This window comes from Selaginella moellendorffii, unplaced genomic scaffold (genome assembly GCF_000143415.4).
Source record: "Selaginella moellendorffii unplaced genomic scaffold, v1.0 SELMOscaffold_34, whole genome shotgun sequence".
In the NCBI taxonomy this organism is placed as follows: Eukaryota; Viridiplantae; Streptophyta; class Lycopodiopsida; order Selaginellales; family Selaginellaceae; genus Selaginella; species Selaginella moellendorffii.
In genome coordinates this window covers 19,731-141,335 of record NW_003314295.1, presented here as the reverse complement: position 1 = coordinate 141,335, position 121,605 = coordinate 19,731, and the positions used below count along the sequence as shown (strand labels likewise).

Genomic DNA, 121,605 nt, shown 5'->3' with positions numbered 1-121,605 from the left:
TTATATCATTTGGTTGCATTTAGTTCATAGTGTTGGATTTCATGGAGTCTTGGATGTGGTGATTCACTCCTTGAGGAAGTGTTATCTATAATTGAGTTTTGCTGAAGAATTGGTCTTGGATACTAAGTAAAGTATCTTCGACTTTGGTTAGCTTGGTTGCAAGAGAGTTTTGAATGGTGATTCACTCTTGCCTTCTTCTAGCTTTGTTATGGTGTTAATGGCATTGAAGTGATGCCTTATCATTGATATTATTGATGTTGAGATTCAAGTGAGATGAAATGTTTCTCCTTAGGTTTGACATTGAGTTTCATTAGTCTTGACGAAGATAGTGTTGATGATTTGGCTATGGCTTAGTGTTATTGGCATATGTGCAATTGCTAGTTAACAACTATGTTAGCATTCAAAACGAGCTGAGTGGCAAGTTTGAGTTAGTTGCGTTCTAGACGAGATTATTTAGTAGGGGTTGAGCTTTGGCTTTTCCTTGAAAAGTGACTTAGTCGTGGACTATGCTAACTCTACAAGTGGAAGAGTTAGTGATTGATATTGAAGATGTTGGTCCATTGTTGGATTTGCGTTGAGATATATCAATCATTGATGATTTTTCTTGTGCTTGTTATGTAATGAGTTACGTCTTGCTATAGATGGATTCATGGAGGATCAATTTGGTGATCACTTGTCGAGCATAGCTTCATTATGCTTAGCTTTTGGATTGCTACGAACATGCTTTTCATTAGCTTTGCATTATGAAGTTTAGCTTATGGATATGTTGAGAAAGATATTGTGGGTTATCCCATGATTTCTTCTTTAGCATCGAAATTAGTTCATGCAAGACTTGTGATCATGTTAGGCAAGACTTGGCTATAAACTTCTTTGAGCTTTTGGTTCCTTGAGCTTTCATACTTGTGGTCCATTTGTTAAAAGTTGTTGGGGAAGGCATTTTGGCTCATTAGCTTCAATGTTGAAGTTGGTTTTTTTGCATTTAGCAATCATTAGTGATGATTGACTACCATTTAAGATAATTGATTATCCTTGTCAAAAGGTTTGCTTGATTGTTGTTGATATAGAATGATTCACTGTTCTTCAGGATGGTGGATTCCTTCTTTGACGATGATTATACATCTCTTTGTTGATGGGATGATTGATGATCTTTCATGATAGTTAGTTGTTTTCTTTGATGGCTTTTGGCTTTTGCAATACCACATGTTTTTTGTGGTTTGCTCTGAGATATCATTGTCTCTGACTTTGATATTGTCCATCTATTAATCTTTGAGTTTGGGCTAGTAATGGGCAGACTGGCTTCGGCACTTCGTGTGCATGTTGAAATCTCTAGTCATGGGGTAGCTACTGTCGACTGGTCACATAACCTGCCTCTTTGTCGATGTTCTTTATTCTGTTTAAAGGGCGTGACCGTGTAAACAACTCTAACTGCCTGTTTACAGTAGTCTATCTAAACCTTACCGACGGGTTTGGTTTCTTTGCTTAGGAGGGTTGCAGCCTCTGGCTTCTCTCTCTATGTCCCTGCGGGCAGGGGCGTATCACACTTTTGTAGCTGGGTGACTCCCAGAGCAGCAAGGGTGGCTGACTTCGTTGGTCATTTCCTTGTCGGTGACGGCCGGAAGGTGTCTGAGTTGGTAGCGCATCTGCGTTAGACAAAGAGGTTGCCTCCTAACTCATTTAAGTTGGTGCATTTCTCACATAGTGTGAGTACCGTGAACTTTTTCTGGAGTTGTTTCCTTGGCGGTATTCTAGACTCGAGTATGCATCGACGAGGACGTCGATTTTCCCTAGGGGGGGAGAATGTCGCGAATGTGACTTCGAGTATCGAAAGTTACCTGTCGGCCAGTCCTTACGGACACTCTTACCTTACTGCCAAGATGGCAGGAGGTCGGTATTGCTGGACCCTTTATTAGTCCCTCTTGTTCAAGTGTTAGTAAACTGGGCTTAGCATCTGTACTTGGTCGGATGAGCATAAGGAAGGAATTCCTAAGTGTCTATTTAGCTGAGCATACTCGGCTCGGCTTGTTAGTTCTCTTTTGCTCTGTCTTGCACTGGCTTGACAAGAACCCTCGCGTATTGAGATTGGTCCCTCAATATCGCTCCATGATAGCTTACCGTGTCTACCAAACACCCTTGCTATCATGCCCTTTGTGTTAGTCTCATTTCGGTCCCAAATGCTATTTATGGAAAGTGTCCAGATTTGCTCATTTGGCATATCTACAGAATGTAGAGATCGGCCTGAACACAATGGTGTTCATCCCGTGTCCAAATTCGCATTCTAGCGCCATTCCATATTTAGTAAGTTTCGAGCTTGTCCCAGAAACTAACTCCTGATACTAAGGGAGGCTTGGGGTGAAAGCCCAAAGCGTGTGTTCCTCAAGGGGGGGGGGGGGGGGGGTTATGGGGGGTTCCAAATGTATAGTAAGGATAGTGGGTAGGTCGGGCATGGCCGACCAACCTGAGGCATAGTCTAGCTCCCGCTTGTGTGCCTGTCCTTGTTCTGCGTCCGGCTTGGGTCTAACTGCAAGTTCCATTCCATGCTAGTTGGTGGAGTACCCATGTCCTCGCGTTAGGCCACCGGTATGCTGAAATAGCGCCAGACTCCGTTTGGCTCCGTTTTGCGTGCTGATCCTGGCATTGGGATGCTGGTTACTCTAGGACTGTTCCAAGTGGCTCCGGGGTCCTGTCCCTTCGCTCCTTAGGCTGTATGCTCAGGAGTTGCTCCGTGGGTCGGTTCCATCACTCCTTGGCTCCACGCTTGGGAGTTTGGCACCGTTCCTTCGTTCAGTGGCCCAAGGCCCTGAACCTCGGGTTCCTATGGACACGTGGCATGGACACGTGGCATGTGACATGTGGCATCTGTCACGTGGCACAAAGAGGGTTTAGGTTCCGCTTCGTAGTGTTATCCTATGGTAAATCACCATAGGATAAAGGGTCAAAACCACGTGCGCTATAGTAAGTTATAAATTTTTCCTTTCCAATTTGCTAGCTGAAGCCACAAATTTTTCCTTTCCAATTTGCCAGCTTACCTCGTCTATCCGTCCAACACTGCCTTGGCTTTTGCTAAGTTCCCTTGCCAAGGTTCTCGCCTATGGTACCAGCTCCTACTTGGTTTCAGCTACTCACTGCACGAGCAACGGAGTGTTAGCCATCCATCCACGGATTCCCAAATCACTCCCAATCCCCCTCCCCGGGTTAGACTGGACTTAAGGTTCGGCTACACTCCCCGCAAGCACAAGCAGCCAAGCACACCAAGCTTCCAGGTTCCTAACATCCCTTGGTACCACAAGACTTGATCATGGGACCCTTTAAATCCCAAGTCTTGAGTGCAACACTTGCTTTGGGATGCCGGGGCGAAACACCGTGGCCTAGCGGCTCGGTATGGGTACCTCTACCCCCCCACTTCCATCCCGAAGGAAGGCCCAAGCCCCTAGGAAGGGCGAGGACCAATGAGCTGCATGGTACTCAAGTGGGGCACCACTCCATATGAGCTGGGAGCACCACAATCGGTTTCCCTTTCGGGAGTGGGAGCTGCTCTTGAGCACTTCCTTGGATGGCCCCTCCGGCACCAACCAAGTCCATGCTCACTCCCACCCAAGGCCCCTCGGTCCCAGTCTCAACCTCAAGTCGGTTTGGAAGCCCCACTGGAGAGTCCCTTCAAAACTAGTTCCTAGACCTCACTATCCCTACTATACTTTTGGAACCCCCTGCAGCCCCCCCCCCCCGGGAGATGCACGCTTTGGGCTTTCACCCCTTGACCCGTATTAGTATTTGGACTTAGTCTCTGGCTTGATCTCGGACCCAATTTCGGATCTGACTTCGATTCGGTCTCGCACTCGATCTCGGACTCGATCTCGGACCCGACCTCGGACTCGGTCTCGGACCCGATTTTGGATCTCGGACTCCGTCTCGAACTCGGTCTCGAACTCGGACTCGAACTCGGTCCTCGAGTCGGTCTCGGACTCGATTCCGGACTCTATCTCGAACTCGATCCTAGAGTCGGTCTTGGACTCGATCTTCGACTTGGTCCCATCCGATGAACTCTTTGTCATTTTGGTCATGCTTTCGGGGTTCCTTTAGCCTATGACACCTCGGCGAGTTGGTTCCTTACAACTCCACCACCCATAGAAGAAGTTCGATGCCCACATCGAACGTCTCGTTTTATCCTACGACTTGTTGACCATGTCTCCGGGGGCATCCCCCCACTTAGCGGTGTGCCTAAGTTAGCCTCCCCAGCCAAGAGCCCATGACAACGGAATATAGGTGTCCCTATACTCCTCACCTCACCATGCCCTAGTATGGGGTCGGGACTTGAACCCAACCTTGGTTTACTAGGGGGTTGGGACTCAAACCCAACCTCCGTAGAATATGTCTACGGATTCGACACCCCCGCAGGGAGTCGGGTGTAGCTCCCTACGCTTGGTCGACCTAGCTAACCCATGCTAATTAGCTTACCTCCGGCACGCTTTCGGGTCCCAACACATGCCCTTGCTCAACTTCTCAAATGGATACTTTTAATTGAACTTTGCATAAGTACATAGAGTTCTGCCTTGCAGAAATTCCTCCACTAGATCTCGCGCGTTCGCTAGGTTCTTATCCGGTTCCTATGTTGCTTCGCAGTGTGGAAATCCTTTCCACTTCACATGGAACTCTCTCACCTCGCGTCCTTGTCGCTTGCTCTTGCGCGCATTGAGGATGGCCTCGACTTTGTATTCCTCTTCCCCTTGGATAACCTCAGGTAAAGGTCTTACTTGGTCCTTGCGAAGCGGATCCTCAAAATACGGCTTAAGTAAGTTCACGTGGAACACGGGATGCATCTTCCCCATCTCTCGAGGAAGTCGGAGTCGGTAAGCCACTTTACCGATTCGAGCCTCAATCTCGTAAGGCCCCGCGAACCTGCTTAAGGAACTCAAGATCAATTCATTTACAGGAATACATGCATTTTTACCTTTGGGTCAACTTCCGGCTGATCCCACTTGGTAGCCTGAGGTTCTTGGTGTTCAGCCACACCTTCTCCCCAGCTTGGAACTCCACATCCCGGCGCTTCTGGTTCGCGTACTTAGTTTGCCTTTGTTGAGCCCGTTCCAAGGAATCCCTCACTAGATTCCAAATGTTGAGTCTTTCCGCTGTGAATGCCTCCACTGCGGGTAACTCTCCATGATACTCGGCCACACCGAGTTCTACAGGACCTTCAATAGCTCGCCCATTGATGACTTCCCATGGACTCACCCCGATGCTCGAATGTGGTGAGTTGTTATAACACATTTCCGCAAGTCCCAAATGACTTACCCAGTCGGTCTGGTCTCTCGAGACATAGCATCGCAAATAATCCTCCAGCTGCCTATTCACCCTTTCCGTTTGTCCATCTGTCAAGAAGTGTTAGTGCCATCAATCTTGACTTATTACCCATTACCTGTCTGTGGGTGATAGGCTGTGCTGAATTTCAACTTGATGCGATACTGTTCTAGGAGTGTCCTCCAGAACCTACTGGTGAAGATCTTATCTCGATCTGAGATAATCTCTTCCAGCCTTCCCCGCACTCGAACCACTTGTTTGAAGAACAACTTCGCCACACCTTCCGCATCCACTTCCGTTGTGGTGGGTATGAAATGTGCCATCTTCGAAAATTGGTCCACCACCACGAATATCACATCGAACCCCTCGCTTGGGGGTAATCCCGTGATGAAGTCCATTGTGAAACATTTCCACAGACGATCTGGAATGGGGATGCTTTGCAACAAGCCCCCACTAGCCTTGGTCACGGCTTTGACCTGCTGACATGTTGGACATGTCTTTACATAGTCTTGGACGTCCTTAGCCATATCTGGCCAGTGATACTTCCTTTTGAGTAAGCCCATCGTCTTGGGCACTCCGCCGTGTCCCGCGAGAGGTCCGTCATGACACTCTTCCAAGGCTACCTTCCTTAGTTCCCCTTCTGGAACATACACCCTCGTTTGCTTGTAATATATGAGTCCGTTGCGTTCCGCATAGCCCGTTTTCTCTTCCGTTGGCAGCTCACCTCTCTGGTGAGCTTCCCGCGCCTCTAGATTCCTCAGCAACACTTCTTGTGCTAGACCATCGTTCTCGTATGCAGTCCGCACATCATCCCAAAAGGTTGCTGTCGCGCTAGATATTGCCAACTTCAAGCTCGCTTTTCGACTTAGCGCATCTGCCACGATGTTGCTCTTCCTAGGCTTGTACAGAATCTCGTAATCAAACTCGGCCAAAGCATTGGCCCACCGACCTTGTTTTCCCCTTAGGTCGGGCTGTGACAAAAAGTGTTTCGTTGCCATATTGTCCGTGTAAACTTTGAAGTGTCTCCCAAGGTAGTGTCGCCACTCCTTGAGCGCCTTGACCACCGCAAATAATTCCTTCTCATGGGCAAGCCACTTCTGTTGAGCCTTGTCCAACTTGTTCGAGAAGAATGCTACTGGATGGTTGTCTTGCTTCAAAACTGCGCCCAACGCAAAGTCTGAAGCATCTGTTTCTACCTCAAAATCCTTACCAAAGTCTGGTAATGCCAACACGGGAGCCTTCCTCAACTTCCCTTTGAGGTGGACGAATGTCGCCTCACATTCCACTGTCCATACCATCTTCCCTTTTCCCGTTTGGTCCGTTAAGGGCATGGCTACTCTCGAATAGTGTCTGATAAACTTTCAATAGTAGTTGCATAGCCCCAAGAATGCCCTTAACTCGTGTACATTCGATGGTCGCTCCCAATCTTGGATCGCTTGGACTTTCTCAGGGTCCACCTTAAGCCCGTCCTTGCCCACCACATGCCCGAGAAACTTTACCTCTTGTTGAGCAAAGTCACATTTGCTCTCTTTAGCATACAGCTGGTGTTCCCTTAGTTTCTCAAACACCTTCGTCAAGTGTTTGGCATGCTCCTCTAGCGTTTCGCTATAGATCAGGATGTCGTCAATATAGACGACCACAAAGTGATCCAGATAGGGTACAAAGATATGGTTCATCAACGCCGAAAACATTGCCGGCGTATTGCATAGCCCGAAGGGCATCACTAGAAACTCGAAGCTCCCATACCTCGTTTGACAGATTGTCTTCTCGACATCTTCCTCCGCTACCCTGATCTGGTAGTATCTTGACCTTAGGTCAATTCTCGAAAAGTATTTTGCCTTTCCCAACCTATCGAACAGGTCCTCAATCCTTGGCAAAGGGTACTTGTTCTTCTTTGTGTATTTGTTGAGCAGCCGGTAGTCTATGCACATGCGCATAGATCCATCTTTCTTTTTCACAAATAGCACCGGCGCCCCATATGGTGATTTGCTCAACCTAACATACCCCTTGTCCACCAACTCCTCTAGTTGGCGCTTGAGCTCCGCGAGTTCTTTTTCGTTCAAACGATAGGGTGCACGAACCACCGCCTCAGCACCCTCGACCAGCTCAATCTTATGTTCTATCGGTCGTACGGGGGCAACCCCGCCGGTAGCTCCTCCGGCATGGTATCCTGGAATTGGTCCAACACTCGTCGGATCACTAAAGGTACTTCTTCCGTTCCTGTCTTTTTGTCACTCTTCACCGAGAGTAAGCACAAAAATGCTACCTTAGTTCCTTTAATGAGTTGTCCTTTCATGGACACCAGGTTTAAGCAGGATTCTTTGGCCTTGCTTTGCCATACCTTTAGATCTTGGGCCTCCACTCTAGATCTTCTTCCTTGGGCATTCGCCAGTACCACAAGGTTCCTACCTTGTCCATGCAGGGCTACCACGAACCGATTAAACCAATCCATTCCGAAGATCACGTCAAATCCCGCCATGTCCAACACGGTGAAATCCATGTCTACTTTCCATGTCCCTACTTCGACCCTCGCTTGTCAAAGTACCTCATCGGTGCTTTGGCTACCTTGAACAAACTCTATAGTCCTTGGTTCGCCTAGCCGCTGCACCGTTAGTCCGGCTTGCCGGACTATGTCTGCAGCCACAAAATTATCCGAAGCACCCGTGTCAATAAGGATCTTAACAAAGCTGCCTTCGAGCTTCCCTCAGAGGGCTAGTAGATGTCGCGAACGACTCTCTACCAAAGTTGCTCGTGTAATAAGTAACTTTGAGTTAGGGACTGGATCACATACCTCAGTTTGGACTTCACCTGACTTGATGGCCATATTGGCTCTGGCCTTCTTCGGGTAGGGACATTCCCTCGAAAAGTGTCCCGCTTCACCACAGTTGTAGCATACGTTGTTTCCCACGCTGCTAAACGACTTGACCTTCTTATCTGTGGGTTTGTCTCTTTTCGCTTGACTTCCCCACGTACTCGCTCGCTGGCCACTGGATTTGCCTTTCTGGAACCCCAAGGACTCATTCTTAGAGAAACTCTTCTTGAATTTCCCCCTGCTATACATTCCCCTTGGTTTGGCCCCTTTGCTAAACGTGGCTCCCGACCCCGTCGTGTTCCCTTTTTGCAGGTTATCGTTGAAATGCACCTTGATGGCCGCATCCAACGCTTCCTTGTAGTTGGTCGGGTTCCAGCGCATCACCTCACCACGAGCCCAGGTTTGCAAACCTGAAATGAAGGCATGGAACGCATCCATATCCCCCATGTCCGTGACAAGTATCCTCTTTGCCATGAACCCATTCACATATTCCTGGATGGTTCCAGTCTGCTTCAGCCTACTCAGCTCATCTCTCAGATGCAGAGTGGCATTTGGAGGAACGTATGTTGCGCGGATCCTCGCCTTCATCATGTCCCAAGTGGCCACTGGTCCTTCGTTGGCCTCCGTCGTTTTTCACCAAGACTTGGCATTATCTGCCAAGTATGGTTTTGCACATGGGACCTTCTCCGAGCTCGGTAATCGCAACGCTCGGAAGTAGTCCTCCATATCGTAAAACCAATCCTCCACCACCTTATAGTCATTCACTCCCTTGAAGACTGGTGGGGGCTTTAGTTTGTACTTGGGAACTGCCTGAGGGACTGATTCTACTTCGGTCTGTTCGACCTTGTTTGGTTCTGCCTCAGTCCCTGCCGAAGGGTCCGCACCTTCTGCGCTGCCAGCATCCGCAGTCTTTCTCTTTTTCTTCCGCTTCTCGTCACGCTTTAGCTTGCGTACAAGAGTCTTCAGCAGAGCATTGGTCTGTGCCAACTGTCCTTCTAGCACGTCCAATCGACCCTTGGACGACCGAACCTCGCCACTGAACTCCTGTTTAGAAGTTTCCTCACTAGAGTCCTCCTCATGCAAGGATTCCTCATCCATAGCCTCTTGTTCGACTGGAGGCTCCAACTCCGGCGGAGGTTCCGTCTCTGCCTGGGTTCGCTTACACCCTGCCCTTGCCATCTCCCAGCAATCTGCCTCTATCCTTCGCTAGAACTGAGGAAAAGGCTCCGATACCAAATTGTAAGCCACAAATTTTTCCTTTCCAATTTGCCAGCTTACCTCGTCTATCCATCCAACACTGCCTTGGCTTTTGCTAAGTTCCCTTGCCAAGGTTCTCGCCTATGGTACCAGCTCCTACTTGGTTTCAGCTACTCACTGCACGAGCAACGGAGTGTTAACCATCCATCCACGGATTCCCAAATCACTCCCAATCCCCCTCCCCGGGTTAGACTGGACTTAAGGTTCGGCTACACTCCCCGCAAGCACAAGCAGCCAAGCACACCAAGCTTCCAGGTTCCTAACATCCCTTGGTACCACAAGACTTGATCATGGGACCCTCTAAATCCCAAGTCTTGAGTGCAACACTTGCTTTGGGATGCCGGGGCGAAACACCGTGGCCTAGCAGCCCGGTATGGGTACCTCTACCCCCCCACTTCCATCCCGAAAGAAGGCCCAAGCCCCTAGGAAGGGCGAGGACCAATGAGCCGCATGGTACTCAAGCGGGGCACCACTCCACATGAGCCGGGAGCACTGCAATCGGTTTCCCTTTCGAGAGTGGGAGCTGCTCGTGAGCACTTCCTTGGATGGCCCCTCCAGCACCAACTAAGTCCATGCTCACTCCCACCCAAGGCCCCTCAGTCCCAGTCTCAACCTCAAGTCGGTTTGGAAGCCCCACTGGAGAGTCCCTTCAAAACTGGTTCCTGGACCTCACTATCCCTACTATACTTTTGGAACCCTCTACAGCCCCCCCCCCCCCCCCCCCCTTGGGAAAAACAAGGCTTTGGGTTTCCCCCCCTGAACCCGAATAAAACTCCGAAACCGGCTCGGAATCCAACTCCGAATTTAACTTGGAACCCAATTTCGAACCCGGCTTGGAATCCAATTCCAAAACCAATTCCGAACCCAACTTAAAATCCAATTTTGAATCCACCCCCAAACCCAACTTGGAACCGAATTGGAACTCCGAATCTGGTTCGAACTCGGTCTTGAACTCGGTTTTACAATCGGTCTTGGACTCGATCTCGGACTCGGTCTCAAACTCGATATGGAACTCCGTCTCAGAGTCGGTCTCAGACTCGATCTCGAACTTAGTCTCATCCGATGAACTCTTTATCATTTTGGTCGTGCTTTCGGGGATCCTTTAGCTTACAACACCCCAAGGAGTTAGTTCCTTACAACTTCACTAAAGTTCGATGCCCATATCAAACATCTCTTTTTAATCTTACGACTTGTTGGCCATGTCTTCAAAGACATCCTTCTGGAAATGAACTAATCTTGAGTTCCTTAAACTAGTTTGTGGGGCTTTATGAGATTGAGGCTCAAATTAATAAGGTGGCTTATTGCTTTTGACTTTCTCGAGAGATGGGTAAAATGCATCCTATGTTCCATGTGAACTTACTCAAGCTGTATTTTGAAGATCTGCTTTGCAAGGACCAAGTAAGACATTTACCTGAGTTTATCCAAGGGGAAGAGGAATATGAAGTCAAGGCCATTCTCAATGCGCGCAAGAGCAAGCGACAAGGACATAAGGTGAGGGAGTTCCATGTGAAGTGGAAAAGATTTCCACACTGTGAAGTAACATGGGAACCGAAGAGGAACCTAGCGAACACGTGAGATTTAATGGAAGAATTTTTGCAAGGTAGAATTCTATGTATTTATGCAAATTTTAATTAAAAAATCTATTTAAGAAATTTAGCAATGTCATATATTGGGATCCGAAGGTGTGACAAAGGTAAATTAATTAACATGGGTTAACTAGGTCGACCAAGCGTAGAGAACTATGCCTGACTCCCCGTAGGGACGTTGAATTCATAGACATATTCTATGGAGGTTGGGTTCAAGTCCCAACCCTCTAGTAAAGCAAGGCTAGGTTCAAGTCCCAACCCTATACTAGGGCGTGGTGAGGGGAGGGGTATAGGGACACCTATATTTTGTTGTTATGGGCTTTTAGTTAAGGAGGCTAATTTAAGGGATTGATTTCAATCTAGACCACTCACTCTTGTATATAAGCTAGGGTTTTTGGGCTAATTATTACAGATAGATTAACTTGGTTAGCTTTCTTTTTATTTTATTTGTCATGTTCTAAATTATGTCAAATCAGCAAATCTACACTCTTTTCATAAATAACAATTGGGACCAAATAAGTTTAATATAAAAGGCATGATAGCGAAAATGCTTGGCAAACATGGTGAATTATCATCTAGCAAATATTAAAGGACCAATTTAGGTTTTTGTCAAGCCAATGCAAAACAAGGTAAAAGATAACTAACAAGGTAAGTTAGGTATAGTTGGCTAAATAAATACTTAAGAATTCCTTCTTTATGTTTGTCTAGCCAAGTATAGATGCTAAGTGAAATTTATTAACACTTGAACAAGAGGGATTAATAAAGGGTCTAGCAATATCAACTTTTTACCGTCATGGTAGTAAAGAAAAAGTATTTGAAAGGACTAATCAACATGTAACTTTTGATACCCATAATTACATTCACAACAAGCACAATCTTGAATATTAGAGCAAAGCATTGCCAAAAAACTTTGCCCTTCAAGAACAAATTCCAATGCCTACTACCACCAATGAACACTAATATGAGTAGTATATTAATTAAGGTTTTAGACCCCTATTTATATACAAAAATGGATGGACCAGATTCAATCCCAAATAAACGGTTTATATGTTATAATACTATAATTAGTATATTACCTAGTTAGGGTTATATATATATATATATATATATATATATATATATACAAGTTTGAAATACCAAAATAAAATCTTATATGAATGAAAACACCTAAACCCAAATTATGCCCCTCCATTGTTAACTAAGAAAACAATTTAACATATTTCAAAGAATAATTATAATTATTTACAATCGAGAATGTATAGTTAAGTATTGTATTATAATATTACTGGAGCTAGACTGCCGATGGATTACAATTATGCAAGGTAATGGGAGAAGCAATTAAACAAGTGGTTTTCTAACCGACTATTCTGGACACAGTCACTCTCGACTGCTCTCGTACTGGATTAGATGACTGGCACATTATGTTCTGGACGTGGTCTTTCATGCCTGGATTGCTTTGTGCCCAGGTATGGTCATGTCATCGTAAACTGTTGATGTTCTTGTTCGTCCTCCTCAATGCCCGTAGGCAGTCACAGTCGATCCTTTACAAAGGATCGTGGAATCATAAGAGAGGAAAGCAAAGCCTCTACGAAATGACGCACTAGTTTTGCAGATGCACACCGTCGTGATGCCTTTTCTCGCCCTTGAAGGAATGCATCTGGAGGGAATTCGTTGATTGGGATCTGAACTTTGTGGAGCCTTTATGTTGGTAATCACCGGCGGTTTATCGTCTACATCCCAACACACTGATCTTCAGCTCGGCTTTGGCTAGCAGCTGTTGGTGAAAAAATGGTGCTGTTCCAAACGGTGAAGTCGGTTTATTGTGCCCTTTTTGCGCCTGACTTGGATCCAAGAGCGTCCCCAAACAAGCAGTGTGTCAACTTGGCTTTTTGTTGTGTGTTAGAAGCATTGGACACACTCATGTCAATTATCATCAAATATCATGGTCAACAGTGATCCTCAGCAAAGGTAATTCGGTAATTCAGGAAGAAGTCTACTGAAAGAAGACAGACAATACAAGGTGTCTTCTGTTGCCTGTGCAAAAAATATGACTGGCAAACATATGTTGCCAACCAAGTGTTGCCCAAACGCCATACAATTGGAGACATGGACACGCGGCTACGTGTTCTATTCAGAATCAAACATTTTACACAAATGTGCGAGGACAAGAGCGAGAGGGAGAGAGGAAGAGGGAGGCAGAAGTAAAAAAAACAAAGGAGAGAAGCACCACTGACCAAGGTTATTTCCATTTCTGCTCTCTACTGCGCCTTCTTCTCGGGCCCCTTAGTAGCAGCAGTGGCGGACGATTGCTCCTTCTCCTTGTAGTACTCGTCCCTGTCCTGAAAGTAGCGCTCGAAAGCTCTAGGCAAAAACAGGGGGATCAAAAATCCCAGCAGATTGATGGAGTAGTACATTAAGTTGCCGATGGCTAAACTCCGTCCAAACCACACCCACGCAGCTTTCTGGGGATTCATTCCATGCAAAAGAGCAAAGAGTGTCATGCCATCTCTTACAACAAGAAAAGCCAAAAAAAGAAACAAAGGAAAAAACGATAGAGAACTCCCATACCCGGAAATCATGTTGAGGTGGTATAGTCATCGTCAAGGTGATGTGCACCCACGAAGACAAGGCAATGAGCCGGCGAGCAGTGTAGAGGATCGGCAGGAGAGCTCGCACCGGGAGGCTGAAGAGCGCAAGCCCACTGATCAAGTTCTCGCTGAGGATCTGGACCGAGAGCAAAAAGAGGTGTGGGGTGGCGGCTCGCACGGACGCCTGGTCACCCCTTGCAAATCCCCCTAGAACGTAGGCCAGCGGCAAGAACAAGCCCATCAGCGTCCCCAAGATCACGTAGAGCTGGAAGAGGCGGTTCCCCTTGAACACCTCGGGCGCGGCGCTCCTGTGCTTGTGGTAGTTTGGGAACACCACCGATCCCAGGAAGAACGCGTACAAGGATGCAAAAACGGGGAATGCAAGATCCAAGAGGGGGACTAACCCGCTGGCCGAGAAGACGATGATGAAGGCCACGAGCTGGAGCTCGATGACGCGGAGCGATCCCATCACCCCACCCAGCGTGCCCGATTCCTGGACGCGCTCCTTCATATCGCCGTGAGCTCTGCCCTCGGTGGCCATTCTCGACCCCGCCGCTAGCGTGGAGCCCGACATGATCCTCGCGCGCTTGACCGCTTACTCGATGGAGGGAGGGAGGGATGGAGGGGATTGTGGATCCCAGAAGCCGCAAAATTCTCTCCCGGGAGCTAGAACAAGGAGAGAGAAAAACAGAGGAGTGATGATTCGCAAACGCTAGCGGTAATCTCGCGGAGAAAAATCGATCGCTGGCGAGATGGGAGCTCTTGTCGCGATGGAAAAGAACCCTAGCAGCATAGGATGCGTCGAGAGAGGTGGAGCATCGCAGCGGTGGAGTATCGCGGTGGTGACACGTTCGAGGCACGTGTCGCTGGGGAAAGCCCTAAACTTTAATAACATAACACTCCCATTTCGCGCGAAAAGTTAAATTTGAAATTTTGAATTCAAATTTTAGGGCTTGGAGCGCGAGACCTCTGCTAGTTCTCGGTCCAGACTGAAAAAATGGGCATGTGGTGATGCCCGGCCGCCGCCAGCGCCCTCCCATTCAAGGCCTGCTGCACGGGCGTCACGATCGATCCCATGTCGTAGCTGCTTGGCTTGCTGCTCATCCAGTAGCCGCCACCGCGGCTGCTGAGATCCCCACCACCACCAACGATTGCGCCTCCCTGATCGTAGGAGCTGGACGAGTGGTTCTTGCCGGGATTGGGCTCCTCGTTCTCGCCCACCGACGGCTTTGGGCTGTCGCTCGAGTAGACCGAGTTGCTCATGAGCGTGCTCGTGGAGGTGGATTGCCCGCCCAGCGCGGCGCCGCCCGAGAAGATGTGGCTGCCGCCCTGGTCGCCGCTGGGGAGCGCGTCCAGGCCGATGAGATTCCTCAGCACCGCGTGCTGCATGCTTGGCGACTGCTGGATGATCGGCTGGTGGTGGTGGTAGCTCCCGCTGAGGGGATGGACCACCTCCTGCGCTCCCGATGGATTGTAGAGCAGCTGCCAGTCCTGCTCCGGCTTGGGGATGAGCTGCTGGCCGCCGTGGCTGCTGCTCGATCGGAGCTGGCTAGCACTGGCGCTGCTGCCGCGCACAAGTACCACGTCCTCGTCCGAGGTTCGAATGATCTGCTGCTGGCTCTGATCCACTCCGGAGTCGCTGTCCTTGTACCTCTTGGCGGTCTCGCCCAGGAGCAAGCTCGGGCTCGAGCAGATCTTCTTGAGGTCGTAGCGGCTGATGTCGAAGTTGGTGACCGCGTTGATGCCCCGGAACTTGATCGCGGCGATGTCGTATGCTTCCGCGGCTTCCTCTTGCGTGCCTGGTTGGTTTAAACAAGATCAGACCGAGCGAGGCATTGCATTGCTTTAAACAACTGAGAACTTACTGAAAGTTCCGAGGTAAAGATCTTTGTTGCCGGCTACTCTTCCAATCCGGGCTTGCCAGCGTCCTTGTTGATGGTGTCTGCATGATTTAAAGCTTGTTAGGAATCGCGAAGTAGAAGGATTCACGCCACGCTTACCTCGTCACTCCCCTGTAAATCGATGCTCCTCTAGAAAACCCACTACTTTTCCTGCGAACACACATTTTTCAGCGAAGAAATCTTGGGAGGCAAGCTGGGGAACGACTGAAATACCTTCTAAGGGAAGCCACAAACTCCTGCCGTGTCATGTGTTTCATCTCCTCTAGCTCCTTTTCATAGTCACTTAGCTGATGCCAATCAAAACGTAGTTTACACACGGTCTTGTGAGTTCATGAATAATACAAGAGGAAGGAATCTCACAGGAAAGTTGATGGTGGTCGTAGGTCCCCAATACTTGAGCGCCGCCAGATCATACGCTCGCGCTGCTTTCTCTTCCTTGTCATAACCCCCTGCGCATTCATTCCCGGCAAGAAACATTAAATGAGGAACGAAAAAACACTTCAAGCACGAACAACAAAGAGTGACACTCACCCAGGTAAACTGCGCATTGATCGATCCAACGAAGTTGCGTCCACCACCACGTATACGAAAAAGCAAAAAAGCAAAAGAGAGAGCGGTCAGCTCGCGGAACTTTGTATCGAATGATCAACAATGAACATACCTTGCCTCCCTTTCCTGGTCTGGCCCTCCTTTCGACAACTATTGTCCCACAGATGTGCCTCGTAACGTCCAGTCCAGCGATGCCTGCTCCATCAAACCCGTGATTAGTCTAGCTATGGTTCCTCCATATATCGATCAAAAGTTGTCGATCACGTACCTTGTAACGCCTCGATAGATTGACGTTCTCTGTCCGAAGGTGTCGATGGATTTCCTGGGAGACGGCTCCTTGCCACCGGCCTTGGGCCTCTTCTTGGGCGGCTGGTCGCTGGAAACCGGATCGCTGGGAGCGACAGCGGCAGCGGTGGCGGCGGCCGCACTGGTGACGAGCGCGGAGGTAGTGGAGCAGCAGAGATTCGCTCCAGCAGCGTTGCAAGGACTGTGATGATCGGCAGCCGCGACCTGCGATGGAGCGGCGGCGGCGGTGCTGGACTGCGAGCCGGGGCTCATGGACAGCGTCAAGGACTGCAAATTCGCCAGCGCGCTAAACTCTCCGGATGCGCCTCCGGTGGCGGTGCTCTTGGCGGCGCCCGGATTGGCGGCGATGGCGGGGGCGATGGTGGCCTTGGTTGCGAGCTGATGATCGCCGCCGGGAGGAGAGGATCCTTGCTGGTGCTGGCGGAGCCAAGTCTTGAGCGCGGATATCCCCAGCATATTCCCGCCATTGCTAGCGTTGCTCGAGCTATGGGGGAGCTGCAGGCTGCAGTCCGAGAAGAGGCTGCTGCTGGCCTCCTGGTGGCCGTGGTGGTGCTGCGCGTGGCCGTGGTGATCCATCTCCTGCCCCGCGACGAGCTGGCTAGAGTGGGAATGAAGCGACGAGATCGTGGAGCAGAGATTGTCGTCCGCCTGCTGCTGGCTGTGCTGCTCGAATTCGCTGTGCCGCGATTGGTGCGAGTGGTGATCGAATCCCCCCTCGCCGGTGGCCTCCGCGAGGCCACCACCGTAGAGGTTGTAATACGGGAGATTGACATTGATCTCCGCGGCGTGATCGTGTTGGTGCCGCGGCGTCGCTGAGAAGGGAGCTCCGGAATGGTGGTGGCCAATCTGGTGGTGCTGCTGCTGCTGCTGGTGGCCGCCTCCGCCGCCACCACCACCGTAGAAGAGATTCGCTACTCCCGGGCTGGTGTTGGAGGAGTCCCGGCTCGAGTACTGGCCGCCGCCGCCACCCAGGGACGAGCCACCGCCCAGGAAGTCCGCCAGCTTGGGAGCTTCGTGCTCGGGCTTTGGGCGGAGGAGGTTCTCGTAGTGGTGGTGGATTTGCTGCTGTTGCTGGTGGTGGTGGTGCTGCTGCGCTTGCGCTGGCTCTAAGCCCAGCCGCGAGTAGTCGTAGACTTGGGGATGCATGCTCGCGCTCATTCCTGCATATTTGTGCCATTGATCTGCGAAGAACACCGGGTGAGAAGCCATGGGGGATGGAAACTCGAGGAGGACGAAGAACAATAAGTTGTAATAATTCTACTGCCAGACGCAAACAAAGGAGAAGGGAAAAAGGAAAAGAAAAGAGAGGCAGTGGCAATGCAGATGCCAGACTTGACCGCGAAGAAGCTTTGCCAGGAGGAAGACGAAGAGTGAGCCAAGAAAAAACAAACAAACCTTGATCGCTACTGGATCTCCGCTGCTCGAACGCTTCCATGATGCAAAGCGAGCCGTCCGTGGCGAGCTGCGGCTGCTGCATCTGGAGCTCGTGATGGTGGTGGTGATGAGGCGACTGATCACTGCTGCCCAGCTGCTGCTGCTGCTGCTGCTGCTGGTAGTCCGCGGTGGCGGCGCTGCTGCCCTGGAGATGATCACCGCCACCACCGAGCTTGGCGTCGCCGATGGACGAGGGAGCTTGCTGCTGCTCGAAAGAAGGGAGATGTGGCGAGAGAGAGAAGCCGAGCCAATTACTGTTACTAGCGGAAGACCTCATCGCTCTTCTCTCTCTTCCTCGCCCAAAAGAGAGAAGAAGTTCTGAAGTCCTAGATGATCACCAGGAAAGAGAGGTCTCGGAGCCCATTAACTATCGCCCGCCGCCGATCATATCTTCCAGTAGCACTGCTGTTACAGGTGCTCTTTGTTGTCTAGACGGCTCCCTGATCTTCGCGTGCTCGCATTTGAGAGAAGCAACGCACTAGTACCGGTGTGCTCATCATTGATGTTGGATCAACACGAAAACAAGAGACAAGCTTGGGATTTGGATTTGGATCTCTTCCTAAAACCCAAGAAAAAACCACGAAGAAAACTAGAGAAAAGATTTCGAGCAGCCTAGACCATAGCTAATCTAGTAGAGAGGAGCTTTTCAGAGAGTGCTCAGAAGCGAACTCTCTCTCGCAATCTCGCGCGCTAGATTTTGAGAAGAATGTTACGAGACCCAAAGGCGAAGAGGCAGCAGGAACAAGACATGTACATGGGGAAGCAAAACAACACAAGACCACAAACAAGTCGAATGGCGAGAGAGTACCCTCCGGACGAGCGAGATGAGGCGAGGAACGAAGGAAGAGGAAGACGGGAGCGATGGGATTTCTTTTGGCAGCAGTGACAGCCAAGTACAGCGCGCACTCACTCACTCACTCCCTCGTCTCATTACTCAGAGCTCAGCGCTCACGCTCGCGCAACGACGAGAAAGAGAACACTGAAAGACCAGCCAACCACGAAGCGCTTTCCACCGAGCGCCGCCGCCCACAAACACAGAGTTCTATGAGATCCTTTCAGCTTTCCCCAAAAGAAAGAGAGAGCTCTTCTCCTCCTCGTTCTCTCCTTCCTCTCCTCTCTCTCTCTCTCTCTCTCTCTTGTGCTTATTTACGTGAACCCTTCGCTGTTTAAGAGGAGAAGGGAAGGGAAGATTGAGAAAACGATGAGAGAGCGAGATCCTTAATAAGTTACTTACTTTGATCTTGGTGAGATCTTGGTCTCTAAAAGCTCTCGCCTCTCCTGGCCGGGAAGAAGGAGACGCCACTGTTGCGAGCCCAGGAGCGAAGCAACATTGAGCCTTGAACACACAAATCCACACACACTATCTATCTCTCACACAAAACAACACAGCGAGGTATATATATCGCTCTCCCAGGACGATGTCTTTGGTCCGGTCACACGGCTACGCTCTCTCGAGCCCCATACGGACCCCAGCCCTTTTTATCTCCCTCTTTTTCTCCCACACCTTGGCCCCCTTTGCATCGATCCATGCGCGACATTTTTAATCGCGCCCCAAGTTCCATTGCTCCAATGTTGGGGATGATAGAAAACCTTAGCGAGCTCGAGCTCAGGCTCCAGCTCAAGACCAAGAGTGAAAGAAGCAGAAGAAGGAGATCTAAATCTCAGTGCCTCTTTCTTCTCCCGAGTTTTCTTTGATCCTCTCAAATATAATCATTCGTGATCTACTACATTGACAGATGGATCTAACAAACTCGCCTTGTTGTCATCTTGTTCGCTTGTTTTTAACATCTTTGTCACTGCCGTGTTTGCTAAATATCCCGGGCTTAACTAACACACCTTTAACGTGGTCGTGAGCCCCCTTTAGCTTAACAGCTGCTTAAGCGCCCGCTAACCCCGGTCGCCGGTCAAGAAAGCCATTGCACACCCCATGCACATGTCATAAAATACGAGGTCACTGTCACGGCGCTTCCCCGGCCCCGAGACGACAGGCACACAGAGAATGCACGACAGGCAGCAGACAGAGCGACATGTGGGCTGGCGTATTAGCACGCTAACAAAACCCCCCTATAAACCCTAAACCCAAGCCCTAAAACCCCCTCATAGCGATTGAATTCAAAGGAGACGCGGGCTAGTGGATGATGCTCCAAGAAAGCAATTTCCAAAAGCAAACACTCGTCCCCTTTTGCGGCATTCGCCCAAGCAAAAGAGATACCGCCCCCTTCCCTGACAGTCCGGCGTTGGGGACTATATTTGCTTTGCTCGTCTTCCATGTCTCTCACACACCCATATACCCAAACATATACCCCTCTCGTAGTGCGTGCGTGTTTCCTTTTTAGGCAACGTTTCGCGCCGTTCCATCGCGACGGAGGGCCGACCCCGTTGCCACCTTTCCTGAATTGGCAACCCTGTTCAATCAAGCATGACGTGTCAACCGGCCACGCTCGAAAAGACCGCCACTCCCGTCCACTGGATCCGGGCCCGATTTTGCATTAATACTTTTTACCTGCTGGCAAATACAAAAGGGTAAAAAAGAAATCCCCTGCTCAAAGCAAAATAAAGGAGAAAACAACGTCATTTTTTTTTATATCCCTATGCTTTTACTTAATGAGTGTACCGAGGCTGGCGTCACCCCCGCCTGCTGCACGCCGTGATTGTTGTTCCGTACTCGTACTTTGACTAGCAGCGGGGCATTCACTTTTACTTTTTCTTTCACCCTCCAAACGGTTCCAAGCCAAGAGCCCAGACCACCAGCCAGCGTTGGGTAAAAGAAAAAACAAGCCCGCCCCCTGCCCTCGGTGATTGAGAAAATCTACTGGCCGACCGTACCATAAATGCCGACAAGACCCACCCGGCGGCGACGCCCGCCGGTGCATCCAACGGCCTGTGGCCGCCGCCTTTCGACGCCCCGGATGCGCGCCACACGTCCGGCGGAGCGCCCGTGGATCCTGGATTTTCCAAACCTTAATGCCACGACGTCGATTGATTTTTGTAAACCTTGACACAATCCATGTGCATTTGGGCAGTATGTACTATTGTCTATGGCGGTTGCGTCTCGTTCACACTATAGAGAGTCTTGGAGGTGGATTCCACGGCTGCCTAACAAGACAACACGGTAAAATCTGGGTGGTGGTGGTGGTGGTGGTGGTGGTGATTTGATTTGACATGGTCAAGTAAGTTTTTCTTTGTTTGGTCTTCTGGCATGGAGGGAGGGAAGAGATCTATGGACGCTTGGCATATAAAACAATTCGCTGTGGCCTGGTGGAGTACAAAAGAAAGATTTGACACAAACACACAGACTCACGGGCAGGCAGGAAAGAGAGTGTAAACAAAAGACCTCTCGTTCCATGGATGGCTTCAAACGCAAGAAGCGCTGCTACAAGCCCTTGATTTGTCAAGGGTCAAGGCGGCAGGAGGAATAATCTGGGCGAATATGGCACGCCGCGGTGTTACTATAAGGTGGAATCATCACGACATGTGACCCCTACCACGAGTTATTTTATTTAATGCGGACATGCATGAATAGTATATGCTTTGTATACTATTAGCAGCGTTGTTTGACCGGCCAAAGTGCCCTACAAAGTTGACACTTAGGTTCGCGCCACGCCATATAGTAACATCCAAAATCGCCATCAAAAGTTTTGCGTACTTGCAAGTGTCGTATGCAAAGACAATCACAAAATCACCCATCACCACAAATGTGGGTGTTTAAATGGCAGTACATTGCTTGCTTGCTTGCAATTAGCCAAGAGCTAAACTAAATCCAGAGACAACACCCAATTGTGGACAATTTGATCCTCCTGGATGGGTTGAAATCGAAAGGACCAGACACCGATGCAAACCGAAAGGAACGGGGAGAGAGAGCGAGCAAAGAGCTTTCACCACAGTACTTTATAGTCAGCCCGTCCACTCACTCACAGGAAGACCCAAGCCAGCGCCAGCCATTGGCATTCGCTTGCGCAGCAGGGCTCTCACAGCAGTGGTCGCCCTCGAGCAAGAGAAAGAAACCACACACACACTCACCTCTTATCTCTCTCTCTCTCTCTCTCTTCAGTTCTCCAGTAGCACTGTGCTCTCGACTGATCGATCAGTGTCACTACTGCAGCTCCACTGCTGGACACTGCTCCACTGCCGCTGCTGCTCCATTGCACAAAAGGACCAAATCTCCAAAATCTGGCCTTAGATTTGCTCTTGCGTCACAGGAGACCTCCCCTTCCCTATATTTATATATATGTATGCTACTACGCACCCATTAGAGAGCAATGATAACGAAACCGGCCCATTGCCCGTACCGGGTGACGCAATTCGCTTCACTCCCTCGCCCCGTGCGTACGACCTGCACACACTTACTGCTACTGCCATGCTATGGCGCCTCTGAGCGAGAGAGAGAGAGAGAGAGAGAGAGGAGGAGATGTTTTTTACGTAGCTTATAACTAGATTAGCGTCCTGGAGGTCCTGGAGGAAAGGATTGTGGATTTGGGTGCTTGGTTTTCTTTTCCCCTTGCCTAAAACTAGTGAATGCAAGAGTGTGTGAGTGACATCACGGGCAGGGTGGCAGCGGCATTGCTATGAGGAGAGGGTTTTAATAATAACAGATAATACGGGAGGGGAAGTCGCAAGCAACGCAAGCAACTTGCCTCGGCGCTTGATGCCTGACGTGAAGCTGAGGTCTCCAGTGCATCCAGATGGTTTCGCAGCGCAATTTGTCAACTTTGGGGGCTTTGTGAGGGCGGGATGTATGAGCTTGGCGATGGTGGGCCGCCTCTCTCGCTTGGGCTTTTGGATTAAGTTAGAGACGCGTGGTTTTGTCAAGGATCAAGGAAGCAAAAGCTCTCGCGTGGAGTTTAGAGCCTTAGAAAATGCGGCAGCTACAAACAATGCTGTGTGTATAAACTAAGTGTTGCTTGTTAGCAAGCAAGCTGTTTGGAACCAAAGTTGCAAAGCCAGGAGGAATGATGGGCGGAGATGAGTAGTATCAGCATCCCTTATATATGCTGGAAATTGCAGGAATATATTGTGCTCCCGCCTTTTGGAATGACAATCCAAACAGTGGTGGAAAAGCAAAGCAGGGATTCCGTGTCTTCGAGTACCTATCATCCATTGGAATATTTGAGGCAGTAAACTACGTTATAACGGATGCGATTCCCTGTACAAGGCATTTGCGCGCGAGAGAAAGAGAGATAGCTTGTCACGCCATTCCCTAAGCTGTGATCTTACATCTGGATCACACCATCCAAGCACAAGGAAAAACACAAACGCATAGATTAAGCTTTGAGCTTGAGAGGGGTGGTCAAGCTCCTTTGAAAGTCTCGAGAGCCCAGGCCAGAGTGACTTAGATTGTGTCGTTGCTTTTGCGACCGGGCAAATTTAGGACAAAAGGACTTTGTGTGCGCGGGCATCAGCGGCACCCACTAGCCCGTGATTGATCTGGAAAATTTTTAACAATGCCAAAGCTCCAAGTTAGCGAGAGACAATGCCAAAATATTTCAAACCTTGGAAAGGAAAACTACGCTTATATTTTTTGTCAACAACAACAACTGGCTGGTCCCGTGGCAGATATTACATAAGGCCCCTCTATTATTTTTCTTCCTTGTCACATTGCCTTAATATTCTAGTTGCATGACAGGGACAGTGTTTCTTCCTTCCAATGCTTTGTCTTGACCACCTGCCAAGCAAGAACCCTAAAACCCACACAACGATTTAATGTTGGAGATCTTCGCTTATTATAACGCGAATGCGAGGCTTTTGTTTGGGACTCGGGCACCTTAACTTTGTGAGCGATCAAACAGCTAAAATTTCCAAAGATTGGAGCTCGCACGTGAAGTGACGTCCCCGTGACGCTCACTGACGGGTTTTGACTTTTCCTTCCCCCCGTGGTAAAAGAGCACGCGTCTGGTGTGGAATGGCTGGGTCAAGGGTAAGATTCTCTGGGTTTACTCATTTCACAGACAATATTTTCAGTGTGATGTTGTAACAGAGCACAGAGATTACAATCCTCGCCAACCAACCAGCCAAGCACCGAATTTATCCCCGCGGCATTGGGACAAGGGAAGCTCCCGAAATTTGTAGTTTTCCAGGTTGAGGTAGATGACAAACTTAGGGATCGATCGAGAGGAGGAGCACAGCGCAGTGAATCTCTCCTTTGTGTCAACAAGAAGAACAAACAACACACTGCCGTAGATCATAAACAAGCGAATTTGCGGTCTTGGAATCCTCAAAGCTCTCTCATTTTTTTGGTATGATTCCCAGCAGGAGGAATGATCGTCGGTGGAAGTCGAGGCCAAAACCCATGCGAGTCCAAAGCTGGCGAGATGTGGGCGTCCACGTGTCGCGGTCTCTGGGCGTTGGATCGTGGGTGGTGGCCGATCATGGCGCACCCACATTCCGTGTGGACCTCTCGTGTCGCGAAGAAAAGAAGATCCAATCCAAACATCCTTGTTGCCGTCTTCTTCTTCCAATCCTTCCACCCTATGGTTGGATAAATCCGATTTGGTCCCTTTGTCGTCGTATGTGTGGAAATGGCCGGAACGCCTTTCAAGATCCAGCTTATAGGGTCTAGAGATCTTCTAGAACAGGGCTCACTCCCTTGCGTCAATCATTACGCTATGACAAAAGCTTTGAGCACTCGAAGAAACCCTAAAATCAAAAACCGCGAGAGGAGGAAGAATGCTGACGTCGGCCTGTGCCCGCGCCCGCCGCACGATTTCAAGTGCAATGAATCCGCCGAATCTAAGGGTCCCCCGATGGGACAAGTGGGCCCCTGCAGCCCTGACGCGTGGCAGCTCCCCCCCACGGCCTGCTATGCTGTACGCCACGTGGTACCACCCCAGGGATGGTTTAGTATAATAATGCGACGAATATACTATAGTTTAGCTGGTACCAAACCAGAGAAGAATTCCAAGAACACACATGGGGTAGGGTCGCCTTGGCGGAGTTTGGCGCGTAAACAATGGTTTGATCCACCTGATCGCTTTCTTTCGCATCTATGGATCCATCTCCTCGCGCATTTTCAAGCGATTGCTTTGATTTCTCGATCGCCCAAATCTCTCCGGTTTGCGAGATGGAACGAATCATCATTGTCAATCCGGTAGGCTTCACGAGTGACACAAGGTGTTTTAACTAGATTTTCTCGCTCCTTGGATCGGTCAAGGCATTGGATTGACAGCAAGCAAGGGACATCTCTTTCTTTCTCTCGCTCTCACTCTCACTCACACTCGTTCGTGTAGTACTGGCTTGGATGGATTGTTTTCGTTTCTTTTGTTCCCTTGTCTTCGTGTGATCGCAAGATCACCATGAGCACTGCATGTAACCTTGTTAAGTCACGCCAGAGCTTGTCACATTGAGACAATCAATAACTTCTATACCATTTTTTCTTCGGTTGGAAAACATAAAGACAATTGCAAAATCACTGCTAACTCCATCAGCGATTTGTCGACCTGGTCCTTTAATTTTTTCCTTCTGGAAAACTTGCAATTTTTAAAGGCTGCAAGTGGGATCTCGTTCATAAAGTGGCATGTTTTTTTTTTACTTCCAGAGAGATTCCATGGCTTGTTTTTCTTCTCAGTGGAACGTCCCATCCCAAGAGTATTATAAGCCTTCTCTTACACATTGAGCTTATCACCGGTGAGCTCCTCGCAAACTTGCCACAGCTTTCGAGCGATAGTCTTATCCATGGCCTGGGAGCTCGGCTTTGCAACGCAGCAGTTCTTGAAGTACTGGCCCGTGACAAATTCGACTTCGTCCGAGGTTGCGAGGTGTATCGCCGTTTGAGCACCTTCAAGTGGAGACTGCGGCGAAAGACAAAAAGAAATGCTCGTAAAACACACCAAAGAGAGATCTTTTTCTACTTACTCGAAGACCAATCAGTTTGCGCAAGATGGAACGCACTTTGCCTTCCGAAGTGTCAGCCATGGCTCCAGGAAAAACATGCCTGATGAGCTGCCAAGGATCTCATACGTGATATCTCAAATCGCTTGCAAAGATTTTAAAAAATCGAACCTTGGTGTCCACGATGCCCGGGTGGATAGAGTTACATGTGATTGGAAGGTTGAGAGACTCGCATTGTCGGCTGAGCTCGAGGCTAAAGAGGCAGTTTGCGAGTTTGGATTGGGCGTATGCTAGCCACGGATTGTAAACTGATATGGAGAAGTTTTTAAACAAATCGATAAGAGCTATAGTACCTCTCTTATTAGAGAAATTCAGATCCTCAAAGTCGAGCTGTCCGATCCTCTCGGCCTCGGAGGCAAGGACCACGACTCTTGACGTTTTCCTGTCAAAAATGTGATTTTGGTTACCTAGAACACTTTAACGAACGCACGTACTGTACCTCAGTTTTGTTGCGCTCGAATGAAGAAGCTCCATAAGTAGGATCGTCAGGAGAAAATGGCCCAAGTGATTGGTCTTGCCAGAAATTTGTTTCTTTCAGCTTCCTTGGATCGAGAAGTTTGGGCTTACCCCAAACTGCATCTCAAAACCATCTCGCGTGAAGTCCAGTGGACATGCCATGACTCCAGCGTTGTTTATCTGCCAGTGTCTCCATATCCAGAGGTTTTACAAAGATCTCCAAACGTACCAGGACGTGTAGAGGATACCCTGCTCGTCTGTACTCGTCTACAAACTTCCGTATGGAACGAAACGATGCAAGATCACATTGCATGGATCTTAAAGTCGATGGAGTCACGACCATGAATTCTAATCTCCTTATCTTAACACCTCTACCTGATCGACTGATTTCCCGTCAAGGAGATGAGCTCCCTCACAGCGTTACTGCCCGACTCCACATTCCGGCAAGCTGCCCAAGAGCACGAAAGAGTAAAAACTCGAGAAGATCGCGTGGATACTTCAAAAGAACCAAACCAAGTGTTATCGCCATTCCCCTCTTCGCAAGCTCCAATGCCGTGGCTTTGCCAATCCCTGGAGAGAAGAAGCACATTGTCACGCCAAGGAACTCTCGCGAGAAGAAACTCTTCCATCTCACCGCTGTTTCCTCCAGTCACAATGACGTGCTTGGCCATGGCTGGAACCACGAACACCAATCCAACGGCTCATATGCGGCAAAATCATAGCCACTAGAAAGCCCTAAGAGAGAAAATATTTTGGCTCTGGCTGTGGAGCGCTCGCGCCGGAGGTAAGAGCTCTTAGCTAGGTAGCGCGCTGCCAGGAATGGGATGATCGACCGCTCGCCATGGCGGCAATTCAATGCGGCTACCTCGTCTCGTGCAAGGGATGCGTGGATTACGCAGTCCATTCCAGGAACAAGACGCCGGTGGCTAGAGCAGCGAATGGAGGAGGAGGAGGGGATGTTTTGGGTGTGGTGATCATTGGAGGCCGGAGGAGAGGCGAGCTTGGAACGAGCTTGTTTCGGAGGATTCGGCTGGAATGTAGAGCGGCCGGCTCGGGCCTCCGGATTGGAGAGCAAATCGAGACTGATAGGTTGGCTCCATCGGTGAGGGAGAGGACCATGAAAGCGATTGATACGCTGGGTGGACGAGTGACAGTCGGTGATGTTGCGACCAATGCCGGGCTCAAAGTTAGCGAGGCTCAGAGCGCTTTGCAAGCTCTCGCTGCTGATACTGGAGGATTTCTAGAGGTTTGTTTGTAGGATCATGGATGATCTTGAATTTTTTTTTTTCTCACTTTGCGTGCTGCCACTGTGCCAGGTCTCGGACGAAGGAGACGTGCTTTACGTGTTTTCCAAGGACTATAGATCGAATTTGCTGGCGAAATCTTTCCGGCTCAAGATCGAACCAGCCTTGAGCAAACTTAAGGTGTGTGTGATTTCCTTTGGTTTTCTACAAGACTTTTAACTGGCTCTTGGTAGGCTGGAGCGGAGTACTTGATACGCGTCTCGTTTGGAACGACACTTATTGCATCTCTGGTGATTGTTTACACATCGATCTTTGTGCTGCTTTCGTCTGCGCGGAGGTTGGTGTTGTTTATTCTTGTTTTCTCCTTTTGATACGATTGTTCTGAAATGTTTGGAGTGAAAATCGTCTGCAGTGAAGATGACAATCGAAATAATCGAGGTGGCTATAGCTCACGCGGAAGTGGATTCTCATTTTACGTCAGTCCATTCGACTTGTTTTGGTAGTCGCGATTTTGCAAGGAAGAGAGAGCTAACTAACTCTGCAGGTATTGGGACCCTTACTATTATAGAAGGAGGAAGAAAAGAACAGAGGGCATGAATTTCCTTGAATCTGTGCGTGGCATACCTTTAGAGATCGAAATCGTTGCTAACGTTTTCTCTTTTGTTTCTTTTGCAGGTGTTCTCGTTCGTATTTGGAGACCCTGATCCCAATGAAGGACTGGACGAAGTTCGGTGGCAGGCGGTAAGAGTCACTTCTAGAAACTCTTAAATGTCCGTATTTGAGGGTGCTATGAGTCGTTTTTTGTTCTAAAGTAGATTACGTTTTGCATCTCCAGATTGGAGAAGAAATTGCTGCTAAAGGTGGCGTGGTAACTGCAGAAGAGCTTGCACCTTACTTAGATGTCTCGGCCTTGGATGAAAACAACAAGGTACGCTGTTTTGTTTTCAACGCTTTTTATTCTGTTTTCTCTTTTTTATTCTGTTTTGGTTTGGCAGGACGATGAGTCGTTTGTTTTGCCAGTTCTCTTACGATTCGATGGCCAACCTGAAGTCGATGCTAGAGTAAGCTTTCTGATATTCTGCGTCGTTTTAGCAACGTCACTCCTTGCAGGGAAACATCGTGTATCGCTTCCCATCTTTGCAACGCACTGCAGCCAATCAAGCTTGGAAAAGTCACAACGGTGACAGGCTCCAGTATCTCCAAGAAGCTCCTCTTCCTTTCAGGTGTGTGTTGTTGTATCTCATCTCTTGTCTAAGTGTTTCTTTTTTCTTTTTTTCTTTACACAGCCGAGCCAAGCAAACAGACCAAACTCTTGTTGTTGCGCTAGGAGCGTTCAATCTACTCGGAGTCTTGACACTGGGTAGCTTGTTAAAGTACAGTTTCAGTTAATGTGTAAACTCTTCGAATTTTAACTCGCCAACTTTGTCTTTCCAGGGACGCTGCCATCACTGCTCAAATGGGAGGGCTCCTCCAGTTCGTTTCAAATGCATTCCCAGTGCTACAGGTAATATAGAAACAGTATTTTGCTTCCATCCAACACGCAGCTGAACAGGCCTACACGGTAGCCTTCTTCGCGATCCCGATCTTCCGGTGGTTTCAAGTCCAACAGAAAAACACCAAGATCGAGGGGCGTAACCTGGCGAGAAAGGAGAGAGCGCTGCGCCTGAGAGCTCCTGACGCGACCTTGCGCGAGAAGGTATCCTTTCCTAAACTTCGCTGAGTGCTCTCATTCACCATGTCCTTTCCACTGTAAACAGCTACGCAGTGCGCGGCGGCAAGCCGAAAGAACAATCATAGGGAAGGACCGCATTGTTTACACAACCGAGAAGGATTTGCTAGAGCAAAGTTATGATGCTGCCGACTGGGACCGAAGGATGGAAGAAAGGACAGGGAACAACTAATATGCGAAAACGAGAATCTCTTTTTCCATTAAACGAAAGCTTTCTCGTTCCACCTCTCAGATCTCAAAAAGATCGGCCTTTGCTGGGCCGTTGATGACTTTGCCGTAAGGGTCGAAAATGGATCCATGGCAGGGACAATCGAATGTGCTATCGACAGGATTCCATTTCACAATGCACTTCATGTGTGGGCATACGGCTGCAACAAAAGATAAAACGAAGTTGGCGAAGGAATTTTAATTCTCTTTTCGATAGATAAACGTACCGGAGTGGCGGTGAACTCTTCCATTGCCGTCCTTGTAAACAGCAACTTTGTGCAATCCGGTCTGGATCACAGCTCCGTGACTCGTCTGGAGATCTTCGATGTCCACACTGTCCGTTCCCAAGAAAGGAACGGTATCTTTCAATCCCTGCATGGTAGCATTTTAGCCACAGTGAAATCAGCCTCGTGTATCTACCTGGAACGTGTGATTGGCTTCTTCCACCGTAGATTTAATTGTCGACACGTCCAGCGGCAGCAACCGCTTTGGACTATAGACAGCAGCCCATGGATTCGGCCGTCCCAATATGAGGTCTCTGATGAGGATCCCCGCGATAGTTCCTCCTGTCATTCCCTGGCCGCTATCACCTATACCACACATCTCAACTTGGAAAGAAAGGAGAAGGAGAGAAGCATAAGAACGACTACGAACCTGTCACGATGTACTGATTGCTGCCTTTGAGGGACTCCAGAGGCTCCAATCCGATAAGATGCAGTTTGTCTGCCGGTTCAAAGACCTGTATTGCGAGGGAAGATTTAGTCATCGAAACCAGTGGTACATTGTTTTCTTGCCTGTCCTGTCCATGTGTAAAGAACTTCTTGAGCGCTCGTCCAACGCGCTCGAGCCCAGTTGGCCAGCTCCCCGTAAGTATCCTTGTACTCGGAAGGCTTCATTCCAGTGCTTGTGTCACCACCGCCAACAATCAAAACGTCGTAGCCATCTTTCTCTTCCAGCCGCACATAATGATAAGGCGAATCAGTATCCCACCACTCGGCTGTCCTGTTGAAGCAAATAGTAAAAAATGTCTAGTGTCTGGGGAATGAGACAAAACCAAAAGCAAAACAATACCTGACAGAGCCTTTAGGAACTTTCAAGCCTACAACATACGAATGGCTGGCTGCCTGGCGTGCGTGCACGAACAGGTCATGGTTCAAAGGGGAGTTCGTTGCCACAACCACAGCTCCGGTGCTAACACTGACGCCGTCCGCTGTTTTAACTTGACTTCCTCCATCTATCTCCATCACTCTACTTATTTCGTAAATTTTACCACCCCGACGAACGAATGCTTCGGCCAATCCGTTTATATACCTGTGAAGAAAAGGCTGCGTCAACACTATAGAAGCTGCTTTGTAAACACTGCTTACATAAGAGGATGAAACTCGGCTGCGTCGGGAAATCGCAATGCCTTGTGAATCTTGCCGACCGAAGGATCACCACCCAAGTCCACCAGCTCCACGCTATCAAACCCGAATTTCTTGCAAGCCTCAAACTCCTGTCATCAAGTCCGTGTCAGCTTTGAACTAGCTCGTAGCAGTATATACACGAACCTTCTGTAACTTATCGTGCTCAGTAGAGGATTCATTGCACGGAAACAGATACCCATCCAGGCGCTTGAAGTGGCAGTCGAGCTTTTCCTCCTGAACAGTGTTGGCAACCCATTCGATCGCACTTCTATGGCTTTCAGCCACATGTTTAACCACCTGAGCACCGTGCTGCTGCTCTAGCATATAGTAGAAGTCGTCATTCCAGGGCATAATGTGAGCCGTGGTTCTCCCTGTTTGTCCACTACCTGAACAACGCTTCGTCAAGCACAGGGACAAAATGCAAGAAATGAAAAGAAAAAAAAAACAAGCACGAAAGGGACAAACCTCTAGTCCTTCCTTCCAGTACTATAACAGACTTCCCCTCCTTGATAAGATTGTAGGCAACATTCATGCCAGCAATACCAGCACCCACGACCACAACATCAGCGGACTCGTCTTTCGCGATCCGGGGATACTTCGGAAGCTGCTGGTCCTGATCCCACACAGTATGCCGGAGGCCGGGGACATTAGCCACAGCCTCGGCGCTTGCTGCTTCTTTAGCCATTGATGATATCCTACTCTGCGTTCACTAGAAGAACAGCCGTGAAGAAACGAATAGTTTGAAGAAACTGGCTCCTTACCACGTAAAACGTTGGAGCCCTCCCGAGCTTCGAAACAACGCCCCGTCTCCTCAAAGTTGAGAAGAATGCAATACTGCAGGCTCCCATTCAATCAAGGAGGGGAGTTAACACTCGCAACAAGACACTATAAAGACCTCGGGCACTTACCATTTGGCTCAAGAAGAGATGGCCACGTGTTCTCTGCATGCAAGCCGAAACGCGGTAAAGCGATCTACCAAAAGAGAAGGAAAAAAAAAAAAAAAAACCAACTGGAAAAGAAAGAAAACTGAAAAAGAAAAAAAAGTTTCCACTTTTGTTCACACGCTGCACGCTCAAAGTTAAAGTATTTCTAGACGAAGCCGTTGCCAATGCAATTGAGGCAACGTTGTACTCTGGACAAAGCAATGGTGAGAAGAAATCGATCAAGATGCGAGTAGCTACCTGTTGCCTTCGCAGGTTGGGCAGACGCAAGGCTTGATGAAGACCGGATCAAACAATGGCGACCAGCTAACGGTGGAGCTGCCTTTGCAGAGCTTGCATGGAACAAATCCTTTCCCCTTGCAAACTTGGCAGGGCGGTGCAACCTTTCTCTGGAAATGATAAAAAACCACGTCAAACGAGAAGAGCCGTAAACTGCTTACCCGGTTTTTATCCACGACAGCTTTGAATGCTCGCAGTGAGACGGTGGAGATGAGCGAAAGCGTGACAATGCCGCCCACCGCGGCAAGGCCAGCAGTAAGCAAAGCCTTCCCTGGAGCTGCCATCGCCTCAAAACCAAGAAGAAATCTAAAGCCCTACACCCCACCCTTGGTTCGATTCCACTGAGCCACTTTCGAAACCAAACTTTGATTGATCACGAGAACCAGAGGTTGACGATGAGCAGCACAGCCCAATGCTCGCTTTCCTGGTTTACACTGCGTACGATTCCGTTAGCCCCCCACAGAATCCATGACTTCTGTTGGCCGCCTCCGCATTACAATTGAGGACCTGTGAGAAAAGTTGAGATAGAGCTCGAAAAGCTTGAACGCTGCGTCGCTTACCTTGTTAGGCGATTCGATTTCAGACGTCCATTTGCTCAGCTTCACGTTCCAAGCTTCTTGCTCTTCCTGCTCATACTCAAATGTCATTTTCATATAGGAAATGAAAGAAAACCGTAGTTTCGGACATACCTGAAGCCGCTCCTTTGCTTGCACCATTTCCAAGCGCTCCTTGTCGAGCTGGTGCGACATTCTTTGGAGGAGAGAGCAGCCAGATCCATAGCCTTGAAGCTCGTCAACATGATTTTCATCGATATACCCCCTGCAAAGGGAATGCACTCATAAGTAACACTGCTAAAACAAACTAGTGATGGTTTCCTACTCGGAGAGTTTGCTCATCGCAGCTGCCTGCATAGAACATAGTCAGTCAGACGACAACTCCTATCATGAAAGCATGCACCTGCTCTTGGATTATGCTGCGAGCTTCAACGAGTTGCGCCTCCAGCTCAAGTTCCCGCTCAGTAGCTTCGCTGACAAGCTGCATCCCCTTCTCAGCCTGTTGAAACTGAATAATGTATTCCTGCATCAAGAGAGAAACGATGTAGAAAAACAAGTAACGCTTGCAAGTGTACCTTGATCGATGCCATTTTCGAGCGCAAACTCTCCTCAATCTGGTCTTTCGCAATGTGAAAGGGAAGATCGAACAAATCCTGCAGAGAAGTCGATGTGAAACTAGATAGAAAAAGTGAAGCACCAGCTTACCGCGCGTCCACCAAGCGGAGTTACTGGACGATCTGGCAAGTCGTTGTCACAAGAAGTTTGTGAATTGTTCAAAAAGTTTCTCATGTCCATCTGTTAAGCATTCAATATTAACTAGGAAAGCGTTTTGACACGGACCTGCATTGCCCGCAAAAGTGTCTTCAGCTCCGCATTTTCAGTCATGAGTTCTTGCTTTTTACTTTCATAAGTATCCACCTGTAACAAAAGCATCGGCAGTTTTTTTTTATCATACTTTTACGCTGGCACTTACTATCATTTTGTAGAAATCCCCATCGGCTTTCTTGCTGCTCCATGTACCACGCTGACGGCTTTCTTTCTGTTTACAGTAACTTCGCAATTGAAACTCTAAAGAGAAGCGATAAATTCATGCCTGTAGAAGACTCATTATCTCCATCCCCGACCTTGATTCTTTTTTCTTGTCAGCAAGAACTTGATTCAGTCGTTCCTAAGAAAATTCCAGAGTTTAGGCCCTTGAGCCAGTAGATGGCATCAGCATTACCTGAAGTTTGAGGAATTCTTTCTCTTTCTTTTTTATCTCGTGAAGTTGCTGCGTTCGTATTTGCTGCAGGCGACCATCATTGAACATATATTACCTGTACGATAAATCACATACCTGTGTCCCGATTACCATTCTCTGAAACTCGTCACGCTCTTGCTGAAGCTTTTCAAGCTGTGCTTTAAAAGTAGCAGTCATTTTCTGCTCCTGTAATTACGAGAGCACGAGTGATAATTCCCAAAGAACTGAGAGACACACACAAACCTTGCTGAGCATCCCGGACAGCTCCCTCTCTTTGGCCGCGAGATTGGTTTCGAGCCTCTCGACTTTGGACTCAAGCCGGGAAATGTCAGATAAAAGCCTGAAAAAACTTACTTAGACACAAACAAGCGTAAGTAAGCGAACTTACCTTTGTCGCTGATCATCGACTGTTTCTCTAAACTCCACATCGTGCTGCCGTTGTTGAAGTATCGCGAACAAACAGTTGCAAGTTCTGGCAACAGCAACCTGTACCATTGAAAATATTTTTTCTTGGTGAGTTGCTAAAGAAAGAGTAAATGTTCCATACCGGATTTTGCGAGCCCAGCTCGAGCGGTGCTGGAAATCCATAGGCAACAAGCGACTGATTTATGTACTTAACACAATGCTCCAGATTGTGAACGGTAGCAAACACTTGCTGCTCGCTGCATGCACAAGGTCCATCAAGAAACCATAGATACATCCATTCACAAACACTCACACTTCTTCCCCAGACAGGAAACCCTGCAAATAGAACCACCTCAAATCAGCCAAGGCGCCCAGGAGCAAGGGAAACAACATACCATTTTGAGAGCTCGAATCGAGGAGCACAAAAATGCCCTGCCCGAACAGCCGATCCAAGCCCAGCGCGCAAAGATCCAAACCTACAAGCGCTCAAACCTCTGCCCGATCGACGCGCCGCCGCCGGGCCGATGGAAGCGCGACTCGCAAAGGTTTGAGAATGAACCCTCGACAAAAATGGGGGACAAAAATTTGAATTTCTTACTGCAGCGGTAAGAAGAAAAAACCCCTTTTTACAACAAGAACTGGCCGCCGATTGACTGCCCGGCTCAACGGCCCCACCAGTGCCACCTGGCAAAATCCCAGACACGATGGTTTTATCAGTTTCCCACCCGACTAGCAAACGGGCACCACGACTCCGTCCAAAGCATACGCCGAAGTCGACGATGGTGACGATGGCGACGACGAAGAGGATGGCGATGGCGATGAAGCGGCCATCTTCTTGCAAGTTTCCAGGCTTGACCCTCTGGAATGCGTGCCGATCCAGGCGGAAGCCGCTCGAAAGTTGCGTATAGCGGCCAGCCGGAAGCGGCAAACGAAGCTTATGTCTTTCCACAGCTCGTTGCCGATGATCCCCGCGTCTTCGATGCTCGTGTAGCCCACCAGGTCTGCCTTGCTAACCAGCACTGGCAAGTCCAAGTCCAAATCCTCCACAGCCGTCACCGTGCTGGATGGAGCTTCTCTGCTGGTGGCGACTAGCTCCGGAGAAAATGTGGAGGTGTGGAAGCTCAGAGTCATGTAGCACTGTGGCTTGATGACTTGATCACAGTAGTCCTGGATTGCCTGGAGGGCGAGAGAGAAAGAGGTGTCGCTCTATCGCGGCAATTATCAAACCGGAAGTTTTCGTGTACCTTCCATTGGGAGGCGGCTAGAAGAACTCGAGGTCGTTTGGAGCGCACGAAACTCAAAGCCTCGAGAGGAGTCATCCCTCTGTGCTCCACCTGAGAGAAACGAGTAAGAAACTCGATCGAGAGAGAGAGAAAAAAAGCTACAGAGAACTTTACCAAGTAGCAAATCACAACAGTGGTGCTTCGTCCTCGTCCTGCCTTGCAGTGAACGTAAGTCCTCATCCCAAGTTGTGCGTGATCTGCGCATTTGGAATCTACTCAAAAACCAAACGGAGATAAACTGTGATAAAAACTTACCATGAATGAATCGCACTGCCCGGCGAAGATCAACGAAAGATGGTGCAAATAAATAGTCCCTGGTCGGAATTGCAAGGTGATTGATCCCTTGATTCTACACAAAAGCAGCAAAGTTTTAGATCTCAAGCCATTCTTGTTTCTCACAAACCTTGTACAAGGAAGTATGAACCAAAGTCTCGTATGATTCGTTCAAAGTCACCACTGCATGAACACCAGCTTCCTTAAGCCGGGGTATATCTCTTGGAAATGGGACAGCACCCAGCAACAAAAACTACAAGGAGCAAAAATCGAAAAAAAAAAATAAACCGAAAAAAAAATTAGTACGAGTGTTTGTCCAAAGGGGGAAAATCCATACCTGATCAATCTCATCCCACCACCGAAACTCTGGCTGGAATCTATTGCGAACAACATTGTAGAAGAGCGTGGGATAGAACAAGCATCGCGCGCCGGCGCCCACAAGCATCATCTTCGCATGATTCTCCGCAGCTCGCGGCACCAGGGCGCGATGATTCTCCTCCGACGCTGCCGCATTCTCGCCGCGGCCACTCCCGGCAGCCATCCCTCCCCGGATTTCCAAGAATCTACCTCATGCCGCAGCGAGCCACGCTAATTCCAGCTGCGATGCCGCCCCAAAACGCCGCGATCTGGATCGATAGCCTAGAACTCCCGAAAATTACCTCCCGGGGCGCTCAAAGCGATGGATCCGCGATGCGCGACGTCCATAGCCATAGCAAGCATCACGAGCTCCGAGGCTTTGGTGGAAAGGGGAAAAGCTCGAATGGAATGGGGGAATATGCCAGGACACGTGGCGGACGTCCACAGTGGAGAGATTAACACGATGACGTGTCTTTCATGCATGGGCTGGCTTGGATAAGTTTAACCGATGCGTATATTCCCGGCATCTATTTTTTATCTATCAATGTACATGGTTTGATCTATTGTTTATGCTATTGCTGTTGCTGTTGCCGCCGGATCCTCGCAGCCCAGCTCTCTCGATTCTCGTGTTCTTTCACGGCGCTCCTTCTCTTCAGCCCGGATAGCTGATCGGCCCATCTCATCCTCCAATCATCCTGGAGAAGATCGATCAAGATTAGATTCCTTTCGAGCGAAAGAAAGAAAAGAGTGAGAACCCACCTCGAAATCCGTCGCCCAGGACACCGCAATCCCGTGCGAATCGAGCGCGCCCGAGATGGCGAGATCGTACATAGCACGGCGCCTGGAATCCGACAGCGTCTCATACGCCTCCTGGAGAACAATGAATCGCTGCGTGCATTCCTCCATCTCCTCCCTGGGGCACACATCCGGGTGAAATTTCCTCGCCATTTGCCGGTAGGCCAGCTTGATGCTCGACAAATCCACGTCTTGCGACGATAATCCCAAAACCTCGTAGAAATTCGGCTGCGCTGCGCGCTCCGCGAGGGCGACCCTCCCGCCGCGAGGCGCATACGCGCACCGGACACAGGCGCCCCGCCGAGTGGCGCCGCTGGAGCTGCGATTCGAGAGCCCTAGCCCCGATCTTGGAAGCCTTGGGAGATTGGCGGAGGAGGAAGCAACAGCCATCGATCGATCAAGAAAACCCTAGCACTGCGTTTGCAATAAGGGCGCTGTGTTTTCAATGCTCAATAATTGAGAAGGCCCAAATTTTGTTACCCTTTGGACACCGAAATTCGTATCTTTAATTTATATTGCTAAAGGGGCGTATGACGTGGCATTTGAGATGGCGATGGCATTATAGTCGCAATATTTTCAAATGCCTTTCATCAAGAGAGTCATCGAAGCTGCCAAGGGTTGCCTCCCGGAGGTTTCCCACTCTAGCTTCCATCGTCTGTCTAGTTGGCCACTAGCGATTGGAACAGCTCTTTACTGTGCTTAAGAAATTTAGAGGAAAACTTCTATGCATCCTATACGGCAGCACCTCTGAACTTACAAAAGATCTGTTTCGACAGAGACAACTACTTACAAACGAATCACGTAATATTTAACAATATTGCAAAAAATTCTAATAGCACTTCTTGTATAACAAGAAACTTCTACCATCCAAACGTATGGAAGGAGACCGGCCTTCACCTAATGCAACATAGAGTTTACGTTAAGAAGTCATGGATTTCTTCAGAGTATCTTATGGTGGTAGCTTATGAATCTAGAGTGGGTATTCTAATTATTTTTACAATTAAGATTTTTACTTTTATTCTGGTTTTCTTGGTTCTAGAATATGCTTGGATATTCTCTAATCTTCTTTAAACACCTTCAAGTATATTCTAGCATTTTTCATTTATAAATTATAAACTTTCTTAATCAAACTAATTCGCGTGACTTTGTGTCAAGCCCATTGCTTCTTTTTCACCCAAGTGCGCTGTCTGGGTCACCACCTGTGATGTGCAGACTTCGCAGCAGCATTTCATCTCACTTTCATGCCCCTAGCTCAAGGTCTTTCAATCCCTTTGAATTGATAAAAGTGAGAGAAACTCCTAAAAGATAAAAATCCCCACATCAGGGATATTCCAATCACTCAAAAGATATCCTTCCATAGGCTCCAAACTAGTGATCCTGGAAGAACTTCTTGGCTGCAGCTTTGTCAAGTTTTCCCAAGCCCAAGACACTGGCACAAGAGTCCTCTCATCTGGAAGGGCTCTATGTTGTGAAGAAGCTATCAGATGGTCACAGAAAATAAGAGATAAAATACTTACCCAGCTCAACATCGGGCTATAATGGGATGGTTGGCAAGAAGCCTTTACCCTACTGCTGTTGTTGGCTTTCCCATCTCGAACTCAACCAGAAAAGTCACTAACCTAGCTACTGCCATTTTCGTGGTTGCTATGCTCCAACCAAGTTCCCCATGATGCCTTTTACTGTCTTGGTGACACTCTATTGTAAAATTCATACTAAAACTAGAAGCTCTTTTAGTATTTTTTATTCTTAGAGTGATATGAAAGAGGTGAGATATTAAGTTGGCAGGTTGTGAAAAGTTCAATTACTCATACACACTCAGTAAGAGATGTGTATGTGTGAATCAACAGTACACAAAAACTGCTATTGTTCATGCCAAGTAAGTAAATAATATTAGTACTTAATTACCTTTTATAATTCACAACAGTAAATATAGTAAAAATTATTATTTATGATAAAAAAAGTAAAATGCACAACAATGTGTCAAACATGCTTATTTACAAACCTTCTAAAACCCCAAAATTTGGTTTCTTTTTGATGGATCTGCAAGGTTTGGCAAGATAATCTAGAAACCCATTTTGGAAATGAATCCATGCAGGAGGTGAAATGGGAACTCTAGTTTTTGATATTACTAGTGATTTACTCTCCTAAATGAACATTTTGATTCCATCCTTGCTCAATTTCACAAGGTTTTCAAAGCATGGACTTGCTATAATGCGATGGCCAAATCAACTTTTGCAAGCATAATTCCTTTTAGCTGATGAAATATGAATCTAAGTAGCATTCATTGTCTAATGCAACTTTCATGAAGCATTGTCACCAATGTGATTTTAGGCATAAGAAATACTTATCTGCCAGTCCTTTCGGACATTTTCACATCGATGGTGGTTTTGAGGTCTTCTTCTAACAAGGTGGAATATCATGCAATGTTGTTAGCCATCCAACTGGCATTAAAATGTCAACTTAGTATGTCAAGTTTTTGGGACATACAACATCGTCTTCATGTCTTGGATTACAAACAACAATTACATAATTCATTCTTTACTGCAGCGGATCCAGGAAGTTGACATCGTGGTATAGTCCACACAAAAATAGCTGATCTAATCACAGAAAAAGAAGAAGAAGCTTGACCACAAAACAAAACGTCATCTCCACACCTCAATATATATATAAATGATGTGGTGCCTCTCCAAGACAATCTGGAGCTGTTGTAGAAGAAACCCGTTCCTAGAATTTGAGCGCACCAAAGGGTCATTTTAGAGCAAAATTTAAGAGAGCAAGATTTCAGGTAGCGCTAGAGGCACCAAGGCTGTTTGTGCATGGCAAAGGCTCTAGCCTGCCCTTCTGAAAAGTCCCCAGGAAGAGAGGCTTAGGTGCGCCCTTGTCAAACATTCGAATTCAACGATTTGACTAACCGGGCCACACTAAAAAGTCAAACCCATCCAAGCACACACGAACGTGTGGTTGGCGGATGGATTGCAAGGAGAGGGTGTGGTTGGGCGGAGGGTACGGCCCAATCCGGAGCGTCCGTTTGGGCCCCTCGTACGGCCGGGGGCGCAATTCCGGAGATTTTCTAGTGGCCCGACCCGAGGGCCGGCTTTAAATCAGGTCTTGTTTGGCGCTGCGAGGCTGCGATCCGGGAGCTTGTTCTTCCCCTCCCCGGCGCGGCGCGCGACTCCAAGGATGTCGTCTCTCAACGATCTGCTCAACCTCGACATCTCTGACACGAAGCAGATCATCGCCGAGTACATATGGTATGGAAGACGTTCTTGATTGAAAGCCCCGATTGATTGGCATGGCGCAGGATTGGAGGGTCGGGGACGGACATCCGGAGCAAGGGCCGAGTATGTAATCTCTGCGCGTGCATTGCCAGGATTTCTCACGGATTTTGCTTCGTTTCCACAGACTCTCAAGGGACCGATTACCGATCCCAAGCAGCTCCCCAAGTGGAACTACGATGGCTCCAGCACCGGACAGGCCCCAGGCGAGGATAGTGAGGTCATTCTATAGTAAGCTCCCTCTATTTCTTTGTGATTGATACTATGATCACTGACGTTCTTGTGTGAACGAACGAACTTTGAAAGCCCCCAGGCGATTTTCAAGGATCCTTTCCGGGGAGGAAACAACATCTTGGTAATTTCTTTGGATCCTTCGTCCCTCGTATCCATAATCCTGGATTTGTTTCTCTTGCGAAGGTTATCTGCGACACTTACACACCAAAGGGAGTCGCGCTCCCCACGAACAAGCGTGCGAAAGCCGCGGAGATTTTCAACCAAAAGGCTGTCATTGATGAAGTCCCTTGGTAAGTTCTCGTGATCTTAGTAGCGGCGTGCATGAAGTTGCAAGGCGTGAAGAATCCTTTCCTTTTTCGTCTCACTGGAATGTGAATTTGCAAACTGTGACAGGTATGGACTCGAGCAAGAGTATACGTTGCTCCAGAAGGAAGTCAAGTGGCCACTAGGATGGCCGCTTGGTGGCTATCCTGGCCCGCAGGTATACATTTGACTTGGCTCGCTCCAAAAGTCTTCGTTTCTTACGCACGCCAACAGGGACCATACTATTGCGGAACTGGAGCCGAGAAAGCTTGGGGGAGAGACATTGTGAATGCTCATTACAAAGCTTGCATCTACGCTGGTATCCAGATCAGTGGCATCAATGGAGAAGTCATGCCGGGACAGGTTTGTGTTGGTTTTCCTTCTCTAAGAAGCACCTCCTCTTGTTCTTGGTTTTGCAGTGGGAGTTTCAAGTCGGGCCCGTGGTTGGGATCTCTGCTGGCGACCAGCTCTGGGCCGCGAGATACATTCTGGAGGTAAAACTGTGATCAATATAGTGGAGATCATTCAACTGATGTTTTCCATGCAGCGAGTCACCGAGATTGCTAATGTCGTGCTTTCCTTTGATCCGAAGCCAATCGAGGTGAGAAAAGCTTTAAGAAAAAGAGGTGTGGTTGACGATTGTTCTCGTGCCAGGGTGACTGGAATGGTGCCGGATGTCACGCAAACTACAGGTATGATTCGTTGCTTCATGTTTCTGCCATGGCAACTAACATACCATCAACAGCACCAAGAGCATGAGAGAAGAGGGTGGCTACGAGATTATCAAGAAGGCCATCGGCAAGCTTGGCTTGAAACACAAGGACCACATTGCTGCTTATGGAGAAGGCAACGAGCGGCGCTTGACTGGCAGGCACGAGACGGCAGACATTCATACCTTCTCCTGGGTAAGTCTTCCACACCACACAAAAAAGAAGAGACTTTACTCAATGGTTTCCTCGATTGTTTTTTCATTTCCTCAGGGTGTGGCCAACCGTGGAGCATCGGTTCGCGTTGGCCGTGACACCGAAAAGGAAGGAAAAGGTGTGTGTATCATCTCTGTTCATTGTGATCAAGCTAAAACTCTTGTATATGCAGGTTACTTTGAGGACCGCCGTCCAGCATCAAACATGGACCCCTACGTTGTGACCTCGATGATCGCGGAGACGACCATCCTCTGGAATCCCCCAACGGAAACGGAGAATGTGGTGAAGCCAATCAGTAAGAGACGTATTCTTCCTCTTTGATGCGTATGCTCAGGTGTGTGTTTTAACTTTGTGCGTAGACAAAGCAACAGCGTGAATGATCCAAGTTCCACAGGACGCTTCTCCATTATGTAAATCCATTTCCTATCGTAATCAGCATACCAATAATTGACACGCGCTTGCGTAAAGAATTTGGCGATGGAACAATGGCGTGCTCCACTCGCCGAGGATTTTAATGATTTCAAGTGGTTTTATTGAAGCTACGGGGATTCCATCACTTTCAAGAAAAGCAAACAGATGTTTGCTCGTAGTAATAAGCATTAGGTAATAAATTTTGTGTTTGCAATAAAGCCTTTTATTCACGTTGACAAGCATTTGGTACGAAAAATTATAGGTTTTAGATTCTAAGGGTCGAGGTCCTTGATCACCACCATATTCTCTTCAAGAGATTCTAGATCGACCCAAAGAACAAGGAAGTTGTTTTGGTGTTTGCTATTGTTCTTGATCGGCTGCGGCCAGGAGCATGAAATAGAGGAGACTGGCCGAATCTACGCTAACTTGCTCCACATCCGCCGCGCTAGAGCCGAGATTTTGGGCTTGCCTCCTGCCGCTCATGACGCTCAGTACCTTGGAAGGCAATTGCCCGCGCGCCCTCTGCTTGATCGCCGTGGACTCGACATTGCTCGCCTCCATCCGCCGGATCATCGCCCGGATCTTCGCTGCGACGCCCCTTTCTAGCTCAAACAACTGATCGTCGCTGCTCATCATCCTCTCCATTTCTCTTATCTGCGCTCTTACCTCCCTCTGTGACCTCTTATACCATAGCCAAAAGGGATCAGATGCGTAGAATATGCACCACCGGATTCGAATGTGCCGCTAGATCGCCCGTACGGCGGCGGCGGATCTGGGCCGTCGGATCTGGCGTACGGGTCCGCGGGAATAGCTGTGGCATATTCCCGGCCGGGAAAACCCTTGTTTTTGTCTCCTTGGTTTTGTCTCGCGAGCATGTTTTGGGGCGCCCGATCGGCAATCGCAGGGCAATCGCGGGCATTTTGCTGGGCATCATGAGCACATCGGTACCTCAGAAGGTGAGAATTCTCGCATTGCGGGATTTAGGTCTTTGGTTTCTCCTGCTTCGTCTCCCCCTCTCTCGCGCCCAGGCTCTCAGCAAGATTGCCACGAACCGGTTGCACAAGGAGCTTAAGGAGTGGGAGAACAATCCCCCTGCCGGATTCAAGCACAGGCCGACCGATAATCTCCAAAGGTGTGTAATAGTTTCGTTTTTGTTTTTCTCGTTTTGGACGAACTGTGTGTTTGATTCCTGTGCTTTTGGTTGATTCGATTTGGATCCAGGTGGATCATTGAAGTGAGTGGAGCACCTGGCACGCTCTACGCAAATGAGCAATTCCAGCTGCAAGTGGATTTCCCCGAGCACTATCCCATGGAAGCTCCTCAAGTACGTGTAAAAAAAAGTTTTTTTTTTCTTTTTCCTTCTCGCATAGCTTTTGCTGATCCGATGGACAGGTTATCTTCATCCACAATCCTCCCTTTCATCCCCATGTCTACAGCAACGGGCACATTTGCTTAGGTGAAGCTTTCTCTCTCTCTCTTTTTTTTTTACTTCTCTCCAGCCGTGATAGATCTTGATGGATGATCGACTCAAACTTTTCATTTCTTCTTGTGTGTGTCCTTCTCCCAGATATTCTCTATGATTCGTGGTCGCCAGCCATGACCGTCAGCTCCATCTGCATCAGCATCCTCTCGATGCTCTCGAGCTCCACAGTCAAGGTTTCTAGTAGCTTGTTTCCTTCTCGCGCGCATCTCATCTCACATCCGCTTTGATCCAGATGAGGCCACCGGATAACGATCGCTACGTCCGGAACTGCCGCAACGGGCGATCGCCCAAAGACACGAGGTGGTGGTTCCACGATGACAAGGTGTGAGATGAGATGGATCGAAACAAGAGCTCGAGCCAGGCACACGCAGTGCTACTAAAAATCTATCCTAGCTTCGTAAGTTGCTGCTGCTAGTTTCTCGAAACAGTTTCCATCAAATCGAGACACACAAACTTGTTTTGTCACGCATATCCACTGTTCTTACTGTTACATGACCTTGGCCTTGGACATCATGGTTCTAAACTCCTTAAAGTTCACCTTGTGGTCGCCATCGGCATCTACGCTGGAGATCATGTTCTTGACGTGGACCATATCGCTCCCGTGCTTGAGGCCGAGGCTGCAAAGCACGGAGTGGAGCTCCAGCGCCGTGATAAATCCATCCTTGTTCTTGTCAAACACCTCAAACGCCTCCTGGAGCTCGGCCTTGATCCGCGCTTCCTCCGCCGCCTGGATCTCCTCGCCCTGGATGTGTTGCGAGTAGAGGGCGACGAATTCGCCAAAATCCACCAGACCATCCCCATTCTCGTCCACGGACTCCAGCATTGAGCTGGTCTCCTCGTCGCTCCACCGCATCCCCAGCTTGTCGCCAATCTCCCGGAGCTCCTGCCTGGAGATCATGCCGTCGCGGTTGGAATCAAACATGTCGAAGGCACGGCGCAGCTCGGCTTGATCGATTGGCGCAGCCATGGCGAAAAGAACTCCCTGCAGTTGTGCCAAAGTCCAAGCTTTGCTTTGCTCCCGCCGCCGTTTGAAAGCTTGATCCAGGAAACCAAATCGTCTAGAAACTTGGACCAACTGTAAAGGGTCAAATTGTCCTCCTCTAGAACACGGCAATCTCACGCGGTTTCCTTTCCGTGTTGCTTTCGGCAATAGCGATTTTAGCTTAAACTAAAGGAATCGTGAAGCTAGTTCGTCAAAGCACAAACATGATCTCTCCATCAAACACGGAGCTCTCTTACAAATGCCCACTAGATGCCCACCTTCTAGATGCCCGATCAGGGCATATGCCGGGAACATATAAGATGCCTGGATGATTGCTCCATTTGAATCGCCCTGGCTGGGCGACAGGGGATGCGATGGAGTGCCCTGTCACTGCGGCACCAGCAAGAGAATGCGTTTGCAGCACTCGCGCGGCAATGCAGGGACATGGACGCTGCCGCTCGGCTCCACTCGCAGATCTCGCGCTCCGGGCTGCTGGATTGCAGCACCTTTCTGGGAAATCTTGTTGTCCAGATGTATGGAAACTGCTGCGGCATGGAAAGCGCGCGGGCCGCGTTTGATCGGATCAGCGCGCGGAATGTTTTCTCCTGGAACATCCTCCTCGCAGCGTATGCCCGGAATGGAAATTTTGTTCTAACGCTGCGGCTTTTTCTGGAGATGGTGATCGAGGGAGAGGTTCTTCCCGATGGGTTCACGTACGCTACAGCGGTCCGTGCTTGCTCGTCAGCCCAAGGTCGGGGTTTAGCCGTGCTCGGGATGGAAATCCATGCATGTGTGATCGAAACTGGACTTGAATCCGATGTTTACGTAGGAACGGCTTTGATTACCATGTACGGAAAGCTCTTCATGCTTGATCACTCAAGAGAAAGCTTTGATGTGATTGTGGAAAAGGATGTCGCATCTTGGAATGCGCTGCTAACAGCATATGCCCAAACCGGGCATCTTGGATGTAAGAAAGCGATTTCTTGTTTCTTTCATTTGGATTTGGAGGGAGTGAAGCCCGATTTCTTCACATTTGTGGAGTTAGTCTCTGCGTGCACGCAACTAGAAGATCTAAGCCAAGGGAGAGTGATCCATAGCAGAATCCTTGCTCTTGGGTTTGAAAACGCTGTGTCGATACACAATGCGCTGGTCTACATGTATGCCAAGTGTGGCTGCATCGAAAGCTCGCAAGCGGTGTTTGATCAGATCATTGAAAAAGATGTTGTGGCCTGGACTGCTATGATCACGGCATTTACCACAACTGGGCAAATCCACCAAGCGATGGAGCTGTTCTTGGTCATGGATCTCGAGGGAGTCCAACCCAGCGTTCCCACATTCGCGATCATCCTCTCTGCGTGTTCCAGCGTCGCCCAAGTCCGCCAGATCCACACATGCATTGTGGACTGCCGCTTTGACTCGGACGTAGTCGCATGCACGGCATTGATCAATGCCTACTCGAGCTTCCTGTGCCTGGAAGAATCACGACGAGTCTTCGATGATCTCCCAGTTCACGACACCGTGGCCTGGAACTCGATCCTCGCCGCGTGTGTCGAGAACGGCAACGATCGCCGCTTCCGAGAGGCCGCCCACGAGATGGATCACGAGGGCGCCAAGCCCAACGCGCAGACGTTTATAATCCGGATCGAGGCGTGCTCCAGGCTCGGATCGCTCGATCTAAAAGACGCTCGAAACATCCATAGCCTGGTGATCCACTGCGGCTACCATCGCCACAATGAGATCCTCACGGGATTGATCACTATGTTCTCAAAATGCGGGATCTTGGATGACGCCAGACGGGCATTCGAGAGCCACGGCGAGAGGAACGTTGTGACTTGGACTGCCATGATCGCGGCATATGCCCAGAAAGGGTATCTAGTGCTGGGACTAGAGCTCTTCCAGACGATGGAGGCGGAGGGAATTCTTCCGGATACCGCGGCCCTCGCCAGTGGGATCTCCTCGTGTAGCTCGCTGGAGGAGCTGCGAGCGATGCATCAACGGGTAACGAGCGAGAATCCGAGCGATTCCGCGAGGCTGACGCTTGGAACAGCGCTGGTGGCGATGTATGGTAGCTTCGGCCGGATCGAGCTCGCCGCGGCGGCGTTCGCGTCGATTCCAGCCAAAGACGCGGTGGCATTCGCCGCCATGAGCGTTGCGCTGGTGGAGAACGAGTGCTACGAGGAGGCGATCGAGCTCTTGGAAGAGATGGAAGCTCATTCCCTCCAGCCATCGCCGGCCACCATCGTCAACGCCGTGAACTCGTGTACCTGTCTCGGCGAGCTCGTCGCGGGCCGGGCGATCCACCGCAAGCTCGAGGGGCTCCACGACGTGATCTTCCCGGCGGTGGTGGCGGCGCTGCTCAATCTATACGGGCGGTGCGGCAGCCTCGCCGAGGCGAGCGCGCTCTTCAATGCCTCGCACAAGCGCACGGTAGCATCGTGGAATGCGATGATCGCAGCGTATGCACAGCACGGGCATCTGCCCGAGAGCCTGGATCTCGTCCACCAGATGCAGCTCCACGGATCTCTCCCGGACAAGTTCACCTACATCGAGATCCTGCAAGCGTGCTCTCACTCGGGCACTCGCAATCTCGGCTGGAGCTACTTCGTGAGGATGGGCATGGATCACGGGCTCATCCCGGCGATCGAGCACTACGTTTGCGTGGTGGATCTCCTGGGCCGGATCGGGCAGCTCGAGCTAGCCGAGAGAGTGGTCAAGGGGCTTCCGTACGAGCCCGACGTGGCGGCGTGGAACTCCTTGCTGGGATCTTGCAAGATCCAGGGGGATATGCCCCGGGCCCAGGACACGGTGGGCGCCGTACTCAAGCTCCAGGCCGAGAGCGCCGCGCCGTACGTGCTGCTGGCCAATTTGTACGCGGCGGCGCGGCGGTGGGAGGACGTGGCCATGGTACGGAAGGCTATGGCCGATAGGGGGATTCGAAAGCCCACCGGGCGAAGCTTCCAGTGCGTTTAGCGGGAAGAAAGAAAAGAAAGGATTCCTTCCAAGGACCTTGGAAATCTTTCTTCCTCCATGGAATGGTGTCCAAGTGGCCGCCGCTAAAATCGCGGGAATCTCGGGATTTTTAGGTTTTATCTTACCGGCCGTCATTCTCATTCTTTTTGCGCGGGAGCCCTAGAATTCAAAAAAGGGCGTGGTAGAATCTTTGATACCCTTCTCGCCCGCTGGCCGGCCAGCGGCGGCGATGGAGGAGGCCAGCGACGCCGTGTGGAAAGAACTCCCGGATGCGCTGATCGAGCGCGTTCTCACGCTGGTGCCGGTGCCCAGATTGCTACAAATGCGCGCCGTGTCCAAGGAGTGGAGTTTGTTGATCCTCTCGCAGGGCTTCATCAATCTGTGCGCCCGGATGGATCGATCCGGCGGCGGCGGCAGCGGGGATTCGTCCTTCTTCCTCTTTTTCACCGCCACGGGGCCGGGCGGCGCCGCCGTGATAGCGGCGCTCAGCCCCGTGAGCGGCTGCTGGCAGCCTCTCTCTTTGGATCCAATCTTTGGGATGGAGATGGAGGTCTCGGTCGTGGCGTCTGGCGGAGGGCTGCTGTGCCTCACCACCGCGTCGCGGATCATAGCGTGCAATCCTCTCACCAGATCGTGGAGGCTGCTGCCGGAGATCCCTGGCTGCTCGCGGCTGCTGCCGCTGCTCACGGCCATCCAGATCGATCAAAAGGGCGGGTACAAGATCCTCGTCGCGGGGCCGGGCGGGTGGAGCGATCAGAGGACCTTTGTGTTTGATTCGACCGCACCCTCGGCGTGGGCGCGCAAGGGGGATCTGCCCATCGACGTGCTGGATCTCGAGAGCGAAGGCGTGGTGAGCGCCGGATTCCTCTACGTGACGTGCTTGATCCCGCGCTGCCGGCTCCTGGCGTTCGATTTTGCCCGCGGCGAGTGGAGCAAGACCCAGATCCCTCTCCCCACCGGGATCGCGAGCTCCAATCTGGTGCTGTGCGGCGAGGAGGTTCATCTCGTCGCCGCGCTGGGCGAGGCAATCCGGATCTGGAAGCTCGGCAAGGAGGCCCAATCGTGGGATCTTGTGGAAGAGATGCCACGGGAGCTGTGCTGCTGCTTTCTGGATGGCGGGGCTGGGAGAGATTCCTTCCGCTGCGCCGGGCGCGGCTCCTGGATCTTTGTCTTGAGCTACGATGGCGTGCTCGTGTGCGCGCTGGATCTTGCGACGAGGGCTTGGCGATGGCTGCCGGAGTGCAAGGGGATCGTGGAGGGGCGGTGCTGCGTGGAGGCATTCTTTGTGGCCGAGCCAGCATTGAACATTCCAATCTAAACGAATCCTAACAGATTTTTGGCGGATCATCCACGCTGTTTTTAGGGTTCTAGCGAAACTCGTTTGGTGTTCTAGGGTTCTTGGGCCATGGCGGAGGATTGTAGCGCCTGTGGGCGCGCCGGCACTGTCACGACCGATCCGCTCTCCGGCCTCTTTTGCTGCTGCGAATGCGGCGTGGTCGTGGACGACGACGCGCTGGGCTCCGATCACCAGGTAGGGCTCGTCGGTGAGCGCGGGGGAACTCTCGTAGCCGGCGAAGGGATCGGAGCTCTCGCCGGCAAGCGATTCCTCTATCGCAACGGTGGCAGTGATCAGTATTTCGCGAAGAAGAAGCAGGATGCGCTGCGGCGGATCCGGGACGTGGCGGCGGCGCTGAGGCTCCAGCCCAACGACGCCGACGAGGTGGAGGCTATGGTGGATCGCGCGACGAATGGAGACTGGGGGTCTGGGAGATGGTTCGATGCTCTAGTGGGCGCTTGCGCCTATGTGGTGGTGAGGAATCACAGGCTTCCACTGACGCTGGTGGAGGTGGCCTACGCGAGCGACTGTGGCGTTCGCGAGCTCGGGCGAGTTCTTGGCAAGCTTGTCAGGGAGTTTGCCATGGCGCTGCCGCAGGAGGATCCCATCGTCTTCCTCGAGCGCCTGGTTCTCACGCACGCTGGATTCTCGAAGCTAAGCAGGGATGCCGCGAGGAAGATCATCGGGCAGTGCCGGGTTCTTCTCGAGTGGATGGCGACTTGGTTTGTGAGCACCGGGCGTCACGCGCTCCCCGCTGCCGCGGCCGCGCTGGTTATCGTGGCGGACGCGAACAGGATCGAGATTGGCCTGGAGGAGGTCTCGAGCGAGCTCCACTCGCCGGTGGCGACGTCCATGAAGCGCTTCCGCGAGATCCAGGAGGCGCTCGTCAGCACCATGAAGACGTTCCCGTGGTGCAAGACGGTCGTGACCACCAAGAACATATCGTGCCACTTGTGCTTCATGCTGCGCTACTTGGAGACGAGCCTCAAGCTGGGCAAGAAGAGGAGGCGAGAGGACTCCAGTGCCATCGATCGGGTACAAGATGAGGATCAAAGCTACTCACAAGATGAGGATCAAAGCCACTCGAAGAACAAGAAGCTGAGGCATTTGCCAGAGGAGAGCCCGGTTCTCCCCGTGTCTTTCATCGCGAGCAGGAGCTCGCGGTGTGCGAGGATCGTCAAGGCGGAGCTTGCTACTCAACGCATTGCCAGCGCGAAGCGATCCCTGGCCAGAGGAATGCCTGTGGATAAAGATCGACCGGAGGGCGGACTGGATTGCGAGGACATGACGATCGAGAGCCTTCTCCTGCGTGGAGTAACTCGGGATCAGATCGAGCAGGGATACTACGAGTCGCTCATCGCCGATCTTGCTCCAGGCGGCGACGATCAGCCCATCTCTGACGACGAGCTCGCCAAGTATTTCTACACCAAGGACGAGGCATCGCGGCTGGCGCAGCAAATCAAGCTCCAAAACATCCTAAGCGCGGAGAGAGAGAAGCTCCGACCATTGTAAAGATCTAGACTTGTACATATAAATTTTTCGCGGGAATTATTTCAAATCCCAGCCGTTAGATCGCCGGCGGGTCTCGGCCGTCGGATGCGCGCCACGTATTAACGCGGGCATCTCCCACTTTGAAAATTTGAAAGTGAGAGCCCTAAGTTACTAGGCGGTACTAGGGTTTTAAGGGATGCTGTGGGATGGAGAGCAGCGGAGGAGCGGTCGCGGTGGTAAGCGGTAGCACGACCAGTAGCGCAAGCATCAGTAGTAGCTGCGTCACAGCCGATCCGGATTGCGCGCCTCCCGCGGCCATGGCTAGGGTTTTGTCATCCTCGGAGAGCAACGCGCCGGCAGCCGCCGAGATCGCCCCCAACTCTAATGGCGGTGGCGGGGAGGCCACGAATTCCAGCTCCCAGGCCGCGGCTGTGCCGGTTCCAGCGGCATCGACGATGGCGGCGCCGCCTCCTCTGGTTCTTCCGGTAGCACAGCAAAGGCAGCCTCACATACCACAGCAGCAGCGGATAGTGTGCGTGCCGAATCAACAGGCGCCATATCCACACGCGCCACCGTCTTCGTCGCAGGGGAGGGCCGCCAAAGGGGCGGCGGTGGTGGTCCGGCATATGACCACGGCGCCGCCAACCACATCTCAAGCTTCTGGCGCAGCCGCCGCTCCTGGTCAGTTCCTCCATCTCCAGAAGTTCCAGCAGCAGAGACCGTATGCCACGGCTTTCTTCTCGCAGGCTCAAATGGCCGCCGCCGCCGCCGGTGGCTCGCACCATCTACGCCAGCCTCATCCAATCCTTCCCATGCCGGCTATGCAACCGGGTGGTGCTACTACTCCCAGGCCTCCTCAACCGGCAGCGTCGAAGTCCCAGCAGGGCACACAGGTCCAGAGAATTCCACACCCGGTTTCCTCGCCTCGGTACGTCAACGCTGGACAGGCGGCCGGGGGTGTTATGTCCGCTTCCGCGAGTCCACAGCCTCACAAGTTGCAAGGAGTTCATCACTTTAGAGTTGGCGGGGCGAGCAATGGTTCCGTTCTTGGGAAATCTCCATCTTGGCTTCCGCCGACTGGACAGGTTTGTTGTTGGATACTTTGTTTCCTCTAAGCTTGGAATTTTCTTTTTCGGCAGGGTGGTGGCTCAAGCTCTATGACTCCTGGCGAGTCCCATGGCAGGTGTGTTTGTTCTCTACGAGATTTTCTTACTTACCGGTGTTTACTTGCAGGGACCGTCCGGATGCCCTTTCCGTGATCATAAATGATAGAAAGGTAAGATCTGTTCATTGCTGGCTTTTACATGACATTCATATGTTCAGGTTAGACTTGTGTCCGAGGCCGATAAGTCGTCTCTGTATTCCCTTTGTCGTCGATGGGTAAGGAACGATGTTCCTAGAAAAGATCAGGTATGTGAATGGAACAGCGATGTGAAATCTTAATAAGGACTTGTGCGACAGATGGGGTGCTGGGATTGCGTGGTACCGCTGCCTAGACCGCTGTCTGCTGCCGAGGTTGAGAGGGTAGAACCGTCGGAAGAGGACGGAGATGTTCCTGACGAAGTGGTGAGTGATCCTGAGCGGCTAGTGTTGAAAATATTTCTCATTGTGTTTTTTTTTTTCCAGATGAAGTCGGACTTTCCCGTAGAAAAACTTTCAACAGGTGAATTGCTGGAACAACACATTTCTCATTTTAAGAACGTGAGGAAGAGGTACGCTAGCGCTTGGCTGTATGTGTTTTAACGACGTCTGCCTCGTATATGACAGATCGAGAGAAGAAATCAAACAAAGAATTGCGAGATACAGACCGCGCCTCGCTCTTTGTCTCCAACGAGATTATACGTGATAGGCTCTAATTTATTCATTGAAAGAGCACATCTAATTTCATTGAAAATCAAAGATTTCTAACAGATTCTTTCATTTTCCGTAGTACCACCTGCTCCCACAATGGTTAAAAGGTTCCTTGGTTTTTTTCTGTTTACAGACGATTGACTTACGCTTCCTTTGTTGCAGGTGCTGCGAAAAGCTCTTAGATCAAAGAAAAGAAAAGAGTTCCTTTTTCTTTCAAGCATCATCCTGGTTCTCTTTCGAGGATGGCTCTTCCATGACCGACTTAAGCGCCTCCTCGACGCAGGCCAAGGTTGGCTCCAGCAGCTCGGCGTCGTCCTTGATGGTCATGACGAAGACGTTCTTGGTCCGGCCTTCCATGGTGGCCATCTCCGCCTTGACGGTCCGCAGGTGCAAGCTCTTGAGCGTCCGGACGAGGTCCGTGAGCAGGCTGGGCCGATCGGCGCAACAAATGCTGGCCTTGATCAACACCTTCCCACCCTCGTCTACCGGCGATTCCATCACGTCAACGTCGAGCTCGTCGGCGTCGCTGGGAACGGGGCCAAACTGGGAAATCTCCGCGACCTGCTGCTTGAGCTCCTTGATGCGCTCGATCACTTCCGCCAGCAGGGACGCCTTGTCAGTCTGGGAAGAGTTTGGCACGACGGCGACGACTCAATCACAGGACAGGCAATCAAAGAAGAAAGACGCGAGCGAGCAGAGCTTCACTCTACCTTGGCGGTGTTGGGGAGCAGCGTTCGCAAGGTGGACAGGTGCTTGTTGATCCGCTCCCGCCGCCTCCTCTCAGCTTCGCTGTGGCTTTTGGAAGCAGCCAGGGCCTTGGCATTGTCAGCCTGGGCGGAGCTCTTGCACAAGCTCAGCAAATCCGTCATGGCTTTCCGGAGCAAAGCTAGAACTCGAGCGCAAAAGCAGCCGAAGTTCCAGACTTTCCAACGGGACCGCGAGCACAACTTTCCCAGCTGATTTCTCCAGCCGGACGGAAGATCAAGATTCTCTTCCCAGGACAACGACCAGCAGTAGGAGCTCGGCAAAAAAGGCAACGCTTCTCTCTTCTAGATTGTATAGCTTGCTTTCCACTCTAGGAGAGGAGCCGTCTAACGACTGAGCTATAGCGCATTGAGCTAGAGAGCTTTTTTTCTTAGCGCATGTTTTAGATGATCAAAATGTGGAATTGTTTTCTTTTTTTTTTTTAACTTCTCTATGAGCAAATGCTTTGTGATCCCAAATCCCACTGACTATGATTGTTTCCACTGCCAAATTTTTCTCTTTTTTTTTTTTCTTACTTGTGTCGTTTTTTTCTACTCCCCGGGATTTATATGAGCCCACGAAGTTTCCTGTTGATTGGCAGGCCAGCCGTGAGCCAAATTCTCAAAGTTGGTTTCTCCGATTTGATTTGCGTTGGTTGGCTGGTCTGCCAAACTCTTTAGATAATTCTCTCTCTCTCTCTCTCTCTCTCTCTCTCTCATAGTTGCGACTTTGCTCCAATTCTCTCAAGCCAAGAATAAGTTTTAAAAGCGCATTTCCATTGTACGCTTCACTTGATTGACTCTCCGATTTCGTCCTGGCGCGCATCGAATCGGATCCAGATGGTGAATCCATGGCGCTTTTCCTTTTGTGGGTGGATTGCGCTCCAAGTTTGACACCGGGAGGCGCCTTTTTGTCAGTTGTGCATCCTTGCGGCGAGACAGAGATAATTTAAAGATCCCCCCTTCGTATCTTGATAAGTTTGCAAGCAATGCGTGGTCGGATCCCTCTGGAGAGGTTCGATCGATCGCCCGCACTGTCAAATGATCACGGCGGAGTGGAGCAAACGCACGCACCGCTTTTGGCAAGTTTGCAAGCAATGCATACGAAGCTCATGCGCCGATCTTCCAAGAACAGTGAATGATCAGGGAGCGTTCATGCCCCTGTAAATGTTGGCAAGCTGGACGTACGGCTCCGCGGCGATGGATTCCACTGCCGGCTGCTCGCAAAGGTGGCGAGCAAACTTCCCCGCGACGAGCGATCCCCGCCCCGAGTCCTGGTAGAGCCGGCAAGCCGCGAGCAGCGACGCAAAGGCGGCCTGGTTTGGAGCAAAGGGCATGCTCGCCAGAAGCTCCTCGGCCTCGCAAATCCTCCCGTTCCGGCCCAGGACGTCAATCATGCTCGAGTAGAGCTCCACATCCGGCACCAGTCCGTGATCTTCGCTCAACGAGCGGAAGTATGCAATCGCCTCTCGCCACCTTCCGAGATGGCTGCAAGAATGCAGCACTGTCGAGAAGGTCATCTCGTTGGGAGCGATCCCGTCGTGGATCATCGCTGCGAAGAGCTCCAGCGCCCGCTCGCCAAGCCCGTTTTGCGCATACGCCCCCAGCATCGCGTTCCAGGAGGGAGTGTCGCGGCAGCGCTCTGGCATCTTGTCGAAGGTTTCCCTGGCGCCGAGGACGTCCCCGGCCTTGGCGAAGGCCTGGAGCATCGAGGAGCAAGCGTACTCGTCCGGGTGTGGCAAAGAGTCGAAGAGAGCTTTGGCCTGGTCGAGATGCCCGGCCTGCGCATAGCCCGAGATCATCGTCGAGGAGGAGACTTTGCAGCACTCCGGGAGGCTCTCGAAGACCATCCTCGCGGTAAAAACATCGCCCTGTAGATTTAGCGCGTGGATGATCGGGTTCCAGGCCATGGAGTTCCTCTCCGGCATCCGCTCGAAGGCTTGCTGAGCTGTGGAGATTTCCCCGTGAAGGGCAAACACCGATATGATTGCGTTCCATGATGAGGTATTCCTTCCAGGCATCCGATCAAAACATCCTTTCGCTCTTCCAAGTTGGCTATTCTGTCCAAACGCTGTGATCATTCCATTCCATGCGACTAAGCTGTGCTCTGGCATTCTCGCGAAGGTAGCTTTAACTTCTTCCATATGCCCATTACGGGCATTTGCTGATAGTAGCGAAGTCCAGGCAACAACGCCGCGATCGGGCATCCGGTCGAAGATCTCCTTCGTCTGCCCAACATCGCCACTCTGCGCGTACGCAGTCATGATGATGCTCCACGAGAACGCGTTTGGAGCGTGGATCCGCTCGAACACCGTCCGCGCATCACCCAGGCTGCCACACTTCCCATACATCTGGACGAGCAGATTCTCGAGGTAGCGATCCAGGAGCTGCTGCTCGAGAATTCGCGCGTGAACCAACCTCCCCTGGATCAAATTCCTGGATTCTCCGCAAGATCGTATGATCCGTGCCAGTGCCTCGCGCTCCATTCCCAAACGGGAGCTTCATATCTAGCCTTGCTTTGGAAGAGAGCGCCTATAATGCCCAGCGATCGATCTAATGAGCAAGCAATGCCTGGAGCTCATCTACTCGTGCAAGACGCTGGCTATGGCGGAGCGAATCCACTCCCAGCTGCAGCCCACCATCGCCCCGGACGATGCCTTCGTCCACAACAAGCTGATCGAGATGTATGGCAATTGCGGCAGCTCCGGCCGCGCGCGGGAGGTCTTCGACGCACTGGGCTCCTCCAGAGACCTCTTCTCTTGGGTTCTCATGATGCAAGCCTATGCCCACAACAGGAACCAGGAGCAAGTGAGGTCGCTCTTCGATTCCATGCCCGCGCACAATCTCGTTGCCTGGAATGCAATGCTCAGTGCCTACACGCAAAGCAAGAGCCTTGAGAGAGCCGAGGAGATCTTCGAAGGTATGCCCGAACGGAGCATGGTTTCGTGGAATGCCATGCTTGCAGCATATGCCCAAAGTGGGCATCTGGATAAGGCCGAGAGATTGTTTGAGCAAGTACCGCAGCGCCATGTCGTGTCCTGGACGGCCATGGTCGCTGGATTCGCCCAGCAGGGAAAATTCGAGCAAGCCAAAGCTTTCTTCGATCGCATGCCAGAGAGAAATCTTGTGTCTTGGACTGCGATCCTCTCTGCAAATGCCCAAGCAGGCCGGCTCGAGGAAGCGAAGAGAGTCTTCTCCGAAATGCCCGAGAGGAATGTGGTGTCTTTCACGGCGATGCTGGCAGGACTCGCCCGGCAAGGCGAGGTCGAGCAGGCCAGGACCTTGTTCGATCAGATGCCTGAGCGGAACCTCGTTGCATTTACTGCGATGCTGGCCGCCTACGCTCAGCGCGGGCGCATTGCAGAATCGAGGCAGATCTTCGACGCGATGCCGCAGCGCGATCTCGTGTCGTTTAACTGCATCCTTTCGGGATATGCCCAGACCGGGGATCTGGACGAGGCGAAGCGTACCCTCTCAAGAATGCCACTGATAGATCTCGTCTCCTCTACGGCAATGCTCACTGCGTACTCCCAGGCCGGTCATGTAGAGCAGGCCAAGACGGTGTTCGATCAAATGTCCCAGCAAAACCTAGTGACCTGGAATGCCATGCTCGCAGCATATGCCCAAAACGGGCATATGGAGCCGAGCAAGAACATCTTCGATTCCATGCCACAGCGCGATGTTGTGTCATGGAGCACGATGCTAGTCGCATACGCACAGTGCCGGCGAATCGACTGCGCGGAGGAAACCTTCCATTTCATGCCGGAGCGCGACACCGTGACGAGAAACGCGATGATCACCGCATTTGCCCAGAGCGGGCGCCTGGACCACGCGGCGCTGCTCTTCGCTAGGATGCCGGAGCGCGGGATCATCTCCTGGAGCGCGATGCTGGGGGCCTATTCGGCCCAGGGCGGCGAGCACTTCGCCGAGGCGTGCGCCGTGTTCTACGAGATGGGCACCCTGGAATCACCCGACGAGACGTGCTACCTCTCGATCCTCGTCGCTTGTAGCAGAAAGGGGAAGCTCTACGATGGGCGATCGCATTTCGTGTCCATGGGCTTGGATCACGGGCTCCAACCAGGCAAGCAGCACTACTGCTGCATGGTGGATCTCCTGGGACGAGCCGGGTACCTGGATCAAGCCAGAGATCTCATCGCGAGCATGCCTTTTGTTCCAGACATCTTGGAGTGGACGTCGCTGCTAGGCGCTAGTCGGGGACACGAGAGCCTTCGCCATGGCGAGAGCGCTGCCAGGAAGCTCCTGAGCTGCGGCGATGGCGCGACCCAGGCCTACGTGCTGCTCTCCAGCCTCTACACCGATGGATCCTTTGCCAAGTCTCAAAGATCTCCGAGGATGAGCGATACGAAAACTTTACTTCCAAGTTGATTGAATCAAGATCCGGGAAATATCGGGTCTACAAAAACAAGACTTTTACGTCGATGGGCCGCTCCTCAAACGAGCCGGGCCTTTCTTTGGCTTCCTGGGCTTGGCTTCCGGCTCAGCCTGCCATGGTTCCACACACCAAAAGTTAGAACGCTACAAAGAAAAGCTCGAGAGGTTTCGAGTAGTGTCACCTTGACTGGAGCGATGTGCTCTGAGAGGATCACTTCGATGTGGCAAGGAGAGGACATGTAGGCTGCCAAGCACAAAGCCACCGCAGTCAGCTTCTAGATCAACGAGGAAGAACTTCACCACTTACGATTGATCCGGCCATGAGCTCGGTAAGTCCTCCGGCGCTGCTTCTGTGCCTGGTTGACTTGGATGTGCGAGACATACAGGGTATCCGCGTCCAAGCCTTTCACCTGAAAGAATCACCGTGATTCACTGAAGAAAGATGGGATTTTTACCTCAGCGTTGCTCTCGGCATTCTTTAGTAGCGCCAGGAGGAATCGCGCGGACTTCACTGGCCAGCGCCCCTGGCCATTGGAGTGACGGGATTTCGCCTGGGCAGTGCGCCCCACTCCTCCGCAGAAGCGCCGGAATGGAATCGCCTGCTTGTGGGCGATCACATCCTCCAGATAGCGCTTGGCCTTGCTGAGCTCGAGCTTCTTGATGGCCTGCGCGGTCTCGCGGGTGTTCTGCGACACGAAGAAAGCCCAGATCTTTCAGCCCAAGAACACAAGGATCGATCAATCAATCAATCACACACACCTTGAAGTGGACCCGGAGATCGGAGCCTCTCGCCTTGCAAGCTGCGATCAATCCAAGCAGAGGTCAACGAGAGCGCTTGCGAATTTCACTCACCCTTCACTGCATTCTCCGGCTCCCTCGAGTAGGCTACCATGGCGGCCGCTGCTAGGGCTAGGGTTAGGGCTCGAGGATTTTGTTCGTGGGGGTTTTAAGATCGGACGGCCACTAGCTTCTCCCCCCTTTTCATATAAGAACCCTCCTTATTTGATTTCTAGGGTTCTAGCGGATGAATGAAGAAGGTGCGCGATGGCCTCTACATCGGCAGCGCCGAGGACGCGGAGATGTTCTTGTGTGGAGAGAAGCGCGGAGTGACGCACATCTTGTCGCTCGAAAAGGTGCGTGACATTCGCCTTCTCAAGAAGGAGAGACGGAGAAATCGCGATCATCCGAAGTTGAGCAAGCTCCAGCAGGCACTTCTCGATTCCTCCAAGCCCAAGCCCGACGACGAGGCCTTCCGGGACGTCGCTCGGGAGCTCCTGGCGAAATGCAAGGACGCGGCGGTGGCAAAGCCAGTGAGAAAGGTTTTTCTTTTGGAGGACACTATGGAGGAGGACTTGCTCGCTTGCTTGGGAGAGTGCCTGGATTTTGTTGAGAAGGGGAGGGAGGATGGGATCGTCCTGGTGCATTGTGGCGCTGGAATCTCTCGGAGGTTTGGATCCAAACTCTGTTCTTCTTTTTCTTGTGCTCTTGATGCTTATAGTGTTTTTCATTGCAGTGCAGCGGTGATCACAGCATACTTGATGCGAAAGGAGAATTTGCTACGAGATGGTATGCTTGTGACCAGAGATATCTATTTATTATGTTCTCTCTTTTATTATGGCAGAGGCATTAGCATCTCTCCGGGAATGTAGCCCCCAAGTCTCTCCGAATGACAACTTCATGCTACAGGTTTGTGACTTTGCATTTCATGAATCTAACTCCTTTTTTTCTCGCCTATCCAGCTCCAAATTTTCGAAAACGCTGGCTGTGTATGTGGAGGGAAGAAGAGGAAGATGCCCGACTCTGGTAGAACTGATGCCGGCAACACAGCCAAGACGGTCTGTACGTAACGATTCCTGCTCCTTGTGCTTTTGCTCTTCCGTCCAGATTGGCGATCTTGCGAGCTATGGCGAGTTGCTTTCGAGCTAAAGGTGTACTTAAACATCCACTGAGAACTTCTTGGGTGATTTGTGTGAGTCTGATGTGATATGAATGGAGAAGGATGTGAATGGAATGAAGTGAAGTGAGGAATGAATGAGCTCCCATACGATCAGAGTTGACGCCACCTCGTGACTAAAGCCCAAGCTGGAACTTGTTGTCATGAGGAAGTATGTCCTGGAATGGAAGAGAAAAAGAGTGAAATCAAGAGAAGAAAGAAAAACCAAAAGAAAACTGAAAAGAGAAGAGAGAAAGACCTCGCCACTCAAAGATGGTGGTGAAGGTAGCTGCTTGAGCCTGATGTGATGAGTCCAGGAGGTCGAAGTGCGTCCTGGAGTAGGCCGGGGATGGATCTGCAGAAGTTTCCGGGCCTGGTTGATGTTGGTGGGCATTCGCCTCGGGAAACTGCAGAGCTGGATCTCGCTGGATATTGCTGAGTCTTGTGAGGAGTAGTTGTCCCAGTTGATGACTTTAAGGGCAGGGAAAGACGTCCTGTAGATGATCTGGTGGACAAACAAAGTGTCGATGCCTGGGAAAGATGGCGTGAACTCGAATGTGCTCTGCAGCTGTGATCATGCTTGACGTTTGTGGCCGGAATGGTGTTCCTGGAGGCTCCATGTTGAAGAGGTGTGTGCTGAAAACTGGAGCTGAAAGTGGAAGAAGCCTGGAGTGATGAGGCCGGGTGATGCCAAGTCGAGGTGGTTGACGACTGATTCCAGGGTGATGAAGAGCTGGCCGGGTCTGAAGAATGCTCCCCTGAGTGTCAAAACAGCCGTGCAAAGACTCCCAAGTGTGGCTGAAGTCGTGCGAAGATGCTAGAGTTGTATTGCCACCATGCAATGTGTATCCTGGAAAGGCAAAGTTAGTACAAATTTGATGATGGATATAAAGTTCAGATAAAGGATTCTGGAAAGTTGGAATCTCCACGGCTGCGACAAATGCCACTGTAAGGCAGATGTCTTGTTCAAGCTGTTCAGCTGGAGAAGTGTGTGCCACAAGTGTTGAGGCTGATGTCTCTGTGGTATCCAAAGCCTCTTAATCACTGAAAGTCGCAGTCACAGCTTCTGGATCGTCGATTGTGTTGTCACTTGCATCTGGCATGTCATAACTCGATTTTGTCGCGCCATCTATGGTACCAAGCTCCTCATCTGCAGCTGTTGAGAGGGCTGTGAACTCCCATGAATCCTGGCCCTCAAAGGAAGTTGGCATAAGTTGCCACCTGCTCAGAGTGTTGTTGACATTGGTGATAAGTGATGAACAGCTGCTTGGCTGCTTCTCTGACTAAAGGAAGAGCCATGGTAAAGCCATCCAGTCGAGTTCTGTCACCTCGGGCATTTTTGTAAATCTCGAGAATCTTGGTTGAATCTTGCGTTGACTGTGAGCAGTATAGAACTGGAGCAAATGTTGGTGGATGCCTCCGAAGCAATGCTGGATATATAAAAGCATGGATGCTGAATACCTCCATTTCCTCAAGTGATGGGAGCTCAGGGAGGATGACGGCTATAACTCCACTGGAAAAACAGCGCGAGGCTGAGCTGGAGTTGAAACAATAACTGGAGGAGCAGGTACTGGTGGTGGAGTAGGAGGAGGAACTGTGGATGTTGGATTAAGAACCTCTGATCTTGGAGCAAGAACCTTCCCCTCCATCAAACGACGGCCATGGACATTGTAGAGCTTTGCATTGTTGATGTTGTCGCTGATTCGCATCATCCCACATCTAAGCATTTGCTTGAAGGTGTCCTAGAGTCACAAGTCCTTGAGGAAAGGCTTGACATCCACGTTAGATGAGATCCCTTGAACCTTTGAACCATGATTGACACTTGGTGGTCGGGATCACTGTATGATATGCAAAAGTCTTGAGGATGATAGATGTGTTGTCCTGGATCTGGAGCCCAATAGACTTTGCCAATGCCAAAGAGATCTTGTTGTTCCCAGATCTAGAGTCCAAAGTGCCTCAACTGTGACAACATCTCACAAAGTGATAGATGCCACAAAAGCTCCTGGGGATGCTATGGTATCCATGATATGTATCTCCTGGCCAGCATGAATCAAAGGATGGAGCAATAGTCTCCAACTGCCGTCTGAAGCCTGGGATCAATCTCAAAAGTTGGCAAGAGAAAGTTGCACTGAGCTGAATAGGAGCTGTTGCATAATGTCATCTGGGAGAGGACACAATGGCGATGGAGTCAAACCTGGAGAAGATCACATGAATTTTTTAGAAGAATCAGCTTCAACTAAATGTGATCCAGCAAATCCCAATTTGAAGGCATGCCATGATTGGGCTTGGACCTTCTGGAGCAATTGAGTTGTGCTCTCCATTGATGTCTGGGGCTGTTGGTTGGCACTTCCTCTAAGCTTGAGTTATAAGTGTGAGTGCTTCCTTATTGATAGTGTTGATGTGTTGCATTGGTTCTATGCCTTTGGTCGTGGATGGAGGTGCCTTGATTGCGAGCTGTTGGAACTGCTAATGGTACCCATCTTGAGATAGCCAAAGTGTGGAGTTGTCAGCAAAAGAATGATCTTGGACACGTTGAGTCCTAGGAGATTGAAGCTTGGGTTGAAAGCAGTAGCATCATTCAATCAAATGCATATTTGCCTTGCAACATGTGCACCATTAACTTGATGTTGTTGGAGCCACATTGCCTTAAGCTCCTCCAAGATGGCAGTCTGTTTCTGCTGCTGTTTTAAGATCTGGTACTTCAGCAGGTCATTGTGTGATTGCAGATTCAAGTATGAGTGGCATTTTGTCCTCAACAGGTTTTGGGGTTGGTTGGCAAATTGCTGTTGTGACTGTGTGCTCCATGAGATGATTGGGTGGTGCTTGGGCAACTTGAGAGACACTGAGAGTGAGGTAGAACTCCTTCTCAACATCCTCTACATAGGCAAATGCAATAAGGCATTCAGTGTGCTTTCTTTTGAAAGCAACTTTAGTCCCTGGATAAAATGGTCTGCTTTGTGAGGTTGGAGATTTATATGAGGCAGAGCTTCCAATGCTGCCAAATATACTCCATCATAGACTCATGTGGCATTTGCTGGAAGGAGAAGAACTCAGTATAAAGTTATTGGAGATCCTTTTTCTGTCCAAGAGTCTTGAGAAAGCTATTTAACCTTTGCATATCTTTCCTTCTTTGTGTCCAAGAGAGACTCTCTCAAAGCCAAGTTTGGCCTTGCATTGAGCGAAGAAGATGATCCCACTTGTGGGCCTCTGGCATGATTGTTTGAGTTGCAAAATACCTTGAACTCTGTGATGTGATTCTATGCTGAAGAAGCCTTGGGTGTGAAGAAAGGAAGATCAACACCTCTTTGCAAAATATAAATTGGATTTGCCATCTCAAATATCAGGGTACTATGGTATCTATTGAGATTGGTGATGAAACTAGTGCTCACCAAGTGTATCCCTCAGTGTTTGACTGATCACAAAGATCAACTAGCAATAAAACTAAATAGTTCCTAGCTATTGAAACCACATTTAGCATGAAAGGAGTGAGAAAGATCCCCAAAGAGAGGATGAAGGCTTAATTTGCAAAGAGCACGTCTTGATTTACCTAAGATGTGGCTCAAATGATGGCCAAGGAGATGTTTATGCAGAGATGATGCAATAAAGATAGTCAAAAGAAATGAATTGGGCTAAGAGAACTCACTCATGCTCAGGAAATACAAGTTTTAAGAGAACAAACTAGCTCATGGAATATGCAATCAAATTATGGCATATTGAGACTCACACAAAAGAGGGTGAGTTCTATAAGCTCAACATAACAGATTTGATGAAAGCTTTTGATAGCTTGGCAATTTGCGCTATTATGAGAAAAATAGTTTTCATGAGACTCAGATAGACATGAAAATGGCAATAACATACATCAAACAAAAGTTGGGGGCAAAACACACATAATAAGGAACAAACTAGCATATGCTCAAAGAATCAGTTGTCAAAGAATCCATATTGGATTGTGATGCACATGTTACTTGCATGTTATGACTCTAAGCAGCTCAACTCTGAGAACTCCAGCTTAGAGAAACAATCATTGAGAGAAAAATGAAAAAATCTTGGTCATTTTTGCACTAAATCATAAGTGTTTACACTTATTGGAAAGAAGACATTTGAGATCTAAAAACCTTGAAACAAGAGGGAACTTTGATTGGAAACTTGCACCAATCTTGCATTAGCCTCAATATGACTCCACTCACACTAAAGACTCTCTTGAGTGTGAAATTATATAATGAAGATTTTCTCTTTTTCTCTCTCTTTTGTTCATAATTACAATATAATCTTCATACTATATTAATTGGTGTACTCATATTCTAGTGTTAGGCCACTAGTATGCTAAATAATATATATATTTTATATTAGTTTTTGTGTTAATATTTTAAATACTTTAAATGTAAATGACTAAATTTTTCATTCTTTTTTAGTCATTTAACCATATCTTTAACTATCACTCACTAAATCTTTACTTAGGGCATTTGCTATCACCCCAAAAATGGTTTTGAAGCCATAGTGACTTTGTATTTTGTCTAAGTGCTCTTTATATTTAAATCCCATTTTAGACACCCAAAAATACCACTAATATACTCAAAGTAAAGTTCATTATTATTAGCTCATTACCAATACAAAACCACTATTATCGCAAACCTGTCCCTTGACCATCCATTTCATGAATGGCCATATCATGAATCCTTCAAAGTATAGGGGAATATTATCCTCCAATACTTCTCGACCATTAGTCCTTAGGATCCTTTAAAGTATAAAGGAATTTTCTTTACTAAGTATAGTAGTACTTGCTAATATTGCCACTATGTCAAGGCCTAAATAGCTATCCACTAAATCCTATTGACCATAACTATACCCTTAATTACTAACTAAAATGACCATTTTTTTCCTTTCAATAGTCAAGGACTTTAAAGTGGTATTTTGCAACTTCTCCTACCACATTTAATGAGTAGGGTACCTTAGCTATATAGCTAGAAAAGCTCTAATGAGCCATATAAAGTATCAAATAAGTAATGCCATGCACATTTAGATTAGGAGTATTGATTATTTAATCTTTTAAATGAGCTAGAGTTGGTCTTTAAACATTTCACCAAGTTATCCCACTTAATATTTATATTTACTCTAGCTTTAGATTCCCAATGTTTATATTATCATTACATGGGTATAACTTGTTTTTGTCACATTAATCCCTTTAGAGTCCTATTTTATAAGGATTTACTAAACCCTTTATGTATATATATAGCCCTAGATATATTTGGCTTTAGATATGTTTAACACTTGGTTTCTTAGTGGTCTAAGATGCTTTAACATTGTTCCATTTCAAATTTTTGGGCTTTAGGGGTTTGGTTTCAACACTTTCATATATCTCATGACACTTGTTATATATTACAATACTCAATCATTTTTATATCCTTTTTGAGATTTATTTATTGATTGCTTCATGCTTTTTCTTTGAGTGCTTTTTATTTCATGTATTATGCCTTTAAATCCATTTGGGACTTAGGGATTTATATTTTACACTAAAATTATTTTATGTATTTCTTTATACTTTTAACCTTCATCATACACTAAGGAATTTGATTCTGTCCCTTCATTTAGTGGTTTAAGGCTTTGAAATTTAAATTTTACATTACCCTTGTACATGTGTCTAAGGGTTAATTTCTGTTTCATTGTTGTAACTCATTATATGGTATAGTCAAAACCACATATGTTAAAGTTGTTATGTCCAAAGGGTTATGTTTCACTTTATAGTTATCCTAATAATTCATTATAAAGTCAAAATCATGTGTGCTATATTTGGTATGAAAATATCAGTCTCAACAAGTACTATTAACAAGATTTGGCAACTAATATCATTACATTTGTGGAGATGAAAATAATTATCTAAATGGATACACATTTGGTTGCTATAGCTTCACAAATGTTCTTAGATATGTGTTATGTTATATCAATTCATATCATCTTGTACCATATTATATGGCTTTCACTTGGGCTCATTAGATGGAATTTGATATGTACTATTTATACAAGTTTATACTTGAGGTCTTGAGTGAGTCATATTAGCAATTTAAAATTACACATTGAGTTGATATTAGCATATTGGTGGTTACCATAAGTTATTACTATATTACTGCCAATAAAATAAACCTCCTCTAAGATTACTATAAATAGAAAATATCTAACTATTTAGCATGGCACTAGTGGATCTTTCTTAGGCATGATTTTTGCTGGAGACTATAAAAATTAATATATTGGTTCAAATAGTCATTATCATTCTCTCTTATGAACTTTTTTTTAGGCTAAACTGAAGGCAATGAAAACATAGCTTTGAGGTTAGTCAAAGTTGAGTCCAAAACTAAAGTTATCAGGGTGAAAAGTTTCTAAAATATTAAAGAGTCTTACCTCCATAAAGGTTTGAATAAACAATAGATTAGTTTTGGTTTAAACCAGACGAAAAGGTCGCCTCTTGCTACTCACAAGAAAAAAGTACCAGTCACTGAAAGTTTCACCTCTCCTCATCTCTCAGGAATCCACCTCTTTTGGTTTAAGCTTAATTTCGCCACAACCAGCTTGCTCCTGCTGCTCCGCCCAGCACGAGTTTGTGCTAGCCCGCGACAAAAACAAAATAGATTTTGCCCTTGTTGTAAACTCTGTATGGTTCAGCAGGAAATCTGATCCAGACGATAATCTTGTTGTGGGATTAAGTGGTCTAAAGTCTCTTCCATACTAAAGCCTTAAAAAGCTTTTCACAGAAGTTTAAGTTAAAACAGGATGCCTCATGGATTGTGCATTGCCATGAGGTCTTGCGCAGATTTTACTCATAAAATATACTTTACATTCCAACAAATATTCTGATACTGTATCAGAATATTTGTTTGAATGTAAAGTATATTTTCATCGCCCTTAACAGCATACCTAGATTATTTGGTAGTCAGTAAGAATGAGAGAAATGAGAAACGTGCTAGTCAAGGACATCCACCATCTCCAAAACTACCCAGTTTTTGGTTCACAGACATCACAGCAGGCTTTTGTTACGTTTGGGAGCGTGGGGGAGCTCATGGCCTTCTTGCGACAGCAGCACCCGCTCTGCCCACACGGCTGCGATAGCTCGGCAGTCACCAAGTTTGACTATTTCGAAAACCACATGCTGATCCAGCCGCGCTACAAGTGCACGGTGTGCAAACGGCACTTCACCCTGGGTGGCACAATACGAGCGAAACGAGCCAAGAAAGAAGATGGCGGTCGTCCAAGGAAGAGACCCAAGAAGGAGCAGCAGCAGAACAAGTCAAGGGGGCAGTGTCTTCCTCGCAAGATGTTGCCTTCGTCAATGATTCCATCGGCCGCAACCAGTGGGAGTCGCGGTTGTGCATCCCCGCACAGGGCAAGTCGCGGAGCTTCGAGGAGAACGGCGAGGCCATCACCAAGCACTACAGGTCAATGCCCTAGTCAACTCATGGTCCGGGATCAGTCGTTGCCAGTCAACGCCTGTGACCTCGAGGGATACGTGCAAGACGAGGAGATCTTCCAGGAGGTTGAGAAATTGTGGTGTAAAATGGATTTGGAGGACAAGGGTCCTTCTGTGGAGGACGAGGAGAAGAACTTTCTCAAGGATTTCAATGTCGATGATGGTGATGATCTAGATTTACTACTGGGTCTTGAGGAGTTCAGCGGGGAGTTCAGCGACCAACAGGGCCAGGGCACCCGATTCGATTTGGGCGAGGAGCAAAACAATTTTGCCATGGAGCTGGTGCGGCAAATGGAGGAAGAATTTCCCATCCCAGTAGTAGATGAGGAGAATGATTTCGCCATGGAGTTGGAGCGGGAAATTGAGGAAGCATCTATGACAGCAAAGGAGGAGGCAATGCTTGTATGGAAGGACGAAGTACGTAAAATTCGAAATCAAGACAATCTCACATTCACCACAAATCACATTGGTTTTGGAGGTGCCCAAACTCTTAAATGCTGATCGATCAGCAAAAAATGGATGATAAATGAAAAGCATTAGTGAATAGAAGTAATTTTGTTTTTGGAACAAGTTCATTACATTATTTGTTATTAGGTGAAGAGTTTTTCATGAAAAAAGACTCACCCATCCCTTGTGAAAGAAAGAAAAAAAGAAATTAGGGCGAATTAGGTCTCCATAAGGTCGTCCCCGGAGGCAGAGGAGCCGCGATGCTGTGATTGTCAACCGAGCAGGTATTCTGGTGGCACCAATCGCGCCCTCGCCGACAATGCAGCGATCGTCCTAGCGATCGATCGATCGATCGATCGATCGATCGCTCGCTCCGGAGAAGAGCAGAGAAATGATCTGGGCAGGATTCGCGTACGCCGCGGGCGCCGCGATCGGCCACAGCTGCATCGATGCCAGCAGGAAATGGGCGTCCCAGCGCTTCTCGGACCGCGAGCTCGTAGCTCTGGTGGCTCTCCTGGACGCGCTGCTCCTCTCCTCCATGGCGCTCCTCTCCGGCGGCTTCGATCTCTTCTCTTTGACGCGGCTGGACACCGAGTACGTCGCCGCGCTCCTCGTCACCGCGGCGATCAAGGCTCTGGTGGGGTTCATGTACCAGCGTGCTCTCCACGTCTCCCCTCTCTCGGTCACTGTTCCTTATCTAGCTTTCACTCCAGTTCTTCTGGTTTTTACGAGCTATGTGATCATCAACGAGCTCCCGAGCTCGCAGGGGCTCATGGGAATCGTGGTGGTCACTCTCGGCGGCTACTTCCTCGCGCTGGATCACCCGGCGGAGGTGGAGGTGAAGAAATCCGACGAGCCCCCGGGCAAGATTGTCTCGGTTCTTCCTTTGCTTCCTTGGAACTCGTCCAAGGCTTGTGACAAGGTCCCAAAGTTTTCCACCGATGGCGATGGTGTCGTGTTGGATCTCAGTGAGAAGAACTCCCCTTCGGTGGCGATTCCTGGAGGGAATTCTTCCTGGTGGCCACAGATTCAATGGTAAAGATTTTCTCTCTTTTTTTTTCGCTTTTCCTGTTCTAAAGTTTGCAAAAGGGAAGAGGGGACGCTTCTCATGCTGGGTGTTGCAGCGTTACTGAGCATAAGTAACAGGTTCGTTTTTTCGAGATTCATTTATGGCTTCTCAGCTCCATTGTCTTTGCAGCCTTGACAAAATGGCTGGTCACTTGGCACCATCGCTTCTCAATTTTGCCGCTCTCCAACGAGGCTTTACGGCCGTTCCCGTGGTTTTATATCTACTTGTCACAAGGTTGGCTTGTTTATCTCTCTCAGGTGATAGCTTCGCTGACTCCTGCGTCAATGCTCTTCCGCCGCAGCCGCCGCCACCGCCATCCATCTCCAACACCCCAGGAGCAGCAACGCCCCGATCAAACTTCTCGCTCATGCGGCTCCTCACGCCCCGCTCCGCAAGAACAGTGTCTCTTCCATTGCGATTCACGCTATCGTCTTCTTCGTCCGCGTCTCCGTCGTCTTCTTCGTCGACAGGGGCCGCGGCAGTGAGTCCAGATGCCATTAGAGAAAATTTGATCTCGTCATCAAAGGTAGAACTTTTCTTTCTTTCTTTCATCGTCAACTTTGTCATCTCGTCTTCGCAGGGCAAGCAGATCAAACGCTCCAAGTCGGCGCTCGATGGTCACCAAAAGGAGAAGAAGCTCACCCGGCTTTACTCCGGAACGTTTCTCGTCAAGCCGACCACTCCTCGTCCTCGTCCCCGGGAAACTTCACAAGCAGACAATGGAGCCCAAGACACTGACCATGCCAACGACACCCAAGGTACGTAAGCTTCCTATGATCAAGTTCATGGAGACCATGGTTCCATGATCTGAAAGTTTCAAAACTTTTAGACGGCGAGGACGAGGAGATCCCCGAGGAGGAAGCAGTGTGCCGCATTTGCCTGTGCGATCTGGGCGAGGAGGGCAAGACGCTCAAGCTCGAGTGTAGCTGCAAAGGGGAGCTGGCGCTGGCTCACGAGGAGTGCGCTCTCAAGTGGTTTGGGATTCGAGGCAACCGCGAGTGCGATGTTTGTGGCCAGGAGGTCGTCAATCTCCCCGTCACGCTCGTCAGGCTCCAGCAAAACCAAAACAATACCAACGCTGAAACTCAAGTTCTCCAGCAAGCTCAAATGGCGTAAATGAGTGCTCTCAACAGGTAGATTCGTCTATCTCACTCTATAGTTTTGTAGATTCCATGGTGTTCTTCCAGGATTTGGCATGACGTTCCCGTGCTCGTCATGATCAGCATGCTCACGTACTTTTGCCTCCTCGAGCAGCTACTGGTGATAATTCTCTGATGATTTCGATTGATTTGCGAAGTTCTTGGATGGATTTCTTTGTTGCCTACTACAGGTGAGACGAAAGGGCCCTCGAGCATTGATGCTAGCTCTTCATGTTTGGAATGCTCACTGCCATCACAGCATCAACGCTTGGTAAGATTTCGTTTCTCTCTCTTTCTCTCGAGCTCCTGTTTGTAAGAATAGATTCTTTCGACGCACAGTGAGGCGGCGTTGTATGTGGCTCTTTGCCATCTTTCAGGTCGGTTTTGTCATACTATTTGCGCATGTTTTCTACAGTTGGGTAAGATCACTCTCTTAAAACTTTTTTAGCTCTTATTTCAATCCATGATCCAGATGAAGTTGAACCCAATCTTGTCGATTTCGCTGGCCGGTTTTGCGGGATTCGGATTGTCCATGATCGTGAATGCTCTCCTCCTGGAATGTTGGAGCTGTAGAACAAGAGCAGCGCGACAAGAAGACGCAAGCCAAGATATCGTGTAAATATGTACTGTAATTCTCACACACTTGTTTTGTGATAGAACAAAATGTATGCATCGCTCGAGCACCTCGATAGCTCAAAAATCTCTTCCACCACCTCATCGTCAAAGCTGTACCACTTTCCATTTGGAAGTTTGATGGTCGCCGTGTAGTGCCCATAGTCGGAGTCCCCCATATGGTTAATCAATCCATACAGTTTGTACTCCTGTTCCCAAAGTGTCAAAATCTGTGGAAACTCCACCGTGGTGTCGATCTTCTCCACACTCCCCGAAGAATCGCACTTAAACCTTGCCAAATGGAGGATCAAATTCCGTGGGAGCTTCCCAAGCTCCAGTTTCTTGACAGCGTCCTTTTGGTTTCTCTTGCACTTTGGGCAGTGCCAGGAATCCAAAACATCGTCTTTGGTGTACTCCCGGATGCATGATTCCAGAGAAACCGGCTGCGCCGTCTCATGGACTGGCAGCGAGAGAGAGGTGAAAGAGTCAGGCGTGGAGGAGACCATGTTGGAGCACTTCGGGCATTTCACTGTGGATTTGGTTTGGCCCTCGAAGAAATCTGCGACTGGAGAGGGGAGCTCTGGTCGCACCTTTTGTCCTTTAGGAGGATTCTCTTGCTTCTTGAATTCTTGATCCAGGGCACCCAAAAGAAAATCGAGATACTCCTGTGCGTCGGGCTGGACGCTCGGATTTGTCAGCTTTGGCCCTGGTTTTACAGACTTGCTTGCGTTATTCCAAATCACCCTCACCACTTTCCTAAACTCGATTGCTATCTCACCTCTTACGCTGTCTGATTTCAAGAAGAAGCTAGAGAGCTCCGGCGTGTGAGCAACGCACTGTAAAGCACTGTTGGCTGAACAAGAATTCCCTTGGTTTTGAAAGCCCACAGCCATTTTCCTTGCACACAACCCAAAAGAAAACCTAGAATATTTAAAGGAAACAAACAGGAATAAAATCATTTATTAATAATTATAAAATAGCAAAATTTTAAATGGAGAGTTAATGATGATAAATGATAATATTAAAATTATTTATAAAATGCCTAAAAATATTTTTAAATTGTGTTATAAGCTTATATATAAACACATTTCACATTATAAACTTCACTACTTAAATATCTATTTTAAAATTATATAAAGGATTAAAATATTAGTGATTTTTAATATAAAATTTTTAAAAATATTTTATTTGCTATAAATAAATAATAGACCTTTGCTACACTTACTTTTGTGATAACAAATATTTCACACTTTTGTTTTTTGTATTTTAGCTAATTGAATAAGTCATTGACATCACATAACCAAATTAAAACAAATAAGGAAAGGGATTCAATATGTAATAATTATATTTTAATATAAATATATTTTAGGTTATGATATTATTTTTATAAGGATTTTTTACACACTCTTGAAAAAAGTTTCTATAATTAAGAAAATGGAATTAAAAAAACATGATTATAATCTACTAGGAATCTTGAAAAAGAAAAATTTGTAACACTCAAAAATTCACAAAAGAAAATGCATATATAAAAAGTTAAAGACCACAAGCCTTGTTGGGATAATTGACAAAAATATACAAGTGATGGTAGAAAAAAATACATGGAAGTTTAAACATCTTTAATTTATATTTAGTGTATAGTAATGTTACTATTTTTTTTTCAAATGTAGTATAATATATCTTCTATATAATCTCAAAGAGTTAACATAAAAAACATTTTAATTTCGTTCTTCAACATTACTTTCCATTTAGCTAAATTCTCTTTAATATCCTTTTTAGTATATTTTCTAAAAGAAGAAAAAGTTTTAATGATCTAAGACCCCTTTTGCTAAAGGCTTTTCTTTATTTAGATGTCTTTTGTGCTAAATAATGTATCAAAAATATTTTTCTTTCTTGTGATATAAAAATTTGATTTTGTGAAAAAAACATCAACAAAAAAAACAATTGCATAATGCTACGAGGAATTTGCTCAAGCTTTAGCAAACTATCCTCAAGATTCTGAAGACTGAAGACTAGAGGGACCAAGAGTATCTCCAATAGATGATTTATAATGAATTATAATCTAATTGTTCACGTCATGTGATCAAGAATCCTTACTTAAATACATATTGATTGTTGTGGTCTTACGAATGATGGGATAGCAATGAGACTGAGCATTAAACAAATTCACTACTAATTTATGATAGTAATGCTATTTCAACTTATAGTTTTATTAAATGGCTATATTAGTTTTACTAAAAATTATTTCTACTAAAAGTTAATATCTAGCTCCTCCACGAGATAATATAAAAAAAAAATATATATATAGTTAATATATAGCTCCTCCCGTGATGCCCAAGAGGATGATACTGCATTACTGTTCCCAGCACTCACGAGCTAATTTCCTTTCCTTTTCTGCTGCAGCCACGAGCAAATGTCCCAAGGCAACTATTGTAGATGACAAGCATCACCACATTCTTTGTGTCAGAAGTTCCAGGTATGTCCCTGAAAACTTTCACGTTTTCTCAATATCAGGCTTGTCACGAGAGGAAGTGAATGTGGACAATACAGGGCCGGGAACTTTAAGACCACCGCCAACTTCCAACAAACAAAGTTTAAGCTTCCCTCCAGTGCTGACATGAAGCAGGTGAGAGCGTCTCTCTCGAACGGCTTAGTTACCATTTGCGTTCCCAAGAGCGCAATAGACACATGGAGCTGGACATGAGTATTTGGTGTTTTTTCTTTTTACCTCTTTTCTTTCTCTGCTTCAGCCACGAGCAATCGTTTTGAGGCAACTATTGCAAGGATCACCACACCCTGAAAACTTCCACTTTTGGCTTCGCGACCATGCAGGTTTGTCACATAAGGCTTGTCGCGAGAGGAAGTGATTGTGCCACAGAACGTCTTCCAGGAAAGAGTTAAAGCTTCCCGACCTTGCTTACCCAAGATACACAAAATTAATCTAAATGGATAAATGTAGAATATTCTAAAATATTCTAATCTGTCCTTGTCGTTTGATGTATGTGATGATTCAGGACAAGATTTTATTACTAAAAATCAAGAATTTCTTACTGGAGTTGTGGATGAACGAGGCATGGCCCGTGGAGACGCTTGATAGATACTCCTGATCACAGCACCAGGACTGTTATCCTGCGTCATTCAATTTTTTTTACGATATTTTAAGACAATCAAGCAAGGACTATAGCTTTGTAGCAGCTGTGAAACTTTTGGACCTTGAAATGTAAACCGGTACCACTTAGCTTTCCAGGTGAACCATAAAAGAGTTGTAATGGTTATTGCTGTTGAAACACTTAACCAAGAAGGGTGTGGAGAAAGAGTGCTCGGCCCATCTTCTTGATCTGGTGCCCATCCTGTGGCTCTTGCACACAATCGGTCCCCCGTCCCGTCCAGTGGAAGTCTAGCACACCACACAGGAAGTGAAATGGATGAGGATGTGTTGCCGGGTAATGGTAACCGCGGCAATGTGGAGATGGTGAGGGAATGGACGGATGGAAGCGGCAAAGAAGATGGTGATGGATAGCCATGATGGATGAGTGACTGGTGTCGATGATTATGGCCTCAAAGTTGATGTTTTAGCTTCTGCTGACGGCTATTGATTGTTTGGAGCTGATGAAGAGGGATGTTGCCTGTTATCTGGAAGTCGCCGGTTGATGGAAGGTACTCCAAAGATGCTGGTTCATTGCGACGGAAGAGGATCTCAGCTAGTTCTTGTGATCGGCTCGTCTGAATGCTGTATGATTGCTGCTGCTGATAGCTGATGGTAGCCTTGATGAAGTGATGGATTGGTATGAAGAGGCTAAGATCCCAGTGCGGGCATCTATAGCATGAAATGGAAAATGGAAACAGCAAAGCATGAACAAGAGTGGTTTTTTTCTATCCACAGCAACACGAAGTAGGAAGAAAGAACAAAAAAAAAAAAAAGAAGCCTCACAGCAAAATCGCCTGAGGTATGAAAGGGCTCCTCGCGTAAGGTTTGTACTCCTCTATCACAAAAGGATGGCTGTACTCCTTCGCTCTGGGAGCGTTGTCAACCCGAACTATGTCTAGAACTGACGGATGAACAGGATACAAGGGTGGTATTACCTGAAAAAACAAAGAACAAAAGAGAAAAGAGATGAAGAACAAGAAACATCCACCGAGTACCTTGATTGATGGTCTTTGCACTCTTGTGAGCTTTGGACAGTAGAGCTCGAGCTGGGTCATCTCCTTGCAGAAGAAGTGAAGCTCTTCGATGGCATCACTCCATAACATCAAGCAGTCCAGCTGACCGGTCTCGTGGAGATCGATTCGCTTGAGCTTCTTGGCGTTCAAGAGGACTTTTTTGAGAGAAACGCAGCGTTTGAAGGACACGAATTCCAGGCTCGTCGACTGCCAAGAGATCGGAAGGTTTGATCGATCCAAAGCTATAAATGATAGAAGACTTTCATTACCTCGATGAGCACGTACTCTAGGATGGGACAACAAGCGAGGTCGAGAGTTTCCAGCACCGGGCACACTGATGGAGGGGACATGACAAATCTTGTTAAGTATTTGGTGCCCCTCAGTTCAAGCGTAGTCTGGCTGGTGAAAAAACGATTCTCTTAGCTTTGAGCACAATCTACAAGACAAAGATCACAAGGAGAATGCTCACCAGGTTTGGCCGAGGAACTTTGAGAAGCTCTAGGATGAAATCGTCGTGAATAGATCCGCTCCACAAAATGCTTATCTGCGGGATGAAGTTGGATTGGACCGATCAAGCACCGATGTTTTCGCTCTTACCAGATGGCTACTCAAGAGGATTTTCTCTCGGATCTCGCCAAAGCTCGGCCAGAGGAAAGGGTCAGGAAGAGCTTCCAAAGGCCTCTCCCATTTTCCATTGATCAAAGCCTGGGCGAAGCAACAAAAGCTGAGATTCTACCAGGGAAGGAGATCGCTTCCATACCTTTTGCCAGCCAGCGTCGTGCTTGGGCTCCTTCTTCTTCTTCTTTCCCTTCTTGCCCTTCTTCCCTTTCTTCTTCGGCGGCATTCTTCAGCCCTAGAACCATGTTTCACGCATTCTCGCGGCGCCCTCTCATGGGACCTCCCTGCCCTAAATTCTTCTACAGCTGCTCTCTTGCCCTCCCGGCCCGAGGCCCGCCGCCCGCCGCCATAGCAAGAAGGAATGCCAGCAGAAAATTCTGTTAGGTTTACCAGGGAGCAATCTCAGCCGTCGATTTCAGTGAACATTCCGCCGTTGATCTAGAAGATTGATATTTGAAAAACTGTGAGCTAGGGTTTTGGGGTGGGGGATGATCCGAGCTGCCGCGACGATGATTGCCAGGAGAATGGCATGGCCGCCCGGCGCGGGGAGATTCTCCGGAGTAAGCATTAGCAGCACTTGCGCTCGCAGTGTAAACGTCGCTTTGGCACGAAGAAGCTCTCAACAGGTGGGTGTAGGAAGGATTTCTTGAAGGGATTTGATAATGCGGCTAACAGGCGATCACCGTTAGCTCAGAGGAAGTCTGGAAATTCTGGCAATTCGGTGGCCTCTCGCTGGATGCTATCGCTGTGAGTAGAGATTTTTGCGTGGCAAGAAAGGACTGCTGTTCGTTTTCCTTCTCGCAGGAGAAAATCAAGTCTCCCAGAGGGATTGTTGTGGACCACCTTGTGGCAGCGATTGATGGTGGAAAGCCAGTAGACTGGATAGCGCTGTGCAAAGAAGTCAATCTCAATCTCAGTGCCGCAAACGAGGTGTCCAAGTATTTGCCAAGGACTCGCCAGATTAGAACAGGCGCCTATCTCGATAAGATCTCAAGTTCCTGCTCCAAGGTAGATCTCTTGCTCTTGATGTGCCGCCGCTCACAAGTTTTTTCTCTCCAGGTGACGAGAGAACAGCTCCAGCTATGCAGTACTATGCTCGATCGCGGCTTCTCGTTTGACGATATAAGAGCGGTGGCAGCTGCGGAGACTGGCTACTCCGCCAACGAGCTCGAAACACTCCGTGCTGTGTCGGCCGAGCTCCAAAAGTCGCGGAAGATCAAGAAAGAGTTCTTCAGAGTTTCGCAAGGCAAGGTGGTGTTACTGGATCAAGGCCTCGTGGATCTTCTTCGAGATAGAGACGGGGTAACGAGAATGATTTACATTCGTGGCTATAAGCAAGCGTTCTTTACAGGCATCGCTTCTGGAGATTGCTGCCTTCTTCTCGGATTGCGATCAAAAGCAGCTTGTGGATCTTCTATACGAGCTTGAGAAGGCTGGAACCATATGCTCGACCGATGGAAAGTATAGAGAAGTCCATATGCCAATCTTCTAAGGTAGTCTTCAATACATCTTACCGTGCTAGTTCATCCAAATGCGTTCATTCCAGGCCCAGTTGCTAGCAGCGGATCGAGAATGTTGGCCCACTCGTCGATTCCCCAGCTCGCATCTACATTGCTGAGAGGGACACCATTGACGAAAAACACCGGTGTGCCTGTCACGCCTCTCGAGCATCCATACTGCGTGCAAGGTACGCGAAGACTTTAGTTTTCTTGCCATGACAATCAAAGCTTCTTGTCTACCTTGAAAGAGATGCGCCCCGCCTGATCAGTGGAGGAGTCATAGAATCCCTGCTTGAAAATGCTCTTCGCCTCGTTGCCACTGCCAAACTGCGACGCGAACAGGCTGGAAAACTCGTCGATCACCGTCGACGCTGTTTTGTCAGCAGTGTTCGCGTTGGAAAACTCTTCCTAATCAATTCGTCACCATCGAAACATTCGAAAGAGATCAAGAACAAGAACAAAAAATAAATAAATATAAGAGAACCAACCTGGTGCTCGAAGATCAAGTCCAACAAAGGGTACGTGAGAGACGCGTTGAGATGATTCGCAATGTGGAGCGCTCTCACCGAAAGGAACGACTGCTGGTGGTACCTATGCTTGGAAACAAGACAAACGAGAATCTCTCTGCCGTCCAAGAGTCCAAGAGTGTCACTTACGGTAGCGCGAAGGGATGGACAATAAATTTCACTTCCGAGCCATACTCCTCCGCAACCTGCTTGATCGCCGGCCACGAATCCTTGCTATCGGGGCACAGCGGATCGAAGAAGGCCTCCACCAGAATCGGCTCCTGGACGCCGCCATAGCTGCCGAAAGCGAATCCATCGTACCGGCGGGGGATTGGGAACTGGCACACGGCAACAATCGCCAGCGCGGAAGTAATGCCGAGCAGCCGGATGATAATCGCCATCGCCATAAGCCCTAGAATCTTTCCCGCCAGGTCTCGCGCTCGAATCCCGTCAGCAGCGTTTTCCGCCGCTCGCCACGTGTTCCACCGCTGTGTCAGGTAAAAGCGACTTTCACGGTATTTTTTAGACCGGGTCGGCTGACAACGCTAAACGTTTCTATCGCGGCGGAGGAAAAAGGTCCCGTCGTGTGTGAGGTTATAGAGTGGTCAGTCCGCCCGGCTTATAAGTCTCCGGTATTTCTTGGCCCGACCGCGGGGTGTTGGGGAAACTCTAGGCTGGGCGCTTTGCTCTATGTTCTTTTCGTTATGGTTTTCGTTTAAGACGGGAGAGCTCCAGTGCCTTTCTTTTGGTGTCGCAAAGCCGGCGATGCGCGTAGATTAGGGTACTAGAATGGGAGTGGGGATGCGCTAGATCGAGCAGCGCATCGGTGGATTCACTGATTTCTTGGGGGAATTCGCGGCCGCGAATGTAGGGCAGATAATGCCGAGCAAACGGATAGCTCGAATTTGAAGTGGTGGAGCAAGGGAATGTGCGCGATCGCAGCGTGAGCAAGGGCGTGGCAGCGGCGGTAGGGAATGCTGGTCGGAATCCATGAAAGGGAGCGGCGGTGGCAAGCTGCGCAGCACGCCCAAGGCTCAGATGGAAAAGAATTACTCATCGCAGCATAGAGATTTCGAGGACTTGGTAGTGTTTTCTGCTTTCTTTTCCCCTTCTTTTCTTGCTGCACGAAATGTCGATCGATCTAACGTGACGCCTTTGTTGCTAGGCCGACGTGAAGATGCAGCACGAGTGTGGGAAATCACGCCTTCGATTGTGTAGAACCAAGTCCATTTTCTTGGTGCTATCGTTCCTCGTGTTCACCCTCTTTATATTCAGCAACTTTATCGTCGATCCATTTCCAAGGGTATGTTCTTCCTATCTCTTCTTCTTTCTCCAAGTTTTCTTTTGCTATGGTTGTTTGTTTCGCAGAGCTTTTGGAAATGGAGAAGAGTCGGTGTCATAGGACAGCCTCAAATTCAGGTTTTTTTATTCTTTTAGAGTGTCTCTTGTGGATGTTCTGATCCTTGGCTTGGCAGGCCGAACTGTTCGAAACATGCGAGGATCGGCCGCGCGGTGGAAAGGATTTACTACCGAGAGGAATTGTCCAGCAAACATCCAACTTCGAGGTCCAGCCGCTGGGAAGAGTTTCCAGGAAGAAGGTAGTGTGTGCTGTTGTTGACCAAGATCAAACAATAGCCAAGCTTTTCTTAGGTTCCCAACGGGCTACTCGCTGTAGCGGCTGGCATAAAGCAGAAGCGTTATGTGGACCGAATTGTCCAGAAGGTTGTTGTTGATCAATTGCGTTTTGCTGATGTTGTCCTGACCCCGTGTAACTTTGCAGTTTCTCGCTCACAACTTCACAATCATGCTGTTTCACTATGACGGTGTCGTGGACAAGTGGAACGAGTTACCTTGGAGTAGTCGTGCCATCCATGTTGTAGCAATAAATCAAACGAAGTGGTACGTATCGATAAAGCACTAGAGTCAATTTGACGGGCTGCCTACAGGTGGTTTGCTAAGCGCTTTTTGCACCCTGATATTGTTGATCCGTATGAGTACATTTTTGTCTGGGACGAAGATCTCGGTGTCGAAAATTTTCATGTTGATAGGTGAGCGCCTGAGTCACGTCTTCTGCTAACTTATTTGGTTTCTTGTTTTCTCTTCTCTGCTCTATAGATATTTGGCCATTATGAAGTACGAGCGTCTAGAAATTTCACAGCCTGCTCTAGAGCCCAACGCGTCGGAAGTCCACCATCGTATAACAATTCGAAGCAAGAGATACAGGGTACACAGGTACGTATATATAATGCTTTGGTGGCTCAAATATTTCCTTTGCTTTTGTAGGAGGAGTTTAAAGCCCAAAGGGACTGGGACATTGTGTTTTGAGAACAGCACAGATCCACCATGTACAGGGTATGTAAAAAGCTCTTCATTCTCTTCCTGAATTTTTCCTTTCAGCTGGGTCGAAGGCATGGCCCCTGTTTTTACACGAGATGCATGGAAATGTGTCTGGCACCTCATCCAGGTCTGTGTGTCTCTAATACATATAAGCTTCAGGTTCTTAACCTACGTGTTTTCAGAACGACTTGGTTCACGGATGGGGAATGGACTTCAAGCTTGGTTATTGTGTAAAGGTATACTTCTGTTCCTCCCTACAATGCTTCACAGCTATGTTTACGGCAGGGAGACCGGTCCAAGAGCGTTGGAGTAATAGACAGCGAGTACATTGTTCACAGAGGCATTCCTTCTTTAGGCGGTCCAGCAAAGAGTAAGGTAAGCAAGTCAAATGTGCCATTCTATGAGAACCGTCCTGTGTATTTCGCAAGTTCTTTAACATCAAATATACATTGCAGGCAAGCCTGGGGTCTGGAACCGATGCAAGATCAGAGGTGAGTTCCTGGTTCCATTTTAAAAGTGATGATGCAGAACGGTTTTGGACAGGTTCGCAAGCGTTCCTTCGCCGAGCTCAATATTTTTTCCCAACGGTGGCGGAATGCTGTCAAAGAAGACGAGTGCTGGCGGGATCCTTACAAGCATAGAACTTATTTTGGGGATGGCGAACAGGTTCGCTTGCGGGAAGTAGGTAGGTAGAAGATTTTTTTTCATTACTGGTGCTTCTCCAGAATAAGTCTGCATCCATTCTTTGGAGCATAAAAGTGCTCTTTTTTAAATTGCTAGCACAGGTTTGCTTGTGTTTTAGGACAAAGTTTTTGCGGGGACGGAAGCTCGAGCTATTTTTTTCAGGTATGCCAGGTTCTTTGCTTGTGTCGTGCTCACCACCTTGGTCGTTTGTCTGGTGTTTGAAGGCAAGACAAGTAAGCTTTTTTGTACAACTTAAATGGATTATTCATATGCACCCAGGTGGTTTTTGGTTTTGGTTTATGAATGCTCTCTATTACCGACAGCTGGTATTCCTTGACTCTGGCATGGCATCGGTCTGCATGCCGTCTGGTGTATGAATTATGGCAGGCTTCTGCGCTGAAAACGACTCTACAAAATGGATATTGATTTGAATAAACTACAAGTAAGTAGGAGCTTCTTGTTCATTCCAGTTAATCAAGGTGCTGATTCGAAAAATTTGCTGCATTCAGCAGGAGACCTTTGCTGTCCACCTTGGCAGAAGAATAGCTCCGCGGGACACCTTTGAAGGCAGTTCCCCACAAAGCTACCGGAAACCTCCCCTGGCACGATGCTGAGAAATGGTGAAGGGAGCTCCCCGGCGAGGAAGTTGGATTCCAAGTAGAGACGCATCAGTGGTTCCGCACCGATGAGCATCCGGACAGCTTTGAGCGCGTACTCTATGGGAATGAGCCCGCTGAACTGGTTATGCCCGAGGGACAGAGCCGTGAGCCGCTTCATCTGGACAAAAAAAACTGGAAGACGTCCCTGGAACTGGTTGAAGCTCAGGTCGATCTCGATCAGCTGGCTGCTGTCCGCTGCCTGTTCCCATTCAGCCAAGCCCGGCGTCGCGAGCACGGATACGAACTGATTGTACGCGAGGTTGAGCTGCTGGAGAGAAGGCAAGGTGAAGAGTGAAGCTGGAACAGGGCCCCTGAGATCGTTGTGACTGAGGTCCAGGACTTCGAGCTGCTCCAACTTGGTGAGAGACTCTGGGAGTCTGCCTTGGAGCTGGTTGTTTCGAAGCGAGATCACCATCAAGGAGAGAGGTAGCTCCGACTGCGCCCAGCCAGAGAACCGGTTGGTACTCCCGTCGAAGTACAGGAGACTGGACATGGCAGTCATGAGCGGTATGGGACCGCTCAGCCTGTTGTTGGAAACCGCGAGCCTCTCCAGACTGTGCAACCGGTTTAGCGAAGCAGGCAGCGGTCCTTCGATGGCGTTGCTGGCCAGTGACAAGTACTCGAGTTTATCGAGCCTTCCAAGAGACTGCGGGATCCATCCGGAGATGGAGTTTTGGGAGAGCTCCAGCTTGAGCAGGGACCGGAGATTGCTGAGCGACTCCGGGATGGAGCCGTGGAATGCATTGCCAGAGACGTCGAGGACCTGCAACGAGGATAAGTTGCCAAGATATGGAGACAAGCTCCCAGCGTAGCCGACGTTGTCGAGGGTGATCTCCGTGATGCGCATTGGGTGAGCTCCATTGCTGCAGCGGAAGCCACAGACGAAGAAGCTGGTGGAGATGGACGCACAGGGATCGTGCGAGAAATCCCAGGACGCGAGGCAGGAGCTCGGGGCGATGGTGGCAGGATCGATGGCGGCCTTGAGCTCCTTCAAGGCCTCGATATCCACAGCAGCAGTGGAGGTGGCCCTGGCGCTACTGGCGATCGGGAGAGCATCGCCGGAGAGAAGGAAGCAAGCGAAGAAGAGAACTTGGAGGAGCATGGCGATGGAGGGAGGAACCAGCCTTACCTCTACGAGCGATGGTCTCTTATATATTCTCCCTCTCCCTGGCTTCTTAGCTATCGCTCTCTTCGTCTCTCTCTCCTTTCTCTCGCCATCGCCTTCATCTTCAGTGCTACACTATCCCCTGCGCGCTTCTGTGCGATGCTTTGCTTTGCTTATCTGGAAAAACTAAGCTTTCGCTTTTGCTTTCGTTCCAGGATAAATGGCAGCAGCGCAGGTTCTTGGCTGGCAAGCTATCATCATCGTCTATACGGATGGAGGGAGAGATGCCAATCTCTAGGCGTATAGCTGCTGCCACTTCCACTCTCGGTCACTGTGGACAATTAAAATAATCCCTGCTCGAGTGGATCTCATCTGAGAGATACGTACCAAAAGTTCCGAGATTTTCCAAAACCCGAAGATCGAAACGAATCGAGCAAGCGAGCAAGCAAAGAAATAAGAGTTCTTCTAGACGATCGAAGCAAAAAAAGAAAAGTTCTTCAAGATGATCGAAGCAAGAAAGAAGAGTTCTTCCATTCCACTCTAGACGATCGAAGCAAAGAAAGAAAAGTTCTTCCATTAGACGATCGAAGCAAAGAATAAAATTCTTCCATTCCACTCGCGTTGATTGTATGGAAGATCTTTGCTTTAGCCGGGATGCCTCACAACATTGTTAATTGGATTGATCACAGCAAGTTGGTCGCTTAATTGGAGAAACCATCGCTCATTCATTGCGAAGATTTCTTAAGATTCCCAAAATGCCCAGTCCGGGCAAATGCGCACAGACATGGACGTGTGTTAGTGGGCGAATATTCGCCCCTGGTTTGTTTTGCGGCTTAATCTTCCCGCCCTTGTTCTAGCGTTTTGGCGCCCTTGTTGTTTGCCCCAATCTGGATCTTTGGCATGGAGGGGAGCTCCCGGCGTGAGAGGCACTGATCTTGAGGTAATCGTGCGAATCGGCCCCTCGCATTCCTCCTTCCATGCCAAATTTCCCCTTGCCTTGTGTGTGTCTGACCTAGGTTTCTGGAGCAAACGCTATGGATGCCTTCCAGCAGCCTCCGGGCGACAAGCCTGAGGAGCACAACCCCCAGCAAGGTAAGCTCTGCCTCTTTCTAGCAAATCACTCCTTGGAGCGCTGTTTACAGGATTGGGTCAATCGATCTGGCAAACGACTCAAGAACAGCCATTGTTTCAAAAGTAACCGGCGATTTTTTTTCTTGTTCTTTTCTTCGTTTGTGGTTCCTGTAACTTCCTTTTGGTTTTTTCCAGAATTGAAGCTTCCGGACCTTCGCAGGCGCAGCTAAGCGGGAGAAAACTCGTCAGGCAGCTCGATTTTACGGCTTCCATGTAAGATCTTCTCCTTTCCTTCCTTTGGTTCTCAATTTCTTCGTACAGAAAGCCACAAAAAGGAGAAACTTTTGCAAAGAAATCCAAGCAGTGCAATTGCAAGAACTCTCGCTGTTTAAAGCTGTAAGTAAGCTAGCTTTGCATGTTTTTTCTTACTAAGAGAAGCTTTTGAGATCAAACAGGTACTGTGAATGCTTTGCTTCTGGTGTTTATTGCGATGGATGCAACTGCTTGAATTGCTGGAACAATTCCGAGAATGAGAAAGTAAGGCAGGAAGCTGTGGAGCTAGCTCTAGAGCGGAATCCCAATGCTTTTCGACCGAAGATTGGCAGCAGTCCTGGAGTCCAGGTAAGAAAGCGTTTCAGTCTCGGACTTTTTAATCTGTGTTTTCTCTTTGATCCAGGAACTTGTACGAGAGCCTCAAGCGACCGTAGCCAGGCACAACAAAGGTTGCCAGTGCAAGAAATCCGGCTGCTTAAAGAAGTACTGCGAGTGCTTTCAGGCCAACATACTCTGCTCGGAGAACTGCAGATGTGTGGATTGTAGGAACTTCGATGGCAGTGATGAGCGGAGAATACTGCCTCATGATCTTCTCTCCCCGCCAGCGAGCAGCGGCAGCGCTGCCTCTGCGTCAACTGGATTGTTGAGCTGCCCGCCGTCGTCTCCAACAGCTGCCAAGAAAAGAAGAACACAAGATCTTGTATTTATAGGCCACTCGCTGAAAGAACAGCCGTCTCGAGCGACGCAGGTACGTTGTGTCGTGTGTTTCTCTGTTTGTTTTTTTCTAAGAGAGAAGTGCTGGTTGAAGAGCTCTGGTCTTTCAGGCGCAAGTGAACGCTTTAAGAGCAGCTAACAGCCTGCTCAGCACCACCTTGGGAGGCCCAGGACTGCAAACTTCTCCTGCAGTAAGGTCGATTCGCGGGTGAGTTCCTATTATCTTAGAAGCTACGTGATCTTCTCTCTTACATACTTTACATTCCAGATCACTCTTAACGGGAGTTGTGCAACCTGAGGTGGTGGAGGAGCTTTGCAAGTTGCTCGTGATTGTCTCTGCCGAGACAGCCAAAACGTTTCTTGGTGAGCATTGCTTTCACTTTCACACTCTCGTATAAACGTTATTTATATTTCCGGTGATAGAATCCACGAAGTCGCAACAAGGAGAGCAGGCTCGACAACGAGATGTGGAAGAGAAAGACCAAGAGGAGTCCGCGAGAGACTCCGAAGCAACCTCCGCAATGGCTAGGAACCAGCGCGAGCTCTCGCCGGGAACGCAAGCTCTTATGTGCGACGAGCAGGACCTTGGCTCGTCGTGCAAGGAGCAAAGCCCAGAAGAGAGCAGCATGCGCTTGTGTGCCGAGCAGGAGCGACTGATTCTCATGGACTTCCGTGATTGCCTGAAGAAGATCATCGCGGTTGGAAGGAAGCGAGGTACGAAGCTTTTCAGTTATTGCTCGTCTTATCTGTTTGAGCTCTCCCAGCCTCGCTCTTCTCCGCGGAGATGGCGAGAACGGAGATGCTGGCGGCGTCGCGAGCTCGAGGAATGTCACCAGTAGCAACAGCCAGTCCGATGGATGGCCAAACTCTTCCACAACCAGTTCCTGGGTCTAGTTCCAAGCAACCAGCGGTATCTAGCGGCTCGCAGCTCTAACGATTCCTTGTCTCCGGAGGCTCCAATTATTCGTTTGACACCTCACAGCCGTGAGGATCATCAGAAAGTTATATGCTACGAGTATGGATTCACAATCTCGCTGTCTGTATCTCCGACCATCCAGTCTTCCAGGACTCCCTATAATATATCAAAGAAGAAAGTTTTAGCGACGCTCGTATGAACTTTAAAAAACGAGAACTTCGCAAACCTTTCCTCTTCGAAGAACTACAGGCATGGTTCCTGTCATGTCCACCACGGTGGAGGGATTCGCGACTCGAGTTCCACCGTCCACAATGAAGTCGACACTCTGCATGGATCCATCGAGAGCTGCACCAGAAGCAAATGAGAATCAAGCAAACCTCTCTTCCGGAAGAAACTCCGTAAGTGTCAGCGATGATCGCTGGATCCAGCATCCATTCATCGTCGGCGGGTCTCCTAACGCTGGTAACTCACAAGCAAGCTATAAACTTCGAGGAGATCAAATGGAGCACCTTGTGCAAAGTAGAGGATGCTCAAGCTGGCCAGCCATTTCTCTCCACACCGCATCGTCTGGGATGCGAACACCGACGCTCTTTCGAGGGGCGTAGCTCGCTGCGACGCTTCCACCGAATCTTGTGCACTGTTTTGGCATATCTTTGCTCGCGGGGAGGATGAAAGTGTACTGTGACGAACACCCTCAACGTTGGAAAGAGGAAACCATGGAAAAGCATGAAAGTTTTACGTACCGGACCAGGGAGACACTGGCGAGCAACGCGGAAGAAACTTGTAGGGAAGCCCGTGGTATACTTGTCGATGTCTTGGAACGATCGGCACAGAATGCTCAATGGCTGCGCAAGATCAAGAAGAAAAACTCCTTCCATCTTCTTCTTTTACACGAGAAAGTTAAAGCTATCTTACCTTCTTTGCATCCATGTCCTTGATCCTGCAAGCTTCCAGTGAGAACTAATCCCTTGCAAGCACGAGACCTCACAAACCTGTAGAGGCGTTCGATAGCAGCCCGGTTGTGCAAGTCACAAACGATCGCGTATCTGGAAAGTCGAGAGACAAGTTCTTAGAGTTCATGGAAGAAAGATAGAGATACATACATGGTGTCTGTAGGAACGACTCCAACGCCACCATCTTGTAGCAGCGAGACGACCTGGTCGAGCTTCCAGAGATTGGATCCAAACTGATCTATCTCCAGGTGGAAAATCTCTTTGGACTGGAGAAGAGAAAGAATGGGATGGGATTTGCCAAGGCAAAATGGAGCAAACAAACCTTGCCAGCGCCAGGTCCAGGCGTGTCATACTTGAGCCGCTTTGGACTGCGCTTCACGACCGCCTCGATCCTCCCTGCAAATCTGTTCTTCTTCCTCCTCTCCACCCCAAACAATTGGAATCCAGCAGCGCCGGATCGCCCAAGCGCGCGGCCATTCCAATCCTGCCAAGGCGGCGCTAGCGAGAGGTGGCAATGCGTCATTGAGAGAAGAAAATGAAAGAGAATATGAGAGACCTAACCATTGTAGACGAAGAAGATGGATGAATGGAAGAGCGCAACGAATGCCTGCGCCTCATCCAGGCCTGCAAATCCCTTCCCGCCGCGGAGAAGCTCCACTCCCGCACCGCGCGCCTACCGCCCCAATCCCCCACGCGCGACATCTTCCTCTCCAACAAGCTCATCGAGATGTATGGCCGCTGCGACAGCCCCGCCCACGCGCGCAACGTCTTCCACGCGATGCCGCTCACAGATTGCTACTCCTGGGTCCTGGCGCTCTGCGCGTATGCCCGCGGCGGGCATCTCCGTGAGGCGCGAGAGACCTTCGATCTGATGCCGGACAAGAACTTGGTCTCCTGGAACGCGATGCTCACTGCATTCTCACAGCACGGCTGCGGCAGCGAAGCCCAAGAACTTTTCCACCAGATGCCACAGCGAGATCTTGTGTCCTGGAACGCGACCTTGTCAGCATTTGCTGGTATGGGGGATTTGCAAGGAGCGCGCGCTTTGATTTCCGCCATGCCCGAGCACAGTCTCGTGTCGTGGACTGGATTGCTCGCTGCCGCAGCGCAGAGCGGCAGCATCGAGGACGCCAAGCGCTTCTTTGACGAAATGCCACAGCGAAACATGATCTCCTGGACCGCAATGCTTACCGCATATGCCATGAATGGGCATATTTTAAATGCTAAGCTTCTGCTCCACCGCATGCCCGAATTCGATCTCGTCGCCTGGAACACAATCCTCGACGCTTCCGCGCAAGATGGCGATCTTCAAGAAACCAAAGCCATCTTCGACGAGATGCCAGAAAGGAATCTGGTCTCCTGGACAATTATCATAACCGCATATGCCCAAAGAGGGCATCTACACAGCTCTAAGCTCCTGTTTGATTGCGCCCCAGTTTTAGATGACGTGCTTCTCAACGCCATGCTAGCTGCATACACCCACAATGGTTATCTCAAAGATGCTAAGAATCTCTCTGATAACATGCCATGCCACTGCTTATTCTCGGCCACTGCAATGCTTACAGCGTTCTCCCAAAACGGGGACGTTGAGCAAGCTCAAGCATTGTTTGATTCAATGCCGGAAAAAAACCTTTTCTCTAGCACTGCTATGCTTACAGCGTATGCCCAACACGGGCATCTCCAGGAAGCCAGGCAAGTGTTCGAGAGGATGCCCGAGCTGGACGCGGTATCTTGGGCCGCCATGGTTTCGGCTCACTCCCAAAACGGCCAACCTTCGGAGGCCGAGGTCGTCTTCTACTCCATGCCTGAGCGTGACACCGCGTCGTGGAACACACTCCTCTCCGGCTACGCCCAAAACGGGCATCTCTCGCAAACCCAGAAGACCTTCCGCTTGATGCCCTCTACAGACACCATCTCGTGGAACGTAATGCTGGCTGCGTATGCCCGAAGCGGGGACACAGGCCCTCTCTACGACCACTTCAAAACAATGAAGACCCTCGACCTCGCCGACGAAGCCTCGTTCCTGCTCGTCCTTCTCGCATGCAGCCATGGTGGCAAAGTCTTCACCAGCAGATCACACTTCCTCTCCATGGCCTCGGACTTCGGCTTGCAACCAAACAAGCAGCACTTCGGCTGCATGATCGACGTCCTCGGCCGCGGGGGGTATCTGGAAGACGCCCAGGAACTCATCGCCACAATGCCCTTCGAGCCCGATTTTCTCGAGTGGACATCGCTGCTCGGTTCGTGCCGGAGCTACCGCGATCCCAATCGAGGCGCTCGGGCGACGAGGCAAGTGCTCAAGTCGGATCCAGTTCGGGCTGCGGCATATGTCCTCTTAGCAAATGCCTAAAAACCCAATTAGCCAAATGACGAGAATATGCGAAAGCCGGGGGCGGAATATACCACCGTCGTTAGGCTAAAAGGCAAAGGAAGCAAATGAAGTGCTCGTCCTCGGTCGCTATAGGTTCCTCCCTGACCACTCGCTGCCGGAGGATGAGCGGGAATGCCAGCCCCAGTCCTAGCCCAGATCACAAAACGGTGAGTGGAGTGGAGCCTCCAACTCGAATCCATCCATTCCAATTGCCCATCTCTTCTTCCAGGTGAATGTGAAGATCAAAGGCATGGTCCAGGGCGTCTTCTACCGGAACTGGACCATCGACACCGCCAAGCAACTCGGGATCAATGGCTGGGTGAGGAACCGAATGGATGGCTCCGTGGAGGCCGTCTTCTCGGGCAAGACCACCGCGGTGGACGCGATGATCCAAAAGTGTTACAGCGGCCCCGCGGCAGCTCGGGTCACCGGCGTCGAGGCCTCCGCCTGGAACGAGCCCGTCCACGAAGGATTCGAGCGAAAATCCACCAAGTAGAGATCTCCGACAGAGAGATCCACACAGAGAGGAAAATATCTTCCAAGAAAGTGAAGTATTTAACAAAGACGAACAAGATCATCGTGAGTTCTCTCTTCTTTCCATGGTGTCAGTAGCGATCGTCTCGGCTGCCTCCATTCGAGGACCTGTTCGAGGGGCGATCATACGGTCCGGACCTCCGGCCACTGTCCCGGGAACCATAGCGGTCGCCACCTCGGTCGCCGCCACCACCACCGCCACCAGTGTAGCGGCCGCCGCTGCCTCGGCTACCATCGCCATACCTGTCTCCGCGGTCGCTACCATATCTATCACTTCCATACCTGTCTCTACCGCCGCCGCCGCTGCCGCCGCTCTCTGGACAGTCTCGAGCCCAGTGGCCTTTGTTTCCACACTTGAAGCAGTTCCCGCTAGCTCCTCCACCACCACCACCGCCGCCTCTTTCTCGGTCTCGGTCGTAGCGATCGCCGCGGTCTCGGCCTCCTCCTCCTCCTCCGCCGCCGCCGCCACCACCACTCCTTGGCGGCTCGGCCTTGCTCACGGTGATGGAGCGGCCTTCCAGCTCCTGGTTGTGCATCTTCCGGATGGCATTCTCCATCGACTCTTCGTCTTCGAAAGTCACGAAGCCGAAGCCCCGGGACCGGTTGGTTTCGCGATCAAACACCACCTACAGGGAAGAGCGAGCGATCAGTACCAGCGTACAAGAGGAGAGATCCACGAGGATCCAAGCAAAGGGAAAGATCCAGCTCGAACTTAAACGACCTCGTAGAGCTTTACCTTGAGAAACTCTGCACAAAAGAAGGCAAGCAAGGAAGCCGGTGCCTAGACCGACCCAAAGAGAGCAAATCATCTCATCCATCAGACTCAATGTAACCTTGGCTTCGATGATGGATCCATAGGGCCGGAACGCCGTCTCCAAGCTGCGATCGGTCGTGCTCCACGACAGGCCGCCGATGAAGCACCGAAACTCTTCTTTCATCTTCGATTCTTCGCGCAGCCTGGACAAGAGAGAAACAAACCCATCAATCCACGGCGCCGGCGCAGCGCCCGCTCCATACCTCTCTCTCCTCCAGCCAAGCGCCCTCTAACCCAAGAACCCTAATCTTCCCGAGTGCTTTAAGGCACCAAAAGAGCATATTCGTGCTTCTTCGTCCTCTGGCTGGCCTTCGATGGCGATAGGAATGGAATGGCGCGCTGCTCCATCCAATTCCTCGCCAGTGTCGTTCGCGCTTGTGGCGAATCCAGAGATTTGGAAGAGGGCAGGCGGGTCCATGCCTGGATCGTCGGTAGCGGCATCTGGCCGGACAGGTTCCTTGCGAATTTGCTCATCCAGATGTATGGGCGATGTGGCAGCCCCAGAGAGGCGAGAATCGTGTTTGAGGAAGCCGCGAGCTCCAATTCGCTCTCGTGGAGCCTGCTCACGGTAGCGTATGCCCGCAATGGGTATCTGGAGGAGGCCAAGAGGATCTTTCACAGGAGGCCAGAATGGGACGTAGCGTCATGCAATGCGATGCTTCCAACCTATGCCACCTTGGGAAAAGTGGAGGAATCCAAAGCGGCGTTTGAGAAAATGCTCGAGAGAAATGTTATCTCTTGGAACACGATGATCTCTATGAATGCCCAGAACGGGTATTACAAAGAAGCTAAGGTGGTTTTTGACAAGATGCCTCAGTGGGATGTTGTGTCGTGGAATTCGATCGTTGCAGCGCTCGGAGAAATTTTTGATGTTGCTAGAGCCAAAGAAGTCTTTGAAGCTATGCGTCAGCGGGATCTTGTGTCTTGGAGCTCTCTCGTCAACGTTTATGGCCAGAGCCGCCAACTTGTAGAAGCTAAGGCCGTGTTTGATAGGATGCCAAACTGGTCAGTAGTAACTTGGAACTCCCTCTCGCAAGTTTACAGCCAAAGCGGAAGTATAAGAGAAGCAGCAGAGATTTTTCGAGCAATGCCCGACAAGAACCTCGTGTCGTGGAACAGCATGGTTCAAGCGTATGCCCAAGCCGGATATACGAAACAAGCCAAGGAAGTTTTTGATTCTATGCCGAGAAGGGACGCTTTCTCGTGGACTGCCATAGTCGGGGCACAAAACGAGGAACCATCCGTCGCTCGAGAGTTTTTCTACAGGATGCCGATGTGGAATGTGGTCGCTTGCACTGCGATGGTTGCAAGCTGCACACAAAGTTTCCAATCACACGAAGCATGGCGGATTTTCGAGACGATGCTTGCGAGGAACATCGTGACTTGGAACTCGATGCTCTCGGGTCTTGGCTCGGCTGGAAACTTCGCCAAAGCAACACTTCTGTTCCACAGGATGCCGGAGTGGGACTTGGTCTCATGCAATGCCATGGTGGCGGTGCTTGCTCACAGCTCCCAGCTTGAGCAAGCAAAGTCCTTGTTTGATGCTATGCCGGAGAAAGACGTGCTTTCCTGGAGCACCATCGTCCAGGCTTACGCAGAGAATGGGCTGGTGGAGGAAGCCAAGAGTGCGTTCGATCAAATGCAGGAGAAGAACGCAATGGCCTGGACGAGTATGATCAAAGCCTACGCTCACAGTGGCAATTCTCATGGTGCCAAGCTCCTCTTTGACAAGATGCCAGTCAGGAACGTCGTAAGCTGGACGAGCATGCTCTCGGCTTTCGCCACCACGGGCCATCTCGGCGAGTCGGAAGCAACGTTTCGCAAAATGCCGAGCCACGACTTGATCTCGTGGACGGCAATGGTGACGGCGTACGCGCAGTGTGAAGCCGCGGCCAAAGCCAAGCAAACTTTCGACAGTATGCCCGAGAGGAGCTTGTTCGGGTGGAATGTGATGGCCTCCTCGTTCGCTGCGAACGGACACCTGGAAGAAGCCGAGGCCGTGTTCGCGGCAATGCCCGCGCGCGACATCATCTCGTGGAACGCGATGGTGGCGACTTACGGACAGAATGGTCTCCTCTCCAGCGCGAAACGAGTGTTTGATGAGATACCCGAGAAGAACGTTGTTTCGTGCACCGCCATGCTCGCGGCCTATACGCAAAACGGGCATGTCCAGGACGCCAAGAAGATGTTTGCGAGCTTGCATGAGCTGGACGACGGTGCGATGGTCAGTACCATGGTTGCCGGTTTTGCCCAGCGTGGTTATATTCAGGAGGCCAAGCTCCTGTTCCAGAAGTCTACCACGGCGGCGGCGCACCACCAGCAAGACACCGTTCTCTACAACACAATGCTCGCGGGCTACGCTCAAAACGGCTATCTTGACGAGGCAAGAGCTTTGTTCGACCGAATGGCCTCTCGCAACGTTGTCTCCTGGAACTCGCTCGTCCATGCATACGCTCAGAACGAGCAGGGAGTGACTGCTCTAGCCGTGTTCCAGGCCATGAGCTCCGAGGGAGTGAGAGCCAACGATCTAACTTTCATGAGCCTCCTCGCTGCGTGCTGCCACCTCGGGCTCGTGGAGACGAGCCGCGAGCTCTTCGTGTCGATGCTCCACGACTTTGGGATCAAGGCCTCGCAGGAGCACTACTGCTGCATGGTGGATCTCCTCGGCCGCTCGGGCCGGCTGGAGGAAGCCCACGACTTGATCGAGAGCATGCCGTTTCTTCCCAGCGAGGCCGCCTGGGGGAGCTTGCTGGGCGCGTGCAAGATCTACCGCGACGCCGCTCGAGCGGCGGAGATCGCCGACAAACTCTTGGAGCTCGCCACCGAGAGCTCGGTCCCGTACGTGACGCTGGCCAGCGTCTATGCCGCAGCCGGGAGGCACGACGACGCTGCTCGAGTGGGGAGCATGATGAAGCAACGATCGCTGGCCAAGCTGCTAGGAGTAAGCATGATCGAGATCGATGGAAGGGTCCACAAGTTCGTCGTTGGAGATGCCTCGCACCCCAAGAACGAGGACATCTACGAGGAGCTGCGGAAGATCCACGCCGCAATGGTGGAGCGGGGCTACTCTCCAGACACGGGAGAGGTGCTGCATTACGAGCTGAGCGACGAGGTGAAAGAACAGCTGGTTTGCTTGCACAGCGAGAAGCTGGCCATCGCGTTTGGGATGATGAGCACCGCTCCAGGAACAGCGCTGCGAGTCCTCACTAACTTGCGGGCGTGCCCCGACTGCCACACCGCCACCAAGCTTATATCCAAGATCTTCAAGCGCCAGATCGTTGTGCGCGACTCGAATCGGTTCCACGTTTTCCAGGGTGGTGTTTGCTCTTGCCGAGACTTCTGGTAAGAAGACGCAAGATTCCCCTGCAGGATTTAAATGGAACTGCTGTCCCAGGCTATGGATGATTGACTTCTCTTTTTTGTTACCAGGTAGGCAAGGCTCTTCTACACTCACTTTTTTTAGAAGGACCTCTTCTTTTTTTTATATAAAGGAATAACTAACATATTTAAATATTTTAGGATATTTTACTATTTTATTCATTTAGATGAATCTTGTATTATAATATATAAACTTTTTTATTAAATACTTCTTAGTATAATTCAGTTTATTCTAAATAAGATTAATTTTGCATTTATAAATTATGAAAGCTTGCTTTAAAAAAATATTACAAATTTAGATGTGGAAATAACACTATAGTGTGTTATTTTGGTAAGTTAATAGAATCAAAATAGAATAAACATAAAGGGCATAATAACAAGAATATTTAATAAATACTATAAATTATCATGTAGCAATATTAAGGGACTAATGCTCAATATATAAGGGTTTTTGCTATATTAGTGAAAAATAAAGCAAAAAAGAACTAAAAGTTAGACCTATTATATTTAATAAAAAATATATAGAAGTTTCTACTTTGTGCTTATTTGGCTTAGTACAGTTTACTACATTTAAACAAAAGGGACTAATAAAAGGAATTATCAATGTTAATCTTTTATAGTGGTAGAATATCTAAAAGAATTAGTTAATAAATATTTGTAGCACATATAGCTTTCATTTACCCTATAGTGATTTATCATAGATTAACTATGAAGCAAAATTTTAATCAAACCAATATATGGGCTAGGTAGCAACAAAGTGGAACCCAAGTTTAGGGTCTTGGGGTATTAAATGAAGAAATGAAGCTAAACTCTCGATGATACAACCAAGGAGCAAAAGAACCAAAACACAAAATGATTTTTGAGCATTTAACCAAAAAAGCAAAAGAACAAAAGCATGGATGATATAGGAATAATCTTAAAGCATTCAGCATCCCAACACCGACTAACATATAAAATAGAGCTAAATAAAGTTTGGCACTATTTCAGCATAACGCAAGTATATAAATATTCCACTAAAACTTTATTATTTTTTATTAACTATAGATAATCAACCTTGTAGTGTCTAAGCTAGCATGGTATAGAGTTTAGATTTGAACCCAAGTATAATAGAAATGGTGGGTAGATTGGGCATGGTTAATCAACTAAAGGTATAGTTAGCTCTTTATTTACATGTTTATTCTTGTTTTGCATTTGGCATTTGAAAACCCCTAAAACTCCCCCCACTATTTCTATTATACATTTGGAAACCCTTAAAGCTCCCCCTCCCCCTAAGAAAACATGCTTTGGGCTTTCATCTTAGTCATAAGAGTTAGTTTTTGGGGTAATTATGAAAACTTACTCAATATCAAATGACATTAGATTGTGAATTTAAACATGCAAACAATATCATTATGTTCAGGATAATTTTTACATTTTGTATATATGCTAAACTAACAAATCTAAACACTTTCCATAAATAACCAATAGAACCAAATGGAATTAACATATGGGGGAATGATAGCAAGAATATCTTAGTGGACATAGTAAATTATCATCTAATGAACGTTGAGGGACTAAGTTGAATATGGTTCTCAACATTAGCAAGTGCAAATGAGTTTTTCATACCAGGCCAAATATGTTTAGCAAGAAAACACATAGGAGTTTCTACTTTATATTCATTTAGCATAAGTACATATATGATAATTAATTTCTCAATTAGGGTCCAACAATACTGACCTTTTGCTATCGTGGCAGTAAGAAAAGAATATTTGAAAAGACTAGTTGATAAGTAATTTTTGATACCTAGTCACATTCAAGACACTCTCCTCCCTTAGAGAGGATTGATGTGTGTGTCGATGCATGCTTTAATTTAGACTGCCACTAAAAAAATAACTCTAATAAAAGTTTATAGTATTCACACTTTGTGAGAAATGTATAAACTTAAATGAGTTAAAGGGTAACTTCTTTGTCTAATGAAAATGCACTACCATTTAAATACTTTCTGGCCGTCACTATGGAATTAGCCATCCTTGGTACTTTGGATTTCACTCAATTTACAAAAGATAATATGCCTTTGCTTATAAGTGATATAGAGAGAGAAGCCAAAGGCTAAACAAATAAACTAAATCTATCGGTAAGGTTTAGATAAATTATTGTAAATAGGTAGTTAAAGTTATTTACACAATTATACCCTTTTAACAAAGTAAAAAACATCAAAAGCGAGAGGCAAGTGATATGACTAGTTGACTATAGTTATTTTATAACTAAAGATTTCACTATGCACACAAAGTGCTAAAGCCAATTTACTTATATTGGTCTAAATCCAAAGATCAATAGATAAACAATATCAAAGTCAGAAATAATGATATCTTAAAGACTAAATTATAAATTATTCTTAGATTAGAACACAAATTCCAATTAAATTATCATCTAATTTACTAGAATTATAAAAACCACCAAGATCATTAGTTTAAAGTCATAGGATTAACCATCTAACAAAATTCAATAGCAAGTATATCATCAAAAAAACTCAATGATAAAACTAAACTACTAAAATTTGTAGATAATATGCCAAACAATTTATGAAAGATAACTTAAAGAACACAAAATATCATTGACTAGCTAAAGGAAATGTATCATCTAAAGGAAATAACATTCAAATCTATCAGAACCAATTAATGCCACAAGGGCTAATAAACACTTGGTTATGCTAATTATCACACTAGCTAATCTAGATAAATTCTAATCAATAATACAAAGGAATTAAAGTTGCTCAAGCAAGTGTCAGCAACATTTTATTGATATCTTAAACCCAAAAAACCAATCCAAAACAAACAACAAAGAACATATGGTAATATAAAAAACTAAAAACCATCAAAATAACAATTAACCATCATAAAAAATCATTAATCATCAAAAGATGCATAATCATTATTGAAAAAACAATCCACCATCCCAAAAAATGGTCAATCAAACAAGGGTTGTGATGCTTGAAATCATGTTGCAAATGGTTGCCATGGCTTGTTTAAAACCTTGTAATACCCTAAGTGGTAACAAAAAGTTCAAATAATATATTAATACTACCAATTGCTACTCAACACCATCACCAATTTATATCTTTAACCACCTTGAACTTTTTATTCTACACCAAAAAATTATAATCATCATAAAGCTCACTACCCAAAACATTTTGCAATTAGTGGATCCATACTAGCACCCACCACTTGATGAGGTAATTCATTTTTTGGAAATGGAGGAGGCAACCCATTAGCAACCACTAATGGTGCACAAAACAAAATATCTATATCAGCCATATTAAGTCATTAATTGCAAAAGCCTATTTAACCAACCAACCCTAAAGATTTTTACTCTTGGGAATTAATATTGAGATAATTATAAATCCAACTTTAACCAAAAAGGGGCTTTTAAACAAACTATCTATTGAATATACTTTTGAAACCTTAAAAATTATTATTTTTTATAATTTATAAATATAAATTAATCTAAATGCATGAATTAATAGAATATACTAGAATATCTAAGCATATTTTAGGTATATCCATTACCACAAAACATAGTCCATTTTATCCTATTTTTATTAAAATTTTATGTTATTCTGAAGCTATAAAATTTATTATTATAATTTTTCAATTTGGAGAAATCACTTTTATAAATTTATACATTTTTATACAAAAGAATTATTTTAAATTTATAGTGAACAACTTAAAAACCAAACCTCTCAGCCCCTTCGTATATCGCTAATAATAATTTTTCTCTAAGTTGTTCCTTAGACTTATAAAGAGGCAACAAAATCTGATTAACACTATAACAATAAAATCATATATTTAGTAAAGAAATTTAATATAAGTGAAATACTTACCATGTATTTGCAACTGGTAAATAATGATTTTCTTCTTCTAAATAACCAATATAAAAACTGTTTAAGCCAGAAAATGGAACCTAATAAATAAAAAGTTAATAAAAATCAATTTGAGTTATATATATATTTACCTTTGGACTTCCAGTTATAAATTTCAATAACATTTCTTTGTTTTTTTCATTAAAGCCCTTAATTGTGGTCCAAAACCATTTTAAAATATGGTGATGATGCTTACATTTCGCAACATTTTTAATATCTTGAACTGCATACATAGAATTTATATTAGACATACATAATTTAATTTATGAAAAACTTACCATCTATTTTAGAAGATCCACATATGAGCAACTCCAAGTCATCAGCATTCAGGTTTGATAACAAGCCAATAGGAATTAATTCATAAAACCCATCCAAAAATGCATTTAGCTGTGGCTTGATTGATTTTGTCATCAAATATTCCCCTAATAACATCACGTAGTCGTGCTTATTTGCATCAGTCACAGAGATATCTCTTCCCCCAGCCACAAGATCACAGGTAATCAACTGTAATTATACTCCAAAATCAGCCTTATAAACAAGCTTAAATGAACTTCTAGTTACCTCAGTTTTTCCACCTGATGTACAATGCTCTATATCCACACTAAAAGTCAGGCCTATTGATTCATCAACGTTGTTCTGCAATAATAAAAACCTTCATAAGAGAAGTGAAACAAATAAAAGAAACGTACCTCCAGCAACCAAGTAATATTCTTGACAAACTCTTCATCCATATCCTTGTATGTCACCTCCTGTCCTAGTATGTGCTTGTAGAAGGTGCGAGTAAAGCGTAAATCAAGCCTTTCATCGTCCACAATAGCTTTGGCTACCTGATAACAAAGAGAAAGGTTGGCACTGAGAAAAATAGAAAAAAAGAAACCACTCACCAGCTGACCAACGAACTTAAAGTCCGAGAGGTTGCTATCGGACAAGCTTGGATATGGCTGGTAGCGATCATCCCCAACTGTGGTAAACAGCTTCTCCCCAATCTCCCGCGACACAAGGTGAAACCACTCTCGTCTTAATCCACCCAAATCATCTCTCGATTCGTCCACAAACTCCAAAACCACGCTCCTGGAGATCCTGAGCACCTCGGGCGTCAGCTGCGCAAGGCCCTTGCGAGAATCCTGTAGAATGCAGTCCCTCGTCACGGGGAGCCGCGGACGTGGTGTAGATTTCGTGCAAGACGTAAAGCTGCCTCGCACAAACTCGAGCTTGAACTCCAAGCCCAAGCTCAAAAGGCATGGCCACTTCCGGAGCATGGGCAGCGCGAGCTTGAGGTAGCGAGGGTGTCTCTTGGCTATGCTTTGTAGAGTGGTCACGGCTGAGTCTGGCGGTGCGCTACTGGAGCCGAGTGCTTGAGTGAGGAAGAAGGCCTCGACGAGTGGTCGTGTCTTCCTCATGTTTTGTGGCTCGCGCACAAATCTCCACAGCGGATCTAGTGTTCGGACCAGGTGCTCCCTTGCTTCCACGTTTTGCTGATCTACAAGTCGCTCGAAGAGTTGAGCAAGGCGAGCGACGGTCTCGTTGCATGAGTGATTGCCGCGCTCTAAGCTTTCCAAGGCACAGTTGCCAACTTCCGTGGACAAGCTCGTCAAACGCGAGGCAACGGCTGGCGAGAGAGCGGGATTCAAGACGAGCAAGTCGGCCAAGGTGTCAAGCGACGATCTGTTTTACAAAACAAGCATAGCACAAATAAAAGGTGATCGTCCGGACAAGCTATATGAGAAAAAGAAGATAAATTACCTTTCGCTGGTGAAAAGCACGGTACGGCAGAGCTTGTGAACCTCCGCCTCTGAAAGAGCTATGGAGATTGTTTTGTGAAGGTGCTGCACTACGATCTTCAGCATCTTCATCGCCAGCTTCGAAAGCCTGCGATTTTTATCCAGCATATTGACGAGCACAGGTACGAAAGCAACCGCATTATCTTCTTCCAAGAAATAGCCGCGATACACCAGCCTGATATGTATATAAACCATTCGTTCCAACACAAAGTCTGGAACTCCTGCAACGAACACTGTGAAATAAGAATGGTGAAGCAACAGGGAGCCAAAACTTACCGGAGATGGAACAACGATGCCAGAGACGTGATCCAAAAGATCGCATCGCTCCAGGCCTCAGGACCATGCCAAGCAAAGCTTTCGAAAGCGCAGCACAAGGAGCATGCTCTTTAAAAAGACGGGCCAATTGCAAGAGACAATGGCCTGTATGAGCAGGATGGAGCCACAGGAACTTGACGAGTATCTCCAAAACATCCTCGCCAATCTTCCAGGACATCCAGTCCTCGTCCTCGTCATCCACTTCCTCGTCCTTGTCCTCGTCATCCACTTCCTCGTCCTTGTCCTCGTCATCCACTTCCTCGTCCTCGTCATCCACTTCCTCGTCGTCCATTTTCCCGTCGTCTTGGATCGAGCTTTCCTCGGCAGCACTGCTACTTTGAGCCCCCATCTGCCGCCAGTTAACGAGAAAAGCTGCGACGCCATCATCCGACACCTTAGGCTCATCGAAAGTTGGACCTGGGAGATCATCGCCATCCCGGGATCCTGACAGCACCCCAAAGATCGAAGCTGCCACGGCTCCTGCCTCTGGATGGTCCAAGTCGAGTCCGCCGAGAGCTTTGAGCATGCAGTCGGCCACTGGGATGGTGATATACTGGAAGCAGCACTGCACATTTCTGGAGAGGTAGACCAGTTTCACCGTGTCCGGCTGGGACGAGAACGCGCTCATCAAGGCTGGAGTTATGGAACTGTCTTTCTCGCGCCGTATCAAGGCGCCTACGAACTTGCGAACCAAGGCTGCATCCACGCTGCTTTGCAAAACACGCTCAACAATCGCGGCGTCCACGGCTTGCGGTGTGCCTGGGATCTCGTCAACTATCTCTGTCAAGAGCTCCAACGCAATGTCGTCTAGCCTGTCCAAAAGAAGATCCAGCAGCCGGGTGAAGACGTCCGAAGCAGCAGCACTGGCGTTACTATCCGGGTAAACGTCGGGGTCCTTCAAACGCATGTAGTTCTCGTCGTCAACTTCACAGGTATCAAAGGACGCTTGCATGAAAACATCGGGCTCTCTAAAGGCCAAGGACGAGAAGCTCGTCACGAAGAGACCCGTGTCACACTTCCTCTTGCAGCTCCTATCAAACTTCGTGTCAAAGGTCATCTTCATATACGTCCAGATCTTGCGCACCATGCTATGATACAGCATCTGTCTATCTTCCAGCAAATGAACCACGGTCCTGAAAGCGTAGCTCTTGGAGCATGGATCCGCGGAGACTAGTTCCAGAATCGCGTCGACAAGGCCAGCCAAATCACCCGCCTTTAGCAGCTCCTGTGCAACGCTGTGATTCCTCGTTAGTGTTTCACCAAGCTTGGCAAGCTCCGAGATGCAGAGAGTAGTCCTGCATCGGAGGGAGTTGCCATACCAAACTACTGCCCTTGCCATGAGCTCGTCGCTTTGCTCGGGCAAGTCTGTCGGAGTAAAAGGATTGCCACTGTCGTCGTCACCCCGAGCTTCAAACATACGGTTTAGGATCCGCAGCAGATCTTCTGAAGGCGACGCTGAAGACTCGAGCAGCTCTAGCACCGTCCTCGCCACCCCACCTCGGGCTCGAGCAAATGCTGCAGCACCACCATCTTTGGTAACGAGTAGAGCTACCACGGTAGCAGCTGCGGCACCTCCGCGTCCCAGCTCTTTGAGTAGAGAAACCAGGACCCGCTGCCTTTCCTGGCAGTCACATCGCTTCCAGACAGTGAGGAGGAGAGTTTCGGCGGCCTCTGGAGTAGCCAGCCCGTGACAAAGTCGAAACACCGCAACAACGGCGTGGAGAATCCGGTGAACCAGTCTGCTTTCGTCGACGACCACCCCTACGAGGGCCGAGTGATTCTCCAGGAGCTGCTTCAAAGTGGAGAAGTATGCGTCCAGTGGTGGTAATGCCGCCTGTGAAGACCACCCTCCCAGCCCTTCAAGGCTGGCCAGAAGCTTATCGAGTGCCCCGTGCGTGTAGAGCTGCTTCAGGAAGGAAAGGTTGCAGACACCGTTGTTGTCGAACAACAGCCACTCGACAACTCTGGCTAGCCGCTCCGAGTGCCAAGCACACTTTCCAAAATCCGAGGAGAGACTCCTGGCAATCTCTACGTAGGAGCTGTCGCTGAGATTGAGCGCAGCACTCCTTCGTGGCCTTTCCAGCACATATCCCGGGAGCTGCTGGAGAAACTCGTAGCCGCCAGCCTCGATTAGCAACGACGTAAAACTGTCCTGGCTTAGTGCTTCCAGCAGCACGACGTCAGAGACGCTCGCGACGTCCCTTCGAATCAACTCCACCGTCTTCGTTTGAATCCCAGGCGTCATCCTTGATAAGAAGTACGTGACGGCTGCTTCTGTGATCTGCCACCCAGACGGAATAGCTTCCGAAACCATAGCCTCCGTAAACGCAGCCTTTACTTGATCACTCCAACCCCAAGATAGCAGCACACCAGCCGCTGTATCAAACACTTCACCTCCAAACAGCTTGGAGTTTCCGAAAACTTTGACCAAGCATCGCTCCAGCCGGGCCTTCTGGTCGCCATGGACAGCCCCCGGAGCACGCAGAGCCTCGGAGAGCAGTAGGCTCTTGATCATACGTCCGTCTCGAGGGCCCTCGAGCTCGTCCTCCAGCCATGCCAAAACGCTGTCGATGCTTGCGACTCCCAAGTCTTTGCCATCGAGCCGGGCCACAGAAGAGTTGAAAAGCAAGGCCTGGATGAAGTCACTGGAATGCTGGCTGTTCCCGCTGAGAAACTCTTTCACCTTCCTCTCCCTGTTCGCACGCGTAAAAATGTCTCTTTTCCCGTAAGCCGTCAAGGCATAGAGCGCCGCCACCCGGATGCTCTCGGGAACGTCCTTGCCGCTCACCACGACATCCGCCAGCTGCTTAGACATGAGCTTCCGCCACTGGATCAGCTCCAAAGACAAGATCAAGATCCTCACGTACGTTTGCCTCGCTGCCGTGGACGAGAATGCCTTTGCGAAGCGGATTCTCGTCAGCAACGCAAACCGGAGCTCCATGGGGACGTTGAACTCGCACACCAGCCTGTTGAAGAGAGCCAAACAGTCGTCCATGCGCAGAGCTTCCATGCCCAGCTGAATGACTTCCAGCTTCCCGTCGTGATAAAACTCGAAGTGGAGACTGGATGCGAGACGAGCTTGTTCCGCGTCACCGCCAAAGATGCAGGACTCCAAATCCAGAGGCCCGTTACTCCCCGCCCAGCCCCGAGAAAACTCCCGCAGGATCTTGCTCGTCTGCTTGTCATGAGCGAGCTTATGCGAGCGCACGATCGAGGCAATGACTTCCAAAGCCAGTAACACAATCTCCGCGTCAGTTGAGACCAGGAGACACACAAGAGGCTGGAGAGCAGGGGAAAGGAAGATTAGTACAACTTGCAAGAGAGAAAATGGTCACCTCTATGTTTTGCGCGTCGCCGCTACCATTGCTCAGCGCGGTATTGAGAAGGCCAAGCAGCGCGGCCCTGGAAACACAAGTGAAATCCTCCGTGAGCTCACCATTGAGCTGTGCGCGGCTGCCAGCCATCAAAGGAACAAGCACCCTTTCCTGCGACATAGCGCTTCTGTCGGCCCTTAGGGCTGTTGGGATTATATCCTTGTGTCGGGTTGGAGCTCGAAGAGGCATCGTCTCGGCAACTTACACAATGGCGCTGAACTAAAGACCAAAAAAACCCTAAATGGCATTTGACAAAATAGCTGTGATGCTGCAAGAGGAACAAGTCGTGGTGGACTGGCAAAAAGGTGATAGGTGTGTGTTTCGCTCTTTCTATTTTTCAAATGAGTGAGAGATTTCTGTAGAAACTGCACACGCAAGAAACCACCCAGCGAGGCCGGCATTCCAAGCACTGCCGCATCAACTCCTCCCAGGTATCTATCTATCGCTGCCGCAAATCTTCTTTGCTCACTTTGCTCAGCCAGGCCGAGAGAGATCTCAAAGCCAAGCTCGAGAGCAAAGACGCGGATCTCAAAGAGGTCCACGCGCTCCGGGACGATGGCTACGGCCTCCTTCTCTCAGCCCCGAGATCGAGAAGGCGCTCTGGAAAGCCCACCACGCCAAGATCACGCAAAAGAGCGACCGCGTCGGCAAGAAGACGCTCAAGAATGTGGTGGCGCCTTTGATCGACTTCATAGCCAGCAGCTCCAACTTCTACTCGGAGCTTGTTTCCAGGGTGAGAATGAGGCATGGCCTCGGTGGGATCGTCTCGGATAGCTGTGACAAGAGCTTGGACGAGAGCGAGGTGAGAGAGTTCCGCGAGACTTGTCACCGGCTGCTACTGCGCCTCGGGGACTTGGCTCACTACAGGGAGGTGTATGGAGTGAGCCTTGGCAAGAGGAACTATTCCACCGCAGAGGACTACGCCTCGAGGCTTTGAAGGTGGAGCACATGGACAGGTGCGAGGATCTCGATTGTTTTTCTGTTCGTTCTTTCGGTTCTAAGTGTTTGATCTCTAGCTGGCGATCCTGGCGACCCATGCGGGAGATAGAGTTCGTGCTGTGTATCACTATCTGAGGAGCTTGTTTGTGAAGATGCCGTCTCCAACGAGCCACAGCAACCTTCTACTTCTTCTGGAGAGTAAGGTATCCATTTTATTGAGCATGATGAGATAAGTTGATGGGGATTTTTCAGTCGGATGCCATCGCTGAAGCCAGCCAAGGATCGTCCAACTTTGACAATCTCTTGAGGTTCTTCGAGATCTTACTCCTGAAAACTGGGTGAGTGCACTATCTTGAGACATGCAAATGGTTTTGATACACTTGCAGTTTCGACGATTTGCAGAAGGTGCTGGATGGCACTCTGAACGAACTCGAGCGATCGGTGGGAACTCCCGCTAAAGTTTGCGATCCAGCAGAGCCAAGCAGGGGAAAAGCTTTCCTGGGAATACAGATCGTGATCCATCGAAGACTTCCATCTCGGCCTCGTCTGCAAGACTTCTTCGCCAAGGAGCTCGCTGCATGAGACTCTGGCGTGCGCATTCAAAGTCGTGCGCACGCTGGCGGCGATCGGCGATCCAACCATGCTCCCGGCGCTCGTCATCTTCACAGCATGGCTCGCAGGCAGCGAGGACACCGTGCGGGCCACCGCAGAGTCCGACGAGCTCAGGAGGAGCTTCCTGGATGCCTTGGAGCGGGTGGAGAGCTTCTTCCAGGCGCTGAGTGTCTTCTCCGAGGAATCCTTGTCAACGCTCTCCGTGAGCCAGGAGGAGCACTCCACTGGAAGCAAAGCCACCCTTTAGACTTCCAAAAGAGAAATAGTTCTACCATACATAACCTCCGATTCATCACGAGGAGAAGCATCTTCCAAAGCAATAAGAATAGGCTCCCAACAAAGCCTGGGCAAAATTTTCAGAGTGATCGTCCACGACGAAGAATCAAACGCTACCTTGCTTGATGGCGGAGGGGAGCTGCAAGTAATCGAAAGCTCGGCATTCTCCAGCAGCGCCACGCCTGGCAACCAAAGCTTTAGAGCGAAAGGATCGGGAAGAAAGAATCGCTCTCACCGCTCCAAAGGCCGATGCGGAACTGCTCGCGATGGGTATTTTTGACCAGATATCCTACCACCAGAGAGAAGACCCATCCTCGCGCTGCGCTAGTAGAGCGCAGCAATAATCATCAAAATATTTCAGGGCAAAGTTTTATGAACGAAGGGATCAAGCACTTGACGTACTTTGAAGAATCTGGAAAGAAGCGCAAGTGAGATCCAAGAACTGTAAGGAAAGAGACGCTCGACTGGCAATCAATCAATCACTCATGCTTTCAGCCGCTTGACGAGATCCAAGATCCAGTCGTGCGATCCTGCAAGAATCAAGACCTCCTGTTCCAAAAGCTCTCACAGGCAAAGACACTCTCTTGGAAAGGATTTCTCTAACACTTAACACTGGTTCTCGATTGCAATCCTCTCTTTCCTGTTGCCGCCATACACCTAGTCAACGCACGGTCAGTCAACAAGGATTCAACGCGAAAGCCTTTACCTCCACGAGATCCCGCAGAGGCAAAGCTGGATGCTTTTGTTCTGGGCATGAGGAACTGCCTGGCCTGGAACGCCACAACGTCGCTCTGTGGCATTCGATCGAATGCCCCTTTGCCCTCCTCCAGATACCCATTCTGGGCAAATGCCACGAGTAGTCGTGGACGCTACCGCATGAGATTGTGGAGGTGGAGATCCTCGAAGCCGCGCTCGAGGATGAGCGTGTGGATCTTTCTTCCCTGGAGCAAATTGGCAGAAGGCGGTAACGCTTTCTTCTTCGATGAAATATCGTCTTCCAGCGCCAGATTTCGCGAGGGAAATGTTGCATCGCCGTGGATTCTCAGCTGCGTCTTTGCTGAGAGCTACCGGCACAGTGGCGGCAGAGGCAGGAAAGTATTTCCAGATTTTCAAGCTTAGGGTAAGCCTGCGATGGAGCTCAAGGGGAATGCGATGCTCCAGTCGCTGGAAATTTCTACCGCAGCCAGGTTGATGCCGATGAAAGGATCTTCAACTTCGCGACCGTGGTTGTCAATAGCGACAAGGGCCAGTCTGCATTGCCGGCCTGGTCACAAGCTTTCTCGCTCGTCAGGACAAATGCCCGGCATTTGTTTCCAAGTACAATCCATCATCCGCGGCAGCTCTGGAAGAACTGGGAAGATCATTCTCGGAGGGCACAAGGTGATGGTACTGCTCCACCAAAGATCGCTGCTCCATTTATTGGTTGCGTGGCAGATCTATGGAACGTCACTGCTCTGGTGCCGAGAAGAAGCTCATGCTCCTTGGGTTTCCAGTTCTTCCGGGTACAAGGCTGCTGGTGTGGACGTTGCTGGGGATGGCGATGTGAGAGCTCTGGCTGTCAAGATTTCAAAGCTCTGGTTGGCGACTGTGCTCGGTGGACGCGAGAGAATCCTGGTGTGGTTCTGGACAACGAAGATCTAGTTCCTTTGGACAAGGAACTTCAGGCTTCTAGCATGGCAGATGTTGTAGCTGGCAATGCAAAAGTTCCTGAAGAACTTGGAAAGACCGAAGACCAACAGTACTATGGAAGATCAGCCGCCCACAAATAAACTAAAGCACAACTTGAATAACCAACCTGTGAATATCCAAAAAATCTCTGGAGTTATCCACTGGAACTGGATGGATTGCTCTTGATGCAACACACCCTCGGTGCCAGAACTTTACCTTTATGAATTGAAAAACCCCTAAAAGTTAGGGTATGCCAAGGTGGGATGCCAGGTTGCTATAGATCATGAGTTTTGGAAGAGTTCTTGGGTAGGGTGAGCATGTTCCCGCTCAGAACGGGCGAGCTAGGCATTAGCCTGGCGAGCGCATTTTGGAGGGAACGAGCGAGCTCATGCTCGTGGAATGGCCTTAACAAGCTGTGGCAAGACTGTTAACAGACACATGGAAGAATGTTCCAGAAGGATGAGAGGGTTCTCTAGAATTGGCAACTGGTAGCCTGGTTCTCCAGAACCTGGCAGCTGTCATCCACGTTCTAGCAGAGAACCTGACTCGATCCGATGGCTGCCAATGGTTGGATCAAATTAATGGGCGAACCTAAGGATATAGTGTCACTAGCAACATTTGGGTTCATTTAGGCAGTAGTTAATCCATTGGTAAAGTAGATTGTTGATCTAAAACATAAAAATGTAGAAAAAATTACAAAATCCTTAATTGTGAATGATCAATTTGATGCAGGATTGCTATAAAGAAATTGCCTTCAAATTACCTTTGTTTAAGGAGAGAATATAAGATGTTCCTGTCATGATCTCGACAAAGGTAACTCAAAGACAATTGATTTATGGTACAAGACAGAATTATTCTGCCTCAAATCGATTATGTACAACCAAAGATTGAGAAAATCTCATTTGGATAAATTTTATTATTATTATTATTATTTTAATATTTTAATATTTTAGATCAACAATCTACTTTACTGATGAACTGACTGTTGCACTTGGTTACACTGACAGCCCACAATCCAACCTATAGATGAAGTTCAAAGGTAATAAAAATAATATATATCATAAATTTAAAATAATTTTTATTAACTTTATATTTATTATATTCTATTTTCAGGATTGCACAATATTTCTATTGGATATTTAAAAGGAAGAAAACTACTATTTACCAATGATATATATATGGTAAGTATTTTACTTGTATAAATAAATAATACTAAATATGAGATTTTATAATTGCAATTGTGAGGTCCAAATGTACAATTATGATGCCGTATACTAAGTGGGATTTTGGTAACCATCAAATTAATTTTAATCTAGACCACTCGCTTCTATATATAAACTAGGGTTTTTGGGCTAATTGATATGCACATTTTCTATATATATTTCATGCACTCGTATTGGTGGAGATAAGGGGTACCTTTGAGTATCCCTAAAGAGTGCTTGGATTGCTTGGATCTAACTTTTGTATCATTTAAATCTAGCTTTTTCCATTTCCTTTTTTTTTTCTTTCCTTTTAGGATTTTGGTTTAAATTTAATTTTTGCATTGTCTAAACCATAAACCCAAGCATATCTAGTATATAGTTAAGGATAGGTAGCTTTTCTGAAGGTTATCAATATTTCCTCAATAGGAAAAATAGCTGAGATAACTTTGCATTGCTGGAAAGAAGGCATTAGCATTGTGGGTGCAGAGAACATTGTTATGGTTGTAACAAATGGGGAAAATGTGAACAAAACAACAGTAGCAATTTTGAAATAGAGTACCCAAAGATTCAATGGGCAACATGTTTTGTCCATTTCTTGAACAATGCCTTAAATGACTTTGGTGAACTTTCATAGATGGTAACACTTCTGGAGAGAGGGAAGGCTTTGGTGAGCTTTGTCAGGAACCACTTTCATATGGTGGCACTGCTAGTAGAGTTTACTCACAAACGAATGCTATGCTATTGTGATATGAGGTTTGGCTACAACTTCATTATGATGGAGAGGCTAGTGAAGCTTCGGGAAGCTCTACAACAGATGTTTATATGCCCTGTATGCAAAGGAAGGTTTGAGTCAAAGACAAGAGCAAGCAAAGACAATTATGAAACCATTTTTTATGGCCATTTTTGGGAACAAGTTAAGGATATATTAGAGGTGTCCAAAGATGTTATGCTACTACTTCATCTTGTGGACAATGGTATACTTATGATTGGAAAACTATATAAGTGTATGAACAAATTGAATGCAAGTTTAGAGGAAGGATAGTTAGATTATGGCAGGTACATGGAACTTCATCAAATTATGTCTAACCAGTGGCATAAATATCACTCACTCATGCACTCCGTGGCATATATAGTAGACCCGAAAAGCATTTCAACAAAGAAGTCATGAAAGATTGAAATGCTTATTTGTTGGCATGTTCACATCCAATGAGAGGGATGTGATATGGGATGAACTCTTAATTTATAGAAGGATAGGAGGCATTTTCAACTTGATTGATGCTAAGGTTAATTGCACTAAGAAGGGAGTTGTACGTTGGTGGGAGGATTATGGTTATGAAATTTCAGCTCTTCAGAAGTTGGCCATTCAAGTTCTAAGTCAGGCATGCTCATCATCCTTGGTAGAGAGATTGTTTAACACTTTCAAGCATGTGTTTTCAAAGAAGAGGAACAGACTTACTGTGGACAGGACAATAGATTTGGTTTTCACCTACAAAAATGACCATGACTATAACAAGTTTGTGAGCTACAAAGTACTAGAGACAGTTCCTCATCCGGAAGACAAGCTTGAGTCAGAAGAGGAAGAGGAATATGGAGATGATGTTGAAGATTGTGAGGTTGAAGATAATGATGATTTGTAGGATGTTTGAGTTGTTTATATATAATCAAAAGTAGCATATTCCTAGAATTAAAAAATAGAATACTCTTAGAATATTCACTAGAATATTTGTGAGCCATCGTGAGTCGTGATCATGTTCTGTGGTCGGGTTTTTGAAATCTAACACTCATGTTCATATTCCGTGTTCGTGTTCGTAACTATGGGCCCAACCACTAAGTCTCATTGACATTTGGACTTCCTCACCACATGACTGTATCCTTGGTCACAACTACTCTTCTTCCTTTCCATAGTCTAAAACTTTGGGATGATATTTCAAAACATCATGGCCTTATACAAGCCTTATGGGTACTTTCCCCACCTTCTACCTTTGAGCGAAGTTCCAATGAGCCACACCAAGTATCCAAGTAGGTAGTGCCACCCACATTTAAATTAGAAGCATTGACCATTTGATCTCCTGAGGGAGCTAGAATCAACTCTTTTGAATACTTCACCAAGCTACCCTGCTTGTTCGTCTGTATTCACTCTCACCTTGGACTCCTTAGTGGTTATATTATCACCTGACATATGAGTATAGCTTTCCTAAGTCACACTAGCCTTTCCTGGCCAAACTGGTTCTATTGGAGTCCAACCCCCACACTCTCCCTACTATACTTTTAGAACCACTTGCAATTCATGAGCTCAACATGTTATAGAGCTCTCAACTCCAAGGGATGAACTACAGCTAACAGTGGAACTTGAAGCCAGCTATAGCTCATACTACCTCATTATTGCCTTGTAACCTAAAGCACATGCAACTAAGTTGCTATTAAGATTTGTTTTATCCTTCATTATACAATGAATTTTTTAAAGATGAATAGGGTTCAACAATGAGGTTTCAAGGCACAACCATCAAGGAGCAAGGTAACAAGGTGAAAAACATGTTCTTTGACTGCTTGCCTGCCCTGGTCACAAGGAAAAAGAAGGATACCACTGAAATTGCAGATTCAGAGGCGTCGGTGGTCAACAATAAGCTATGTCCAAGGTTGAAGAGCCTTTTGTCCAATGTCACACTTCAGCCAAACAAGGAAGAAGCAAAGGTGACACTTCCTGGGAGTGGATAGAATCCTCGGCACCATGATCAGCTAAGCAAGAAGGAAGGACCATGAGTTGTGGCTGCAACAATGATGGCAAGACAAGTCCAATATGATTATGATCACCCAAGCAGCAAAGAGAAAATTATCATAGTGCCAATCCAATAGCAAAATCTTCTAGTGGCAAGAGAAGTGGTGAAGAACATGACCAAGAGATCTTGCTTCTAGCACCTGTATCCAATCTTGGTTGGTGCAAAGAAGAAGAACAAAATCATGGAGCTTGCAAAAGGCCCTAAGGAGGGATGCAAAACTTTTATTAGATCCACTGCCGTTCGAGTTGCAAGTCTAGTTAACATAGTTAGAAGTGGACTTGGAAATGGATCTTATCTCTGATCTCTATATACTTTACAAAATAGTGTTCAAGAAGAATTGGAGAGCAGCCATGTCCAATGAGAAGAAGTGGGCAGCAAAGGTCTACAACAAGAAGAAGTGGGCACCACACAAATTAGGAGCTCAAATCTCAACAAAGCTACTAAAAAGGTGTAGAAGGCTGCTTGGCTAGAAGAAGCTTCTCCTCCACTCTCTCGATCCCAAGAGTTTCCTGGACAATAATAGCAAAGTGAGTCTTCATAGCTTCCACCTCCGTTGTTGATCAGACGATTTAGAGCTAAGGTGGAGTTGTGGTTAGAGCTGAGGGCACTCTACCATATCACCCACTACAGGGATGAGTTTAAGATTCAAAAGAGCCATTCAAGATCTGAATGATGGAGTGAGTGGACTTGAGTGTCTAATCTCCTCAACAAGAGTGACTACGAGAAAAAAGGTGAAAAATTGCAGATCTGGAGCACAAGTCATGAGAAAAAGTATGCTTCCCAACTTCTAAAGCTTTTGAAAGCTTTCTCTTTCATACTTACACTTTTCTCTATAGTTGGCTAGCTCTAAAAACCAAAGAGGTTAAAGGCAATTTTACAAGAATGCCAAGTGAGTATGAATTAAAAAAAAAAATTAGATCAAGCTTAGAAATGGACAAAGAAGGTCAAGCATGACAATGAGGGAAGAACACCAACATTGAACAAGTTGTGGACATTTATTAGCATGAAAAAGCAAAGAACTAAGTGGCAAAGGATCCAGAAAGAAACATGGACAAAGGCTAGATATTGATGTAAATGAGGAGAAAAGACACCATGGAAAGTAGAATTGTAAATTTGATAGTATGTATGAGCATAATCAAGCAAAAAATAAAGAAAGAAAGAAAAATGAGGGCCAAAAAAAAAAGGGGATATGGAGGGAGAATTACTATACAAGTTGTAAAGTTCATAAAACTTTGTTCAGTCATGAAAAAGAAAACCAACAAGCTCTCACCTTTCACTAAAAGGACTTGCTAGAACTCAAAGTCTATGTATGAGTTAGAAGTAAGCAACATGAACCCTCATTCTCTCTATATCAATCCTTGAGACAAGGGAAACACAACATCTTGCTTGTCGCGCATGTGACTTCGGGTATCGAAAGTTACCTGTCGACCAGTCCTTACGGACACTCTTACCTTACTGCCACGATGGCAGGAGGTCGGTATTGCTGGGCCCGTTATTAGTCTCCGCCTAAGCTAGTTGAGAAACTGGTCTTCACGTGTGCACTTGACCAGATGGGCATAAGGACGGAATTCCTACGTGCTATTTGTCAAGCATACTTGACCTGGTTAGAGAAACTCATTCGTTGACTTGCACTTGCTAGTGTTGGGAACCCTCGCGATATTGAGCTTGGTCCCTCAATATCGCTAGATGATAGCTTACCGTGTCTGCCAAACACCCTCGCTATCATGCCCTTTGTGTTAGTCTCATATCGGTCCCAAATGCTATTTATGGAAAGTGTCCAGATTTGCTCATTTGGCATATTTACGGAATGTAGAGATCGTCCTGAACACAATGGTGTTCGTCCCATGTCCAAATTCACAATCTAGGGACATTCCATATTTAGTAAGTTTCGAGCTTGTCCCAGAGACTAACTCCTGATACTAAGGGAGGCTTGGGGTGAAAGCCCAAAGCGTGTGTTCCTCAAGGGGGGGGGGGGGGGGGGGGGCTGTGGGGGGTTCCAAATGTATAGTAAGGATAGTGGGTAGGTCGGGCATGGCCGACCAACCTGAGGCATAGTCTAGCTCCCGCTTGTGTGCCTGTCTGTAGCGCATGTGATCATGGGATGAGATTTGGATATACTGTCACCGTGGATCCTTGGAACCTTGGGGGATAAATGGGGATAAAATAGCCACTAAGGGCTCTCTCATCAAGCAATTGCCCCTTTTCCAGTTGGCTTAAGAGGAGAGAGATAAGGTGCGCTACAGTTGGTATCGGAGCAAATGGCACGGGTTCGATTCCCATTGATTAGTGGCTACTTAAAAGTATAATATACCCTTGAGCAAGGTATATTCCTACCCCTAAATTTGAAATCGTACGTATTGGGCATCCATGCGTACGTCCTTCCTCTTGTGTGGAGTATCCACGGACGAAGGTATCCACCGTGGGACTGCAGTACGGGTGGATGACTAGTTGCCTCACATGGAATAGCTGGTCTACACAATGGAAGGATTGGTAGATTGAGTGCGGAAATGGAGGTGCCATGTGGAGTATCCACGGACGAAGGTATCCACCGTGGGACTGCAGTACGGGTGGATGACTAGTTGCCTCACATGGAATAGTTGGTCTACACAATGGAAGGATTGGTAGATTGAGTGCGGAAATGGAGGTGCCATGTGGAGTATCCACGGACGAAGGTATCCACCGTGGGACTGCAGTACGGGTGGATGACTAGTTGCCTCACATGGAATAGCTGGTCTACACAATGGAAGGATTGGTAGATTGAGTGCGGAAATGGAGGTGCTGGTTCCCCTTGGCTCAGTAGGGGTTGCTAGTCAATAGTCAATGAGGACATTGACATCTCTGAAGGGGGGGTGAGTGTAGCGCATGTGATCATGGGATGAGATTTGGATATACTGTCACTGTGGATCCTTGGACACCGTGGATCCTTGGAACCTTGGGGGATAAATGGGGATAAAATAGCCACTAAGGGCTCTCTCATCAAGCAATTGCCCCTTTTCCAGTTGGCTTAAGGGGAGAGAGATAAAGTGCGCTACACTGTCCTTGTTCTGCGTCCGACTTGGGTCTAAGCCCAAGTTCCATTCCATGCTAGTTGGTGGAGTACCCATGTCCTCGCGTTAGGCCACCGGTATGCCGAAATAGCGCCAGACTCCGTTTGGCTCCGTTTTGCGTGCTAGTCCTAGCATTGGGATGTTGGTTACTCTAGGACTGTTCCAAGTCGCTCCAGGCTCCTGTCCCTTCGCTCCTTGGGCTTTATGCTCGGGAGTTGCTCTGTGGTTCGGTTCCGTCACTCCTTGGCTCCATGCTTGGGAGTTTGGCACCGTTCCTTTGTTCAGTGGCCCAAGGCCCTGAACCTTAGGTTCCTATGGACACGTGGCATGTGACACGTGGCATCTGTCACGTGGCACAAAGAGGGTTTAGGTTCCGCTTCATGGTGTTATCCTATGGTAAATCACCATAGGATAAAGGGTCAAAACCACGTGCGCTACATTGCTCCTCAATCCTGGAAGTAGTCTAAAAGAAAAGTGATGAGACAGCAATGTGAGGCTTCACTTCTTAGTTAAAGATAAACTTATTTACATAAGTAAGAAAGATTTTATCTTTCATCTAAGGATTTGTGATAATTGTTTATATGGGAACATCATGATATTCTGGTAATGGGACATGGTGGTACACAAAAGGCTCTTGCCTCAGTAAAAAAGGGACTTTTTTAGTTTAGTAGTAGATCATTCTTGCCCTACCTACTAGCAATGTAATTGAAGAATTGAGAAGCAAATTGAAAAGTTTTAATGCATTCCAACACCAGTATAGCCATTTTAAAGTGTTACACTTGACTTTGTCATTTGTTTCCCAAAGTCAAAAGGTTATAACACTTTAATGGTGGTTGTGGATTGGTTGTCAAAGATTGCACACTTCATTCCAATTATGGAAATAATAAATACAAAACATTAGTACAAAAGAAGGAAGTGTTATAAATATGACTTCAGGGGGGAAGGAAGTGTCACAAATATGACTTTGGGTATTAAAACATATTTGTCAATTAGTCCAAATGTATAGTAAGGATAGTGGGTAGGTCGGGCATGGCCGACCAACCTGAGGCATAGTCTAGCTCCCGCTTGTGTGCCTGTCTGTAGCGCATGTGATCATGGGATGAGATTTGGATATACTGTCACCGTGGATCCTTGGACACCGTGGATCCTTGGAACCTTGGGGGATAAATGGGGATAAAATAGCCACTAAGGGCTCTCTCATCAAGCAATTGCCCCTTTTCCAGTTGGCTTAAGAGGAGAGAGATAAGGTGCGCTACAGTTGGTATCGGAGCAAATGGCACGGGTTCGATTCCCATTGATTAGTGGCTACTTAAAAGTATAATATACCCTTGAGCAAGGTATATTCCTACCCCTAAATTTGAAATCGTACGTATTGGGCATCCATGCGTACGTCCTTCCTCTTGTGTGGAGTATCCACGGACGAAGGTATCCACCGTGGGACTGCAGTACGGGTGGATGACTAGTTGCCTCACATGGAATAGCTGGTCTACACAATGGAAGGATTGGTAGATTGAGTGCGGAAATGGAGGTGCCATGTGGAGTATCCACGGACGAAGGTATCCACCGTGGGACTGCAGTACGGGTGGATGACTAGTTGCCTCACATGGAATAGTTGGTCTACACAATGGAAGGATTGGTAGATTGAGTGCGGAAATGGAGGTGCCATGTGGAGTATCCACGGACGAAGGTATCCACCGTGGGACTGCAGTACGGGTGGATGACTAGTTGCCTCACATGGAATAGCTGGTCTACACAATGGAAGGATTGGTAGATTGAGTGCGGAAATGGAGGTGCTGGTTCCCCTTGGCTCAGTAGGGGTTGCTAGTCAATAGTCAATGAGGACATTGACATCTCTGAAGGGGGGGTGAGTGTAGCGCATGTGATCATGGGATGAGATTTGGATATACTGTCACTGTGGATCCTTGGACACCGTAGATCCTTGGAACCTTGGGGGATAAATGGGGATAAAATAGCCACTAAGGGCTCTCTCATCAAGCAATTGCCCCTTTTCCAGTTGGCTTAAGGGGAGAGAGATAAAGTGCGCTACACTGTCCTTGTTCTGCGTCCGACTTGGGTCTAAGCCCAAGTTCCATTCCATGCTAGTTGGTGGAGTACCCATGTCCTCGCGTTAGGCCACCGGTATGCCGAAATAGCGCCAGACTCCGTTTGGCTCCGTTTTGCGTGCTAGTCCTAGCATTGGGATGTTGGTTACTCTAGGACTGTTCCAAGTCGCTCCAGGCTCCTGTCCCTTCGCTCCTTGGGCTTTATGCTCGGGAGTTGCTCTGTGGTTCGGTTCCGTCACTCCTTGGCTCCATGCTTGGGAGTTTGGCACCGTTCCTTTGTTCAGTGGCCCAAGGCCCTGAACCTTAGGTTCCTATGGACACGTGGCATGTGACACGTGGCATCTGTCACGTGGCACAAAGAGGGTTTAGGTTCCGCTTCATGGTGTTATCCTATGGTAAATCACCATAGGATAAAGGGTCAAAACCACGTGCGCTACATTGCTCCTCAATCCTGGAAGTAGTCTAAAAGAAAAGTGATGAGACAGCAATGTGAGGCTTCACTTCTTAGTTAAAGATAAACTTATTTACATAAGTAAGAAAGATTTTATCTTTCATCTAAGGATTTGTGATAATTGTTTATATGGGAACATCATGATATTCTGGTAATGGGACATGGTGGTACACAAAAGGCTCTTGCCTCAGTAAAAAAGGGACTTTTTTAGTTTAGTAGTAGATCATTCTTGCCCTACCTACTAGCAATGTAATTGAAGAATTGAGAAGCAAATTGAGAAGTTTTAATGCATTCCAACACCAGTATAGCCATTTTAAAGTGTTACACTTGACTTTGTCATTTGTTTCCCAAAGTCAAAAGGTTATAACACTTTAATGGTGGTTGTGGATTGGTTGTCAAAGATTGCACACTTCATTCCAATTATGGAAATAATAAATACAAAACATTAGTACAAAAGAAGGAAGTGTTATAAATATGACTTCAGGGGGGAAGGAAGTGTCACAAATATGACTTTGGGTATTAAAACATATTTGTCAATTAGTCCTTAAAAACATTATTTCCTTATTGCCATGATAGTAAAAGGTCAATATTATTAATTCCCTTTGTTCGTCTTTGGTTAAGTTAGTTGAGAAACTAGTTAGCACATGTGCACTTAAATTGAACAGGCACTAAGGAAATCCTAAGTTGTCATTAAGTCAAGCATACTTAATACAGTGATGAGAAATTTATATTGTTGGCTTACACTTACTAGTGTTAACAACCTCTACAATATTGAGTCTAATCCCTCAATATTGCTATATAATAACTTATTATATACACCAGACACATGCCTCAAATGTTGGTCTTATTTTAGTTCTATATACTAAATATAATATATACTTAGATTTATCAGTGCATATCTACAAAATGTAAAGAATGTCCTTAACACCAATGCCATTCCATATTTAGTAAATTTTCAAGCTTATACTAAAGACTAATTCTTAAGACTAGGGTAAAAGCCTAAAGTGTGCTTTCATATAGAGGGTTTTAAACCCACTCTAAGTGCTCCACCATTGTAGCTACCCTAATGAAAGGTAAGTGAAGAAAACTAAATAATCATTTTTTATATGTAAAACTTTTCAATGCTAACACTTTTAGTGTCACTTTGAGTAAAAAGCTTTTCACTTCAATTGCTCTTTGTCAAAGCATATTGTAGACCTTCTCCCATGTCTTGACCCTCTTTTTTATAACACTTCTTAGTGGTTTTTATATGGTTTTTAAGTTGGTTTTATTGTTCGTTTCATGAACTTCAAGAAAATCAGCTTTAAAACAATAAATATAAACTAATGAAAATTATTTTTCTGATTACCAATGTTGATTTTTGTAAGTATCTATATTAGATGGTTTTTGCAATGCTAACGACTTGCTCCTCTATGCTTCTGCCACCCTTGACTGCTTGGAAGATCCAAAACAACCCTCATGATGTTAGAGCAATAAAAATACAATTATCCAGCCTATAGTAAATTTAATTCCACATTGTTGATTACAACATTCTCACATAACTCTCAAAAGGTTCTACTTGTGGTGTAGAAATGTTAAGAATCTGGTTCTTTTACATGTTAGAAACCACTATATAAACCAATATAATCTATATATTTATCCAGCTTTTTGGATGCACCTTACTTCCTACTGTATTGTTTTTAAAATTTCCATTGCATTGTATAAGTTCTATGTAGTTGATTGTTATACTTGCTTGGGTTGTGGGACATCCATGAAATTTGCAAAGCTCTTTATTAAGGGGTAACTTTTATTTCTTTTCCAGAATGAGGCAATCATGATCAATATCCTTAAGCCAGGATTTCTATTTGATTGGGAAGAAAATGAGCACAAGAAGAGAAAAAGTTCATATACAAATGTCACTTGGAAGTTTGGATGGATTCACTATGCCGATTGCCTCTTGCACCAGGATTTCAGGCAGGATTTCTATGCAATGTGTGCATATGCCAAGTGGTATTCCCTTCAGGTCTGTGTAAGACCATGCCTCTTGTAAGTGGGATTCATTTACCCAATTCAGGATGCTCAATGGCTTTTACCACTTGATTAATCATGCAACACAGTTGGAATCACTAGATCCATCGAGAATCGTGGGACTCAAGCTTTTCACTAGTGGTTGTACTACTTGCACCTCCTGTTTTACTTCCACGGAAGAAGGTGATGAAGCTTCCACCTGCATAAACCGTGTTCTTAGATTCCAAAACGAGAAGAAACAAGATTGATACATACTTGGGGTGGCGGACTTGACCCGGAAGATTGCTGCTGGGATTCTGGCCCTGGCTCGGCATTGTCCTCCCTGGTTGCTTTCGGAGCTACTTGGAGTGGCTTGTAAGGAGCTTCGGCTGCTAGAGACGGTGGGAAGAACGCAGGGGCTCCATCCTGACCAGTGTAGCCTCGGAAGGGATGCATTCCTGGAGTTGCGTACTGAGCAAACGGCCTCTCCACGGTGGAGCTAGGAGGAGAAAAGTATGGGAAGTAACCAGCGGCTGGCGGCCTGTTTGCAAACATTGCGTAAGGATGAATGCCGTAAGGTGGCGGAAGAGGCAAACCGGGAGGAAGGAAAGGAATTGGCGGTGGTGGAATTTGCGAGCCTTGTGTTGGTGGTGCTTGAGGCTGCTGTTGCTGCTGCTGCTGTTGTGGCTGAGAGGATGGAGGAGCTGCTGGTGATGGAGACGAAGGGACGAGAGGAGGAGGACCAGCAGCAGCGGGTGCTGCTGGGACTGGGAGAGGATATGGAAATGCGGACGCACCGAGCATGAGAGAGGGATCCACCGGCCACGACAGCGCGAGCCGGAGTCTCTGTTGGAGTTGCGAGTTGAGTTGGTCCGTCTCGGACTTGAGAAAAGCTTTCTCTTCTCTTAGCTCGCTCTTCTCCTGTGACAGCTGAAATAGAAACAAGCCGGTCCGTCGACAACTTGAACCAGGAAAAGAGAAAAACTTACGTCGCGGGATTCATCCAAAAGTGCTGCATGCTCTTTCTTTAGCCGCTTCACCACGGCTCGTAGCTCGTTTAGTTCCTGAACACTATCGCTCAAAATTGTTGCTTTGTCATTTTTAGGCCTGTCTGGATCTGGAGCAACCAAGGAAGAGACGAAATAAGATGGTGAAAGACGAGAGTCGAGATACGGCACCTAATGCACTGGCGAGCTCGGTAAATTGCTCGTTGAGCTTGTCCCTTCGCAACTTCTCCCTGTCCGCCTTGTGGACTCTCCTCACGGATGCAAGGTCACCCGCATCGTTTGCAGCGGATCCACACCTTAGCCTGGAAAGATTGAAAACTAGTATCAGATGCGAGAAGAGGAACGAGGAAGAACAAAAAACTACAGCCACAAAGAAAAGGAAAACGTTTGCAAGAATTTAGCAAACGTGGATCAACCTAAGGAAGGCATGGTGCATGGAAGAGAACCACAAACCAAAGGAAAACGTTTGCAAGAATTCAGCGTGGATCAATCAAACAAAGGCATCGCGAATGGAAGAAAACCACAAAAACAAAAGACAACGTTCGCGCATTCGTCAAGAAAAAAAAAAAAAAAAGGAACGAAGAATTCGCATCACTCCAGGATCAAGCAAACGACGAAATCTCCAGGAAATGTAAGAGCGATAGAGTTACCCCGGCTGGTCGGCCTGTGGTTGGAATTGCTGCGGCGGAAACTCTTGGAGGCCCGCGGGAGGAGAATCATCGAAACCAGCAACCATAGCTTGATGGAACGCCTGATCGATGAAAGCATCCTGGCCCAGCGGAGGCAAATCCGGCGCGTAGAGATGCTGCTGTTGCTGCTGCTGCTGCTGTGGCTGATTTTGCTGCCCGCCTTCTTCCTCGTCGGACAGCAGCGTCCAAGTCGCGTTCTCTCCGGGAATCTCCATCACTCTAATCACTTGACTGTGACACACCGCCGCCCATCCATTCTCCTCGTCCTAAAAGCAACAACCAAAACTAATGCGTCTCGTTGCCCAGCAAGCTTCCAATCAATCAGTCAATTGCTATGGCCGATCCATGCTCGTCCACGAGCCGCCGCGAGCGAATTCTCCATGGCGCCACGGATTGATACCTCGTTCCGGTCGATCGATCCATGCCCGCCCCGCAACGCCGACGCCACAGCCAATGGGGGAGCCCAAAACCCTATAATTGTTTTACTTGCATTGCTTGTCCATGACATTTACTCTCTCTCTCTTCCTCTTTTTGAGAGCATTGACCTTCGAGAAAATCTGCGTGCGTAGTACTACAGTGCTTCTTTCGAGAGAATGTTGCTTCCCTTCTTCGAGATTGACAAACGCTCATCAAGTTCTTGACAAGTTCTTCACCAAAACCGGAGAGAACAAGACAAAGAATGATTTCCACTGAAATATCTCACGCATCGTCCAGCGCAGCCACGCCGGGAAGTATCCTCCCTTCGAGCAGCTCCAAGCTCGCGCCACCTCCGGTCGATATGTGGCTCATTTGATCCGCCACGCCCGCTTTCTCCACCGCCGCCACGGAGTCCCCGCCGCCGATGATCGTTGTCACCCCCTTGTCGCTCAACTCCGCGAGCTTTGCAGCGATGGCCTGTGCCAAACCGTTCGACCATGAGCGTCCTACGTGAGTGGAAAAGCTTGCGTACCTCGGTGCCAACCGCGAAGTTCTTAAACTCGAACACTCCCATGGGACCATTCCAGATGATCGTGTTTGTGGAGTCCAAAGCCTCGCTAAACGCCTTGATGGAGTCTGGTCCGATATCAAGGCCCATCCATCCATCGGGAATTGCCGAAGCAGACACAATCTAGCCAGCAAAAACCAGATCGTAGAGACGAAATCCAAGTGTTCTTGAGCGTACCTTGCTGCTGGCATCTGGTGCAAACTTATCGGCCACGACCACGTCGGTCGGAAGCAGCAGAGTGACACCCTTGAGCTTGGCTTTCTCCATGAGCTTGGTCGCGAGGATGAGCTTGTCCTCCTCGACGAGCGACGAGCCCACGGAAAGGCCCTGGGCTTTGAAGAAGGTGAAGATCATACCTCCTCCCAGCAGCAAAACGTCGCACTTCTCGAGCAGCGACTCTAAAACTCCGATCTTGGACGAGACTTTGGAGCCACCCACGATCGCAGCAAAGGGCCGCTTTGGATTCGAGATCGCCCCGACCAAGTAGTCGAGTTCCTGGCAAATGAAACGATCGAAGAAAGCAAAACTTAGCGAAGAGCTCGCAAAGAAAGAATCAAACTCTTACCTTTTGCATGAGAAATCCAGCCACAGAAGGCTTCAAGTACTTGGTGATCCCTTCCGTGGACGCGTGAGCCCTGTGCGCGGTGCCAAACGCGTCGTTGACATACAAATCGGCCAGCGCTCCCAGCTTCCGGGCGTGCTCCGCATCGTTCTTCTCCTCCTCGGGATGGAAGCGCAGATTCTCGAGCAGCAGCACGCCGCCATCGTCGAGCGCCGCGATCTTCGCCTCCACCTCCGCGCCCACCGAGTCATCGGCGCGGTCAACCTATCGCGAGTCAATAGAGACTTTGTAGAGAACGAAGAACCCTAAATTTCTACCTTGACCCCGAGAAGCTCTGAGAGGCGTCCAACGAGAGGGGCGAGGCAGCAGCTCTTGGTGTATCCCTTGGGTCGCCCCTGGAAAGAAAGAAAAACGCCAGAGATAGGAAGGGATTGATCGATCGATCGAGCTTACCAGGTGGCTTGCAAGGATGATCTTGGCTCCAAGGCGGCGGAGGTGCTGGATCGTCGGCACCGAAGCTCGCAACCGCGTATCATCCGTGATGTTGAACTCGGCGTCGAGGGGGACATTGAGATCGGCGCGCAAGAACACGCGCTTGCCCTTCACATCGGCTGCCGTGAGATCGCCCACGCTCTTCTTCGTCACCGCCATCGCCAATGGATAGATCGATCGATCGCTCCTTCTTCCTCGCCTAAAAAGTCTAAGGGAAATTAATTGGAGAGAGCGTTCTACAAATAGCGTCAGTAAAGTTGCGTATTTGCATTTGATGTCATGTTTTTCCGCGCAAAAGGAACCACAGGATGGGGCTTCCACCGCTGCCCTAAACTTCAAATTTCAAAGTCAAACCTTTCCCGCGGACATCGGACGGCTGTGATTAATGCCTTCCGATTTGCTCGCGACAAACCGCTTGATTCAGTCTTACGGCAAGGCTGGCGACGTCGTCCGCGCGCGGAGTGTCTTCTCTGCGCTCGGAGAGAAGAGGAACTTGTATTCGTGGGTTTTGCTCCTCACGGCTTATGCCCAGAATGGGCATCTGGAGGAGGCGAAGCGGTTATTTGATGGAATGCCCCAGCACAGCACGGTGGCTTACCGCGCGCTCCTTTCATTCTTTGCAAAAGCAAATAGAATGCACGAAGCACAATATTTGTTTCACAATATGCCAGAATGGGATCTGGTTTCTTGGAATACTCTTCTTTTGGCATATGCCCAAGATGGGCAAGTTGAAAGAGCAAAAGCACTTCTTAGTTTAATGAAGGAGAGAGACTTGGTTACCTTATCCACAATACTAAAGGCGTTTTGTCAAGATTTTGATCTAGTTTCAGCTGAACAATTGTTCCTAAACATGCCAGAGAGAGATATTGTTGTGTGGAGCTCCATGCTTACAGCGTATGCCCAAAGTGGGCGTTTTGCAAAAGCTAGGCATGTGTTTTACTGCTCCATGCACGAGTGGAATCTTGCCTGTTGCAACGCAATGCTGTCTGCTTATGGTTCAGACGCAAGAGAAAATCTCGAGGAGGCCAAAGATTTGTTTTTTCGGGGTATGAAAGAGCACAAT

At 48.2% G+C, this 121,605-nt stretch overlaps 36 protein-coding genes across 43 annotated transcripts in view; 17 read left to right on the top strand and 19 right to left on the bottom strand.

Moving 5' to 3' along the window:
- Positions 1 to 13,045: 13,045 nt before the first annotated feature.
- LOC9639078 lies at positions 13,046 to 14,343 on the bottom strand. Its single transcript, XM_002977268.2, has 2 exons — positions 13,516 to 14,343; positions 13,046 to 13,409 (listed from the first exon to the last, which is right to left on the bottom strand). Exons 1-2 carry the CDS (start codon positions 14,107 to 14,109, stop codon positions 13,206 to 13,208), a joined length of 798 nt encoding a protein of 265 aa, XP_002977314.2. The 5' UTR covers positions 14,110 to 14,343; the 3' UTR covers positions 13,046 to 13,205.
- A 97-nt stretch (positions 14,344 to 14,440) lies between these two features.
- Positions 14,441 to 19,444, bottom strand: LOC9639077. Its single transcript, XM_024682416.1, has 9 exons — positions 17,687 to 19,444; positions 16,254 to 17,472; positions 16,098 to 16,180; positions 15,968 to 15,976; positions 15,797 to 15,885; positions 15,650 to 15,723; positions 15,536 to 15,586; positions 15,401 to 15,477; positions 14,441 to 15,334 (listed from the first exon to the last, which is right to left on the bottom strand). Exons 1-9 carry the CDS (start codon positions 18,000 to 18,002, stop codon positions 14,508 to 14,510), a joined length of 2,745 nt encoding a protein of 914 aa, XP_024538184.1. The 5' UTR covers positions 18,003 to 19,444; the 3' UTR covers positions 14,441 to 14,507.
- A 5,655-nt stretch (positions 19,445 to 25,099) lies between these two features.
- On the bottom strand, positions 25,100 to 26,812 carry LOC9639393 (retinol dehydrogenase 11). Its single transcript, XM_002977266.2, has 10 exons — positions 26,700 to 26,812; positions 26,579 to 26,635; positions 26,441 to 26,513; positions 26,295 to 26,382; positions 26,177 to 26,245; positions 26,049 to 26,122; positions 25,903 to 25,991; positions 25,721 to 25,857; positions 25,574 to 25,660; positions 25,100 to 25,509 (listed from the first exon to the last, which is right to left on the bottom strand). Exons 1-10 carry the CDS (start codon positions 26,734 to 26,736, stop codon positions 25,324 to 25,326), a joined length of 897 nt encoding a protein of 298 aa, XP_002977312.2. The 5' UTR covers positions 26,737 to 26,812; the 3' UTR covers positions 25,100 to 25,323.
- Positions 26,813 to 26,830: 18 nt separating this feature from the next.
- Positions 26,831 to 29,262, top strand: LOC9639076 (uncharacterized protein At5g03900, chloroplastic). The gene is made up of 13 exons (XM_024682294.1): positions 26,831 to 27,311; positions 27,382 to 27,489; positions 27,543 to 27,646; positions 27,722 to 27,808; positions 27,854 to 27,920; positions 27,985 to 28,050; positions 28,145 to 28,237; positions 28,305 to 28,370; positions 28,420 to 28,532; positions 28,596 to 28,682; positions 28,744 to 28,813; positions 28,862 to 29,005; positions 29,067 to 29,262. The coding sequence occupies exons 1-13, from the start codon at positions 26,907 to 26,909 to the stop codon at positions 29,208 to 29,210; spliced, it is 1,554 nt and encodes a 517-aa protein (XP_024538062.1). The 5' UTR covers positions 26,831 to 26,906; the 3' UTR covers positions 29,211 to 29,262.
- Positions 29,213 to 31,497, bottom strand: LOC112348921 (putative Rieske 2Fe-2S iron-sulfur protein YhfW). Its single transcript, XM_024682292.1, has 10 exons — positions 31,413 to 31,497; positions 31,117 to 31,351; positions 30,796 to 31,037; positions 30,613 to 30,740; positions 30,317 to 30,556; positions 30,040 to 30,247; positions 29,900 to 29,984; positions 29,666 to 29,835; positions 29,473 to 29,617; positions 29,213 to 29,406 (listed from the first exon to the last, which is right to left on the bottom strand). Exons 2-10 carry the CDS (start codon positions 31,334 to 31,336, stop codon positions 29,267 to 29,269), a joined length of 1,578 nt encoding a protein of 525 aa, XP_024538060.1. The 5' UTR covers positions 31,337 to 31,351; positions 31,413 to 31,497; the 3' UTR covers positions 29,213 to 29,266.
- A 178-nt stretch (positions 31,498 to 31,675) lies between these two features.
- LOC9639075 (glutaredoxin domain-containing cysteine-rich protein 1) lies at positions 31,676 to 32,171 on the bottom strand. Its single transcript, XM_002977265.2, has 3 exons — positions 32,033 to 32,171; positions 31,833 to 31,981; positions 31,676 to 31,783 (listed from the first exon to the last, which is right to left on the bottom strand). Exons 1-3 carry the CDS (start codon positions 32,153 to 32,155, stop codon positions 31,741 to 31,743), a joined length of 315 nt encoding a protein of 104 aa, XP_002977311.2. The 5' UTR covers positions 32,156 to 32,171; the 3' UTR covers positions 31,676 to 31,740.
- A 50-nt stretch (positions 32,172 to 32,221) lies between these two features.
- LOC9639074 (afadin- and alpha-actinin-binding protein) lies at positions 32,222 to 34,582 on the bottom strand. The gene is made up of 17 exons (XM_024682295.1): positions 34,466 to 34,582; positions 34,384 to 34,406; positions 34,213 to 34,327; positions 34,054 to 34,151; positions 33,909 to 34,005; positions 33,762 to 33,851; positions 33,648 to 33,710; positions 33,519 to 33,593; positions 33,399 to 33,464; positions 33,266 to 33,343; positions 33,131 to 33,220; positions 33,001 to 33,078; positions 32,829 to 32,948; positions 32,751 to 32,776; positions 32,561 to 32,690; positions 32,432 to 32,497; positions 32,222 to 32,378 (listed from the first exon to the last, which is right to left on the bottom strand). Exons 1-17 carry the CDS (start codon positions 34,466 to 34,468, stop codon positions 32,301 to 32,303), a joined length of 1,296 nt encoding a protein of 431 aa, XP_024538063.1. The 5' UTR covers positions 34,469 to 34,582; the 3' UTR covers positions 32,222 to 32,300.
- Positions 34,583 to 34,643: 61 nt separating this feature from the next.
- Positions 34,644 to 37,260, bottom strand: LOC9639073 (putative dual specificity protein phosphatase DSP8). Its single transcript, XM_002977263.2, has 7 exons — positions 36,743 to 37,260; positions 35,964 to 36,678; positions 35,757 to 35,879; positions 35,609 to 35,702; positions 35,468 to 35,550; positions 35,315 to 35,404; positions 34,644 to 35,246 (listed from the first exon to the last, which is right to left on the bottom strand). The coding sequence occupies exons 2-7, from the start codon at positions 36,165 to 36,167 to the stop codon at positions 34,800 to 34,802; spliced, it is 1,041 nt and encodes a 346-aa protein (XP_002977309.2). The 5' UTR covers positions 36,168 to 36,678; positions 36,743 to 37,260; the 3' UTR covers positions 34,644 to 34,799.
- On the bottom strand, positions 36,556 to 37,168 carry LOC9639392 (chaperone protein dnaJ 20, chloroplastic). The gene is made up of 2 exons (XM_024682247.1): positions 36,743 to 37,168; positions 36,556 to 36,648 (listed from the first exon to the last, which is right to left on the bottom strand). Exons 1-2 carry the CDS (start codon positions 37,166 to 37,168, stop codon positions 36,556 to 36,558), a joined length of 519 nt encoding a protein of 172 aa, XP_024538015.1.
- Positions 37,261 to 39,862: 2,602 nt separating the features above from the next.
- Positions 39,863 to 42,051, top strand: LOC9639391 (glutamine synthetase PR-2). 2 transcript variants are annotated; one of them, XM_002977431.2, is made up of 14 exons: positions 39,863 to 40,029; positions 40,080 to 40,119; positions 40,181 to 40,284; positions 40,360 to 40,408; positions 40,471 to 40,577; positions 40,681 to 40,768; positions 40,825 to 40,953; positions 41,010 to 41,084; positions 41,138 to 41,191; positions 41,245 to 41,282; positions 41,336 to 41,495; positions 41,571 to 41,631; positions 41,686 to 41,808; positions 41,873 to 42,051. In XM_002977431.2, exons 1-14 carry the CDS (start codon positions 39,959 to 39,961, stop codon positions 41,887 to 41,889), a joined length of 1,116 nt encoding a protein of 371 aa, XP_002977477.1. In that variant the 5' UTR covers positions 39,863 to 39,958; the 3' UTR covers positions 41,890 to 42,051. The 2 variants fall into 2 exon arrangements, with proteins under 2 accessions (XP_002977477.1, XP_024538141.1); XM_024682373.1 differs by having other exon boundaries at positions 41,686 to 42,051.
- A 710-nt stretch (positions 42,052 to 42,761) lies between these two features.
- Positions 42,762 to 43,876, top strand: LOC9639072 (probable ubiquitin-conjugating enzyme E2 16). Its single transcript, XM_002977430.2, has 6 exons — positions 42,762 to 42,880; positions 42,953 to 43,056; positions 43,146 to 43,248; positions 43,317 to 43,380; positions 43,492 to 43,580; positions 43,640 to 43,876. Exons 1-6 carry the CDS (start codon positions 42,857 to 42,859, stop codon positions 43,733 to 43,735), a joined length of 480 nt encoding a protein of 159 aa, XP_002977476.1. The 5' UTR covers positions 42,762 to 42,856; the 3' UTR covers positions 43,736 to 43,876.
- On the bottom strand, positions 43,836 to 44,501 carry LOC9639390 (calmodulin-like protein 3). Its single transcript, XM_002977261.2, has one exon. It carries the CDS (start codon positions 44,372 to 44,374, stop codon positions 43,895 to 43,897), a length of 480 nt encoding a protein of 159 aa, XP_002977307.1. The 5' UTR covers positions 44,375 to 44,501; the 3' UTR covers positions 43,836 to 43,894.
- Positions 44,502 to 44,758: 257 nt separating this feature from the next.
- Positions 44,759 to 47,359, top strand: LOC9639389 (pentatricopeptide repeat-containing protein At2g34400). Its single transcript, XM_024682246.1, has one exon. It carries the CDS (start codon positions 44,759 to 44,761, stop codon positions 47,357 to 47,359), a length of 2,601 nt encoding a protein of 866 aa, XP_024538014.1.
- A 229-nt stretch (positions 47,360 to 47,588) lies between these two features.
- On the top strand, positions 47,589 to 48,677 carry LOC112348894 (F-box/kelch-repeat protein At5g43190-like). Its single transcript, XM_024682245.1, has one exon. The coding sequence runs from the start codon at positions 47,589 to 47,591 to the stop codon at positions 48,675 to 48,677; it is 1,089 nt and encodes a 362-aa protein (XP_024538013.1).
- Positions 48,678 to 48,753: 76 nt separating this feature from the next.
- LOC9639388 (plant-specific TFIIB-related protein PTF2) lies at positions 48,754 to 50,261 on the top strand. The gene has a single exon (XM_024682448.1). The coding sequence runs from the start codon at positions 48,765 to 48,767 to the stop codon at positions 50,205 to 50,207; it is 1,443 nt and encodes a 480-aa protein (XP_024538216.1). The 5' UTR covers positions 48,754 to 48,764; the 3' UTR covers positions 50,208 to 50,261.
- A 102-nt stretch (positions 50,262 to 50,363) lies between these two features.
- LOC9639071 (mucin-1) lies at positions 50,364 to 52,096 on the top strand. Its single transcript, XM_002977427.2, has 7 exons — positions 50,364 to 51,271; positions 51,326 to 51,369; positions 51,420 to 51,462; positions 51,510 to 51,596; positions 51,648 to 51,752; positions 51,813 to 51,898; positions 51,954 to 52,096. Exons 1-7 carry the CDS (start codon positions 50,393 to 50,395, stop codon positions 52,030 to 52,032), a joined length of 1,323 nt encoding a protein of 440 aa, XP_002977473.2. The 5' UTR covers positions 50,364 to 50,392; the 3' UTR covers positions 52,033 to 52,096.
- On the bottom strand, positions 52,026 to 53,207 carry LOC9639070 (transcription factor bHLH30). The gene is made up of 2 exons (XM_002977260.2): positions 52,748 to 53,207; positions 52,026 to 52,658 (listed from the first exon to the last, which is right to left on the bottom strand). The coding sequence occupies exons 1-2, from the start codon at positions 52,904 to 52,906 to the stop codon at positions 52,251 to 52,253; spliced, it is 567 nt and encodes a 188-aa protein (XP_002977306.1). The 5' UTR covers positions 52,907 to 53,207; the 3' UTR covers positions 52,026 to 52,250.
- A 715-nt stretch (positions 53,208 to 53,922) lies between these two features.
- Positions 53,923 to 55,131, bottom strand: LOC9639069 (pentatricopeptide repeat-containing protein At4g02750). The gene has a single exon (XM_002977259.2). The coding sequence runs from the start codon at positions 55,129 to 55,131 to the stop codon at positions 53,923 to 53,925; it is 1,209 nt and encodes a 402-aa protein (XP_002977305.2).
- Positions 55,132 to 55,324: 193 nt separating this feature from the next.
- On the top strand, positions 55,325 to 57,229 carry LOC112348932 (pentatricopeptide repeat-containing protein At4g02750-like). The gene has a single exon (XM_024682331.1). The coding sequence runs from the start codon at positions 55,337 to 55,339 to the stop codon at positions 57,164 to 57,166; it is 1,830 nt and encodes a 609-aa protein (XP_024538099.1). The 5' UTR covers positions 55,325 to 55,336; the 3' UTR covers positions 57,167 to 57,229.
- Positions 57,135 to 58,139, bottom strand: LOC9639387 (60S ribosomal protein L17). The gene is made up of 6 exons (XM_024682336.1): positions 58,025 to 58,139; positions 57,932 to 57,972; positions 57,628 to 57,858; positions 57,480 to 57,582; positions 57,355 to 57,416; positions 57,135 to 57,283 (listed from the first exon to the last, which is right to left on the bottom strand). The coding sequence occupies exons 1-6, from the start codon at positions 58,062 to 58,064 to the stop codon at positions 57,212 to 57,214; spliced, it is 549 nt and encodes a 182-aa protein (XP_024538104.1). The 5' UTR covers positions 58,065 to 58,139; the 3' UTR covers positions 57,135 to 57,211.
- A 61-nt stretch (positions 58,140 to 58,200) lies between these two features.
- LOC9639068 (dual specificity protein phosphatase 1B) lies at positions 58,201 to 59,145 on the top strand. The gene is made up of 4 exons (XM_024682244.1): positions 58,201 to 58,619; positions 58,686 to 58,738; positions 58,794 to 58,858; positions 58,912 to 59,145. Exons 1-4 carry the CDS (start codon positions 58,201 to 58,203, stop codon positions 59,017 to 59,019), a joined length of 645 nt encoding a protein of 214 aa, XP_024538012.1. The 3' UTR covers positions 59,020 to 59,145.
- An 8,027-nt stretch (positions 59,146 to 67,172) lies between these two features.
- On the top strand, positions 67,173 to 69,899 carry LOC9639067. Of its 3 annotated transcripts, none has more exons than XM_024682335.1 (10): positions 67,173 to 68,043; positions 68,098 to 68,154; positions 68,207 to 68,311; positions 68,379 to 68,603; positions 68,658 to 68,835; positions 68,907 to 69,210; positions 69,265 to 69,337; positions 69,408 to 69,487; positions 69,556 to 69,593; positions 69,665 to 69,899. In XM_024682335.1, exons 1-4 carry the CDS (start codon positions 67,400 to 67,402, stop codon positions 68,560 to 68,562), a joined length of 990 nt encoding a protein of 329 aa, XP_024538103.1. In that variant the 5' UTR covers positions 67,173 to 67,399; the 3' UTR covers positions 68,563 to 68,603; positions 68,658 to 68,835; positions 68,907 to 69,210; positions 69,265 to 69,337; positions 69,408 to 69,487; positions 69,556 to 69,593; positions 69,665 to 69,899. The 3 variants fall into 3 exon arrangements, with proteins under 3 accessions (XP_024538103.1, XP_024538101.1, XP_024538102.1); XM_024682333.1 differs by having other exon boundaries at positions 69,556 to 69,635; positions 69,689 to 69,899; XM_024682334.1 differs by having other exon boundaries at positions 69,539 to 69,635; positions 69,689 to 69,899.
- Positions 68,692 to 69,193, top strand: LOC112348893 (E3 ubiquitin-protein ligase MARCH8-like). Its single transcript, XM_024682243.1, has 2 exons — positions 68,692 to 68,835; positions 68,924 to 69,193. The coding sequence occupies exons 1-2, from the start codon at positions 68,692 to 68,694 to the stop codon at positions 69,191 to 69,193; spliced, it is 414 nt and encodes a 137-aa protein (XP_024538011.1).
- Positions 69,828 to 70,721, bottom strand: LOC9639385 (ubiquitin carboxyl-terminal hydrolase 2). Its single transcript, XM_024682337.1, has 2 exons — positions 70,607 to 70,721; positions 69,828 to 70,534 (listed from the first exon to the last, which is right to left on the bottom strand). The coding sequence occupies exons 1-2, from the start codon at positions 70,719 to 70,721 to the stop codon at positions 69,852 to 69,854; spliced, it is 798 nt and encodes a 265-aa protein (XP_024538105.1). The 3' UTR covers positions 69,828 to 69,851.
- Positions 70,722 to 75,093: 4,372 nt separating this feature from the next.
- LOC112348991 lies at positions 75,094 to 76,352 on the top strand. The gene is made up of 6 exons (XM_024682530.1): positions 75,094 to 75,230; positions 75,280 to 75,351; positions 75,409 to 75,612; positions 75,664 to 75,906; positions 75,956 to 76,097; positions 76,151 to 76,352. The coding sequence occupies exons 1-5, from the start codon at positions 75,114 to 75,116 to the stop codon at positions 76,094 to 76,096; spliced, it is 777 nt and encodes a 258-aa protein (XP_024538298.1). The 5' UTR covers positions 75,094 to 75,113; the 3' UTR covers position 76,097; positions 76,151 to 76,352.
- Positions 75,908 to 77,043, bottom strand: LOC9639384. Its single transcript, XM_002977254.2, has 4 exons — positions 76,760 to 77,043; positions 76,592 to 76,694; positions 76,344 to 76,511; positions 75,908 to 76,280 (listed from the first exon to the last, which is right to left on the bottom strand). Exons 1-4 carry the CDS (start codon positions 77,014 to 77,016, stop codon positions 76,128 to 76,130), a joined length of 681 nt encoding a protein of 226 aa, XP_002977300.1. The 5' UTR covers positions 77,017 to 77,043; the 3' UTR covers positions 75,908 to 76,127.
- Positions 77,044 to 77,235: 192 nt separating this feature from the next.
- LOC9639062 lies at positions 77,236 to 80,125 on the top strand. Of its 5 annotated transcripts, none has more exons than XR_002993213.1 (16): positions 77,236 to 77,692; positions 77,775 to 77,912; positions 77,978 to 78,028; positions 78,085 to 78,207; positions 78,260 to 78,331; positions 78,390 to 78,508; positions 78,556 to 78,657; positions 78,725 to 78,961; positions 79,007 to 79,073; positions 79,129 to 79,182; positions 79,232 to 79,321; positions 79,402 to 79,437; positions 79,490 to 79,631; positions 79,732 to 79,792; positions 79,855 to 79,863; positions 79,910 to 80,125. XR_002993213.1 is itself a non-coding variant. In XM_024682288.1 (16 exons), the coding sequence occupies exons 1-15, from the start codon at positions 77,600 to 77,602 to the stop codon at positions 79,746 to 79,748; spliced, it is 1,290 nt and encodes a 429-aa protein (XP_024538056.1). In that variant the 5' UTR covers positions 77,239 to 77,599; the 3' UTR covers positions 79,749 to 79,792; positions 79,855 to 80,020. The 5 variants fall into 5 exon arrangements, 3 of the variants coding, with proteins under 3 accessions (XP_024538055.1, XP_024538054.1, XP_024538056.1); XM_024682288.1 differs by having other exon boundaries at positions 77,239 to 77,692; positions 78,725 to 78,841; positions 78,893 to 78,961; positions 79,855 to 80,020; XR_002993212.1 differs by having other exon boundaries at positions 79,732 to 79,863.
- LOC9639383 (receptor kinase-like protein Xa21) lies at positions 80,031 to 81,603 on the bottom strand. Its single transcript, XM_002977253.2, has one exon. The coding sequence runs from the start codon at positions 81,389 to 81,391 to the stop codon at positions 80,105 to 80,107; it is 1,287 nt and encodes a 428-aa protein (XP_002977299.1). The 5' UTR covers positions 81,392 to 81,603; the 3' UTR covers positions 80,031 to 80,104.
- Positions 81,604 to 82,238: 635 nt separating this feature from the next.
- On the top strand, positions 82,239 to 84,556 carry LOC9639061 (protein tesmin/TSO1-like CXC 6). The gene is made up of 11 exons (XM_024682285.1): positions 82,239 to 82,334; positions 82,411 to 82,486; positions 82,537 to 82,588; positions 82,661 to 82,738; positions 82,787 to 82,861; positions 82,921 to 83,086; positions 83,142 to 83,486; positions 83,563 to 83,660; positions 83,721 to 83,815; positions 83,876 to 84,166; positions 84,217 to 84,556. Exons 2-11 carry the CDS (start codon positions 82,429 to 82,431, stop codon positions 84,384 to 84,386), a joined length of 1,428 nt encoding a protein of 475 aa, XP_024538053.1. The 5' UTR covers positions 82,239 to 82,334; positions 82,411 to 82,428; the 3' UTR covers positions 84,387 to 84,556.
- Positions 83,846 to 85,851, bottom strand: LOC9639382 (uncharacterized protein YciO). The gene is made up of 9 exons (XM_024682289.1): positions 85,644 to 85,851; positions 85,472 to 85,587; positions 85,361 to 85,414; positions 85,284 to 85,308; positions 85,112 to 85,213; positions 84,878 to 85,047; positions 84,746 to 84,827; positions 84,595 to 84,693; positions 83,846 to 84,524 (listed from the first exon to the last, which is right to left on the bottom strand). The coding sequence occupies exons 1-9, from the start codon at positions 85,842 to 85,844 to the stop codon at positions 84,462 to 84,464; spliced, it is 912 nt and encodes a 303-aa protein (XP_024538057.1). The 5' UTR covers positions 85,845 to 85,851; the 3' UTR covers positions 83,846 to 84,461.
- A 56-nt stretch (positions 85,852 to 85,907) lies between these two features.
- Positions 85,908 to 88,275, top strand: LOC9639060 (pentatricopeptide repeat-containing protein At4g02750). The gene is made up of 2 exons (XM_002977421.2): positions 85,908 to 87,859; positions 87,922 to 88,275. Exon 1 carries the CDS (start codon positions 85,908 to 85,910, stop codon positions 87,669 to 87,671), a length of 1,764 nt encoding a protein of 587 aa, XP_002977467.2. The 3' UTR covers positions 87,672 to 87,859; positions 87,922 to 88,275.
- Positions 88,227 to 89,286, bottom strand: LOC9639059 (glycine-rich RNA-binding protein GRP2A). Its single transcript, XM_024682290.1, has 3 exons — positions 89,244 to 89,286; positions 89,060 to 89,183; positions 88,227 to 88,852 (listed from the first exon to the last, which is right to left on the bottom strand). The coding sequence occupies exons 2-3, from the start codon at positions 89,162 to 89,164 to the stop codon at positions 88,298 to 88,300; spliced, it is 660 nt and encodes a 219-aa protein (XP_024538058.1). The 5' UTR covers positions 89,165 to 89,183; positions 89,244 to 89,286; the 3' UTR covers positions 88,227 to 88,297.
- An 84-nt stretch (positions 89,287 to 89,370) lies between these two features.
- LOC112348920 (pentatricopeptide repeat-containing protein At1g09410, mitochondrial-like) lies at positions 89,371 to 92,556 on the top strand. The gene has a single exon (XM_024682291.1). It carries the CDS (start codon positions 89,372 to 89,374, stop codon positions 92,384 to 92,386), a length of 3,015 nt encoding a protein of 1,004 aa, XP_024538059.1. The 5' UTR covers position 89,371; the 3' UTR covers positions 92,387 to 92,556.
- A 24,304-nt stretch (positions 92,557 to 116,860) lies between these two features.
- LOC112348992 (protein diaphanous homolog 1-like) lies at positions 116,861 to 118,965 on the bottom strand. The gene is made up of 5 exons (XM_024682531.1): positions 118,465 to 118,965; positions 117,986 to 118,116; positions 117,797 to 117,924; positions 117,084 to 117,737; positions 116,861 to 117,027 (listed from the first exon to the last, which is right to left on the bottom strand). Exons 1-5 carry the CDS (start codon positions 118,716 to 118,718, stop codon positions 116,905 to 116,907), a joined length of 1,290 nt encoding a protein of 429 aa, XP_024538299.1. The 5' UTR covers positions 118,719 to 118,965; the 3' UTR covers positions 116,861 to 116,904.
- A 118-nt stretch (positions 118,966 to 119,083) lies between these two features.
- LOC9639379 (phosphoglycerate kinase, chloroplastic) lies at positions 119,084 to 120,743 on the bottom strand. Its single transcript, XM_002977249.2, has 6 exons — positions 120,504 to 120,743; positions 120,368 to 120,445; positions 120,054 to 120,314; positions 119,666 to 119,983; positions 119,453 to 119,611; positions 119,084 to 119,397 (listed from the first exon to the last, which is right to left on the bottom strand). Exons 1-6 carry the CDS (start codon positions 120,699 to 120,701, stop codon positions 119,203 to 119,205), a joined length of 1,209 nt encoding a protein of 402 aa, XP_002977295.1. The 5' UTR covers positions 120,702 to 120,743; the 3' UTR covers positions 119,084 to 119,202.
- A 184-nt stretch (positions 120,744 to 120,927) lies between these two features.
- LOC9639063 (pentatricopeptide repeat-containing protein At4g02750) overlaps positions 120,928 to 121,605 on the top strand; it is a 1,641-nt gene continuing 963 nt past the window's right edge. Inside the window, exon 1 of the mRNA XM_024682241.1 lies at positions 120,928 to 121,605. This exon is cut by the window's right edge and continues 963 nt beyond it. Within this exon, the coding sequence (XP_024538009.1) occupies positions 120,928 to 121,605 (678 nt within the window).

Excerpts from the sequence above, each read along its gene's own strand:
- LOC9639078 (XM_002977268.2), bottom strand. The coding sequence starts at position 14,109 with ATGTCGGGCTCCACGCTAGCGGCGGGGTCGAGAATGGCCACCGAGGGC. Across the intron at positions 13,410-13,515 it reads CACCTCAACATGATTTCCGG|AAAGCTGCGTGGGTGTGGTT; the intron begins GTATGGGAGTTC and ends ATGAATCCCCAG.
- LOC9639077 (XM_024682416.1), bottom strand. The coding sequence starts at position 18,002 with ATGAGGTCTTCCGCTAGTAACAGTAATTGGCTCGGCTTCTCTCTCTCG. Across the intron at positions 15,478-15,535 it reads ATTTACAGGGGAGTGACGAG|ACACCATCAACAAGGACGCT; the intron begins GTAAGCGTGGCG and ends TAAATCATGCAG. Across the intron at positions 15,335-15,400 it reads TCTTTACCTCGGAACTTTCA|GCACGCAAGAGGAAGCCGCG; the intron begins GTAAGTTCTCAG and ends TAAACCAACCAG.
- LOC9639393 (XM_002977266.2), bottom strand. The coding sequence starts at position 26,736 with ATGGCCAAGCACGTCATTGTGACTGGAGGAAACAGCG. Across the intron at positions 26,514-26,578 it reads GGGAATGGCGATAACACTTG|CTTGCCGGAATGTGGAGTCG; the intron begins GTTTGGTTCTTT and ends GCTCTTGGGCAG. Across the intron at positions 25,510-25,573 it reads GCAAACTGATTGGTCTTCGA|TCTCCACTTGAAGGTGCTCA; the intron begins GTAAGTAGAAAA and ends CTTTCGCCGCAG.
- LOC9639076 (XM_024682294.1), top strand. The coding sequence starts at position 26,907 with ATGGCGGCAATTCAATGCGGCTACCTCGTCTCGTGCAAGGGATGCGTG. Across the intron at positions 27,490-27,542 it reads CAGCCTTGAGCAAACTTAAG|GCTGGAGCGGAGTACTTGAT; the intron begins GTGTGTGTGATT and ends GGCTCTTGGTAG. Across the intron at positions 28,683-28,743 it reads ACACTGGGTAGCTTGTTAAA|GGACGCTGCCATCACTGCTC; the intron begins GTACAGTTTCAG and ends TTGTCTTTCCAG.
- LOC112348921 (XM_024682292.1), bottom strand. The coding sequence starts at position 31,336 with ATGGCTAAAGAAGCAGCAAGCGCCGAGGCTGTGGCTAATGTCCCCGGC. Across the intron at positions 29,985-30,039 it reads TTTACACATGGACAGGACAG|GTCTTTGAACCGGCAGACAA; the intron begins GCAAGAAAACAA and ends CTCGCAATACAG. Across the intron at positions 29,618-29,665 it reads AAGCCAATCACACGTTCCAG|GGATTGAAAGATACCGTTCC; the intron begins GTAGATACACGA and ends GCTACCATGCAG.
- LOC9639075 (XM_002977265.2), bottom strand. The coding sequence starts at position 32,155 with ATGGCAGCTCCAGGGAAGGCTTTGCTTACTGCTGGCCTTGCCGCGGTG. Across the intron at positions 31,982-32,032 it reads CTGTCGTGGATAAAAACCGG|AGAAAGGTTGCACCGCCCTG; the intron begins GTAAGCAGTTTA and ends TATCATTTCCAG. Across the intron at positions 31,784-31,832 it reads CCAACCTGCGAAGGCAACAG|AGTACAACGTTGCCTCAATT; the intron begins GTAGCTACTCGC and ends TGCTTTGTCCAG.
- LOC9639074 (XM_024682295.1), bottom strand. Across the intron at positions 33,594-33,647 it reads AAGAATTCCTCAAACTTCAG|GAACGACTGAATCAAGTTCT; the intron begins GTAATGCTGATG and ends GAATTTTCTTAG. Across the intron at positions 32,949-33,000 it reads CGAAAATGGCATCGATCAAG|GAATACATTATTCAGTTTCA; the intron begins GTACACTTGCAA and ends CTCTTGATGCAG.
- LOC9639073 (XM_002977263.2), bottom strand. The coding sequence starts at position 36,167 with ATGGCTGCCGGGAGTGGCCGCGGCGAGAATGCGGCAGCGTCGGAGGAG. Across the intron at positions 35,703-35,756 it reads TTCATACTTCCTTGTACAAG|AATCAAGGGATCAATCACCT; the intron begins GTTTGTGAGAAA and ends GCTTTTGTGTAG. Across the intron at positions 35,551-35,608 it reads GGCAGTGCGATTCATTCATG|ATCACGCACAACTTGGGATG; the intron begins GTAAGTTTTTAT and ends CCAAATGCGCAG.
- LOC9639392 (XM_024682247.1), bottom strand. The coding sequence starts at position 37,168 with ATGGCTGTTGCTTCCTCCTCCGCCAATCTCCCAAGGCTTCCAAGATCG. Across the intron at positions 36,649-36,742 it reads CCTGGGCGACGGATTTCGAG|CTATCCGGGCTGAAGAGAAG; the intron begins GTGGGTTCTCAC and ends TGGGCCGATCAG.
- LOC9639391 (XM_024682373.1), top strand. The coding sequence starts at position 39,959 with ATGTCGTCTCTCAACGATCTGCTCAACCTCGACATCTCTGACACGAAG. Across the intron at positions 40,769-40,824 it reads GTGGCTATCCTGGCCCGCAG|GGACCATACTATTGCGGAAC; the intron begins GTATACATTTGA and ends GCACGCCAACAG. Across the intron at positions 41,192-41,244 it reads TTGATCCGAAGCCAATCGAG|GGTGACTGGAATGGTGCCGG; the intron begins GTGAGAAAAGCT and ends TTCTCGTGCCAG.
- LOC9639072 (XM_002977430.2), top strand. The coding sequence starts at position 42,857 with ATGAGCACATCGGTACCTCAGAAG. Across the intron at positions 43,249-43,316 it reads ATCCCATGGAAGCTCCTCAA|GTTATCTTCATCCACAATCC; the intron begins GTACGTGTAAAA and ends TCCGATGGACAG. Across the intron at positions 43,581-43,639 it reads TCTCGAGCTCCACAGTCAAG|ATGAGGCCACCGGATAACGA; the intron begins GTTTCTAGTAGC and ends GCTTTGATCCAG.
- LOC9639390 (XM_002977261.2), bottom strand. The coding sequence starts at position 44,374 with ATGGCTGCGCCAATCGATCAAGCCGAGCTGCGCCGTGCCTTCGACATG.
- LOC9639389 (XM_024682246.1), top strand. The coding sequence starts at position 44,759 with ATGCGATGGAGTGCCCTGTCACTGCGGCACCAGCAAGAGAATGCGTTT.
- LOC112348894 (XM_024682245.1), top strand. The coding sequence starts at position 47,589 with ATGGAGGAGGCCAGCGACGCCGTGTGGAAAGAACTCCCGGATGCGCTG.
- LOC9639388 (XM_024682448.1), top strand. The coding sequence starts at position 48,765 with ATGGCGGAGGATTGTAGCGCCTGTGGGCGCGCCGGCACTGTCACGACC.
- LOC9639071 (XM_002977427.2), top strand. The coding sequence starts at position 50,393 with ATGGAGAGCAGCGGAGGAGCGGTCGCGGTGGTAAGCGGTAGCACGACC. Across the intron at positions 51,272-51,325 it reads GGCTTCCGCCGACTGGACAG|GGTGGTGGCTCAAGCTCTAT; the intron begins GTTTGTTGTTGG and ends CTTTTTCGGCAG. Across the intron at positions 51,597-51,647 it reads ATGTTCCTAGAAAAGATCAG|ATGGGGTGCTGGGATTGCGT; the intron begins GTATGTGAATGG and ends CTTGTGCGACAG.
- LOC9639070 (XM_002977260.2), bottom strand. The coding sequence starts at position 52,906 with ATGACGGATTTGCTGAGCTTGTGCAAGAGCTCCGCCCAGGCTGACAAT. Across the intron at positions 52,659-52,747 it reads TGCTCCCCAACACCGCCAAG|ACTGACAAGGCGTCCCTGCT; the intron begins GTAGAGTGAAGC and ends AACTCTTCCCAG.
- LOC9639069 (XM_002977259.2), bottom strand. The coding sequence starts at position 55,131 with ATGTATGGGAAGTGTGGCAGCCTGGGTGATGCGCGGACGGTGTTCGAG.
- LOC112348932 (XM_024682331.1), top strand. The coding sequence starts at position 55,337 with ATGAGCAAGCAATGCCTGGAGCTCATCTACTCGTGCAAGACGCTGGCT.
- LOC9639387 (XM_024682336.1), bottom strand. The coding sequence starts at position 58,064 with ATGGTAGCCTACTCGAGGGAGCCGGAGAATGCAGTGAAGG. Across the intron at positions 57,973-58,024 it reads GCCGGAGAATGCAGTGAAGG|CTTGCAAGGCGAGAGGCTCC; the intron begins GTGAGTGAAATT and ends GATTGATCGCAG. Across the intron at positions 57,859-57,931 it reads ATCTCCGGGTCCACTTCAAG|AACACCCGCGAGACCGCGCA; the intron begins GTGTGTGTGATT and ends TTCGTGTCGCAG.
- LOC9639068 (XM_024682244.1), top strand. The coding sequence starts at position 58,201 with ATGAAGAAGGTGCGCGATGGCCTCTACATCGGCAGCGCCGAGGACGCG. Across the intron at positions 58,620-58,685 it reads GGCGCTGGAATCTCTCGGAG|TGCAGCGGTGATCACAGCAT; the intron begins GTTTGGATCCAA and ends TTTTCATTGCAG. Across the intron at positions 58,739-58,793 it reads GGAGAATTTGCTACGAGATG|AGGCATTAGCATCTCTCCGG; the intron begins GTATGCTTGTGA and ends TTATTATGGCAG.
- LOC9639067 (XM_024682335.1), top strand. The coding sequence starts at position 67,400 with ATGATCTGGGCAGGATTCGCGTACGCCGCGGGCGCCGCGATCGGCCAC. Across the intron at positions 68,044-68,097 it reads TGGTGGCCACAGATTCAATG|GGAAGAGGGGACGCTTCTCA; the intron begins GTAAAGATTTTC and ends AGTTTGCAAAAG. Across the intron at positions 68,155-68,206 it reads TTACTGAGCATAAGTAACAG|CCTTGACAAAATGGCTGGTC; the intron begins GTTCGTTTTTTC and ends TTGTCTTTGCAG.
- LOC112348893 (XM_024682243.1), top strand. The coding sequence starts at position 68,692 with ATGGTCACCAAAAGGAGAAGAAGCTCACCCGGCTTTACTCCGGAACGT. Across the intron at positions 68,836-68,923 it reads CCATGCCAACGACACCCAAG|ATCCCCGAGGAGGAAGCAGT; the intron begins GTACGTAAGCTT and ends GAGGACGAGGAG.
- LOC9639385 (XM_024682337.1), bottom strand. The coding sequence starts at position 70,721 with ATGGCTGTGGGCTTTCAAAACCAAGGGAATTCTTGTTCAGCCAACAGT. Across the intron at positions 70,535-70,606 it reads GAAATCAGACAGCGTAAGAG|GGCCAAAGCTGACAAATCCG; the intron begins GTGAGATAGCAA and ends CTGTAAAACCAG.
- LOC112348991 (XM_024682530.1), top strand. The coding sequence starts at position 75,114 with ATGATTGCCAGGAGAATGGCATGGCCGCCCGGCGCGGGGAGATTCTCC. Across the intron at positions 75,613-75,663 it reads TCTCAAGTTCCTGCTCCAAG|GTGACGAGAGAACAGCTCCA; the intron begins GTAGATCTCTTG and ends TTTTCTCTCCAG. Across the intron at positions 75,907-75,955 it reads TTCTTCGAGATAGAGACGGG|GCATCGCTTCTGGAGATTGC; the intron begins GTAACGAGAATG and ends CGTTCTTTACAG.
- LOC9639384 (XM_002977254.2), bottom strand. The coding sequence starts at position 77,016 with ATGGCGATGGCGATTATCATCCGGCTGCTCGGCATTACTTCCGCGCTG. Across the intron at positions 76,695-76,759 it reads GTCCATCCCTTCGCGCTACC|GTACCACCAGCAGTCGTTCC; the intron begins GTAAGTGACACT and ends TTCCAAGCATAG. Across the intron at positions 76,281-76,343 it reads CGGGGCGCATCTCTTTCAAG|TATGGATGCTCGAGAGGCGT; the intron begins GTAGACAAGAAG and ends CCTTGCACGCAG.
- LOC9639062 (XM_024682287.1), top strand. The coding sequence starts at position 77,600 with ATGAAAGGGAGCGGCGGTGGCAAGCTGCGCAGCACGCCCAAGGCTCAG. Across the intron at positions 78,658-78,724 it reads GAAAATTTTCATGTTGATAG|ATATTTGGCCATTATGAAGT; the intron begins GTGAGCGCCTGA and ends TCTGCTCTATAG. Across the intron at positions 79,074-79,128 it reads GTGTCTGGCACCTCATCCAG|AACGACTTGGTTCACGGATG; the intron begins GTCTGTGTGTCT and ends ACGTGTTTTCAG.
- LOC9639383 (XM_002977253.2), bottom strand. The coding sequence starts at position 81,391 with ATGCTCCTCCAAGTTCTCTTCTTCGCTTGCTTCCTTCTCTCCGGCGAT.
- LOC9639061 (XM_024682285.1), top strand. The coding sequence starts at position 82,429 with ATGGATGCCTTCCAGCAGCCTCCGGGCGACAAGCCTGAGGAGCACAAC. Across the intron at positions 82,739-82,786 it reads CTCGATTTTACGGCTTCCAT|AAAGCCACAAAAAGGAGAAA; the intron begins GTAAGATCTTCT and ends TTCTTCGTACAG. Across the intron at positions 83,487-83,562 it reads AGCCGTCTCGAGCGACGCAG|GCGCAAGTGAACGCTTTAAG; the intron begins GTACGTTGTGTC and ends CTGGTCTTTCAG.
- LOC9639382 (XM_024682289.1), bottom strand. The coding sequence starts at position 85,844 with ATGACGCATTGCCACCTCTCGCTAGCGCCGCCTTGGCAGGATTGGAAT. Across the intron at positions 84,828-84,877 it reads CATCCTCTACTTTGCACAAG|CGTTAGGAGACCCGCCGACG; the intron begins GTGCTCCATTTG and ends GTGAGTTACCAG. Across the intron at positions 84,525-84,594 it reads TAGTTCTTCGAAGAGGAAAG|GGAGTCCTGGAAGACTGGAT; the intron begins GTTTGCGAAGTT and ends GATATATTATAG.
- LOC9639060 (XM_002977421.2), top strand. The coding sequence starts at position 85,908 with ATGGAAGAGCGCAACGAATGCCTGCGCCTCATCCAGGCCTGCAAATCC.
- LOC9639059 (XM_024682290.1), bottom strand. The coding sequence starts at position 89,164 with ATGAAAGAAGAGTTTCGGTGCTTCATCGGCGGCCTGTCGTGGAGCACG. Across the intron at positions 88,853-89,059 it reads GATCCATCATCGAAGCCAAG|GTGGTGTTTGATCGCGAAAC; the intron begins GTTACATTGAGT and ends TCTTCCCTGTAG.
- LOC112348920 (XM_024682291.1), top strand. The coding sequence starts at position 89,372 with ATGGCGCGCTGCTCCATCCAATTCCTCGCCAGTGTCGTTCGCGCTTGT.
- LOC112348992 (XM_024682531.1), bottom strand. The coding sequence starts at position 118,718 with ATGGAGATTCCCGGAGAGAACGCGACTTGGACGCTGCTGTCCGACGAG. Across the intron at positions 117,925-117,985 it reads CGAGCTCGCCAGTGCATTAG|ATCCAGACAGGCCTAAAAAT; the intron begins GTGCCGTATCTC and ends TGGTTGCTCCAG. Across the intron at positions 117,028-117,083 it reads GGTCAAGTCCGCCACCCCAA|GTGGAAGCTTCATCACCTTC; the intron begins GTATGTATCAAT and ends CGGTTTATGCAG.
- LOC9639379 (XM_002977249.2), bottom strand. The coding sequence starts at position 120,701 with ATGGCGGTGACGAAGAAGAGCGTGGGCGATCTCACGGCAGCCGATGTG. Across the intron at positions 120,446-120,503 it reads TCATCCTTGCAAGCCACCTG|GGGCGACCCAAGGGATACAC; the intron begins GTAAGCTCGATC and ends CTTTCTTTCCAG. Across the intron at positions 119,984-120,053 it reads CTGGATTTCTCATGCAAAAG|GAACTCGACTACTTGGTCGG; the intron begins GTAAGAGTTTGA and ends TTCATTTGCCAG.